Source organism: Talpa europaea (genome assembly GCF_964194135.1).
Source record: "Talpa europaea genome assembly, chromosome: 3".
Lineage (NCBI taxonomy): Eukaryota > Metazoa > Chordata > Mammalia > Eulipotyphla > Talpidae > Talpa > Talpa europaea.
Window position 1 is genome coordinate 52,216,685 of NC_140069.1, and position 144,179 is coordinate 52,360,863.

Below are 144,179 nucleotides of genomic sequence, written 5' to 3' on the forward strand. Positions count from 1 at the left end.
ATAACTCTTGGATGGTTTTGGAGTCAGAAGACCTGTATTTACCTTTCTGAGCTCTGTTTTCCTCAATCCTAAAATGAAGAACCTTCTTCCTCCCCTTGCTCCCTTGTTCTCTCCCTTCCTCCCTCTGTTTAACATCTATTTATTAAGCCCCTATTATTTTGTAGATTCTGTAATAAGAATTCAGGAGATAAAACATAGTGGTAACCCATTCCTAGCCTCAAGGAACTCCTGGTTTAATTTTAGAAACAGATACATGTACCCAATTACACTTCTTGTGCTTAGTGACTGCACCTCCCTCAGCTTTCTGGAGGGTGTGATCACTAAGTTAAGTCTTGAAGTTAGAATAGGCTTTAGGCAGGGGTGGGAGAAGCTATTTCCAGCAAGAAACTGAAGCGCATCATGAACAGCATTCTGAGGTGAGAAACTCTGCAGGGCAGCCTTCTCGAACGAAGGTCTTTGGTCGATTCCTACCTCACCTGGGGAAAGTTTCCCACTCTCAGTGCACCCAAGGGTGGCTAGAGGCCAACATGCAAGCACCACTGACTTTGTGTACAATTTGTCTTTGCCACCTTCCTACCTCTCCCCAAACCCCTAGCCACTCCCCTCACTCCAGACCTCTGGACAATTGAGTCTCCCCTCTCTGACCTCTCACTTTCTCTTCTCTCCTCAGATCTCCTTGCACTCCCTGCCTGCTCTGTTTTGTTTTGTTTTCCCCTTCTAGAAATACCTCATCACCTGTATTTTGCTTTCTCCTTGCAGAGGGTGAGCTGTCTGACTTGCTCTGGCTCTCCCTCCTCTTTAGCCCCCTCCTTGTAGCTTTCACCCACACTACTCCTTCCATCCCTTCTCTTCCCCACATCCTTTAAAACGTCATCATTTACTTCATTACTTGATCATTCTCATTGTCCTACAACAGTTTTGAAGTCTCTCCCACATTAAAACAAAACAAAACAAAACAAAACAAAGCAAAGCAAAGCAAAGCAAAACAAAATCCTTCCCTGGATGGATACCACCCTCCACACTACATGCTTTTCGTCTATCACAGCAGAACCACACTTCCTCACCTTCCTCTTATTCTGATAAACTTCTATCTTGCCAAAACAATGCCACTTAGCTTTCTAACTTTATTAATTGCCCTCTCACAGGCATGTGAAAAAGCCAACTCTCTTCTCAGAACTACTCCCTTCACTTGGCCTCTGCAATTCTGGTTTTTCTCCTATTTTACTGGCTGCCCCTTCTGGGTTTCTCTTCCTGTCTCCTTCTTCTCCTGTGTCCAACTTCTAAATACAAGAGTCCCCAGGCCTTGGGCTCTGGAACTCCACTCTTCTCTGTATTTTTGCTCACATGACCTCATGTAGTCTCTGGTTTTAGATGATATAATATCTTCTTTAAGTAAATGATAGAACTGTCTCCAGCATTCATTTTTTTTTAAAGATTTGCTTTATTTATTTATGCATACAAGAGCTGGAGTGTAGGCCAGAGGTGTGGGGTGGAGGTGAGAGGAGTCACCAGAGAGAGAGTGGGAAGCAGACCAGGCAGATCTACTGAAATACACTGCTGAGGGGAGGAGGGGGCCAGGCAGCAGAGGTCTGCTGTGCCATGTGGGATGCTCCCTTGCCAGGGATGGAACTCATGCCTCAGTGGCTGCAGATAGCTTGGTAGTGTGCTGAGACTTAACCCCTTGCACCACCAGGGAGGCCCTCCAGCATTCATTTTAAAATTTCTTATTATACAAGTAACATATGTTCTATTATAGAAAATACGTAAAAATCAGAAAATACAGATCATCAAAAATAGGAACCAAAATCAGTCATGAACTCAATACGCAGAACTAATCTGTTAGTCTTGGTGCATGTACTTTTCTTCATATACACCTAAATGCACACATATGTATACACAAATGTATACATATGTATACATATATAATGTATACATATATAAAATACCAGAATAGAATCATACCACACACATTATTTTGAAACCTATTTTGTAACATAGGTCTCCAGCATCATCTTTCATAACAACACTGCATTTTATAGTGTGGCGTTTCCACATTTCATGTAACCCAGCGCATTCTCAATTATTAGGATTATTTTCCAGCTTTTTGCTGTTATTCTAAAAGGTGGTGCTGGGAATCTGCGGCAGCTTTTTCTCCGGGCCCTCTGGATGGCAGCCCAGGCTGTGTTCCTAGGACGGCGAACTGCCCAGTCAGAGGCGCGCACTTTTGAATTCACGTCGTCAGTTCTCCAGGGGCCCGGAGTCCGCAGTCAGCCTTCGGAGCAGAGACAGTCCACCGCACCACCTGTCAGTCCCGGGCCCATCCGGGACGCCCCGTGGCGCGGGGACCTCTGGCCCTCGGCACTGGGCGCGACCTTTGTCCTCCTGCCTGAGCGACAAGGTGCGGGCAGGATCGAGGGGTTGCTGGGCTCCTGGGCCAGCGCCTGCCAGCAGCGTGCCCCGTGGGGCGGCGGGGCCACCTCGGCCTGCACCGCCCAAACGCACAAAACCCTCCTGGAGAAAGGCGGGGGCGGGGGCGGGGCTGGGCCCGCGGCCTTTGTGTGCGCCAGACACCAGATGGGGTGCAATTAGGGACGTGCTGAGCAGGTCAGATGGCAGGCCCCGTGTGGACCTGCTGCTGCTGCTGCTCTAGTGCAGACATTTTGGCGGGAAGAGAAAATTCTTAAAAAAAAAAAAAAAAAATCCAATAAACAAAACTCTGTGACAGGCTCTTTGGACAAATGTCTTTTTGACTCTGTGCTTGGGGGCGGGGTCACCGCTCAGAACTGGGCTCTTTTCCTTCTGAGATAAAAATCATTTGCTCTGTCAGATTTGGGCCAACAAATGAGGGGGAGTTTCCATATGGCCTTTCAGGGAGCACAGAATGGAGGGAGGATTGCACTCTGGTGAGCACAGTCGGGCCATTGTTGCCAGGACTCTGAATGCAAAGGATGTCAGTGAGGGAAGGATTTGTGCTGGGTGCAGAATGTGTACATGTGCAGAGAGAAAGGAGGATGATGAGAAAGGGGGGACAGCAGGACCCCCAGAGGAAATCCCCCAATTTACATCTTAGCTCAGTGTTCCTGGGCAGAGCAAGACCTGGCAGGTAGGAGATGGGAGAGGCACGCTGACCAGGGGTAGATGTGCTGTATGGGTGATGAGGGGTGGTGAGAAGTAGGGGGGCACAGTGATATTTTGTAGTCACTTGCCCTATGGCCTTTGCCACCTGGGATGGCCCTTTTCTTCAGCTCTGAAGCAGAACTGATTATGTAATGAACAGGATATTCAGGCCTAGGCTTGGGCACCGTTTAGATAAACTGACAAATGCCCTGTTGCGATTTGAAAAGAATGTCTAGTTCCTGAACACAACTAGCCTGGACCAGCAAACATGATGGAGGACTGGATAGAAGTCTCCCTCTGTCTTCTGTACATCTGCTCCACTGACTCACCCTCTTCAAGTCTTCTAGCTGCTACTACAGAAGGCTCCTGTGATATCCACAGTGTTGATGCCAGGTCCGACACATTGGCATATCTTATCACTTAAACAGGGAACGGTGTGTGCAGGTAATGACACTTGGCCCAGTACTATGGGAACATGAACAACTGGGGAGGTCTGTAGTGAGTTCAAGAGAGAAGACAGGCAGATCAGGCTGAGAGCCCAGCAGAGGGGCCCTACCGTAAGGCAAAGAGAGGAGGCACTCCAAGAGCCACTTTTAAGGGGACTCCAAAAGTCCCTTGTGACATGTTTGCTCATAGAAGCCTGCTTGGATTCCACCTTCCTCCCTAGCCCCACATTTCTAAGAAACCATCCTGGATAATATACACAGATGACCCTCTATGTTTGGGTGGTGTGTCGTTAGTCTTCTAAAAAGAGAATAAAATCAGTGTGGGACCAGACAGGATAGAGTCATGGCGAGTCCTTTGCAGTTTCAGGAATTGTCTCCTGGAGAGAGGGGCTCTGGGCTTGAGTCCCACATCCACTTTTCTTTCATGGTGTGAACTTGGACCAGCCCTTATTCCACTGATCCTGCTCCCTTATTGTTAACCAGGAGAGAATAATATCAGGTAAAGAAGGATCAAGCTCTGAAAAGACTAGACGATGATGACAGTGGTATTCTTTTCAATACTTATAGTGGTATTTCCTAGGGAATTAATCCCCCCTTCTCCTACTGCAACAGATAGGTACCCCTTCTTTTCAGAATGCTGGTGTCCTAGGATTATATTTTCCACTTACTATTTTTTAAAGATTTATTTTTATTGATTTATGCATAGAAGAACTGGGGTGTAGACCAGATGTGCAGGGGGTGAGAAGATTCACTAGAGACAGAGTGGGGAGCAGAACAGGCAGATCTACTGAAATACCCTGCTGAGGGGAGCAGTGGGCGAGGCAGGAGAGGTCTGCTGCGCCATGTGGGCAGCTCCCTGGCCAGGAATGAAACTCATGCCACAGTGGCTGGTGATAGCTTGATAGCTCTGAGGCTTTAACCCCTGCACCACCAGAGAGGCCTCTTTCCCACTTATTTTTAAATCTCTGACTTTGAAGGGTTCGGTAACCGTTTACCACATGAGGCTACTTATCACTTCACATGTGGCTTGTTTTGAATTGAGATAAGCTCCAAGTGTAAATACACACCAGATTTCAAAGAAAGAACAAAAGAGAAGGTAAAATGTCTCATTAAAAATTTTATATTGGCTACATGTTAAAATAATATTATCAATACATCGAGGCGATTAAAATTAATCACTTTTTCTTTTTGCCCTTTAAAATGCTTCTAGAAAAGTTGAAATTACATATGCGGAGTACGTTAAATTCATCAGACACTGCTGGCCTAAATATTAAGATAAAAACTACTTTCCTATGGTTCAGCCCTCATCCTCTCTCCTGAGGCTGGCTAGGTGGGTGCACAGAGTGATCTGATATGTCTTCATCTTATTCTTGGAGGCGCAGTCTTTCTGGCTTGAGTTCTCTGACATCAGGTTGCTTCAAGTCTTGCTTTGTTCCTGTAAATCAAAAGCCAAAGCATGACTCTGCCCGCAGTTTACTAACTCTGTTCTGGAGACAGGCGCTCCGGCTCTTACACGGTGTATTTTAGCATAGGTAATAGAAAAAGCCGAAGTGTGAAGGCTGATCTGCCAAGGACTTCCAGTGTTTGACACCTTATTTAACTGGCCATCTTGTTTCTCTTTTATCAGTTTAAATCAAAGCACAAGATACTTCAGGCCTGAGGGGATATTTGGATATGGTGAGGCCTATGGTCGTGACTTGGAGAAGGTGACTTCCTTCTTGCTTTGAGCAGTGGAAAGTCCTGAACACTTCATCTGGAGGGACTTGACTCCACATACGGTGACTCTCTGCAACGATTGCAGTGAGAATAACTCCTTCTCACCTCCATGGGAAGCAACTGAGCGTGTCTCACTTAGTTCCCATCGAGGAAGTGATTTCACACCAATCTCTTTGTATTTTAGTGGAGGCCAAGTAGAATAACTTGCATTTTCTTTACTCTAAAATTCTCTTCTAAGCAGTTTAAAGTTCCATTATATTTATGCCTTTTAGAGTGAACACAGGCTCTCGGAATACTGGGTGGGATTCAGGCCAGGTGGGGGGACATCCAGGCTGGGTCTGTGGTGGGCCTCCTGCTCCTGCCAGCAGAGGTATTATCATGCCCATGACACCCATGAAGGCCCTCTCCTGCCTGCAGCCCACAGTGAGGATGGAGGGGGCCTTTTCTGGGCCGGCAACAACCTGTGGATGTTGGCAACAGAGAAGCCCCCACCAAGGGTGTAAGGGTGCTAGGGACCTTGCTCCACCTTTTACATATTTTATACACACACACACACACACACACACACACACATATATATGTTTTTAAAAGATTTATTTATTTATGCATACAAGAGCTGGGGTACAGGCCAGAGGTGTGGGGGGTGAGAGAATTCACCAGAGACAGAGTGGAGGACAGAACTGGCAGACTGACCAAAGTACACTGCTGAGGGGAGCAGCAGGCGAGACAGGAGAGGTCTACTGAGCCATGTGGGTAGCTCCCTGGCCGGTTGGGGATTGAACTCATGCTCCCAAGGCTGCAGATTGCTTCACAGTGTGGTGCTTTAAGCCCTTGTGCCACCAGGGAGGCCCAACTTTTTATATATTTTTTAAAAGACTCTACTTTAGCTTGACCTACTGTTGTTGGACAAGGCAGGCAGCCTCTGCACTAAGTAAGGGAATTGGCAAAATGGATTCTACTGCTCCATTCAGTTCCAAGTTCTGTGATGCTAACATGAGAAAAAAGAAAGAACGAGCTCAGGGGAACCAGGTTCACAGAAAAGGAGACTGAGAGTTTCTTTTTAGAACAGCATATACCCAGAACTGAGTTCAGGTGAAAAGAAATTATTGTCAAGTGGGTTTTCTTATCTGATCATCCTCTATTGTCTGATGATAAACATGCCCAGCGATAATCATCACAAACCCAGATTTCGAGAAATCAATGCTTTAATACTTCACATCAAAACACATGTGCTCTGTGGCTATCTTCCTGGGAACAGGAACTTTCAGACATGTCCTCCCTGGGGCCGAAGTCCAATCCAACCTGTTAACTTTGAGATGCTGAGCATCTGCTGATTGCATGGTAGGTGGAAGTTGGGCAGAGGGTGGGGAAATGGAAGGGCATGAAAGAAGAGGATAATAACTATGTCTTCAACAAGGAGTGGTAGGAAGCAACAGGAGCGTAACATAAATTTGTGCCCTTTGCTCTCACTCCCTGACTGCAAAGACTACCTGGTATATAAAACTATAAAGCACAGCGATGGTCATGTTACTGCTATACTTAAAAATCTGCAGTGACTTCCTGCTGCTCACATTTGGGCATTTGGGGCATCTCTAACCTAACTCCAAGCCTTCCTTTCCAGCTAGCTCTCTCTTATGTCCCTCAATCAGATGATCTCATCTCCTCAAAGAAACCCTCATCTCCCACCTTCCCATACTTTCTCTGGGCTAGATGCTCTTTCTAAAATGCTCTATTCCCATAGCTACTCTTGAAAGCATAGGCGTCATTCAAGGCCTACCTGTTTCTGCTGCCTCCTTCATAAAGTCTTCCTGGATTTCCTGAATCAGTAATTTTCTTTGTTTTTTCCCTCGGCCCCCCTGAATCAGTAATTTTCTCTCCCTTTTCCCAACAATGATAGACTTTGGTTTGTATCTCTCTTGATATTACTTGCTTTCCACCCACTCTTATAATTATTTGTGCACATATATGATCACACATTCATGTACCTTAGAGCATTTAACTCATGTAATGCACTTAGTAGGTAATCAACAAATGTTTCTTTTTTTTTAAAGATTTATTTTTTTATTTATGTATGCATACAAGAACTGGGGTGAAGGCTGGAGGTGTGGGAGGTGAGAGGACTCACCAGAGACAGAGTGGGGAGCAGAGCAGGCAGATCCACTGAAATACACTGCTGAGGGAAGCCATGGGCGAGACAGGGGAGTCTGCTGCGCCATGTGGGTAGCTCCCTGACCGGGGATGGAATTCATGCTACAGTGGCTGGTGATAGCCTGGCAGTGCTGAGACATTATTTAGCCCCTGTGCCACCAAGGAGGCCTTCAACAAATGTTTCTTGATCCACATAAAACTGGCACTGTTGGTAAGACAGTGCCATGGGACAGCTGCACAGCAAGGTGAAATGAAGATCTAAGAGCAAATGGCCTCAGATCACCTCAAAGCACAAAGGCTTTATTTTCTAGAAATGAATATGCTGGTTGCTTGCCAGCCCTGTCTCCCTCCCAGAGAGGACCTATGTTTTCTCTTTCTCTTTTCTTCTTTGAGCTCCACACACCTGCATCCCTCTCAGATTGAATAAAGGAAAAACTGGAAATACAATATGCACTTAAGGAAAGTAAGTAGTAATTTTGAAAGATTATTTTTGTGGTTAGGCTAATCTTACAATACAGGGAGTTTAGTTTTTATCACTCTCTCTGTTTATCACTTATTTAAAAACAACAACAACAACTATATTTAAAGCAATCCTTTGGGTTGCGTGCTCTCAAACCAGTGCTTCTCAAACTTGAAAGTGCACACACACCAGCAGATCTTACTACAGTACAGATGCTGATTGAGTTGGTCTGATTGGAGTCTATAATTTTGCATTTCTAATAAGCTCCCAGGTGAAGCCTAAACCTCACCTGGAGAAGCAGGGATCTAGGCATAATTTTCAAACTGTGTGCAGTAACTAAGTTTCTCAAATAATCTTTCCTACTTCGAATTCTGTTCTTGAGGCTTGTATAGCAGATTTCGCTTTTTAAAAAAGAGATTTATTTATTTATGCATTCAAGAACTGTGGTACAGGCCAGTGGTAAGGGAGGTGAGAGGATTCACTAGAGACAGATTGGGGAACAGAACGGGCAGATGTACTGAAAAACACTGCTGAGGGGAGCAGCAGGTGAGACAGGAGAGGTTTGCTCTGCCATGTGGGTACCTCCCTGCGGATAGCTTCACAGTGCTGTGCTTAACCCTTTGTGCCACCAGGGAGGCCCCAGATTTCACTTTTTAAAAGCTATGCTATATATTACAATAACCTCTTTGAAGACAGAAGCTATCTATATCCCTGTATTTTTGTTTATAACCCTCATACTGCTAGCATACAGTGTATCTTCACTAATATTTGTTTAATGAACAAATGAGTGAATTAATGAGCAAAGCAAAACTAGAAGACTGTAATCTGGGTCAGAGTTGTTTCCCTTAGAGAAAGCTGAGGTGTTCTTTAGAAACTCCCTCAGGAGCTGACCTCATCACCTACAGAGAGAGGATTTTTGAATTGACTGGATCGTATACCCTGCTAGATGCATAGGCACCTGGTCACAGCTTTGGATGTGCAACTATAAAGGATACACTCCATAGCACACAACAGTCACCACACACAAGGTATTAGGATACTTAACTTCTGGGAACTTCTCACTACAATCTGTGTAAGTATTCTGTGGAAACTATTTTGAGTCAAACAGACTCCATCTTGTCTCTAACTGCCATGTGGAGAATTCTGGATGAATTGCTGAGTGCAGAGTGACTTAGCAACTCCCTGTTTTCTCCTTAATGACCACTAGGAGAGAAACAGGAGGTCCTCTGCTGTCTCTTATGGAAGACCCCGCACTCTAGCTATCTGTCTGAAGGCTCTTGTCAACCAATCATTAAAAGAAAATGAATTTAAGAAGCAATCCACAATTTCAAAACAAATAGTCCAAACTCAGACCACTTACCCTGCATGACTCTTCAAGATCTCCCTATTTTACTACCTGGTGGAACACTCTTGGTTGTGAACCCACATCAGGATCCCTATTCTCAAACAAATATTTTCTTGATTGTATTACAGCCTGGGGCTTTATCAGTCAACCATTTATTCAAATAATAGTTACAGAATCCTTGAGTTCCAGGCTCTTAGCCTTTCTTTTGTATTTCTCCTTCTTTGTTTCTTTTTGGTCACTTTCAAAAATTTTGGCACCGTCTGTTATGTCACACGCAGAGCTGCTATGAGGGTTTTCTGTTTTCTTCAGAACTCTTCTTTCTTCCTAGGGGTCCTGTATCTTCCCCCATAGCGCGGGGGGTGGTGAGAGGAATCACCAGAGACAGAGTGGGGAGCAGATCAGGCAGATTGACTGAAATACACTGCTGAGGGGAGCAGCGGGTGAGGCAGGAGAGGTCTGCTGTGCCACGTGGGTAGCTCCCTGGCTGGCTGGGGATCGAACTCAGAGGCTGTGGATTGCTTCCTAGTATGCCCCAGAACTCTCTGAAGATTTTGTCTGTAGACTTGGAGCTCAGACTTTAGTCATATGCTAAAAATTGAGACTCTGGAAGCCTAAGTATGCACTGAAAGCATGTGTCTCCTTAACAAGACTGTCTGGGCTGGGAGGCTGTCAGTGGCACCTGAGTCACTCATTCCTGAAGTAAAACTTGAAATGTTGGGTGGAATTTCTCTTTTTTTCACTCATACGACTTAAGTGAAAGGGCACTCATACCACTCCGTGAGTATGACACTGAGGGTGGGGCTATAACTTTTAACCACCACTAGTCAAATTATTCCCCTTTTCAAGAGGGGTTATTGCTGGTCATGCTCTTATGGGCATCATTTGAGAACATTTCAAGAGCTTTTACCTTTTTGTATTAAATTGAAAAAGTGATTTCATGCTTCCTTGTCTAGTTCTTCAGATACACTGTAGGGGTGGGTCTTGGATGAATCTAGGGTCAATACAGTCACAAACACACTTAGTATCTGTGTGACCTTAGATAAGTTACAGAACCTCTCTGAGCCTACTGAGAGGACTACCTGAGAGGAAGTATGTATGAAAACGAGCCTGTGCTATATAGGCAGCCACTCCCTTGAGACCTAGCCTTCCCTAACATGGCTTTTTCATCACAGTCCTGTTAGGGTTTTGAAGTGCTTAAGCAATTCTAGAAACAAGTTGAATACATATTACAAGCAAATATTCAGTAATTACATCTGCATATTTAAATAAAGGTGCCTTTTAGAATTCTTTTTTTTCTCTCTGGGAAAACATGGGCCACAGGGAAGTGAAGCGAGAGTGAACTTAAAAATGAATGAAACTCACTGGTTGAAGATTTTGAGCTAACTGGACCACTAACATCTGAATGCCCTGTGCTGGTTTATAAAAAATGCCTGCCCCTAACTTATGATGATCTCTGGAGGAGGAGTCCAAATCTGCCCGGTCCCTTCATGGGCTGGGAGTGAGGGTGTGTCTCAAGAAAGGAGATGTAACTTGAAGTTAACTACAAACTAACCAGGTGACTCCTGAAAGGATTTAGACTTCACAGTGACTCAACTGCTTTTCTTAATCCAGTGAGACTTACTGATAACAGATGGTGTGCTGGAGAGCTGGTCTTCCTGCTCAGGTCACAGCTCTTTCCTCAGGACACCCGAGACCCTTTTTGGCATTTGTCACACCCCTTGTTGGTTTCTGCAAACAAACCTTCTTTTAAGCCTGAAGGTAGTTAACTGACATGTCCCCAGGAGATTGGGGAGATTTTAGAATTAAACTCTAATCATATCTGCTTGTGGCCTCAGGGGGTTAAATCACAGTATATGATTAAAAGCAAGCAAGAAGACTGATTTTGATAATTCTGCAACTGATATCTGGCACTGATTATTCAGAAATACTGATGGTCTCTACAGGGAATGCAAAATGAATGAATCTGCTCCATTAGGGTGGAAAGCATTTAATCCAGGGTACTTGTTTTTTGTTAGAAGTATTGTGGGGGCCCCACTATACCTGCGTTTGCCTCTGCTTTTTCTCCTTGGAGCAAGACATACTCTGGTATCCCATTTCAGTTGCGGAGAGCACATAACATTTTGACTATTGGTTTGACACAAGTACATTTGACACAGCCTTTAAAAAAGGCTTTAAAAAGCCACAATGACCCTTTTATTATTCTTTTTTTTAAAAAAAATTTATTTTGTTTATTTATGTATACAAGAGCTGGGGTATAGGCCAGAGGTGCAGGGCGGGAGTTGGGGTGTGTGTGTGTGAGAGGATTCAGCAGAGACAGAGTAGGGAGCAGAACAGGCAGATCCACTGAAATACACTGCTGAGGCGAGCAGTGGGCCAGACAGGAAAGGTCTGCTGTGCCATGGGCATTAGTTCCATGATCAGGGATCAAACTCATGCTGCAGTGGCTGCTGATAGCTTGATAGTGCTGACTCTTAACCCCTTGCCCCACCAGGGAAGCCCACCCTTTTATTATTCTTCATCTGGTTTATTACCCAAAAAGCAAGACAAAGAGCTTCATTCATCTCAAACTTGTTCAGTCAGTCCTTGAAGCTCACCTCCATGCTAATCTTCTGGATCTCCTATGATTTGGGAATTGGCACTGAGCAGGGTACTAGGCAGGCCATGGGCAGGCAGTGACTGATGAAAAACCACAAACAACAACACAACAGTTTTACATGTACCCCACGTGTGCTCTCAGGAAGGGCAGTTGCCATCCTTGGTGTGTCTTTTCTGAGAATCCACTTGGGTCCTGAGGTTCTATAGCTCATGTCCTCTGGTTTTGCTCTTGGAGTTGCAACATCCATATTTATGGCTTTCCATTAATCATAGATTGGCAAGCACCTCTGCTTAGTGTTAGTTTCTTGATTATGTCAACTGAAAAATTTTTTAGACACTAGAGGGGATGGAGGGAAAGGAGGGATGGATATTTGACACAATATGATCCTTTTTTCTCACCAACAGGATGTCCAGAAAATGTTTACATTTTGTACATATTTCCAAATTTTTTCCTCAACACAGATCTTATACATGTTTTATCAGTTCTCATATGATGACATTTTGGAGAATCCCCTTGTCATTGGGCAAGGGAAAATGATCCCTGCCCCTTGGCCTGATCCCAACTCCCCCCACAAAACCAGCAGGTAAGCCCCTGTCCACTACTTCACCCTTGTGAGTCAGAGGCATGGAGTGAGGGGTTCCTGCTCCTAGGCTGTGGAGTGGGCTCTTGAGACAACTTTGGTCAAGATTGAAAAGAGGACTCAACAGACTGTAAGGGCAGGCAAGGAGTCAGGGTGTGCTGATTAGCGAAAGAGCAAGAAAAGAGTGTCTGGGAAGATCCCTCTGAGGATGAAGAAGAGGCTCAGGGAGGTGCTGGGGCTGCGAGTCTAGACAGGCTTTAGGAATGGGCTTTGAGAACAGGGGAGTTAAACTTTATTTACTGAGAAAGGAAGGAGAGTGGACTTGACTAAAGTCCCTTTGCTGTTGCTAATTGCGGGCCACGATCAGCTGCAACCCCTGGTGTCCCCGGGCTAATGCCCATCTCCAGTGTGAGCCTCTCATAGCTCTGTGCCTACAGCTCCAGGTTGACCCCTTCTACTCTCAAGATCTGTGACTCCCTTTTTCTTCTGGATCTTTTAACTCACCTTTTTCTCACAGCAGCCAACTTGATAAGCTGTGGAAAGATAGATCAGAAATGCCCTATCCAGGGCCTCCCTGGTGGTGCAGCGGTTGAGTGCTGGGTTGCAAAGCTGCCCGCAGCCTCTGCAGCACTGGTTCGATCCCTGGCCACTGGGTGAGGGTCCCACTGGCGCGCAGACCTCTCCTGCCGCCCGCTGCTCCCCTCAGCAGTGTACTTCGGTCCTTCTGCCTGCTCTGCTTCCCGCTCTGGCTCTGGTGAATTCTCTCACCCTCCCGCACTTCTGACTGTACCCAGTGCTTGTATGTATGTATGTATGTATGTATAAATAAATAAATAAATCTTAAAAAAAAAAAAAGAAATGCCCTATCCAAATGCCCAAAAATAGATGACTGGATCAAGAAGATGTGGTACATATACACAATGGAGTATTACTCAGCAATCGAAAAAAGATAAACTCATGCAGTTTGCAGCAACATGGATGGAGCTGGAAGGGATCATGCTCAGCGAAATAAGCCAGAAAGAAAAAGAAAAATACCGGATGGTCTCACTCATAGCAGGAATTTAGAAAACCTAAATAAGGGACCAGGAAAAAGACTAATCATAAAAAAGTAAAAATCAAAATCAACAAGCAACTATAAACCAGAGACACACTATGGGGGTAGGGGAGGGGAAGAGGGATTAGTGTCAAAAAAAGGTAGGTGGGAACTGTATGGGGACTATAACCAAGATGAAAATTTATACATGGTGCAAAAATGAAAAGTGATGTAAAAAATACATAAAATAAAAGTAAAAAAAAAAAGTTATTAAGAAAAAAGAAAAAAATGCCCTGGCTGGGGTAAATTAGTGAAAAACAAACAAATAAACAAAAAATGAAAGCAATAATCTGAGGAAGTTTATGGCAGCAGGTGTCCAAGCCTAAAGTCACCAGGTATTTTAACTTCTTAATAAAATGAATTAACTTTTTACTGTTTTCCTCTCCATTTATACTCCGCAACTTTTTTCTAACTCCTTTTCTTTTTTGAATTTTCCTGATGGAATCCAATGACAGTCATTTGCTGCTTTTTTTCTTTAAGTTTCCTCTAACTTCATTCTCCATCTGAGTTCGTTATGTGTGGATGGAAACTTGCTTAATGAATAAACATTTTTCAAACTGAAAAGCTACAGAAGTTTCAATGAGAAAATTTGAATGTACACTCTCATTTGTGATATTTTAGTATCACCTTGGTATTCTGGGCCCTTTTCAGTGTCAGGATTATTGATACTTACGATGGCATAGGTGACAAATAGACAAGAATATCTTTAATTGTCTAATAGGAAAAGAATAGAGGAGGATGGACTATGTAAATGATGTGCTGGTGCCAATAGAAATATGTAAATGATGTGCTGGTGCCAACAGAAGAGCAGATTGGACAGTGGCTGGTACAATGGAGATTTTGTAAGTTCAGGTAAAAAGTGGGAAAGCTGCAAGCTCTCATCTCTCTAGTGTGATAGCTTTGCTGCTGTGGTCAGTACTGCATTCCTGTTGTATATAGTGAATTATATTCTGCAAAAAGAGTTCAGTGTGTTACTAAAAGCAATAGTGTAATTTGGATTTTACTGGTGCTTCAGTTTTATCTATATTTAATTTTTGTATTCTCGTTTTTCTACCTAATTGTGTGTCTGCACATATTTAAGTTGCCTTAACATAACAATAAATTGAGTCGATGTTGGAGATACAAGTGATTTTTGTCCTTTGAAAGGGGTCTGTGCGTTACTCATGTTCGAAAAATGCTGCAAGTACTACTGAGTCTTTTCCTTGTATCAAAAGGTTCAGGGCCTGCATCTCAATCATTTGGGACTTGACTCCTGCTGAACGCTAATGTGATAATGGATTAACACGAGGATATCTTTGGATAATGTCCACACTTCCCAGACATCTGTCCTTTCCACTCAGAAATGGCCTTGGCAATTCTGGGGCAATGGGCGATCTACTTCAGCCTTGTGGGACACGGGGGTTGGGGTGATGGCTGTCTGTGGGGCCTCTGTCAATGTCTCTTCCTGAGGCAGGTGCTTTCACACAGTTGGTGAGGTGGGAGTGCTGAAAGTGTATTTCGTCTGTACTCAAGAGGGTACAGTACCAACTTCATTTTCTTTCTCTTTTTTTAAATTGAGGTGACATTGGCTTACATTGTTGTTTGTATTTTGGAAGTACAGGATCCCCCTTCTTCCGGTGCTGTTACCACAGTGCTTCCACCACCAAAGCACCTCTTGTCCACCGCCAGTGTCCATTGTGCTCCCTCCCCACTTGTGCTGTCCCACCATACCCTCCCCCTCTGAAAGTCTCAGTTCTATAGTTAGCTTTTGAGTTCGACTTTATCTGACCTTTTGTCTTGTTCCTCTGTGTTTTCCATGTAAGTGACACCATTGACATTTGTCTTTCTCCTTCTCACTTAGCATAATTCCCTCTAGCTCCATCTATGTTGCCACAATGGCATGAGTTTATCTTTTCTTGGTAGCTGCCAACTTTACTTTCTTAGGCAATCTAATTTCCAGGAAAGAGATGGATTGTTTTGATTTCTTTTGGGTAAATTGATCTAGAATTAACTTTTAACTTGCCAAATATTTTTTGGGTCCCTATTTAAAAAAATGATCATTCTGGTTTATTTTGCTGAGCATGATCCCTTCCAGCTCCATCCATGTTGCTGCAAATTGCATGGGTTTATCTTTTTTGATTGCTGAGTAATATTCCATGGTATATATGTACCACATCTTCTTGATTCAGTCATCTATTTTTGGGCATTTGTGTTGTTTCCAAAGCTTAGCTACTGTAAATAGTGCTGCTATAAACATAATGGTGCAAGTGCCCTTTTGAATTAATGATTCTGTGTCCCTTGGGTAAATACCTAGGAGTGGAATTGCTGGATAATATGGAAGCTCCAGCTTTAGCAGGTCTCACTCATAGCAGGAATTTAGAAAACCTAAATAAGGGACCAGGAAAAAGACTAATTATAGTAAAGTAAAAATCAAAATCAACAAACAACTATAAACCTATTGGGGGGTGGAGCAGGAGGGATTAGGGTCAAAATAAGGGGGGGTGGGAATTGAATGGGGAATATAACCAAGATGAAAATGCATATATTGTGCAAAAATAAAAACTGATGTGAAAATACATAAAATAAAAAAATTATCGTGTAGTGGAAGGCTCCCCTTGCCAACATGTTGGGTAATTTGCTGTCCTTACCATGTATATTTTTTTTTTTTATAAATTTTATTGTTATATTCCCCATACAATTGCAGCCCCCCATTCTGACCCCAATCCCTCCCCTCCCGCCCCCGCCCCCCTAAAAGTGTCTCTGGTTCATAGTTTTTTGTTGATTTTGATTTTCACTTTCTTATAGTTATTCATTTTCCTGGTCCCTTATTTAAGTTTTCTAGATTCCTGCTATGAGTGAGACCATCCGGTATTTTTCTTTTTCTTTTTGGCTTATTTCGCTGAGCATGATCCCTTCCAGCGCCATCCATGTTGCAGCAAATTGCATGTGTTTATCTTTTTTGAATGCTGAGTAATATTCCATGGTATATATGTACCACATCTTCTTGATCCAGTCATCTATTTTTGGGCATTTGGGTTGTTTCCAAAGCTTAGCTATTGTAAACAGTGCTGCTATAAACATAGGGGTGCAGGTGTTCTTTGGAATTGATGTTTCTGTGTCCTTTGGGTAAATACCTAGGAGTGGAATTGCTGGGTCATATGGAAGCTCTATGTTTAGTAGGTCCAGAAATCTCCACACAGCTTTCCACAGTGGTTGGACCAGTTTGCACTCCCACCAACAGTGCAGAAGAGTTCCTTTTTCTCCACACCCTCGCCAACATTTGTTGTTGCTAGTTTTTTTAATATGTGCCATTCTCACTGGTGTAAGATGGTATCTCATGGTAGTTTTGATTTGCATTTCCCTGATGACAAGTGATGTTGAACATTTTTTCATATGCCTGTTGGCCATTTGCATTTCCTCTTCAGAGAAGTTTCTTTTAAGCTCTTCTGCCCATTTTTTGACTGGATTATTTTCTTTGTTGTTGTTGAGACTCATCAGCTCTTTGCAGATTTTTGTGATCAGTCCTTTATCATTAGTGTTGGGTGCAAAAATGTTCTCCCAGTTGGTGGGGTTTCTCTTTGTTTTTGTTATTGTCTCTTTTGCTGTGCAAAAGCTCTTTAATTTGATATAGTCCCAGCTGTTTATCTTTGCCTTCACTATCACTGCTTTGGGTGATGTGTCTGTAAAGATGTCTTTGATGTGCAAATCACGTAGTGTTTCGCCTATATTTCCTTCTATATATTTTATGGTTTCAGGTCTTATGTCTAGTTCTTTAATCCATTTTGAGTTGATTTTTGTGTATGGTGTGAGGTGGTGGTCAAGCTTCATTCTTTTGCATGTAGCGACCCAGTTTTCCCAGCACCATTTATTGAACAAACTTTCTTTGCTCCAATGCATAGTCTTTGCTCCTTTGTCAAAGATTAGTTGACCATAAACCTGTGGGTTTATTTCTGGATTTTCTATTCGATTCCATTGGTCTGTATGTCTGTTCTTGTTCCAATACCATGCGGTTTTGATGATTATGGCTTTGTAGTATAGTTTGAAGTCTGGGAGTCTGATGCCTCCATTCCCTTCTTTTTTTTTCAGGAGAGCTTTGGCTATTCGGGGTTTTTTGTGATTCCATATGAATTTCATCAATAATTGTTCTATTTCTTTGAAGAATGACATTGAAATTTTGATTGGAATAGCATTGAATCTGTATATTGCTTTTGGAAGAATGGCCATTTTAATAATGTTTATTCTTCCAATCCATGAGCAGGGGATGTCTCTCCATTTCTTTGTGTCTTCTTCTATTTCTTTTAACAGTGTTTTATAGTTTTCTTTGTATAGGTCCTTTACCTCTTTTGTTAGATTTATTCCCAAATATTTGATTTTTTTTGTTTCAATAACAAAAGGGATGGTCTTTTTGATTTCTTCTTCTTCAGATTTATTGTTTGTGTATAGGAAGGCTACTGACTTTTGCGTGTTGATTTTGTATCCTGCCACTTTACTGAACTGATTGATGAGTTGAATTAGCTTTTCTGTGGAGTTTTTGGGGTTCTCTATGTATAATATCATATCGTCTGCAAATAGTGATAGTTTGACTTCTTCTTTTCCTATTTGGATTCCTTGGATGTCTTTCTCTTGTCTTATTGCCCTGGCTAGGACTTCCAGTATTATATTGAAAAGCAATGGTGAGAGTGGACATCCTTGTCTTGTTCCAGATCTTAATGGAATTGCTTTCAGCTTTTCACCATTGAGAATGATACTGGCTGTTGGCTTGTCATAGATGGCCTTTATGATGTTGAGGTATGTTCCTTGTATCCCAAGAATTTCAAGGGCTTTTATCATGAATGGGTGTTGCACTTTGTCGAAAGCTTTCTCAGCATCTATTGATATTATCATATGGTTTTTATATTTCTTTTTGTTGATGTGTTGGAAAACGTTGATTGATTTTCGGATGTTAAACCATCCTTGTGCCCCTGGAATGAATCCAACTTGGTCGTGGTGAATTATCTTATGGATACATTGTTGGATTCTGATAGCTAAAATTTTATTGAGGATTTTTGCATCAGTGTTCATTAGGGAGATTGGCCTGTAGTTTTCCTTTTTTGTGTTGTCCTTGTTCGGTTTTGGTATTAGTGTAATGTTGGCTTCATAGAACGTGTTTGGTATTGTCCCTTCCTTCTCAATTTTTTGGAAGAGTTTGTGAAGGATAGGCACTAATTCGTCTCTGAATGTTTGGTAGAATTCATTTGTAAATCCATCAGGTCCTGGGCTTTTGTTTTTGGGGAGGTTTTTGATTACCATTTCAATTTCGCTAATTGTAATTGGTCTGTTTAGGTGTTCTATTTCTTCTTTATCTAGCTTTGGGTGATTGTAGAGTTGTAGGAATTTGTCCATCTCCTCTAGATTGTTAAACTTGTTTCCATATAACTGTTCATAGTAGTTACTGATTATTCTTTTGATTTCTGCTGTGTCCGTTGTGATTTCTCCTCTTTCATTGATGATCCTGTTTATTTGTGCTTTCTCCCTTTTTTCCTTTGTGAGCCTGGCTAGGGGTTTGTCTATTTTATTGATTTTTTCAAAGAACCAGCTCTTGGTTTCATTGATCTTTTGGATTGTTTTTTTAGTTTCAATTTCATTTATTTCTGCTTTGGTTTTTATTATTTCTTTTCTTCTACTGGTTTTGGGGTTTTTTTGTTGTTCTTTTTCTAGATCTTTGAGCTTTGAGATTAGGTTGTTTCTTTGCGTTCTTTCTTGTTTCTTGATGTGAGCTTCTATTGCTATATATTTTCCTCTTATTACTGCTTTTGCTGCATCCCATACATTTAGGATATTGGTGTCCTCCTTGTCGTTCAATTCAAAAAATTTTTTAATTTCTTCTTTGATCTCCTCCTTAGTCCAATGGTCTTCCAGTAGTGTGGTTTTTAATCTCCATGAGGTAGGAAAGTTCCTTGCCTTCTTTTTATGGTTTATTTCTAGTTTGATGCCTTCATGGTCAGAAAAGATGGTTGATATGATTTCAATCTTGGTGTATCTGTTGATGTTTGTCTTGTGCCCCAGTATGTGATCGATCCTGGAGAATGATCCGTGTGCGCTTGAGAAAAATGTGTACTCCATTTTTTTGGGGTTTAGTGTTCTATAGATGTCTGTTAAGCCCAATTGCTCTAGGTCTTTATTTAGAGCTTTGGTTTCTTTACTTATTTTTTGTCTTGTTGATCTATCCATTGTTGATAGTGGTGTGTTGAAGTCTCCCACTACGTATGTGTTTTCTCTGATGTCTGTTTTCAGAGAGGACAACAGTTGTCTGATATATTTTGGTGCTCCTTCGTTTGGTGAGTATATGTTAATGAGTGTTATTTCTTCTTGAAGTATTGTCCCCTTGATCATAATGTAGTGACCATTGGGGTCTCTTTTTATCTTTTTGAGTTTGAAATCTGTTTTATCTGATATAAGTATAGCTGTTCCTGCTTTCTTTTTTGGTCCATTTGCTTGTAGGATTGTTTTCCATCCTTTAACTTTGAGCCTATTTTTATCTTTTGTAGCTAAATGTGTTTCCTGGAGACAGCAAAAGGTTGGGTTTTGTTTCTTAATCCAGGCTGCAACTCTGTGTCTTTTTATTGAAGAGTTTAGTCCATTTACATTTAGAGTTAATATTGATATGTTAACATCTGTATTTGCCATTGTGTTTGTCTTTCCTTTGATTTTATTTATTTATTCTTTTAATAACTTTTTTTTTTTTTTGGCCTTCTTTCATTGTTATTCGTCGCTCTGAGGTTCTGGCTTTAGGACTCCTTGTAGTATTTTTTGGAGTGGGGGTTTAGTTGCAATGAAATTCCGGAGTTTCTGTTTGTCTGGGAAGGTCCATATTCTTTCTTCAAAGAGGAAGGAGAGCTTTGCGGGATAGAGTATTCTTGGTTGGCATCTGTTTTCTTGGAGTCTGTTGACTATGTCCCTCCACTCTCTCCTTGCCCGTAGTGTTTCTTTGGAGAAGTCTGATGTCAGCCTGATTGGTTTTCCTTTGAATGTTATCTGTTTCTTCCCTCTTGCCAGCTTCATTATTTTTTCCTTGTCCTGGATTCTTGGGAGCTTTACTATTATGTGTCTTGCTGTATTTTTCCTTTCGTCGTGGAAGTTTGGTGTTCTTCTTGCTTCTTGTATATCAATTTTCAGCTCCTTCTTCACATTTGGGAAGTTCTCTTCAATTATCTCTTTGAATATTTTCTCTGTTCCTACATCTCTCTCCTCTCCTTCTGGTATTCCTATAACTCTTATATTTCCTTTCCTCATGGAGTCAGATAGTTCCCGAAGTCTTTCTTCGTTCTTTTTCCTTCGTACTTCTCTTTCCTTTTCTGTTTTGGTTCTTTTTATTTCTGTGTCTTCAAGATTACTTATTCGTTCTTCCATTTCATCTATTCTGCTTTCATTGCTTTTCCCAGAATGCTTTAGTTCTTCCATTAATTCTTTGATCTCCTGCATTTCTTTTACTTCCCTCTTTAGGGACTCAATTTCTTTCTTCTGACCATTGTTTTCCCTCTCTAGGGACTCAATTGCATTCTTCTGATCGTTGATTATTTTTCCCTTATCATTGTTTTCCTTTATGACTTCTGTCAGTTTTTTAATCACGGCAATTTTAAATTCTCTTTCTGGAAGGCTCAGAAATTCTTCCAAGTTATTGTCGTTGCAATCTGGGGGCTGGCTTTCTTTTTGTGGTGTGCTTTTTCTCTGGAGAGTTGCTAGGTTGCGTGTGGTTCTTCTCCTCCCTACTGTCTGTTTTCTAATTTGCCGTATGCGTTGGGACACTGTGTTGTTGGGACTTGCCGGCATCTTGGGTGGGCTTCTCTGTTCCCCTCTGGTTCTTCCAGGAGTCATCTGTCAGTTTCAAGCAGCCTTTACTGGAGAAAGGTCCCTGTTCTAAAATGCCGATGTGGGGACACACTCCCCTGTGCGCCTGGTCTGCCCCGGCGGTGGGTTCCTGCTCCCCTCTGGGCTTGGACTGCAGGCCAGAGGGGGTCTGGCGTGGGCGAACTTCCCCCGCTCACCTCTGGCTCCTGAGGAAGCCTTCTGCAGGTAGTTTTTACTGAAGAAATGTCCCTGTTTTAAAATGGTGATGTGGGACACACTCCCTGCGCTTCTGGTCTCAGGCACACTCTTCTGCGCGCCTGGTCTGCCCCGGCTGTGGGTGCTCGCTCTCCCTGTGGGCTCAGACTACTTGTTCAGAAGGGGCCCGGTGTGGGCTAACTCCCCAGCTGGCCACTAGCTCCTTCAGTAGCCTGTGCTGGGGTCAAGTCGCTAGGTGGCACCAGAGATCTCTCCTAGAGCCCTTGGGGAGCTGATTTTCCACCCCGTGGGACAGGGAGCAGAGCGGGGATGGTAGGGTACACCTCAACGGCTTTGGGGTGCTGTGTCTGCCTTGTGCCTCACCGTCGTGGGGAACCCACGCCCCTAATTTCGTGCCCCGGGTCTCAGTTCCAAAGCCCTCAGTTCCAGGACGCGGGCTGTAGCCCAGATCAGTGGCGAGGGAATGGCGCCTTTTGAGTCCCGCTCCCCTGCCTGGGCGCCTTGTTCCTGCTCACTCAGGGAGGGCCTCCGCCCGGGTCTCAGTTCCAAAGCCCTCAGTTCCAGGACGCGGGCTGTAGCCCAGATCAGTGGCGCGGGAATGGCACCTTTTGAATCCTGCTCCCCTGCCTGGGCACCTTGTTCCTGCTCACTCAGGGAGGGCCTCCGCCGTCTCCCCGCAAGCCTAGGTCGCAGGCGCAGGGGCCTGGGCAGCTGCAATCCGAGCGCCGCTTTCGCGCAAGCTTACCGGGCGGCCGGGGCTGTGTGCTGGTGCTGGTCTCCTCCTGGTGGGCGGGGCTCTCTTTAATGGCGCGTGGAGCTCACCTCCGCGGTGGATCCTGCAGGGTTCGCCTCAGCTCCCGTTCACGGGGTGTGGTGGCTGAAATAGTTCCTTTCCACTCACAGTCCCGCTTGCTGCATCCGTTTTTCTTGTTGGGCGTTTTGGTTTGTTGTTTCCCTCGTCTCTGTCGGTCGGAGAGTGCCGCCTCTGTGGGCGGGGGAGGGGAGCAGGGTTCTGCGCTTCCCTCCCTTCTCGTCCTCTTTCATGGCAACTTTCTTCTTCGGGCAGTTTGCTGGAGTTGTCCGTTTATCTTCCGTGTCCCAGTTCTCACTGGGACCTGCCGCTTTTCCTCCCTATTAACTTTTTTTAATGGGAGATCTTACTCGCAGCGTCTCCTCGCCGCCATGTTGCTCCGCCCCTCACCATGTATATTTTTGTACCATAACTTTGCATAACTATGTAGTGCTTATTATCCCCATTTGCTAAGAATCTGAAATGAAAGCCCATATACAAATTATAATCAAGATCCTTCTCTCTTCCTCTGCCTGCCATCCCCTTGGTTGACTGGGGCTGACCTGCATTGCCATTCTTCAAACCCACTGCTAAAGGGTCCAGACACCTTGCTCAGGAACGCTCCCTACTCTCCCAGTAAGAGAAATCTCCCTGAACTGGTTTCTTGGTAACTTTTCTTCAAGTCCTTTCTAACTGGCTTATCCTTGGAATGTCTTCAGCCCCTGTCCCTTTTCTTTGCAAGATTTATATGCATCTTTCAATATCCAGCTCAATGTCCCCGAGTTCCCAGGCAGGAACTCACGTTATTATTTTCCCTTAGCAGTCCATAAATGCCTCAACTGTAACCTGGCTCTTGTGTTCTGATGGTTTATGACTTTGCCTTCCACCAGATAGCTGTACTTTTTTAGGAGCTGAAACTTTTCATTTTCTATCCCCGGCATCCTGCACAGTCACTGAATAGCCAGTTTATCCTGTTTGAAATCATCCCACTTTCTAATTCTAAGCTTCTTTAAGCTCCTTCTCTTTTGTCCTTTTCTCTCTGACGGCCATTTCCAGTTCTCACATCCAATTCCCAGCTGACTTTTGCTAGCTCAGATTTCCAAACCTCCTCTTCCTCTTGCTTACCCCATCGCTCCCACTGAGGCACTGTTAAATTCTGTGTTTCATTAGGATATTTGCTTTTTGTCATCATGTAAGGAAGGCAGGGATTATATTTCAAAACAAAATCTTAAATTGTGAAGGAAGTTGTGCTTCTTAAATCCAAATCTAATTCTGAAATTTCCCAGCACTATACAAGTTACTTGAGTGAGAATTAGATCCCTGGATTTTATTAATTGCATTTCTAGGCAGAGGAAGGTGACTAGAAGTGTTCCAAGGCTGGAAAATGTTCTCCTATCACAGTCTACCTGTTTTGTTTTTGTTTTTTTTTTTTTTTTGGCCTGTGTTCCTCCCTCCCCCAGAACATATGATGCAGTGGTGTTATGTGAGGAGTTCAGGGCATTGACCTCTGCGCCCCCACACTGTTTGTGCTGTTGCCCTGGACACTGGGATCACAACCACTGTCTTTCGCAATCAGATTACTGCTGAGTAATGCACTGGCTCACTCCTCCTGGCTCCCTGGAACATCAGACAGTTTCTTTTTCTTCTGAAAATTAGCTGTAGTTCTTGTCAGGAACACCGAAGGAGTTTCCATCCTTCTCTTGGTACTTAGAATAAAAGACTGTCCAAGTTAGGACATTGCGAATGAAGAAAATACCAGTGCCATTGCTTCCGAGCCCAGAGCAGCAAGGAGGCACAGGCTTCACCATGTCACAGTTGTTTGGAGATGACGCTTTAGAAGCCTGGACATTCCTAGGGTGGTGATGCCACCATCAGGTTGGGCACTTGCTCATACCACCCTCCCACACGTTTTTCCATCAGTATTAACTAGGGCCAAAAAAGCTCCTGCCTTGTGGAGCTGGAACCCAGACTAGAAGAACGATATTTTTCTTTACACTGATTTTCTGTTGCTATGATAAAACATGATGAGACCCTTGCAGGCATTTTTTGTCCTGGGAGTGGTAGGTAGGGGTGGGGTGTGAATGCCTAGCAGTGGAGAACCTATTCTTATGTCACCTTTTCTGCCAAACTCCCAAGGGGAGGTCAGAGGTCGATGGGTGTGAGCAGACCTTGGGTATGTGGATCCAACAGGAGGAAACTCTCCATTCCCAGGGGAGCTCAGAGCATCTGGTATTTTCCAACAGCTTCACTAGGGTGTGGTCAAGCTTACCAAACATTTTTATTTTGGTGCCCAAACCAGTAAAAGACCATGAAAATATGCCTGGTAGGTTTCTAACCCAACACCGCATTTTTCTTTTTTGGGGGAAGACTTCTTTGTGCACTTGTTATTTTAAAAAACATTTTGAAAATAATGCCACACTTTCAGAGAATTGAAAGCTTAGTGCAAAGAACGTTTCTCTCAAACCACTAGTCAATTGCATATATATTTGTTTTTTTTCTCCCAAAAGAAACCTATGTTATATTAACTTTTCCTGACTTTAACAACCACTATAATTAAAGTTTAATAATATCACTTCTTTTTTCTTGTTTTTTATAGTGAGGATTTGAAATTTAGATTTTTTTCTTGATAATCTTATCTTTCCCCAGTGTTATTGAGATATAATTGATATAACATTGTATCAATTTCAGGTAAAAAAAGTAATGATTTCATATATGTATATAATGCGAAATGATTGCCACAAATTTTGTTAATATCCATCACCATAATTATAAGGTTTTTCCTTATCATAAGTACTTTGATAATTAATTCTCTTACCTATTCTGTATACATTTATATTCCATGAAAATACCACCACAATAATAGTAGTGACTTTGGAAAAAAGGATTGAGATCAAAGGCAAGGGAGGAAATGTTCATGTTTTAATGAACAGCTTCTGTAATATTTGATTTTTTTTTTTACAATGAGAATATGTATATATGCATTGCTGGTTTGTTTTAAATTCAATGAAAAGCTAAAGTGACAACGAAAAAACATTTTTAAAGAATAAGTTCCTGGTAAGATGTCCCCTATAAAGATATTCCTCTACATAACCCCAACAGATCCACCCAATCAGGAAACTAATATGGATTCATGACCACCTTCTATACACATACCCTGTTAAAGTGCCTCCAGCTGTCCCAGGAATGTCTCCTATGAAAAGGACCCAGCCCTCCTCCTCTCTGGGTAACTGTGGCTCTGCCCCTCCTTACTCTGGCCAAAATTTAGAATTCAGTTTACAAATTTAAAGTTAATATGTATATTAACTCCATATACACATACACACACACATTAATACACACACGCACACAAATTCAACCAAGTAAATTTAAAGCTGTAATTGGTTTTCTTAGTAATTGGGTAGCACGCCATGGAACAAGTAGAAAGGAACTCTGGGAAGGTATACAAAATGAAAGGATTTTACAGATAGAAAGGAGGTGAGATAAAGAGGGAATTATTTCAGGTTCCATTACCTTTGGTCACCTTCCCACAGGGGATGGAGGGGTGTGTTAGGCAGATGGTCTTGTTAGTGCTGACCAGGAAATTCCAAGTTGCCTTGGTAAGGGTTATATTTCTTTTTTTTTTTTTTTTTAAATAGAGGCATGCTTTATTTATTTGTTTGCTGGTTTGTTTGCTTGTTTTGTTTATACATGCACTGGGTACAGTCAGAAGGCGGGAGGGAGGGTGAGAGAATTCACCAGAGCCAGAGCGGGGAGCAGAGCAGGCAGAAGGACCGAAGTACACTGCTGAGGGGAGCAGCGGGCGGCAGGAGAGGTCTGCGCGCCATGTGGGACCCTCCTCTGTTGGCCGGGGAGCAGCCGGGGATTGAACCGGCGCCGCAGAGGCCGCGCGCAGTTTCGCAACCCAGCGCTCAACCGCTGCGCCACCGGGGAGGCCCGGTAAGGGTTATATTTCTGAGAGATGTTGAAACTGTAATTAAGTCCTAGTGTGGTTACATAAAGCCTTACTACAAATGACACCATTTTGGTCCTATTGTGCCTTTTTATTTATTTATTTAGTTATTTAGTCATTAAGATTTATTTATTTATGCAAGAACTGGGGTGTAGGCCAGAGGTGCAGGGGGTGAGAGCATTCACCAGAGACGAGTGGAGAGCAAAACAGAACTGAAATACACTGCTGAGGGGAGCAGCGGGCGAGACAGGAGAGGTCTGCTGCACCATGTGGGTCACCTCCCTGGCCGGGGATCGAACTCTTGCTGCAGTATTTGCGATAGCTTCATAGTGCTGCATCTTAACCTCTTGTGCCACCAGGGGGGCCCTTATTGTGTCTTTTTAAAACATATATATTGGTATATCTAGGTTAAAGGAAGGGGAGGAGGTTTTTTATTTATTTATTTATTTGTTTGTTTGTTTGTTTGTTTTGTTTATACATGCACCGGGTACAGTCAGAAGCGCGGGAGGGTGAGAGAATTCACCAGAGACAGAGCGGGGAGCAGAGCAGGCAGAAGGAACGAAGTATACTGCTGAGGGGAGCAGCGGGCGGCAGGAGAGGTCTGCGCGCCATGTGGGACCCTCCTCAGGTGGCCGGGGAGCAGCCGGGGATCGAACCGGTGCAGCAGAGGTCGCTGGCAGCTTCACAACCCAGCGCTCAACCGCTGCGCCACCGGGGACGCCCAAGGGGAGGAGGTTTTATATGTGTGTGTATTTATATATATACACGCATGTATAATACATTATTGCATACAAAATTGTAAATTATATATGTATATGATTTATTATTGTTTTGATATAACACCTCCAAAGAGAGTTCAGGCTTTTTTTTTTTTTAAAGATTTGTTTTATTTATTTTATACAAGAATCAGGGTACAGGCCAGATGAGTGGGAGGGTGAGAGGATTCACCAGAGCCAGAGCGGGGAACAGAACAGGCAGACTGACGAAATACACTGCTGAGGGGAACAACAGGCCCAGCAAGAGAGGTCTGTTGCGACATGTGGGACACTCGCCGGCCAGCCAGGATCGAACTGGTGCTGCAGAGGCTGCGGACAGCTCCATAGAGCGGCGCTCAACCGCCTACACCACCAGGGGAGGCCCGAGAGTTCAGGCTTTAATAGAGATATTTGAGGAAGTTTTGCCCCCCCCCACCCCCAGCAGTTGACTTTTTATGATAAGCTGACAGTGTCCTCATGTGAGGAAGTCCTGGAGCCAGGGTACACGGCACTTGCTGCTAGAAGGGCTTCCAGGACAGGTACCTGCAGTGCACTCTGGCAGCAGACTGCCTGGGTTCATCTCCAGGCCCGCTACCAATAGCTGTGTGACCTCAGGCATGTTAATGAGGTCTTGAAGCCTCTGTAATAGAAGGTGGTACAAATAAGAACTATTTCACATCACTGTTCAGAGCATTGCACAAGTTAAGGCTATTTAAGCACCTAGCACAGTGCCTGCCTCAGGGTAAATGCTCAATAAATGTCGGCTCCTTTTAATAACAGCTGTGTTTATCTAAATGGAAAGAAATCTACTACACCTCAGCCGGTGAGGTCCAGGAAGATGGGTGCTTCAGGCAAACAGCCCTGGGCACCTGCGGGTGTGTATTCCCAGTTTCAGAGGCCAGGATGGCTTTCTGCTCTTCCTCTTCTTAGACTGGGGCAGCAGAGACTACACAGCTAGAATATCCAGGCATCCCTTCTCCCTGTTTCCTGCTTCCTTCCCCACTCTCCACCCCTCACCACATTCTGAGAAAGAACAAAGCAGCAGATGGGGGAAATGAAACAGGACCAGGCTGAGCATGTTCACAACAGCACCCAGCTCCTAGCAGCTGCTGATGCTGAGAGCCTGACCATGCCCCAAAGAGGGATATTACAAATAGCTTTGCCCTTGTTCCTGTTTCTTTATGTTGTGGCAAAGAAACAGGTCCCTGAGACTGAAAATCCCCACCACTGCCCCTTCCCTAGCCTTTCTTGGGGAACGGCGATTATCCAGCCAACAGGGAAAAAAAAAGCTCCATCCCTGCTCCCAGCCTGCTTCTAGAACTATAGAAATGATCCATGAAAGTATAGTCTTCCAGCCTGCTTCTCAACCAGCAACCTACTCTGTTCCACAGGGCAGTGCCTCTGGGACTTTTCATGACAAACTGAATCCCTGGTTTATTGGGGGATGTAAGGTTTGTGTGAAAGACTGGGGAGCTTGCAATCCTGATGAGGTCACTGTTCTTTGAGTTATTACCTTGCTTTCTTTGGCCTGAACAAGCAGCAGGAATGCCTGGAGCCATCCGTGTTTATTTGTGAAACATTGAATCTCTGCCTAGTTACGCCCAAGTAGGCCAACTTGCCTCCAGACCCGATCCCTCAGTAGTTCTCCAGCTTTTATTCCTGTGGATACCTGTGTCTGTTACCTGACTCTGAATAAGAGGGGTAGGCAATGGGGGGTAAGGGCAAGCTTCCCTTCTCGGGCCTAGTGCCTACAAGCAGGGCCTCTGATCTCCTGAGCCAATGTGCTTTGTAGGATTTATCTGAGGGCTAATTTTGCTGGCAGGGAATGTTGGCAAGAATCCAGGGGCAGCATTTGTCAGGGAGTTCCAGGAGAGGGAGAGGAGAGTTTGAATTCGCAGTGAAGTCAAAGGAGTGGTCACTGCCCTCCACTTCCTGCCTGGGAGCTGAGGACTGTTGACATGCGCTGATGTGGCTGGGCATTAGGCCACCTCAGGCTGCACTGGCCTCACAGGCCACATGGGGGGAGCAGGTAGCCTGGAGCCCCTGCCTGCCAGTCACTGACAGGCCTAGGAACTGGCCCCAGGTTCTATAAATGATTCTATTTTGACTGACTAGCTCTTCAGCCCTCACTCCTGTCTTGAGCTTCCTGAGTCACTTCTCACCCCCAGCTCTTCTTCTTTCTGAATGGACTGAATTATCAAAACACCATATGTTAGAAGAGCAATTCACAATTTATAAAGCCCTTTTATATACCAGCTGTCTTTTGATTTTTCATCAGCATGTAAGGTAGACCAGGCAGGTAATTTAACCCATGCTTCACAGAGAAGGAGAAAGAAGGCTCAAAGAAACTTAAGGAGATTGACTAGGAGACATACACACTACACACACAAAGCCACGTGCAGCCACACACAAACACGGTACACTGCATGTCAGTGAGGGGTTGAGTCTTAGAACCAAGCTTCCTGTTTTGAGTCTGGTGCTCATCTCACCACTCACTAGGCCATGGTATATGGCCCTGATAGATGGAACCCCACAGGACCACCTACAATGACCATTTCCTTTCTTCTTCATGGAGGATGTTTGCTTGTAGGGAGAATCCAAGGATTCTTGCACCTTGAAGCCAAGGAACTTAAAACACCTGTGGGGGTTAAGCAGAACTCTAGACTAAGTACAGAAAGTTGTCTGAAATTGCTTCCCTATTTGGGTCCTTTCTAACCTTCTTTTTCTTAGAATTTCATTCTGTCCTTTCAGCTTACCTCCTGATTCCTAAGAAAACCTCTTGATTCTTCACTCACCTGCTCTAAGGCATTTGTCTGCTAACAGCTTAAATAGGGTTATCCCTCCATAACTTACACTTACATTATGTGGGCTATGCCTCAGCTTTCAAGACAGGCATATTCAAATGCATTGCCTGCAGGAGGAAAATATAAATTTTTAGCCACTGGGATAGTCTAGACAAATGATCAGTAGTTGAAAAGAAAATGTAGTATCTTCCAAGTATCCTAGAAAATATTAAATAATATAATCAACATTAATATGCAACAGGTATGCACCAGTATAACTATGCATGTGGGGAAATGTTGGAGTGTTTCCACACTGGTTGGTAATTCCAGCCCAGAGCTCCATCCCACACCCTTAGCCCTCGTGACCCAGCCTTTCCCCTGGCACTCTTGCAGACCTCCCCATGATGGAGGAGTAATGTTTGGGACTATGGAGGAGCAAGGGGCCTCCAGGAATCACTCAGTGCTATTCCTGGGTGGCACCAGGAATTAATCAGCAGCTCCTGATGAATAAGACACAGCTATATCTAAAATCACATGTCATGTGGTTCAATTACTTCCTAAGTTCTCACAGCCGATGAGCATTCCCGGCAGTCAGGAAAGTTCAGCACATGGGGTTCCCATGAGGGGAGGCCTTTCATGGGGTAGATTTGGTGAGGGACCTGGACTGGCAGAGGATACCGTGAGGGCCCAGAAGTCAAGATGCAGGATGTGGGGAAATGGGCTAAAAGAGCAGAAAGAAAGTCTGTGTGTGTGTGCCCGAGTGTACTGTCTGGGAGAGCGCGGGTGTGAGGGGGTACTGAGAAACTGACAAGTCTGCTCAGCACAGTTTAGCTATAGCCAGTACTAGTCCTGAGTGAAACAAAGAGAGCGTTTCCATTGTTTGCTTTGCCTCTTGCTCTATATCTGAGCATTGTCACCCAGAGAATGTGATCATACTTGGAGCACTAGCTGTGACATGTGATTTTAGATATAGCTGTGTCTTATTCATCAGGGGTTGCTGATTAATTCCTGGTGCCTCCCCACCCCCAGGCCAACATCCAAATTGCTGGGCTGGATAGAATCATGAACTCCATGGAGTCTGTCATGAACAAAGGCTGGCTGATGTTGGAGTGGGTTTTATCCCTGAAGAATGCTAGGGCCCAAGTGATCATGGATTGGAAACTCAATTTGCTCTTCTGTGGATAGAGTCTGTGCAATGTTGGTCAACACTTCCCCAGAATTCCAGGTACTGCTTCTTATTTGGGGCTGGGCAGGATCCGGATCCCCCTCTCCTTCTTGAAAAAGCACAGGCCCCTCTTAGACCAATAGGCCAAGACCTGGGTCCTTGCACTCCGGGGGATGGGAGCTAGACTCTCAGCAACCTGTGCTCTGAGGGCCAGTCCAGAGCTCAGGATAGGTCTCTAGGAGCCTGAGGGAGGTGGGAAGGTTCTATAACATGGGGTGATATGGGCCTCTCTCCTTGGTTCCTCCATAGCCCCAAGGGGCTAGGAATCAGGTTATACAGGCCCAGCTGCCTGTCAGTGTCTGTGTCAGACATCAGATGCCTTCTGTGACCACTCTCTTGGCACATTAGGCCTTTCCCCAACCTGCATGCTCCTTTCCAACAAAAGATATTAATTGGTGTGAATCTGTCCCAGGTCCAACGTGACTCCCCCACCTTCATTTCTCCCCCCTAGGCACCGGCCTGGTGTGCTGAACGAGACCTCTCTCCTGTGCACTGCATGAAGGATTCACAAAAAGCCTCCCCCAAGGGGCTGGGACTCTTATAAGAAATAAAAAACTAAGCACAATTCCAATCCTTAGGAGCGTCATCTTTTTATCTGTTTTTCCTTGCTTGTTTCTTGTTGTCTGCCAGTTCAGAGGCAGAGACATGTCACATGATTCCATTTAAAATTGGGCTCTGGCTGGTGCTGTTTTTTCCTACCCACTGCCCATCTGCCTGCTTTATGGGCAATCCAAGTGCTGGGTAGGCTGGGAGACCCAGAGAACACACAAGAAGAACTGAAATATTCAACTGGACTTGGTCCTGACAGAGGCGATTTTATTACCCTCAATGTCCTGGAAACCCCACTGCCTCTAGCTTGAGGAGACTCCAGGCTCTGTCACTATCAAAGGTGTCTGTTAGTTAGCCTCAGTGTCCTTCTGCAAGTGGCTGTGACTTGAGTCACGGGGAGGACCTCCAGGCAGGCTGCTCATGAAGTGGGCACAGAGAGGAAAGGCTGTGTCTTCCTTGCTTGGGCAGGGATGGCAGAGAGATCAGCAGGCTGAGGATGGCCACTGGACCCCCTGGGGTAGGATCTGAAAGGTCAGCATGAGCAGGTAGGAGGGTAATCTCTGAGGGGACAGGCTGTGCCAGGCCTGAGCAGGGCTGATGATATTAAAACCAGACATTAGGATGAAAAGTGCATGCTAGCTTCTCTCTCAAAATCCTTTTCGTTTAGGTAAAGGAGCAATAAAGGCCAGATGCATCATTCTTTCCCTTTGTGGAAGCAGTCTCTCTCATTCGATGAGGAAGCCTCAGGCATATGCTTGTGGTAGTTTATTAATGTCACAAAGTATACTTTATTTTTATTTGAATTTGCCGATTAAAATGTTCTATACAAGGTAAACACTTCATCATAAAATATTTAAATTAAAAATAAATAAGTTCCACTCTACATGAATCTCCAGCTGTCACATACAAATAGGCAATATCAATTATCAATTAAATACATTACAATAAAGTCTTAGGACAGGTCTCTCACAGGTCTGGCAAAAAATCACCTGTCTACTCCCTAACTTTGTTCTGCACCCCATTTTCTATACAGTACAAGCCTATTAGACAGTTGTTGAGACTTGTTCATCATTGAAAGAGCCCTTGACGCCAGCCTCCAAATCATGTTCTGATGGGAGGATTGGGGGTTCAGTCAAAATAATGGCTGAATGGCAGATATTGGCAACATAAAAGGCCGGAAGCCCAGGCCTCTTACCCACTGCCAGGTCTTCTTATGGTTCATTTGGAGATATGGAAACTGGTTGCTTACACAGTAAAAAGTCTCACATGGCCACACAGCAGCAGCATATATGTAACAGTTGTCTGAAAGTGGTAATGTGACTAAGTTCAAGTTCTTCTTTGTATCAAGACATGACAATTTTCAATCTAGTCATAGGCTAAATTTCACCATGGAGTGTCTGGTTTTGTTACACAGTTGAATTAATTTAGGCTTCTGAATTATAAAATAAGCCTTTTGTGGGCAGAGTTGAAACTGCAGGTAACAACTATGCGAGGCCTCTAGTCCCCTCTACAGGCCGGAATTACTGTTGACCACATCTTTATCTCAGATTCCATCTCCATACAGCTCCCCAGGAAGCCTCTGCTAATCAACTGTCTTTAACATTTGAGATAAAAATTATTTTCTAACCTCTGTGAAAGAGATGTAACACAGGAATTGAAGCTCGACATTCATATGAGTTAGATGCTTGCAGACTAGTCATTTAAGTGCTTTAAATGGATATCTCTTAATGGGTAAGGCCACCTAATTCGTGAGTTAGAGAGATCAGGATAATGTATGTAAAGAGCTCAGTGTCATACCTGTCGCATAGTAGGCATTTAATAAATGATAGTAATTATTATCATAATTATATTATCATTTTAAGGCTACTGATATTGACACTGGAATTTATGAAAACATTTCCTTTGAAAGAAAGACAGTATAATACTAGGTATTAGGTTGAACCATGTGAAATTGACAATTGCTATACCAGCGGTAGGGGCAGTGACTTGGTGGGGCCTATCCTATATCATGTCATAGCCCGTGTTAAATACAATTTACTTATACAACATTCTTTGAATGGCAAGTAATTAGTTAACATTGTATTTTTATAGATATTTATGTAAATACATTGATTTATGCCTTGAAGTCTTTTAAAATACACGAAAACACTTAAAAAAAAAAAACAAACCAAATTTGCCAAGAGAGACTTTCCTACCCCTCAAAACTTTCAAATCAGTTATTAGCAAAAGCAATACAAGTAGTACGGAAAAGTTGAGAACCTAGTTCCATTATATGGCATCTAGTCAACACAGCCTCTTAAGGCCTTGGCTTCTCCTTCTGTAGACTGGGAATATTTGTGCTATTTCTATAGAGATTTTGTGAAGATGAGTGTACATTCAAAAGTTTGAACCATAACACACCCAGGTATTAATTCAACTAGACTATGCCACTTCAGAAAACATTAGCATCCAACATTTCATTTTAATTATGTCTTTTAAAGAAAAACTGGATGTAAAAGACTAGCAAATTCATGCAATCATGCGATCATGCAAATGATGATCAAAACTGATCTTGATAATATTCTCGAGTATTAGAAGGACTAAGTAAATACATAGTGTTTTGTCATTAAAAATCGTACCTTGTCAAGATGAAATGAATGTGACAGCTGGAAGAGTAAGAACCATTGTGTGTACAAGTGCTTCAAACTTCACGATCTTAGGTTTATACCAGAAATCACATATATTAGAATGATTTACAAGGAAGAGAGAAATTGCTCACTTCCTTCCTTGCAAGTCTTTAATATGGGTGGAGAAAATTTTATTTTGGTGTGGTTCTGCTTAAAGACATGGATATAAACTTTATAGTCTCCTAAAGCCATTTTCAGATCAATGGCTTTAATGATTCTAAGAAGGAACAGTTTTCTTTTGCCTTCAAGGGAAGTTGTTCTCCTGTGATCTACACCAAGGTGATTGGCTAGTAAGGGAGGGTGATGTGTTTGGACCCGCTACTAGTAGAGGTGGTTGTGGCTCAGTTCCAATCTGGAAGATTTTTTCCCTGTGTAGGGAACTTCGGTCAATGCAGGGTACCTGGGGAGGGTCAGCTTTAGTCAGCCTCAAACGCGCTGTTGGTAGCTCCCACATATTCTGACTTCTTCTTGTGCCTTGTCCACATTTTTCGTAGGATGCTAGGGACACCGCAGGAGGCACTTCCTGTCAGTGGAAGGGAGGCTTCTGCTCCTTGGGGAAGTGTTGGATAGTCTTCAGTCATCTTCTTGAGATGTCTGGATCTAAAAGGGTGGGGGTGAAGGGGGCAATCACTTTACTGAGTCAGACTCTTAATTTCTGCCCCTGAGTAGAGTCACCTGAGCTCTACTTCCTCCTGTGACAGGAGCCCTGTGGTAGAATTCTGCTTCCTACTTACTGTGTGACTTCTGGCAAGTAACTTAACCTTGATTACCATCAGTTTCTTCATGTGCAAAATGGGGATAATTTCATGTGACTCATGGAACTTTGGGAAGGAGGAAAATGAGATAAATAATGTGATACATTGCAGGCCTCACTAAATGTTCATTTCCATCCTTACTTGCTCTCATTAGATGAAAGACTCAGTCTTTTTTTTTCCCCCCAATAGCCAGGGTCCAGGAACAGATTGAAATGAGAATGTCTGAACTTAGAAAGAAAGGTGTCTTTTAGAATTGTTTGCAATATGGATCCAAGAGATTGATCTCCATTATGACAGTAAAGTTTTTCTTGGCTTATTCCCATACTCAGCAGCAAGTATTACTGCTCAGAACAATTTGCTACTAGGATTTAATACAATTCAAACAAGTTTTTTGCCTTTATCCAGTGCATTGAGTGACTTGCTTTTTATAATTCTTTCTAGATGACTTTCATCTAGTAGGACTTTACATCAATCTCTCCCTCCCTTGTTCCCACACAAATTTCAATGTGTGTGCCACTGATATTTTAGCCTATGGTCCTCATACATGCACATTTGACATGTTCCCAAATATATATTTTTCTGTCTACTGGATATTGTTTTTTGAAATATGATAGCATAGTTTGTGCTAAGTTCTTCACACATTACTTCATTCAATGCTGACAATAACCCCTGAGCAAGGGTACTATTAGCATCCTTTCTTTTTTTAATGAAGACATGGAGGTTTAACTAAATTGCCTAAAGTCATAGCAAATTATTAGTAGTGCCAGCCTAGCAAGCAGATTTGAGCCAAGAATCCACACCCTTCATCATCCCTAAGCCACTTTTCTGCTCCCTGCAGTATACAGGATTGTGGTGAAGCATAAATGCATATGTGAACTGAATTGGAGAGTCTTGCTAGTCATCTTCTTAGTGAGGTGAGGGGGTTACTGGGTGATTTACTCTCTGCTATTTTAGCTGCTGGTTCTGCATTAGAGTAAATAGTAACACAGGGGTTATAAATTTAAAACCCTGTATTTTATGTACTTCTTTACCTTTGGGTAGGGGCACTTACCCTATTTCATAAGGCATTTCTGACTTAGGGTGCCTACAGGAGATTCTGAATATGGTCTATAATTAGATTCATCTAATTAACCTAAACTCTACCGGATGATGCCTTCCAGGTCTAAAGACCAGCATTAATGAAAGGGAAATCATCAAAACCACTTCCATATAATCCCGATGCTACAGAGGTCCAGGGTTGTTGCCCTCAATAAAAGGTAATTTACAACTAGTATGGATTTTTTTTTTAGCATCTTGAGGGTCTGTAAACCCAGCTATCTAGTGCGCTTCTGCCTAAGAGCAGGAGTGGGTGGAGAGCCCTGTGGGTGGCAGGGCTGGGAAGCACAGGTCTTACCCTCTTGTCAGGACTGCTCCATTCTCTGAGCCTGTGGCTGCCGCCTCCTGGAGGGCAGGAGCTTTCACTGAGATCCGGGCAACAGGAGGGATCTGTTTTGTGAGAAGGGGAAGGGAATGTGAGGCTGTAGTTATGTTCCCAGCTCTGGCACTGACTGGAGCCATCTGAAAAGGGGAAGGCTAAACCTACGGCCACAGTCCTCACAATTTTGTGGGCATCAGAATCCCCTGCGGGCTTGTTAACACAGTGCAGGTGCCACTCTAGTTTCTTTTTCTTTAAAGATTTATTTATTTATTTATTTATTTATTTATTTATTTATTTATTTATTTATTTATTTATGCAAGCACTGGGTACAGTCAGAAGCGCAGGAGGGTGAGAGAATTCACCAGAGCCAGAGTGGGGAACAGAACAGGCAGACTGATGAAATACACTGCTGAGGGGAGCAGCGGGTATGGCAGGAGAGGTCTGCGCGCCATGTGGGACCCTCCCCAGCAGGTGGGGATTGAACCTGCGCTGCAGAGGCTGCGGGCAGCTTCACAGCAGTGCTCAACCGCTGCGCCACAGGGGAGGCCCTGCTCTAGTTTCTGATTCAGCAGTTACAATGTGTGACTACAGGGCAGACTGAGGCTAGGTTGGCAGCCTGTTCTTTAAAACTCCTAGAAAAAGGACTCTACTTTATCTACCAACGTGGCCTTCTGTACATGTACATGTACCCGCAGTTGCAGTCCCAGCAGGGTAGGTCTTACCTTCCCCAGTGCTCATGCCCAACTTCTCACCTTTACTCAGGTATTCCTTCACTTCATGCTGAGCTTCATCTCTGCCTGCCTTTCAATGCCACTTCCTCCGGGAAGCCTTCCCTCGGGTTGGTGGCCCAAGTTGGTTTCTCTGTCCTCACAGATCTGAGCACTCAAGTGATATGTTCTGGCATCCCACTGATTCTATCCCATTATGGTTCTCCACTTGTTTCACATGCTTGTTCAGTGTCCTAGTCCCCAGAAAGGTCGCAGGACTGTGGCAGTCTGGGACTTAATCCTGCCGGTGGCCCTCCTCAGCTCTCCTAAAGGAGGCGGCAAGTGCTCAAGAAACATGCACTGAATTGAAAATTAACAGATGGCTTAACTAAGTCTAAGTCCAGAGTCCGCTCAGTCAATGGACACAAACTTTGCTTTGTTTCTCTACCCCAAGTCCCATAGAAGGCTTAAGGTTACCACATTCTTGGAATTGCTGGGAAATTCCAGGTCAAGAACCGTGATTAACCATCCCTGTTCTCTCCAGTTAGTCAAAGGTTGTGGGTAGAGTTACTGTGCCACCTTGTGGCCTCTTGGGAGCTCTCCCTCCTCATCAAGCCAATGGGGGGTGGTGGGGTGGGGGGAGGTGGGGGGTGGGGTGGTGGAGGGTGTGAGGTGGGTGGGTAGGGGGGTTAGAAAGGGACATACACCTACGCCCTCCTTAGCTCAGGAGGAAAGACCCGTCTTCCCCACTGCCTGGAATCTAATTTCCTCTAGAGCACTTCCGTATTGAATCAGATTTAGCTGTGCAGGTCCTGCATTGCTCTCCCACCCTGGAATAATAGGGCCTCAATGAACCACAGGATCCTAGCCCTAAGGTCTTGGGTCCCAAGGAAACTGTCAGTCACACTGCCTCTTCATCCACTGTGTTATTATTACCCTCCTCTCTTTGTACCCATGTCCACACCATCACCCTATTGCATCCCAACTCACTCTGGGCTCCCAGCTATAGCTCCCTCTCTGCAAGGGCCCTGAACCCTGTCCAGTGGACAGAAGCAAGTAATTCACCCTTGTCTCCTTAGCCTTGGTCTTCCTCTGGGCTCTGCTGTTCAAGATGTCACAGGCTTACACCCGTCCCTCTGTGGCAACAGCACAGCCACCCTCAGTTTCTCAGTACTAGGTTGGGGCCGGGGCTCCTGACACAACTGTATGTCCCCTTCCCGACCTTTGTGCTGTTTTCCTAGTACATGATGACCTAAATGGAAACCCTGGATTAGAATTCTTGCCTAGGCCAGGCAAAGTGCTCATATATCTGCCCATTTTGTTCCATAAGGATGTGGAAGGGGTTGGCCCAGACAATCTCCCAGGTCTTTCTTAGGTCTCATGTGGTGTGATCCATGAATTTTGAGAGTTAAAGCCCAGGATGGTGGAACCAACTTCACCTACAGCCACAAATCCAGCCTTACTGGGTTTCCCTAGAGGGTGAGGCATTCTTGCACAGAAGAGAGAGATGCATTTTTCCCAGAGGGATGCTGAGCTAGACCTGCATATGGGCCACCTGATCCCCCTTTAGGTAAGGACCAGTGTGGGGCAGGCAGTGAGTGACTCTCAGTTTCTTTTGGTGTGCAGAGACTGTGGAGGGTTACCTGACCCAAGGTCATGAACTTCAGTGTCAGCTCACATGTCCTGATAGAGTGAGGAGGAATCATTAAGGCTTAGGCATGTAGGTCCAACTTTGGATGATGAGAGTGGGCCATACTTGCCCCAGGGCTCTCATGGAGGTTTGGGGCCTGCATGGCCATTCAGAGGGTCCCTCTGGCCAAACCCTTCTCCTGTCATGGGTGCTGATCCCTAACATACAGCTCAGTGCCTGCTTCTGGAGAAGCTGGCCTGTAGCAGAGGTCCTCCAGAGATGTCCCTCTTGAGATGGCAGGTGTTTCATGTCACAATGCTTGAAATGCTCACGTCTCTACCCCTGTAGGTGCCTCCTGGAAATTAGTCAAGCATTTGTACCTGGAAGAGGCCTGCCATAGAAGTGCCATAGAAGCCACTTCTTTCCCCCAATACTTGAGATGTCTGCTAGGTCATACCTCTTTTGGTTTGCCCGAGGAGCTGAGTTTCTGGCAAGAAAGAGAGCAGCAGCTAGTGGTGTGCCACAAGCTGGGAGATTTTAGGAACAAAGAACTATCAGGGATGCTTTCTAATAATCCTCAGCTGAGAACAAAGGACACTTAGTCTCTCTTCCTGGCACAGACAGGGCAAGAAGTTTAAAGCCCAACAGACACAGTTAACCAGGCTCATTTTACTTACCAAAGATTTTCCATATGCTCGATTCCCACACAGATTTGATGATTTGGGTTCAGAAATCCCCACTGCAAAGTTGAAAAAATAAGACATTACTCAGTGGTACTCTGTGTTCTGCCTCCCCCTAGTTTTGCATCAATTATCTTGTTAGCTAATCAATCACATACAGGGAATTTCTAAAGGCCTTTGTACCAAGTAGCAAAATCAGGCAGCAGGGTTAGGCAAAGGAGCAACTGCCTAGTGGGTCACCAGCACCCCAGCACTCTTCTGGGAGGACTAGAACTAAGGTCTAATAATATTATTTGTGGGGAAGCATTTGGCACTTTGTCTGGGCACAGAAGGTGCTCAGAGAAAGTTCCTTCAGGACCTCCTTCCTTTCTAAGCGTTCTAAGATCAAGAATTCAGTCTTCATAGCTGGGCTCAATCATTTAACCTATTGCTCCTGGCTACCCCTCTGTGAAAATGAGCAGAGAAGTCCTGTCTGGAGTGAGAAGCATAGCCTCACAACTGGAAGGATGGGGGTTACCAGAGTTCCTGAGACATTGGCTACACGAGAATCCTATTGATAATGCCATTACAGGTTCCCCCCTCCCTAAATACACACCCGAAAGTACAGTATTCCTATTTGGTTATGTTTTGGGTGTGGGAATGCTCAAAATTTTTTTCTATGTAAATTAATGGTGACAGAGTTCCAGACCCCAAAGATAATCTCCCAAATCATACCAAATAAGAACATGTCACTTTTGAATAGCAGGGAAAGCCAGTATTCCTGATGCCTGAATTGCTTCTGAGACATTTCTATCCTGAAGCCTCTAGCTTCTGAGAATCCAGGTGTTGAGCTGAGGGAGCCAGTAATATGTGGGGGAAAGTTGACTTTTAATATAGTCCTCTCTTGGGACAGATGTTCCAGGATGAGCCCTATTTTATCATACTCTGGTATATAGAAATAACTCCCTTCCTTCCATGGCCAAGGAAGACAACATCTTGATACCAGTTAAATGAAAAATTTAAACTTACCAAGATAAAGTTATGATGTACAGTGTTCTAGCATATGTAATAATAGCTTGCATTGGGAGTACCTGCTAAGAGCACTTAAAATGAATAAACATTGTCTTGTTTAATCCTCACCACAACCCTAACAGGTAGACATCAAAGTAGTGCCCTCTTTCTAGATGTGGAAACTAAAACTCTAGAGATAAGAAAACAATTATGATAAAGCCAGGTATGGACACCCTAACAAATGTCAAATTGACCTATTTCGTGGTCTTGCAGGACTGGGAAAACTTTACTTAGGGACCCTCCCTAACCCAGTATGGGAGGAGTTTGCCAGGTGGAGAGACTGAACAGTGTCAGCAAAGGTTTGAGAAAATAGAGTATCATGGGATAGTTATAGCTCAGGGTGTCTCTGGAATGCATTGGCGGGGACAAGAGGGCCCTGGGAGATAACCCTGGAGAAGTGAGCAGAGAATGGGTTTTGGAGGGCTTTGAGCATGATCTGAAGTGGCTGAGAGTGGAGAGGACATAGTATTAAAGCAGAGACTGAAATGGCAGATTTCTGCTTCAAAAGGACTCTTTGTGGGAGAAGGCTGGCGGCTGAGGGCCAAGGTTGGCTGCTGCACTCCAGAGTTGAAGGAAGTCCCAGGCCAGGTAGTGTGAGCTGGTACCAACAGGGAGAGAAGAGGCATGCATATCTAGGGATTGACAGTATTTAGTGTGTGAAGTGGCAGGTAAGGATGTATTAGAAACATCCTGGCAGCTTGCTGAAAAGATGGATTAGTGACTCTTGATGTGAAGGGAAGAGATTTGAAGGTGGAAGACAAGTTCTGTTTGATGAAATTGATGATGAGGACATCAAGGTAGAGAGATCTTGCAGGGACTCAATTCTCCCAGGCCCGGAGGTAGTTGTCCTTTCCAGGCGTCAAGGATTGCTGCTCAAGGGCTCACAGTGAAGAGTTTCTCAGCGGGGCCTCTACCTTGAGAGTCCTTGCGATTTCCAAGAGTCCTCAGAGTATTTTTCTTCCCACATGAGAAGGCTACAGCGTCAGGAACTTTCCCTTAGAGCTCAGAAAAGAAACCAGCTCCCAGATCTCACATCCCTGGAGACTCACATCCTTCTGACTTGAGGAACGGAAGGCCCAAGATCAGTGCCAAGCCTTCCCCGTGGAGAAAGAGCAGTGGGTCTGGCTTTGACTCAGAATCCCTCCCTCTCTCCTACTGCCTCTGAAGCCTGTCAGATTGGGGGAACTGATGGAATTGAATCCATGCCCAGCTCAATCTTCTTCTTTTTTCTTTCTTTCTTTCTTTTTTTTTTTTTAAACCTGACTGACTAGCACATCCCCTGCATGAGGAACTGACTGTCACGTGTTGGGCAGATTCTCTCTACTTCATAATTTACTGATAAACTAACTCAGTCTAATCTTCCACAAGCTACTTAGAAAGGGAAGAAAGTAGCCCCTAAAACCAGAGCGTTGGGAAGATGTTCTTCTCTGGGAGAAAAAGGCATTAGAGAGGAAATTAGGAGATCTGAGATTTAATTTTCAGTTCTGTTGTGAACGAGCAGTGCAATCTTAGTTTCTATGGTTGCCGTTTCCTCTTCTGTAACTTGGCAGGGGGTGATTGCGGATCAGCAGTTCTCTACCTTTAGCATACATTGGCATCACCTGGGAGGTTTGTTAAGCCATAGACTGCTGGGCTCCACCTCAAAGTCTCTGATTCAATAGTTCTGGGGTGGGATCCCAAATTTGCCTTTCCCAGCAATTTCTGTTGTGATTCTGCTGCTTCAGAGACCCTACATTGAGAACCACCCATTATATCATCTCTAAATCCTTGCTAATCAATATGTTGTTCTGGGACAACATCTGGAAGTGTCTTGGAAACAAAATCTGGGACTCTAACCAGTCTTATTTAGAATCTGTGTATAAATTCATCAGAATCTGCATACAAACAAGGTTCCTATGTGATTCTTTTGCACATTAAAATTTGAGGTACATGACTCTAAATTCACTTTAAGATTATGTAGGTAAGGAGACTCTCTGATGACTCAAGGGGCTCAGTCTCAGCACTATCAAGCTATCAACTGCCACTGCAGCATAAGTTCGATTCCCAACCAGGGAGCTGACCCACATGGTGCAGCAGACTTCTCCTGTCTGGCCTGCTACTCAGCAGTGTATTTTATTTAACCTGCCTGTTCTGTTCCCCACTCTATCTCTCGCGAACCCTCTCACTGCCCCTGCACCTCTGACCTACACCTTAGCTCTTGTATGCATTAATAAATAAGTCTTTAAAAAAAAAGATTATGTAGTTAAGATAAATACTCTTTTTCTCTTTCTACATACACATGCACCCACCCACCCACCCACCCAAATATAGAAACAGAGAACATTATATCTCCTTTTAATTTGCAAGGCAGATTGTGGTTTTCCTAATGTTTTCATTCGACTGACATATGTGTATATATAATCACTCAGCTAGAGAATAGATCTTGATTTTTGTGTTCTTATATGTAGGCACATAAGACTAGGATAAGTTGCTAGTGATCAAAGAAACCTTAGCAACCAGTGTCCATGAAGAAAGGAGAAGATGGATGGATGAAGTGACATATTTAATGGAGCCTTATTATCAGTTTTTGTAACATGCAAAATTGTGAACATCCAAAAACTTTAAGGACATCCTAGGGCTTCCCTGGTGGTGGAAGGGTTTAATATGCAACCCCTGAAACCACTGCAGCATGAGTTTGATCCCCGGCCCACCAGGGAGCTATCCACATGGTGCAGCAGAACCTCTCCTGCCGCGCCTGCTGCTCCCCTCAGCAGTGTATTTCAGTCAGTCTACCTGTACTGTTCCTCACTTTGTCTCTGGTGAATCCTCTCACCCCCCACACCTCTGGCCTGTACCCCAGTTCTTGTATGCATAAATAAATAAATCTTTAAAAAAAAAAAGAACATTCTAGCTTTCTATTGTGTATCTTTGGAGTTAAAATACACAACTTTAGGCTGGGGGCATAACAGGAGTTATCTAAGCCAGCAATTAAAGCAAAATATCCCAAACTTCTGTGGGCGAGACCCAGATTTTTGTGACTCGGGGTAGAAGTCACTTTTAAAAATAGTGTTCAAGGTAAGATGATCGAGTTTGTAATTTTCAAAACAGATGTGTCCTAAGTTCTTTTTATAGATTGTTGAAATAGACTGTCATTCAAATTTAAAACGGTGAGAATTTAAGATGGCAGTATATGAAGTGTCTGTATAACCACACAACGTACATTCTGCCTGTAAAATAAAATAAAAAAAAAATTCAAGCTTCTTTTGCACCCGGAGTCATGTCTTTGTTGCTTTTCTCTTCCCCAGAACAGAGTGGTTTCATCTCCTTCTGAATCCAGTAGGGCTTTCTGTGAGCAAGATGGTAGATGATAACATCTTTGCTCATCGCACACCCAGAAGGGAGTGTTTTATAGGTAGAAAGTGTTATGTGCTGCTGCTGTAGCTGGGGTCGAGAGCAGGTGCTTAGAGCAGGAACCACATCGTCCCAATGCCACAGTGACAGGGACGCCAGCGAGGACACAGCAGAGAACACACAAGCCAGGACATACACCCTACCTGGCTTCTCAAAGTGGATCATCATCCCCTCACTTCCTGCCCCAGCCCCCGGGAGGTTCCTGGCCTCCAGCTGTATGGATGCACTTACCAGACCTGGTGGGGACTTTCGCCTGGTGTGGTCCTGGCTGCCTTGTGGTCTGGAACCTGCTGGACCTGCGGGCCTCTAAGTCGCTGCGGTCCCTACGGTTAGGCAGCAGCTCCAAGGGCCTGGGGGCGTAGAGGTCTGACTCGATCACCACCTGAAGGGGGAAAAATGCCACTTAGCTGGTTCCTTCCTTGCTCTCAGGACCCAGGCCCAGGCTGAGGACCAGGACTGCAGCATTTCTGATAGATCTGTACAACCAGGGAATTTTTGAGCCTGCCTTATTCCAGTGAATGTCAGAAGCAGTGAGAAAACTTGGGGGTAGGACACTGGCCAGAAATAGTTGGCTGTTCAAAATGTCAAGTGATGCCATGAAGTAGGAAAATCAAGCTATTGGGGCTTTCTCATCAGCAGTTCCTTCTCAGAGTTAGAAACCTGGGCCATAAGAACCCAAATCCAGGGAAGTCATCAGCCCCAGGGGTTGATGTGGCTTCATACAGAGCAGGCTATTTGAAAAGAGGCGTGTTCTGGAAAGCTGGATCTCACAGTCTTTGTATCAAAGTGGACTCCCTTGTTTGTTCAGAGGAGGCTTTAGCAGAGGAGGCTTTTGCTCAGAGGAGGCTTTAGGAAGACCTACAGTTTCTGGGTTCTTTAATTTTGAAAAGAAGGAAACTGGTAGCAAAACAGAGCAGTCTCAGTTCCCAAATGATCCTTTTCTTCCACCTTGCAGCAGAGTGCATGGGTCAGGGTGGAGCTGAAAGAGGAATGGCCACTATATGTGATTCAAAAGGTGGAGATCCCTGTAAGCCAGAACAGAGTGCTACATGCCAAGGCATTTTTGGTAATGGCACCTTGTTGAATAGTTATTTAGTGTAGCCTATTAAGAGAAAATATGCTTTTTGTTATGGTCCACCAAAATGGGCCTTAACAATTATAATAAAGTACTCAAATTATTGAAACCATTTAAATGTAAAAACTGGATAATGCTGTATTTTATCTTAGTACAGGGAGTGATGAAGGGAATCTTTGCAGTTTTTGGCCCCTGGCCTGCTTGTTTTATACATGTTCAGGATATGGGGGTAATTCAAGCTGAATTTCTTCACTCCTTTGAAGCTGGAGGTTAGACCCTCCAATATTACACCGAGGCTTCTTTGAGGTCTGCACTCACATACTGGCTTGCTCTTTTCTTCAGCAGATACCTGGTGAGGCGCCATCTCTGCCAGATCCTGGGCTCTGGGAATGTGTTTGTGAGTGAGGTGAATCCATCTCAGCCCTTACAGTCCAGCCTTTGATGGATCCTTCTCACTAGTACGCAGATAACCGTGTGTTACTTTTGGAGGACGCTGAAGCAGGTAAGACTGAATTTTCAAAACCATCATAATAGGGTGATATTTCAATTCAGTGTAGAAAAATGGGCCCTTTAATAAATATTGTCGGAATAAATGTCAGGTCACTGGGAGAAATGGACCCCTCACCACACTTCTCATACCAAAGTGAGTAACAAGTAGATCAAAAATACTTGTAAGAACTGGTCCAACCACTATGGAGAGCTGTGTGGAGATGTCTTGACCTACTAAACATAGAGCTTCCATATGATCCAGCAATTCCACTCCTAGGTATTTACCCAAAGGACACAGAAACATCAATTCCAAAGAGCGCCTGCACCCCTATGTTTATAGCAGCACTGTTTACAATAGCTAAGCTTTGGAAACAGCCCAAATGCCCAAAAATAGATGACTGGATCAAGAAGATGTGGTACATATACACCATGGAATATCACTCAGCATTCAAAAAAGATAAACACATGCAATTTGCAGCAACATGGATGGTGCTGGAAGGGATCATGCTCAGTGAAATAAGCCAGAAAGAAAAAGAAAAATATTGGATGGTCTCACTCATAGCAGGAATCTAGAAAACCTATATAAGGGACCAGGAAAAAGAATAACTATAAGAAAGAAAATATCAAAATCAACAAACAACTATGAACCTGAGACACTCTATGAGGGGTGGGGGCGGGGAAAGGAGGGCTTGGGGTCAAAATAAGGGGGTTGTAATTGTATGGGGAATATGAAAATAAAATTTAAATAAAAAATACTTGTAAGAGTTAATTCATGAAAACCTAGAATTGAATATAGTCCAATACAACGCTTATTACATATAATGGGAAATTATCTGTATGTACATAGAACCCGTACAAATCAAGAAAGAGGAAAAACCAATAGAAGCCGCCCTCAGTCACTGGGAAAAAAATTTAATAAACATGTCTGGGTATGAATGTTAACTAGAAATATCGTGGTGATTATTTCATAATCTAGATGAACTTCAAACCTTTTAAGTTGTACACATGAACTAATATAAGGTTATATATCAGTTATACCTCAATAAAAAAAAAATAGAGCAATGGGGACAACATGAGCTAGCAATTGACAGTAGAAGTACATATGACCAAGAAACAGGAAAAGATGCCGAATAGCATCCAAAATTAAATAAATGCCAATTAAACAATAATTGTTTTGTTCCCTTTATCAGGTTGTCAACGAAGAATGACTTCGTTTGGGATCAAGCAGACCTGAACTCAAACCCCAGTTCTGATACTTTGGATTATCTGGACAGGGGTAAGTCCTGCTTATCTTGGCTGCATCGGGCTGTAGTAAATGTCTACATTAGTGAAGATTTTATCAGCACAGCCTGCTCTCTTTCTTCATGCTTCATATTTATCTATAGCATCAACAAGCAGTTCGTGTCTCCCACAGAGGAAAATAAGAGAAGCTGTCATTCTTAGTTTAGAAAATTAATATCTCAAATTTGGCCTTATCTGGGTTAAAAAATTAACTCTTCTCAGACCGATTTTTGGACCCATACCCAGACTTATTCATTCTGTGCCTTGGAAGAAAAAAGCTGATGATCATTCAGGAACATTTATGATCAATTCCCTTTCTCTTCTGGGTGCTACAGAAGGTGCTATTTCTGTTAGGTTTTCAGCAAGCCTTCAGGGCAGGCTGGGAATCTCTCCCCTTTTCCTTCCTTCCTCTTAACACTATGCTCTGCCAGGATATTATGCAGAGGACTGGAATTTCCTGGATTAAAGGTAGTTCATTCTTAGACAGACATACTGCCTGGCCTAAGGGCACCCTTAGGCCTATGAATGTAAATCTCTAGCTTGAGCAGGAAAAATCTGAGCTTCTTTACCTGACACCGAAAGGGTTTTAGGTAATGGTCTTTCACAGATATTTCTTATTTCATTTTGATGTTTTCAGGATCCTTTCAAGAAAGGAGGTGTGGGGAATGGTGTGTTTTTAGACCCACTTTGATGAAAGAGAAAGTAAGGTGGATGTGAAGCTGGAGAAGTCCCCGGGGAAGAGCCAGCATTTCCTCTTCTGGAAGGGAAGCAAATGTTTCCTTTCAGGGACAAGAAACACCACTGTTGTAATTCTTTCTCTGCATCTGGGTGTGGGAGAAGAGAGAGGAAGGAATGGGTGGCGAGGCATTAACTGCTCAGCCCAACATCTGGATGTGGGGAGAGGAGGAGAGGAAATGAGGCTGGCTACTTCCCAAGTCATGACTAGTGCGTCTTCAGGGTATCTTCTCCAGACCCCAGAAGGATCCTTACAGAGGGAAAGGAAAAAGGAGAGGGCCTGACTGGGAAATTTTCCTTTCGTAGGTAGCCTGGTGTTTGGTTCTTATTTCCCACAATGAAGAGGCTGCTCATGCCAAGGCTCCTGGGCTGTGCATTAGACCCACACTAGGGAACAGACAGCTAGAGATGGAACAGTGTGTGGCTGTGCCCTGGGTTCAGTAGAAAATTTTTTTTTCATAGGATGCTACAGAGAGGGGAATCTCTGACAACAAAGCTGTGCAGAGAGGAAAGAAAATTTGGAATGGGAGAAAACTGACAGAGACATGGTAGCCCAATAGGTAAGAATAGATACTAAGAAGAACTTCAGCCAAAGGAAGTCATAAACGTTGGTCCATTCGAGCACTGAAAAATAGGGGCAATTTTCTTGGGCAAGAAAATCAACCACAATTGCTTTCAGACAACCAAGTTAGAGAAGACAAAAGGGAACTCAAAGGGAAGTGGAGAGCTAGTTGCATGAGGAAAGAAGATCAGAGACAGTATTTCCTCTTTGGGACTTATTTTTCCATCTGCAAAATGATGGTCTCTTCTAATTTGAATATTCTGTGCAGCTGGGGCTGAGATTTATAAGCAAAGGAGGCCTCCCTGGTGGCGCAGCGGTTGAGCACTGGGTTGCGAAGCTGCCCGCAGCCTCTGCAGCGCCGGTTCGATCCCCGGCTGCTCCCCGGCCACCGGAGGAGGGTCCCGCATGGCGCTCAGACCTCTCCTGCCACCCACTGCTCCCCTCAGCAGTGTACTTGGGTCCTTCTGCCTGCTCTGCTCACCGCTCTGGCTGTGGTGAATTCTCTCACCCTCCCGCGCTTCTTCTAACTGTACCCAGTGCTGTATAAATGAATAAATAAATATTTAAAAAAAAAAGATTTATAAGCAAAGGATGCGCTAGGCTGTTAAGAGAAATCAGCTATTCAGAGAAATCAAAGGCTAGAGGGGATTTCTAAACTGTCTCACCTTTGATGATAAAACCCTAGCTTCATATTTTTGTTATTAAAAGCAATTTTTATATGTATTCATATACTAAAGTCATATCTTTTTCTTCTGAGTGAAAGTATTTTTGGGAAGAAAAGTCATAAACTATGAAGATGGCAATCTTCATCAAAAATTTCTGCTCCTGGGATCCTGAGGGTGTGACTCAGGGAGACTGTGCCCCAGGTTTTGTCAGCTTTGTGTATCTAATGCCAGTGACTTCACTGTCACCACTGAGAACTGTCTCTTTTGTTTATATTCAACATCCCCTAGAAATTATAATGATTTTGTTTTCATTTTAAAAGCTTTCCTGGCCATCAGTTTATCCTTATAAAGCCAGTGTTGGGATAATGAGTGATTCAGAGAGGCATGAGGTTAAATATTCAAGGCAAGAACTTGGTAGAGGACTAAATATTCTTATTTCTCAAATTCCTGAGTTGTGAATAATTTGTGCTCCTTCAAATTCAGAATAATGCCAATCTCAAGCTCTTGACCTAAAGTTCTATTGTGAAACTTTTCTTAAATTCTCCATCACTTACAAATAACCCCTTCCCTTTCCTTTCTGTTTCTACCCACTCCCCAAATACTCCCCAAGAGTATTTTTCTTCAAGACTGTGGATTTAAGTTTTCAAGGATCACAAGGAAGATAATTTCTTCCATTACAACAATGCTCCATCCATCAGAAACTCTTTTCTCCTTGTATAAAATATTCCTCACAGCCATTTGAGGAATGGCTTTCAACATGATCAGTAAGTCTATGAAAAGATGAGGAGTCATATTAGTAAGTAAAGAAATGTAAATTAAAACAATGCTTTCACCTATTAGATTGTCAATCATTAACAACGTTGATATGTAACATGTCAATTATATCTCAATTAAAAAAAGAAAGAAGACATTTAGTCAGATGATAGGAACATTAAAAATCTCTATAGCCACTGCCAAATTGCTAGTAACTTCCCCTACCTCCCCACCCCACATCCCTTTTGTTAAGAGGCACTAGCAATTTGGCAATGGCTATAGAAGTTTTAATGGTCACGTCATTTGACTAAATGTCTTCTTTCTTTTGATTGAGACATAGTTGACGTGTTATATTTATTGGTGATATGGTTAAATTATGAATTTAGAGAGCTTCAAATTTGGTTTGGGTAAATAAATTATAGTACATTTATACAATGGTGTATTATATAGCCATTATAAAGAGTGGAGTAGATGTATGTAAAGATGTTCAAGATTTACTGTTTAGTAAAAAAAGCAAATTGTAACAAAGCATGTTATCAAACATAAAGTATAATTTTTTTAGTATATGGAAAATTTTCACTGAAAAATGCCAATGTTATTGAATGCATAGCATGTGTTAGGCTGTGGACTAAGCACTATGTATATGCTAAATCATTCATTTCTTCCAGTGATTCTTGAGATATGTGCTCTTATTATCCTCATTTTAATGCTAGGGCAGTTGAGTCACAGAATGGTTAGGTCCAAGGTCACATAGGTAGATATAACCTGGGACTTAATTAAGCTCAGACAGTTTGTCTCAGGAGACAGCATTTCAGGATTTTCTGATGCTATATTTTATATCTTTGTCATGTTTGAGATTTTATAATGGGCACATAGAACTCTGGGAATTTAAAAAGTAATAAATGTATATAAAAACAGCAATGACAGGGCCTCTCTGGTGGCACAAGGGGTTAAGTCTCAGCACAATGAAGCTATCAGCAGCCACTGCAGCACAAGTTCGATTCCTGGACAGGGAGCTGACCCACACGGCACAGCAGACCTCGCCTGTCTCATTAGCTGCTCCCCTCAGCAGTGTATTTCAGTCAATCTGCCTGTTCTGGGCCTCCCCTGGTAGTGCAGTGGTTGAGCACTCGGCTGCGAAGCTGCCCCTAGCCTCTGCAGTGCCGGTTCCTTCCCAGGCCACCAGTGAGGGTCCCACATGGGGCGCAGAACTCTCCTGCCGCGTTTGCTGCTCCCCTTAGCAGTGTATTTCGTTGGTCTGCCTGTTCTGCTCTCCACTCTGGCTCTGGTGAATTCTCTCACCCTCCTGCGCTTCTGACTGTACCCTGTGCTTGTATAAATAAATAAATAAATCTTAAAAAAAAAAGGGCAACTGTTAAAAACTAAAATTAAAAAAAAAAAAAAATCTGCCGTTCTGCTCCTGGGTCTGTCTCTGGTGAATCCTTTCCCCCTCCCCCAAACCTCTGGCCTATACCCCAATTCGTGGATGCATAAATAAAAAAAAAAAATCAATCTTTTGGTAAAAAACCCAGCAACGACAAGTTTCCATCTAATTACCAGGACACTTAAAAAGATTTTTTTTTTGAAAATGGAGAATAGGATTTTAAAAATTGAGATGCTTATAAGTCAAAACTGTGTTCTATGAAAATTGCCAGAGAAATAGAAACTCCAATATTACCAAGAAGAAACAATAAGCAGTTTAAAATAAATCTTTGAAATTAAAATACAAAGATGCATTAACAACTTTTATAACGCGAAATCTGTATATAAAATGAAAACTTCACAGCATCATTAAGCTCTCAAGACATGCAAATTAATTTAAAGGTAATGCATATGCTTATTAAAATAGCAAAAGATATTGCAAAAAGTAAAAGTTAATGTTGGTGATATTAGACATAAATGGAAAAACATTTCAGCAACTGTTCAGAATTCCTAGTAATATGTAAAAAAAAAGTAAGCAGAAATAATTAAAAAAAATTCCACATCTTGCACAGAATCTCTCATAATAGTAAGAAGGCAAATATTTGATGAATGGGTGGATAAAAGAATGGATAAATGGATGGGTGGATGGAAACCCAAATGCCCAAAAATAGATGACTGGATCAAGAAGATGTGGTACATATATACCATGGAATATTACTCAGCATTCAAAAAAGATAAACACATGCAATTTGCAGCAACATGGATGGCGCTGGAAGGGATCATGCTCAGCGAAATAAGCCAAAAAGAAAAAGAAAAATACCGGATGGTCTCACTCATAGCAGGAATCTAGAAAACTTAAATAAGGGACCAGGAAAATGAATAACTATAAGAAAGTGAAAATCAAAATCAACAAAAAACTATGAACCAGAGACATTTTTAGGGGGGCGGGGGCGGGAGGGGAGGGATTGGGGTCAGAATGGGGGGCTGCAATTGTATGGGGAATATAACAATAAAATTTATAAAAAAAAAAAAAAAAAAAAAAAAGAAATTAACCCAAAAGAAAAGAATAATATTTTGTACAAATGAATTCATTGCACTGCGATTTAAAATAGTGGGAAAAAAATGTAACATTGTAAAGGCCAAAAATAGGAGAACACCTAGGTCAGCGATGCTATAAACACATCATTGACTATGCTTGCATAACAAAAAAAAAGTGATGGTAGGTATAGATATAGATAGATAGTATAAGATTTGACCTCTGTGTTCAGGGGGAAATGTAGAAGAGGAGGTCCAATTCAGAGCTGTTTGGTGTTTGTTGACATTGGTCAATTATTTTGGTCAACTGGAGGACAGAGAATTTAACAATAATGACATAAGATATAGAAAACTTCCTGGTTATGGAGAGCAGGGAGAGAGAGTGAAGAAACTAGACTTTGCTTTTTTAAATGACTGTTATCAAAAGGATCAAAACTGAAGTGCCTTACATTCTTGGTCAAGATGTGTTGAGAACTTTTGACTCTTCTTCTGCCTGGACTGGACACTGCAAAGAGAGAGAAATGGTTTTAGAGAAGGCCTGTGAGGCTGATGTAGCTACAATAACAATCCCAGAATGGGGCAGGAATATAGACAAGGGGGAAAGAACGAAGAGGCGGGGTGCAATGGCAATTTTAGGTGTTACATGGTCAAGTGCACCAAAGTTCATAGCAGCATTATTTGTAAGAGCCAAAATGTGGAAAGAACTCAAAGGTGGTAAATGGACAAAAAAAAAATGTGCCACATACCTAATATTTTTCAGCCTTAGAAAGGAATGAAATTCTGACTCATGTTACAATGTGGATAAACTTTAAACACAATAAGCTAAGTGAAATAAGTCAGATAGGAAAGGACAAATATTCTGAGTCCACTTTTATGAGGTATCTAGAGTAGCCCAGGGAAAGACAGAGGAAGTAGAACGGAGGTTACCAGGACCAAGGGGAGGTGTGGGTGGGAAGCTATTGTTGGATAGAGTTTCTGTTAGGGATGATGAAAAAGTTCAGAACTGGATAGTAGTAATGGCTGTGCAACAATGTGAATGTACTTAATGCCACAGACTGTGCACTTAAACCTGGTTAAGTAGTAAGATTTATATCATGTATATTTTACCACCGTTAAAAATGCTTAGAATATCAACCATAAGAATGTAACTTGGTTGGGAAAAGGCGTGTATTTTGTTGAAAATGGAGACACCAGTCATCTCTTTCTAAATTGTTTCTGTATGATTTATTTGGAACTGAAATCTCACAAGGTCACTGCCTTGTCTAGGATGAAAATGACTTCTTATCAGATAGGACATTAGATGAGCATGTGGTGACCTTCCAGAGATCACCTGCAGTCATGAAACCAGGGGCATAGCTAATAACCAGGGCTTCCTTTGACTCAGATGTGAATCCTAATGTGGCCATTTGCCAGTTATGTGACTCAAGCAAATTACTCACCCTGTCTAAGTCTTGCTTTCCTCATCTGTAAGGCAAGGGTAAGAATGGCATCTACTTCACAGGGCTGTGGCAAGGATTAAATGAACTAACCTTTAGAAACCCTTGGCCAAGTGCCTGGCAAAGTGTAAGTTCTCAGGAACTCATGGTGTTTATTACAATGTCATTTTTTTCTCTGCAACATGAGAGCAGGTGGAAGGAATAGAGACTGTAACATTCTGGAGACTGTAATATTTTGTTAAGATTCTCTTTCTGGAGTTTTCTCCATTTCCTCCTCTGCTTGCCCTGGCCAACCTCTCCTCATAGTTACCTATCCCCAAGGGAATTATTTTGAATGTTGTGGTACTGCCCAGCCTAGAATCAAACCCAAGCTGATGTGCCTCAGGAAATAACTTCTGGTACAACTTCTTGGTAAAACCACAGCTTTTATCTTCATATTTTCTGTGAATTGTGTCTATGAAATCTTTCCCTTAAAGTGCTCTTTTTCTCTCTAGAGAGTAAAAATACACACTTGTCCTCAGTTACAGATGATCTATTTATAGTGTGTGCCTTTAAAATACATAAGAAATACCATAACATTTGCTGTTGCCATGTTTTGGTGAGATATTAAGATGACTTGGATAAAAAAAATGTAGACATTAGGTTGAACCCAATACATGTCTGTGTTTGTGTGTTGGAAAGAAGGATATAATACAACAATAATAAATGTAATAGTAGCTTTCATGGAGTTTTACTAGGTAATAGTTTGTTTTCTTTGCCTTTCTTTACCTTTCACTCCTCACAGAAGCTCCAGTAAGTAGGTACTCTTCATTAACTCCACTTTCTAGATGGGCATACCGAGGGGTAAAGGGCCACACTGCTGACAGTGAAACAGTCCTATGCTCTTTTTTTCTTTTTTAAAGATTTACTTATGCATACAAGAACTGGGGTACAGGCCAGAGGTACAGGGGGTGAGAGAATTCACCAGAAACAAAGTGGGGAGCAGAACAGGCAGAGTGACTGAAATACACTGCTCAGAGGAGCAGCAGGTGAGACAAGAGAGGTCCTTTGCACCATGTGGGTCACCTCCCTGGCTGGGGATCGAACTTGTGCTGCAATAGTTGGAGACAGCTTCACAGTGCTGACGCTTAACCCCTTGTGCCACCAGGGAGGCCCCAAGTCCTACACTCTTAGCCACTAACCCTCCACGGAACTTTGTACGGAAAATCTTGCGGCCATGGCATGCTGAATAAATATGGTTAAACTAGCATTTGAGAGAGGACTAACCATGAGTTACTAATTCACTGAGTCGAGAAGTGATAACATCGTTTTCTCTCAGTGACAGTCTTCATCTTCAGCTTGATGGCTTTGGAGAAGGCAAGATGAGGCAAAAACAAGTAGAAAGAGGTGGACTTCATCCACTTATGGTCTAATGTAAAACTACAACTATTCCTTTTCTGAGATAACTTGTGAGCAGTGAAATTTCTACGAATATTGATGAATACTTGGTTTAATATTGGGAGGTGGCCAGGAATAAAAATAGCAAGAAAGGAATATAGAATTAACTAGTCATCTTTAACATATTTATTGTTTATTTATTGTTTTAAATATGGAATAAAAATAAAGCTCATTTTGTAAATGATGTATTTAATGGTGTTTACTTCACGAGGTGCTGTTCTAGATACTTTATATATTAACTGTAGGATGTAAGTTCTCGTTCTACCTTTTATAGAAGTAAAGACTTAGGCTCAGAGAGGTTAAGTAGCCTGCCACAGGTCACACAGCAGAGAAGTGGCAGTATGCTATGCTAAACAAATAGTCAACAGCCCTATTTTGAATGGTTTGATTCAGATGAAGTGTTTCATTGCTTCTGAAATGCATACTAAGTTTTCTTTTAAAAATTCATTTGGCATTGACTTTTTTTCTCCCTTTAAAACAATTTTAAGTGGAAAAATACAGCAAATAAGCATCTTTTAAATTTTCATACTTGCTTCCAATTTGTTTTCTTCTCGTGAAAAAGAAGTAAAACATTACAGGCAAAGTTTCAGTTCCTTTTCTATGCTCCCCAGATCCTGCTTCCCTCCCTCTTTCCTCAGGGTACTAAGATCACTAATATTATCTGTAAGATCGTTGGCCTATGTTTTCATACTTTTCTTTAGATATGATTCATACATAATGTATAGTATTGTTCTGAATTTCTAGATTTAATAAATGCTATTATACATACCCATTCTTTCAGTCTGCCTTGTTTTTCACTTAATATTATGCTTTTGTGACCTGCATCCATACACACAGATCTAGTTCATTCCTGTTGTCTGCTGTGGAGTATTCCATAGGATAACACCACATTTTATCCCTTTCCTTCTTTGTGGACATGTAGAGTATTTTCAGTTTTACCCTAGTAGAATCAAGTTCACTGACCATCCCATGTGAGAGTATTTATCTAGAAGTAGAACTGCTGGGTCAGAGGATCAGCTTTGACTTGCCAGGTATGGTTCAGAGTCTCCAGAGAGAATTTCATTTCCTACATGTGGGAAGATTCCTTGCTTTTTTATCTATTTGGCAATAGATACCTAAAGCTTAATTTATGTTTCACTGGCTACCTCTTTGTGGCGAGACTGAGTCTCTCCCTTCCCCCTGAGCAATGGCCCTGTCAGTGGCTGACACAGCAAGAAGAAAGGAATTGTTTGAACAGGGAGTCACAACACCAGCAAACATACAGCCCACTTCATTCAAGTCTGACAATGAGACAGGGGCTAAGCCTAAATTCTGGGCTCTCCCAACAAGACAGGGGCTGCAGGGAGAGGACAGAGCAGCAGGAGAGGAGGCTGAGCTTTGGAGGGGAAGAGGGAACTATCCAGGAAGCTGACACCTGGGGTCAACTGAGCTCTCACAAGAAACCCTTGGAGACTTGATACCCTTCACCTGGGGGCACAAGGACTCACAAACTCACACTTTTGGGTAGCATTAGTTCCAGGCTAAATTTGGGAGTGTGGCCCGTGGGCCTGTGTAAAGACTAACCCCAGGTTTGGGCATTATTTGACCACTTCAATGGACTTTAGGCCACTGCTGGGCATATGTCCCTTCACATGTCATGGCACAGTTAGAAATCATACTTTTGAGCCAGCTGGTCCTCCTTTCAGAACCCACTTGCTCACTGGAGAAGATGAAAGAATCTATCTAGCTGCCCTGGGAATTTCGCTTTCATCTCTGCTTCCTAAAACAATGACTTGCTGTCACTCTCATTTGACATATTAAATTACGCCAAACAGGGAGTATTTAACTAACCTCCTTTCTTCCTTAATGGATTGTTTCTCAGTGATTGATGTTTATTCATGTGCCTCCTTTTCAGAAACAACAACAAATATCAAAACAGAGAACCCCTCGGAACTCAGAGACCTAAAGGGAGTCCAGAGTAAAATGGCACGTGATGGTCCTCTCCCCGCTGCATAAGGTGTCTCTCTCATTAAGAAAACAGTCAAGGTCAATTTTACTCACCCTTGGAAGGAATCACCGTAGTGAAAACTTCTATATTTTCATCACTGCAGCTGTAAATCTGATGCATCATTTCAACCTTTTTTCCTCCAAAAGTGCCTGGGAACCGGAGGCCTCTCTCTGAACCCCTAGCCGCGAGGTTTCCTAATCCAGTCTGCCTCAGGGATCATTGTGCAGGTCCACAAAAGACAGGCTGGTGCTGTGATCTCATCTCATTCCAGAGTCTTCACTGCAACATTTTCTAATCCCATCTGTCTTTTTTTTTTTTTTTTTTTTTTTTATGAATCCTATTATTGCAAACCTTTGATTGAGCGTGGAGGCTACAGTCCCCTCCCAGTCAGGATGTATTTAACATTTTTATTTCGCTGTGTCTGCCGCAGTGAATTTGGAAGTCTTTTGTGAAGTGATGATGAAGTGAAATCGCCTACTCGCCAAGCTTGGCTGGAGAATTTCACCAAAAAGGAAATGTGAATTTTGGTACCAGCTATTCCCCTCTACATTTCAAAATTGAAGGGGCTTTTTTTTTCTGAAGAACTAGATATTCAGTAGTTTGTCATGTGTTAATTTGGCTTCCGTCAAAGTTTCTATTTTAAACAAAAGGACTGTTTCTCCCGGAGCGTGTTTGCCTCACGCCTGTAATGACAAGGCTGACATTTCTACGGCGCTTCATGCTTAGTCTCCTGGTAGAATCTTCAGGTGCTGGCAGGGACGTGGTACCAGGTAGTAGGGAGACACTCAAAATGCCTATTAGAGAAAGGTGTATTTTTTTTAATCCTAAACATCCTAATATTTTGGGATTCTGTATTTTGTCCAACATATTCTTTCTATAATATCTATATAATATAATCTATATGTCTATACAAACACAAATAACATGACTGAAACATGTGAATTTTGTCAGTCATTGTCTTTCCTTGCATCATTCAAGATTTTCTTCTTCATATTTATAATGATGATGATGTAATAATAATAATATAGTTGCCATTTAGTAAATGCTTGCTAAGAGTTGGGAAGTTTAATATCTAGTCTAATCTAATGTCTACAACTACCCAATGAAACTAGCTATTTTTTTTTTTTTTTGGCCATCTTTTGTGTGAAGAAACTGAGGCGTGAAGAGATTAACTTGCTCAGGATTAAAATACCTAGTTCATAGCAGAAGTAAGATTTAATCCCTCGCTTGATTCCAAAGGCAATGCACTTAGTCACTAATTTAATTTTATTTTTCACTTTCAAAGCCTCTGCTCCCAACTCCCACTTTGAACCTGGGGAAACTGAGCATAATATTTTACACTTGGACTTGGGTTTCTATAGCAGAAAAATTGGGGGCATTTATTTATCAGTTAGTTGTCAATATTACACCTATGTCTCTGAGAAGTACACCCAGCCACAGAAGATAGCCTTGGGAGGCCATGTTTAATCTATCTGAATTTGGCCTCTTGGGTACATTTCACTGGACCAGAGGGGACTCCTAACTCAAACTGTTGCCCCTTGGAAATGGAAACTGGGCCTTGGTCTGGGACTAGAGGGGTGGCGTAAACTCTCAGGATCCAGGGTGGGACTCAGTGCTAATGCAGATAAAGTTGAGTGGAAGAACTGGAAGGGCCTGAGGCCTGAATGCAAATCCAGCATAAAGGGCTTTAGCTGGGGAAGGGGAGCAAGTATTTTCAATGTGGCCCCCATTTGATGGTTTTGTTGCTATGTGCACACTCAGATGAGGGCCAGTGGGAAGGATAGGGGATTGCAGATGAGATGAATGTTGGGAGAGAGAGGGGTGGGTTGTGGGAGATTGAGAAAAGGCAAAAAAAGGGGCAGAGATAAGGGAGGGAGAAAATATTGCCGTATATTGATAGTCTTTTATTTCCTCCCTTGTCTCTTCCTGTCTTAGAGTCAGTGAGATACCTCAGTTTCTATTTAATAAATTTCCCTTTTTGCTTAAGTTTAAGTAGGTTTTGGTCATTTAGATAGACTTGTGTCTATAAATTTTATAACCTCCACAGCTATAAGATTTTTAGATAATATAAAATTTAGAGGCATACCTAGGACAATAGAAAGCAATATCTGAAATTATGCTGATAGACTGCTAGTAATAAAACCTACAAGATGAAATTTTAGACAACTAAATGTAAACATCACATTTATAATTAAATAATTTTTTATGAAATACAGAATTGGATGACCTGGTTGAGAAGCAATTTATCATAAAGAAACCTGTGGTTTTGCTTCACCCCATCTTCATAAGAGGCTGCATTAATGAGCAAGGGCTAAAAGAGAAACAAATGTAGTTTCAAGGACTTGATACTAAATTGACCCTAAATTGAAATTAAGAATCCTCTGAGGTACTGAGAAGTCAATTAGGGTTACCTGAATTTAATCTCAAAACTGGATTAGGTTTCTCTAAGAAAGCTGAAACCTAATCAATTAGATTTTATTGTATTACGTCTAATGAATACACCTGAAACACAACTAACTGAGCTAATGCAAGGAAACATAGCAGAGAAAAGTAACTATTAAATCATATTTACTTGTTTGAAATACTTTAAAGATGATACATGCTTATCAGAAATTAAAAAAGATAATACAGAAAAAGTGAATAATACTTCCCCTAATCTAGTCTCACTTCCTAAAAGCAATTGTTTATAAATTAGTGAGCACATTTTCCAGGTTTTGCATATATATATATATATATACTTTAAAAAGCATAAAGGTAGTCACACTGTACATACATAAATGCATGCACTCATGTGTTAACACATATTTTTAAATAACTGTGCAGGAGACCACAGCATTATAAGAATATATCCACTTCTTTCTTGGTAGACCTTCAGTTTATTTGCATTAAAAAAAAATTGGAAAAAATGCTGCAAAGCACTTCTTCAATATGTATCTTTATACCTGTCAATTAACACTTTTATAAGCTACATTTCAATTGAGGGAGTAGGGGTCATTGTATATGCATGCTTATATATTTGAGGGAGTTTTCCATATTGCCTCCAAAAATTTTCATTGGTTGATACTTTCACCAATGACCTTTGAGGAGCTCATCCCCCATACCGTTGGCAATACTGTTATTTGTGGGTGTACGAGGCTCCTTTCAAGTTAGGCAAGAGCAGGACACTTGATGGCCCTGGGTATACATCACAGGTATGACTGGGAACTCCCAGGGGCGGCGATGGGGTAGGATGGGAGGGGTGGGGGAGGGGAGGTCATCAACTGATCAGTGGATCACCTTGTTAATAAGATTGAACCATGGGTGGGGGTCGGGAGTATATCAGTGGACTCATCCTCCCTAAAGCCCTAAATCTGGTATTCAGTTTGACTCACCCTTTTCTCAGTTAATAAAAAGGCCAGGATCTTGCACTTGAGCCTCATACTGCATCCTTCAGCCTACTCCACGACTCCTGTTTCTTTTCTTTATCAGTGAGGTGTTGCTAATGCAACAGTTATTCATCTTTTTAATTTTTTGCACTCTGAGTTAGGAATCCTCATCATATTATATAGTTGAGGTCCTTTTATTTTATAATTGTGGAGGAGTCAAAGGCTGAGTCCTCATTTTGGAATACAAGCTCTATAATCTCTGCACAATAGTATATACCACATTTATGAGTACTGGGGCAACCCTTGTCCAGGATGAGGTTAAACCCAAGGAAGATAGAGTCTGTCCAGGTCTGGGGTCCTTTTCTCCCAGGTTTAAGGAATTAACTGCTGAGGGTTCTATATACTGTTAGCACATGGCTGGCCCCTTACTTCCAATTAAAAATTTTGCTTTTATTCACAAGGCATTCAGTTAATGTCAATGAAACACTCTGTTCCTTTATTGAATATTTGCAAAGTGCCTGGCCGCCTGTTTGGCTAATGGGAAGTGGCACTGCCTCTGTGTTTCTTTAACCAGAGAGCTCCAGTTTTCCCTGTAAAAGCACTAGAAGAAGCCTGCACTGACGAAATTCCATTCAGGCTGAAACCTAGGGAATCTTTTCAGACTTTAATATACATAGGAATCAACATGGGGTCTTGTTTAAATGTGGATTCTGATACTACAGATCTGGGGTAGGATCTGAGAAACTGGGTTTCTAAGGAGCAGCTCCAGAAGTCCTTGTTCCTATTCCCAGGATGCATTTTGGCATTTACTGAAGAGAGCAGATGGATGTATTAGAATTACGAGGAGCTCAAGTCCCCCACCAGATTAATGCAATATGATTCTCCAAGGGCCCAGGCATAAGTATTTAAATATACTACTAATGATATTATCATATGCAACGACGTTTTAGATGGAGTGAGGTGGTTCTCAAATTGTCCCCAGGCAGTAGCATCAGCACAACCCCGGAACTGGTTAATTTACAGATTCTCAGGCCCACTATGCCACTAAATCAGTGATAGAGCCCAGAATTTTTTTTTTTTTTTAAGATTTATTTATTTATTTATACAAGCACTGGGTATACTCAGAAGCACAGGAGGGTGAGAGAATTCACCAGAGCAGAGAGCAGAACAGGCAGAAGGACCGAGGTATACTGCTGAGGGGAGCAGCGGGCGGCAGGAGGTCTGTGCGCCATGTGGGACCCTCCTTAGGTGGCCAGGGAGCAGCCAGGGATCGAACTGGTGCTGCAGAGGCTGCGGGCAGCTTTGCAGCCCAGCGCTCAACAGCTGCGCCACCGGGGAGGCCCGCAGCAATTTTTTTAAAGAGCTTTCTAGGGCCTTCTGATCTTGACTAGGTTTGAAAACCCCAGAAGAAAGAGGAGTGCTCTTTCTAGAGCCCTCCTCAAGATCTGGATCCAGACTCCTTTACCCTGGATGCATATCAGACCTGCTAATATGGGCTGCATGGCTAGGCCCCACCTGCATTTTTTTCTGATTCAAAAGATCTGGAGAGATTCCCAGGAGTATGTGGTTTTCAGAACACCAGAAGATGTGGATTTAGTGACTGAGCAGAGGGGCAGCAGCCTCCCAACATGCATGGTGACCTGTGGTCTCCTGGTTTGTTCTGCAACATGTCCATTCATTCCACCTTCATCAAACCCCATCATATGCCCGGCACTACACTGATAATATTACTGAATGACTATTATGCACCAGATCCTTTATATGTTAGCTGTAAAAACAATATTGCAAGGCAGCATAATAACACTGTATTTCAATAGAAGAGAGTCCCTCACCTGGGTCAGGCATGATTCCAAAACCTGAACTCCCCCAAGATAGTCTTTGTAGTCTTGGGAGGCACCAGGCTATGGGTCTTTGCATTTCATCTTTAGGGGTTTGGTTAGTGAAATTGGAGATAAATCTGTAATTATAGCAGTCATAGTATTCTCCTTTCAGTTCCTCTGAGAGTGAGAAGCAGTGATGATCTTTAACTCATGCAAAATGATGTTTTTTGTGTGTGAAGACTATGTTTCTTATCAGAGGGCAGGTGGTTGGAATGAATGGTGGTCAGATAAAATACAGCATACCTACTTAAGTTTTAATTTAAAATAATTAGCAGTTTTTCCTAGTATAAATATGTCTCAAATTTGCATGGGGTATACCTGGACTAAAAATTATTTGTTGCTTACTGAAATTCTAATCTAACTGGGTGTCTTATATTTTTCTTTGCTAAATCAAGCAAGTCCATTGGTGTGGGCTTTCTGGCTCTGGTAATGAACATTCTCTATTTCCTGTGCCCACTGATGCTCCGAGTCAGAAGCTGGAAGATAGAGCTTGAAAAGCGGTAGAAGACAAATACACCAGGTCTTATTAGGCTCTGCAGTAGTCAAGATAATCAGACACGACTTAGTCTAATAATATTTTTTTTAATAATAGCACTTCTTATGTGCCAAGCACTATGCTATGGATCTCTTGCTCACTTTTATTTAATTCTCACAACTCTATAATAGGCCTGGTTCTCATATCAATCACAAGGCCTCAAACAGCTTAATGATGATTCTATGCAAGGTTTCTTAACATTTGGGCCAAATAATTCTTCATTGTGGGAACTGACCTGTGCACTGTAGTATGTTTAGCAGCATACCAGACCTTTACTGACTAAGTGCTATTAGCATTCCCTCAGTTATAACAAGTAAACTTATCTCCAGACATTAACAAATGTTCTCTGGGGGGCAGGGGAGAGGGGAGTGGTTCATCCCTCATTGAAAAGTTTTATACTTATTAAGATGCTGAGCCAGACCAGAGAGGGAGGGTGGGAGTGGCGAGCAAGAGGTCTTATGGACTGTCATGGAAGGTTATTTGTGCTCTGGTGGAAGTAAGGTGCAGTAACATACATCTGAGGGGTGTGATACCCCTAAATTATATATAGTGTTATAAACCAACGTTACCTCAACAAAATAATTAAAAAAAAAAAAAAAAGTTGAACCAGGATCAGAAACCAGGGAACCTGCCCCAAAGCCTGTGTTTGTAGATCCTGTAACAATTTCATCCAAGAAAAAGTTCGGGAAAAACTTTTGCTATCATATCACATTTATTTGGAATAAATTTTTTTGAAAATGTGCTGTAAAGCTTTTGCATGGCCAATTGTTGCAGCTTATTTTGCTGACACAGAATTGTCTACGGTTCAGCGTGAACACTGCTTGGGACTGTGAAGGCATTTAATGCAGTTGTTGAATTATGGCATAAATGAGAAAGGACCAGGTTTGTTATGGATTGCAGGTCAAGTTCATAGCAAACGGATTTTGAGATGAAATTGGCATGTAGGAAGTTTGCTGGTCAGTGCACTTAGGATCATCACACTTGTGGGAGAAGGAAGGAAGTAGAATCTAAAAAAGGAAGTAGAATTCAGCAAAGGCTTGGTTGCCATGGAACCCCAGTAGGGATTTAGCCAATCCCATTAAGGAAATCTGAAGCTGGGTAGACCCTTCAGAGTTATCCCAGTTTAGGAGATAAATTGACCTACTGCTTCACTGTGACTGGTTGGAGGCCATCGTGGGTAGGGCTGCCACATTGGACAAAGTGGTCCTCAGTGGAGGGCAAGCAGTATGGGAACTCATTTGTGAACTATCAGTCACTGACACTTAGTTTGGTCAGGTAGAACCTGGGTATTGACTATACAATCAACTCTGGATCAGGAGAAACTAAATTTTGGATCTATAAAATCTGACATTCAAGGGGAGATATTATGTGATCTTGTCCCTTGTCTGCTGACATCTGGGGCCTGCACAGTCTTTCAGTTCCTTTAGGATGGCTTGTAAGACGTACCGTTCCCCAGTTCATGCTAAATCACTATAGCAAAACTGTCCCATATATATATACTCTAGCCACATATGTAATTTAAAATGTTATAGTAGACACACTTAAAGCATTCAAAGAAATAAGTGAGATTGGCTTTAATAATGTATTTTATTTAACCTAATCAATCCAAAATATTATCATTTTAATATATATCAATATAAAAATCATGAAATATATGAAATTTAAAATGCTAAGTCTTCAAAATTGGGTGTGTATTTCACATTTACATTATAGCACATTTTAATTTGTACTACTTACATTTCAAGGATGCAACAGCAATGTGTAGCTAGTGGCCACCACATTGGCCAACACAGATCTACAGTTTCTCTCACCAGCCAAATCTTTACATTGGCTTTTGGATTTTGCACTTGACACTCTCAATATTGGCATCACCTTTTATTGGAAGATTCTGCAGGTCGGGAGCTGCAGTAACATCACACTGAGTACTAAAGGCTTATTTATTTGTCTTTTTGCCTTCAAAAGGCCATGTGGTAACCACAGTGCCCAGCATAGTGTTGTGCAAAAAAAGTAGATTCTCAAGTGGTTTTATCTTGAATAAATTATATCAGTACCCTATTTGCATGTATTTAGGGGGTGGGTGAGGAGGCTGTTAGGGGCATGAATTTTTCTCCCCTCTTCCCTTTAGGTTTTCCAACAATATCAGGATAAATGGAGATAAACCTGGAGTTTCCTCTGGGGAATACAGCTGAACTTGAAAAAGTGCCCTGTGATGTATTAAGAGGATTTACTTAGAAGAAACAAACTGAAACGAGTCCTTTGCAGAAGACATTGTCTCTTCCCCTTATTGGTTTTCTGTCCCATTGTCCTTGAATTTTCCTTTTCTTTGATTGCAGCCAATAGATTAAAGTACCTAAAACTGAGCTCATCAGTGAAAAGAAGCCACACAATGTAGAAGTTATGGCACAATAGGCAACTCAGTACAGTGGAAAATAAAAGGGGGGAAAGGTAGCGAAGGTGGGGTCTGTTTATAGTTTTCCAGCACAGTGATTTCTGGGCTCAGGGCGTGGGTTGTAGGTGATGTGGGTTTCTGAAAAGCCACAGTTGGTGTTGTTGATCTTCTCCCTCTGAAATGTGTTACATTCATATTTGGTGATGATGGTCTTTGTTAAATACTTGAACTGTTTGTGAACATAATTTTTTCTTTTTATTTATGATAGAATTAGGCAAAAAATGCTTACGCTAAACCACAGAAGCTCCCATTTTCTAGTTATCTTCAAATTAAAAATATCTCTTCCTGGGCCTCCCTGGTGGTGCAAGGGGTTAAACACCACACTCTGAAGCAATCCACAGACTCTGCAGCACAAGTTCCATCCCCGGCCAGCCAGGGAGCAACCCACATGGCAAAGCAGACCTCTCCTGTCTCGCCCGCTGCTCCCCTCAGCAGTGTACTTCACTCGTCAGTCTCGCTGTTCTGCTCCACACTCTGTCTCTGGTGGATCCTCTCACCCGCCACCCCACATCTCTGGCCTGCATCTCAGCTCTTGTATGCATAAATAAATAAATCTTAAAAAAAATATCTTTTCCTTATAAATAATTTTAAACTTATATGAAAGTGAAGACTGTAACATAAATGAACCCCAGGTTTCCATCCCTCAGTTTTATTAACACGATCAACTCACGGCCAATCTATTTTTTGCCATACTTATACCTACTCTCCTACACACTTTATTTTGAAACAAATTTTGGACATTATATATTTTATCTGCAAATATTTGAGCATGCACCTGAAAGAGTTTAATTTTTTAGCTTAGAAAATGATTTTTGGCTTCCCTTGCCTCTGGTTTCTTGGTGAGATCAGAATTACAAATCAAGTTTCTAGGTTCAAATTTATGGTAAATTCTTAGGTATTTAAACGGTTGGTGAGTTAATGACATGAGCAACCAGAGTTGCTATTAGCCCTTGATTTATGAAGCCACATGTTCAGCTTGTATGACGGATGTCGTTAACATCAGGCAGAGCGGGCCCATTCATCTGTCTCTGCCCAGTGCTTTTCAGTCATGAACACACTCAACAGATGGGGAATTTCATGGCCACAAATGGAATTGTTTATCCTCTCATTGTTCCCATGTCAGCAATCAAACTAAATCCATTACCCACCAATAAAAAGATCAGCTTGCTGCCAGTTCAGCCACGGAAGGAGCCGAAGCTATGTTGAGGGGATTTAGAGTTTTAGAGGGGATAGAAAAGTAATAAGAAGCCAGATAAAATTAAGATCCAGAGAAGAGTTTGAATCTCTTTTTTAAAGCTGAAGGCTTTAAGGGATTTAAAAGGAAAGGCCTAGTAATTCAATATTTTCTTTAGCAAAAAATATACTCTAGAGACCCCCTGATTATAAATATTGCATGGTTTTTATCATGTGTTGATGGCTTTATTATCTCATTAAAAAAATCAAAAGCTCTCAAAACAGGTCTTGAGGAAGGAAATACTGAATTCATAATAGAAAAGCCGCTAAAATGTTAATGGTATTACTACTGGTAGGAAGATTTTCTTTTGTACAGATAAATAGTTACCTGTTATTTTTAAAGTCTCTCATTAGCTCAGCTAGGGGGTTTTGAGTACAAATACACGTAAGGGGAGGGTCCTCGTTTGTGTGGACCCCCCAGGCTGTCCTCCCAACATTCTCAAGGGGCCATGACTGCAAAAGTGGCTCCTAGAACACTTTTTACTAGGCTGTTTTCATATCAAGATGTAATAGGCAAAAGACAATATTTCTGCCATATGTTGGTTGTAACTGAATATGGTGGGCATGCAGGCTTTGCATTTATTCACTCAAAACATTTGAGACTTTAGCTAATGAAATGTATTATCTGAGTAGAAAAAAAATCAGACTTGTTTTACTCTCTTCTGTCTATTATACTCTGCTAATACTTACTGATAACTTACTGCTGTATATGCCAACTATTGTGCAGGTGATAAAGATGTAGAGATAATTAAGATAAAGTCTTTACCCTCTGTGAACTGATTGGGAGGGAGGAAAAGACAAAATAAATGATTGGACTTAGAGTAAGGCGTATCTACAACACGGAGTGATAGGTAGAGGCATGCAGATGTTTTGGGAGTTCAGATGAGGCTTCCAATGAAGGTTTCTTGACTTTTCTAGAGAGGAGTGTGGCTGCAGTGAAGGGACTTCCCTGTGGAGACAGAAGCTTGGGCAGGGAGGCAGAGCTAAGATGATGACAGCCATGCCTGTGGACAATGAGAAGTCACTGAGGATTTTTTTTCCTTTTTTATTAAAATAATATTGGTTTGAAAGTTATATAGGTTTCAGCGTATATGGCCTTTTAAATGAACAACTGTGTGTATTTGTACTGCATTATGTTTGCCACCAGAGGCCTAAGTTTCCAACCTTCACCATTCAACTGGTCTCTTTTACCTGACTCACCACTGCCCCCCCCAAAACCACTGTTTTGTTTTTATAGTTTGTTTTTGTTTCAATTAGTTAAATAGTTTGATTTGTTTCTTTATGTATTACTTATGAGTGAAGTCATAGTTTGTTTGTCTTTTTTCCATCTGACTTATTTCAAGAGAAAGTCATCATTAGACACTGTGTTTTATTGCAACTTAGAGATGAGAATGGATTACAGGGGGTTAAAAAAATGGAGGCAAGGAAACCATTAAGAAGGTGATTGCTATATTCCAGATGAGCCATGGTGGGCCACAGAATGTGTGTGTGTGTGTGTGTGTGTGTGTGTATTGGGGTAAAGAGGAAAGTATAAGAATAACTCATAAGATTATTGAAATGACAACACTGAAAAATACATAAAGTATTTAGCATAGAACTTGTTGCACAATATGCATTGAGTGTTAACACATTTTTGTTTTCTCCCCTCTTTGGGAATGTGTAAATCCCAATGGGCATAGATAGCACAAAGGGGGGTGGAAAAAAAAAAAACAGGAAAAGGAATAAAAGGCAATAGATTACATTTCAGTAATAAAAAAAGAAGGAACTATTAAAAGACACAACAACCTAGGTGAATCTCCAAATATTTATGCTGAGTGAAAAAAGCCAACTGCAAAAGGTTTCTGAGTTAAAATGTACAAATAATAGAAATGGAGAATAGATTGGTAGTTGGCAGGGACTGGGGAGAAGGGAAGTGTCTCTGGATCTAAAGGGTAGCACTGGGCATCTTTGTGATAAAATGGCCCTGTATGTGGACTCTGGGAGTGCTCACATGAACCTGCATCTGTGATGATATTTCCTAGAATTAAGAACACAAACACAAATGAATGCATGTACATTGAAGAAATCTGGATAAAGTGGATGGATTGAGTCATTGTCAATTTCCTGGTTGTGATCTTATAACTGTGCAAGAGTAGGGGAAACTGAGTGAAGGTATATGGAATCTCTCTGTGTTATTACAAATGCACGTGAATTTTCTACTGGGAAAAAGAGGGGTGCCCAGGGACCCCAAAATGCTGAGGGGAAAAACTCATGTTGCCCATTTTAAGGGTTTGTGCCTATCCGTATGCATAAAAGAAAAGGTTCAAAGGGAATTAGAGAGAGGGAGAACAGTAGGGGGAGAAGGATTTCAAAACAGACACTCTTAACAAAATCTGAAATCAACAATCCCCTCATGGGCAAACATACAGCCGAACAGGCAGGGCCCAAAACAGAGTGGCTTAGGCCCAAGGGCAGAGCTACCAGGAAAATGAATCCAAGGCAACCTCTCTGCAGGAGACACAAGCAAAAGGCTGTGCAGGGTGTAAAGGGCTGGGATAGGAGGAGAAAATCAAAGTTCATCATGTACCACCCAAACTGAATCCACCAAGAAGTCAGGATGGCAGATGCCATCCTCCCTTGAGAGTGGGATCATCCTACTTGCCAAAGCACTGAAACCAGAAAAAAAAGCGGCAGACAGGTCCCAGCTGAAGGGCTTCTCTTGGGGTCTGAGCAGAAATAGGATCCTCCTGCAGAGGGGCAGACAAAGCCAATAGGAAGCAGAAGTGGGAGACTCCCCGCAAATGCCAGCCAGCTCTGTCTTTTAAAATCTCCCCAGGCTCTGCTTGGCCCCTAGGTTCCAGTTTGTTTGCTTGTTTGTTTATTTATTTATTTTAAAGATTTATTTATTTTTATACAAGAGCTGGGTGGAGGCCAGAGGCGCAGGAGGGTGAGAGGATTCACCAGAGACAGAGAGGGGAGCAGAACAGGCAGACAACTGAAATACACTGCTGAGGGGAGCAGCAGGCACGACAGGAGAGGTCTGCCACACCATGTGGGAATATCCCTGGCTGGCCGGGAATCGAACCCATGCTGCAGAGGCTGTGGCCAGCCTCACAGCGCTGTGCTCAACCCGCTGAGCCACCGGGGAGGCCCCCCTAGGTTCCAGTTTAAGAAGTCAGGGAAGTGGGGTGTTGAGATTTGTACCTCTCCTACAAATCTATAGTTATCACAAAATAAAAAATTTTTTAAAAATATAGAGAAATATGAAATATTAGTTTATTTATAATTATCTCTTTCACTATCCTATAATGAATACTTAATCAATTACTACTTAACCTAACTTCTTGTCTAAGTGACCAGTTGACAACACACAAATGTCTCTGACTCCCCAGCCCATCCTGATGTTTTTCCAGCATGTTTCTGGATATATTCCAACAAGGCACCAGGCTTGGCGCATCAACATAACCTGACACTCCAAAAACACTGAAGAGTTGAAAACTCTTTGCACACACATATTTTTAATCTGTGCTTTCTTTCATGTTGCTCATTCTTCCTGGATGTCTCCCTGACTTCTTACCTCCCATCTAACCCCAACTTTCTTTAAACATGCAGCCCAGGAGTCACATTATTTATGAAGCTTTCCCTGACTTGGTTTTAAAATGATAACCTTTCTTTTATCTGCAATAGGTCTTGGTTTAATGTTGTATTTAGCAAAAGCATTACATAAAATTTGGCACATATAAATAACTTTAAAACAATTGTTACCTTTTGACCAAAGAGCACCCTGGAAACCCCTAACTTGCACACGCTGAAGGGGTCTGGACATCCATGTGCACAAAAGCAAAGTGCAAGATCTTTAATAGAATTGGTGTGCATAGAGAGAGAAGAAAGGATGTTCTGAATAAAACACACAGTTACCCAGCCCTCGTGGGTAAATGCCTAATGCCCAGCCAAAGAGGTTTGGCCAAAAGCAGGGTCCCTGAGGCCTGAACACTTGCCACAAGTCTAAGGCACCTTTTGGCGGGGAATGATTTGAAAGGGGCAAAGAGACCAGACAAGTCTGGGATGAAAGGAGTAAAATTAAAGTACAAATCAAGATAATGGCTGCCATTGCTAGCCTCCCCACCTATCTCTCACCCGTGTGTCTTTTTCAAGTTTCCTAAGTCTCCACTCTCCAAATCCCTTTCCCCCTTTAGGAACTTACTATATCTAGGTACTGAGCTATGTACTGAGTAAATAGTGGTTAAATGAGATGTAAAAAAATGAAGGAAAATTAGCCTGTTTTTCTCATTTGGTCACTTCAGTCTGTTGGTAATATTTGGATATCTCTTCATTTATATCTTGACTTACATCGTTTTCTCACACACAATGCTTTGTATAAGGCTCACATGAGTCCCCATAAACGTTACCAAACTTGTTATGAGACTAATGTGCTTAATTTTAAAACTTTGAGAGTCTCCTGCATTAAAGGAGCAACTTAGACCCTAGGAAGGGATCTTGATGGGAGTGGTTCCCTCGTGTCACTGACCTTCCCAGTGAAGCAATTCTTTCAGAGACTCTGATGATTCTAGAACGTTCTTAATAGAAAATAACATTTATATGTTGCTCCTTTGAGTCTTTTCTTTTGTTGTTTTCTTAGCCAATACAAATGAGGCCCTTGAATGTGATGATATTAGACCCATAGGCTTAGGGGCCCATAGAAGATCTCAGGAGAAAAAAAATGTGTGGCAAAGAAAGTAGACTGGGTACCTATCTTTCACTTAAGAGGCATTAATATAACACTAAGGTAACTTTCATAATTTTATTTTAAAATTTTAATATGTTCCTGTGAATTCTTAAGATATATTGAAATAAAAGAAAAAACCACAGTTGAAGTTGACAGGTCTGCACAAACAATATAGCCTGGTCCATTCACGTGAACTTTGTCTTATTTTTTGTTGCTCAGCACTCCTATATATATATATATTTTTTTTTTATAGACACATGTTTTTGTTTTATTTATTTATTTGTTTGTTTGTTTTTTGTTTATACATGCACTGGGTACAGTCAGAACACGGGAGGGTGAGAGAATTCACCAGAGCCAGAGCAGGGAGCAGAGCAGGCAGAAGAACGGAAGTACACTGCTGAGGGGAGCAGCGGGCATCAGGAGAGGTCTGCGCGCCATGTGGGACCCTCCTCCAGTGGCCGGGGAGCAGCCCGGGATCGAACAGGCGCCGCAGAGGCCGCGGGCAGCTTCACAACCCAGCGCTCAACCGCTGCGCCACCGGGGAGGCCCACTCCTATATATTTTGAAGAGAAGTAAGACTGAAGAAGGGAGCAATGCTAAAAACAATAATGAAATATATAGGATTTGACAATGTGAAATTAAGAGCCGAAAAAGTCCATATTCTAATGAAAAATTCAATTCGGGGACTAACCTAACAAATTAATTTATAATATGAAAACAGCAACATACACATTATTCATTTATTCATTCTATGTTATAGGTAGGAGTAAAAATTTGGAAGTAACCTTGATAAAAGATAAATTATTAAATTCCTGTTTAGTAAACTATTTTGTTCTTCTGAATATAATGGTTATTAAGATTATGTGACAACATAATACTTAAAATACTTAAAATACCATGCCTTAAAGGTATGTGCAGAAGACTACACAGCTCAAATGGAAAACACTGAAAGGAAATACACCAAATGGTAACGGCTGGCTTTGGGCAATAGCAGGATGGCAGTTTCTTCTCCTTTTTGTTGATGATTACTTTAATCAGTTTGCAATTTATGAATCGGGAAGCCAATTAAAAACATCCAAACTTAAAAGCCAGTAGTTAAAGCCATAATGAAAGGAACAGAGTTCCGTTAAAATTAACTGTTCTCCACACAGCTCCATGAGGGATTTCACATGGGACAAAAATCACCGTTATCCAAATTTGTGGGGGGTCTGCACTGACTGGGGAGGTTGGAAAGACAGTGGAATAATAGCTTGAGAAATGGGACCCTCCCACTCCCAGCTGCCAGTAATTCAACCTAGGGCTTCAAGAACCAATTTCTGACCATTCAAAGTGTGGCTAGTCCCAGGAGACTGTCTCTCGCAGGCCATTGTGATGGTGATGGCTGGGAAGTGGCCTGCCCTCCTCAACAGCTCCCAGTGGACCTGGGCAGCTGTCTCAGCGTGGGGTTGCTGGTCATCAGAGACAGGGCAGGTTGTGCGCTGTTGACCTGGAGGTGAACAGTCCCCTGTCTCATACACACTCCCCGGAGGCAATAGTCCCTCATTAGAGTACAGTTTCTAATCCAAACAACCATTAATCTTTGTCAGGGTTAAAAGGCCAGAAAAGCAATTTTTGCACACACATTCTCTCTCTGTATGTGTGTAAATATGTATATATGTGCGTGTGTGTTTATTGATATACATATGAACACATACACACATTATTTGATATTGTACTTTTTGTATTTTACAAAATCAGACTTCTTTCAAAGCTCACTTGAAAAACTCCACAACTGTATCCACAGCTATGAAAACAATGCCAAGCCCAACACAACTTTCCCTGCCCACGGAGAAGAGATAACAGTGCAAAAGGAGTTATTTATTGTGGCACCTGACAAAAAATATGGAAACATGACCTACTTCAAACAATTTTTTTTTTGCCTTAGGAAGTAAATCAATCTGACTCCTAAGAATTTTTTGATCTTTTAAAGGAAATTGCTTGAAAAATAGTATTTGATTTGGAAAATGCACTTAATTTTTGTCTCAGAAACATCAGTGCTTGATTTACAGATATTAGCCTAATTTCCCATCTCACACTCTTTAAAAGCTAGTAAGAACCACATCTTCTCCATAGTTTCAAATTGTAAGGACCAAAATGATTGATAATCAGGGTAAAAAACATGAAGGCTTCCTAAATCTATTTCTGTATGCTTGAACTTTAAATCTTTCCTCTAATAAAATTAAAAAAAAAATCCTTCTTCTCCAGTAGTTATCAGCAGAATGAACACCACTCTTCCTAATGAGTCACATTCAGACATTTGGCTACTGTAAGAAAGGCAATGGACATTTAAGAGATAGAGAATATTTTTTTTTCTATCTCAAATTGTTTTTTTATTAAATTACACAAACTCAAATACATAAAATCTAATCATAGCATTTTCAAACTGGAAGAGGGCCTTGGTTGAATAATATATGATTCAGCTGGACCGAAGGACTGGCACATAATCCAAGACCTTTGACTTCTAGCCTAATAGGGCTCTAATGACACTATCTCACCTTGCAGAACGCATTACTAGAGTTCTAGAACTTACCTGGTGGGGGAGGGGCACATATATGTTTTTGCTATGCAAAATGTATTCTGAGACATTCATTAACAGCTTTTACTGAAGTTTTCTGAAGGATCTCAGATCTGCACAGTTTAGCTGCCTCTGCTTCATTTACACAGCTTTTGCTCTCAGAATCCATAGTCCTTCTGAAAAGCAGGAGGGAATTTTAGATAGGTATAGATTGCAAGGTATAGCTGAAATTCTGTTGGTACTGTCTTATGCTTGCCTTTTGAATATTCAATATAAAGAATTTGAATGTTACATAGGAATTAAAATTTCTTTAATGATACTATTTTTAAGCAAAAAAGAATACACACACACACATACACACCCCCCATTACTGGGAGAACATATACTAAATTTTGAACAGTGACTGTCTTTTAGGTGGTGTGATATGAACAAATACTTCCTGTTGTGTTTATCTTTGTATTGCCAGCTTTTGGTACTTAACATATTTTACATTTATAGTCAGAGAAAACTCCCAATAAATATACAAGTGCTATTTTTACATCTCAAGGAAATAAGGAACTTTCCAGATAAAGTGGGAAATTTGAATGCCACAGTAATGGACTTCTCACCCATTTTTAAAAATCCTGATGTTATTATCTACACATTACTTATTTGATTACAACTTCAATTTAACTTAATACATGAATCAATCTTCAAGTGCACTGAGATCTAGATTACCAAAACTTGAGCAGACAAACAGTGGGTAACCTTTGTGAGGAAAAATGAGTTGTAGAAGATTGAGTCGTAGAAGATTTTGCAGTAGTGGGCTGGGAAGTCAGATGATCCTACTGGAAGGGTGACATCTGCTAGCTTTAGAAACTGATTTATTCTGAGCACTAGAACTATTTTTTCCAAAGAGGAAATTACCATCAGGATGTTAGTGTTTTTATTAAAAATTTATTCATAGGATGATTGGTTTCTAATATTTTATTCTTTGGGATTTATTTTTCCTTGTTAAATATTAGTTGCTAATATTTTTATAAAATAAGATGAATCTGACCTAATATGATATTTTTCTTTCTTTTCTTGACCTTTTATAAAATGAGATAATATATGCTGTTGTACTAAAGCCGACCAATACAGATGTTTGTAAGATAAAAAGTCAAAGTAGAAAATCAACATTTTCTCTTAATTTCTATACCTCCAATTCCATTTCTCTAATGATAACTTCTAATATTTTGATGTGTATCATTGTTTTATATATATATATATAATTTAAAAGCTAAAAGTCAGACCACACTAATATATAATGGCTTTGCAACTTACCTTTCTCCAACTTAACAGTATATCTCTTATTGATAGTGATATAGCATTTCATTATTTAAGTTATTAATGAGTTATTTATCTATATACTTTTAATGAATATTAAAGTCCTTTCAAATATTTTTATTACTGAGTAAGTGCTACCAGAAACATCCCTGCCATATTTCTTTACATACTTATGATAGCATTTCTATAGGATACATTTCTAAACATGGGGTCAACTGGTATAGGATAAGTACATCAACATTATGGACATTTTTGATAGCTTCACATCTATGGAGTGAGGGCGCAGTGGTGGGTTTTGGGGCAGGAACATGGACCCCTGAAGTCTGCCATAGGATCTGACATAATGGACATTTGTCCAGTCTGTTTTGTGGAAGTAGTTTGACTGACAGGAGAGATCTTTTGCAGCATAAATTTATATCACATTCAAACTAGTAACAGGTAAATTATGTGTGGTGTTGAACAGATAAAACTCTGGCTAGATCAACTTCTGTTTTCAGAACTGCATTGCTTTTGGTCATTCTTTCAGTGAAGAGATGAAAATTAGTATAGCTTCATTGATGCTTCAAATAGAGCAGACAGATCCTCTTCTGACTGAGGGCGTGGTGCAAGCTTGGTGACTCTTTCCTAAAACAGTAAACAAAAGAAATTTCCCAGGGATGTGAAAATATAGTAGTAGGCTGGTAGTTTGTAAAACCTACCAGATTTTGTATATTAACTTGGTTATAAGAAACAGCGACTTTAGTGATTTTTAAAAAATCATATTTCTTGTTAGCTAATTGACCCCCAACTCTGAGCTTTATGAAGTTATGCCTTCCAGTGAAGAATTCCAAAAGCCATTGCTCTTGCATTATACCCTGGCAATAGCATTTTGCCTAAACCAACCTCGGAAAAGATACCTTTTATAATGGTCAGCAACCTCGGACAGGTTTTCCTGGTGAGAACCCAGCCCTAGTAATCACCTGTGCTGCCAAGGCAAACAGAACCAGGTCATCCCTGACTTCAAAGTTGTCTCTGACTTCAAAGATAGTATATTTTATTTTGCAACTTGGACTTAAGGTATATTCAAAAGAACTTCATTAGGACATTACCTTTCAGGCTATGAGCAACAAGCAGTTGCTTTTTAAATATTAACTGGGGTTTTATCTCTATATTTCCAAATGAATTCAGTGATTTGCCTAATTTTGCTAATAATTATTGAGTTGAGTCATCAAAAACACCCACACTACTACTGCTACTACCTTTACTCTCAGAGGTGACTCCTTGATCCCTTTGGGACAAGGGATTAAAGATGTTATAATGACTATCCTGTGTCCAAATTTCTGAGGCTAAACAAAAATAGGGATTTTGTTTGCCATTTTCCTTGGTCTCTCAGTCCATTTTCTTATCATAAGCATTAATTTGGGAGCATAGCTGGCAGAGGAGGAAGCTCCATGAGGTCAGGGTTAAATATACTTTCTATGCCCATTGTCTACCAGAATGTTCAACATACAGGATATTGGTGCTTATCAGTTATTGAATTAATGAAGATGGTGGGAGGGGGGATACATAGCACTCTGACTTCCATCACTTCCCATTTTCCTTATTTCAGAAATGATACCCAATCACACAGGCAAAAACCTAGAAGTCATCCTTGATTCCTTTTCCCCTCACTGTACATTTCATTAGCAAGTTTGTCAGATCTATCTCCAAAATGAATTAAAAATATGACCACTTCTCACCTTTTGTCCCACAAAAATCCAAGTCTACTTCACCATCCCCTGTCCTACTTGCACCATTCCCCTGTCCTACTTGCAATGATTCTTAAGGGGCTATTTCCATGTTTGCTCCATTTTTGCCCCTTAGGGTTCATCCTCCACACCACAGTCAGAGAGAATTCTCCCCCCAGTATAAATTTGATCTAGTAAGATCCCCTTACTTAATGCTCTCTGATGATTTACATTGCAATTAGAACAGGACCATGACCTCTAGTGCCTGCCAGATCTGCCCTGCTTCTCACCCTGCTCTGACTTTTCTCCCATGGCTTCATTTCACTTAGCCCCATGGTCCCCTTTCAGTCCCATAAAAATGCAAATCTTCACCCTGTCCAGGGCCTTTTCCTTCTACTTGGAATACTTTTTCCAGGTCTTTACATGGTTGCCGCCACCTCCATTCAGAGGCCTACTCTGTCCACTCTCTCTGGAGTTCTCTCCACACTATTTATTACAACTCAGCAACAGCAAAAATCCCCAAATGATCTAGCTCAAAAATAGGCAAATGACTTAGAAAGACATTTTTCCAAAGAAAATATAGACATATCCAATAAGCACATGAAAATATGCTTCCATCATTAGTCACTAGGGAAATGTCAATCAAAACCACAATAAGATCTCACTTCATATTCAGTAGAATGGGTATCAAAAAAATAAAAATAAAAAGGAAAATCACACATTTTGGTGAAGATGTGCAGAAATTAAGCCCTCATGCATTATTGATGGGGATATAAAATGATATAGAAAGCAGTTCAGAATTCCACAAAAAAATTAAACATAGAATTATCATATGATCCATTCCTAGGTATATACCTAAATGAATTAAAATGAGGGTCTAAAACAGATACTTGTACATTGTTCATGCAGTACTATTCACAATAGCAAAAGGTGGAAACAACCCAAGTATTCATCAACAGATGAATGTTGATCATCAACAGATGATCAGCAATGTGGCATATTTATACAATGGAATTCTAGGCAGCCGTACAAAGGAATGACATTCTGACACTTAAAACTAGCATTATGTTAAGTGAAACACAAAAGGACAAATACCGTCTCATTCCACTTATATGAGGTGCCTAGAATAGACAACTTCTTAGAGATAGGAAGTAGAATAGAGTCAATCAGGGGCTAGGGGGAAGGGAGGATGGGGAGTTATTGTTTACCATTAAACAATAGAGCAGAGTTTCTATTTGGAATGAGTAAAAAGTTCTGGAAAAGAATACTGGTAACAGTTACACAACATTGTAAATATACTTAATAACACTGAATTATACACTTAAATATGGTTACCACTATTTGAAAATTAACTTTAACAAAAGGAAGGATGGATAGACAGATTTGGAGAAAGATGGGAGGCAATGTTAATTTGTACAGGTAAAGCCAAGGTAAACTTTTACATACAGGCATATCTTTCAGAAACCCGAAAGAATTTTGAAAAGCCATACTAAGAGCATAATGGGTGGAGGACTATGGGTGGAGGACTATGGGTGCTCGTGGTGGGAGCACACCTGAGGGAGGAACTCCTATGTAGTCAAGGATATAAAACAATGGTAGTTAATTAAAAAAGAAAGAAAATCCATAGTGAGACAGACACTTGTTCATAGTGTTTGGTCAAGAATACAGGTCTGGGGGACTCCCTGGTGGCCTAGAGATTTGGTGTCAGGACTACCACCATTACGGCCCTAGCCCTACAGCGACAAAGCAGCCTAAGTTCGATCCCTGGGGAGGAAGCTAGCCCACATGGCACAGAAGAGCCTCTCTCCCCACCCATTTCGCCCGCTGCTCCCCTTAGCAGTGTATTTCAGTGGATCCTGTTCTGCTCCCCACTCTGTCTTTGGCGAATCCTCTCACCTCCCCCTACCTGCCCACACTTCTGGTTTACACCCTAGTTCTTCTGCACAAAAATAAAATAAACAAAAATAAAAAAGTCTTATAATAAAGGAACAATTCTTTTTTAAAGTTTTTTTTTTTTTTAATATTTACTTATTTATACAAGCACTGGGGTACAGGCCAGAAGTAAAGGAGGGTGAGAAAATTCACCAGAGACAGAGCAGGGAGCAGAACAGGCAGAAGGACTGAAGTAACTGCTGAGGGGAGCAGTGGGCAAGAAAGGAGAGGTCTGCTTCGCCATGTGGGAATCTCCCTGGCCTGCCGGGAATCAAACTGGTGCTGCAGAGGCTGCAGACAGCTTCACAGCACTGTGCTCAACCTGCTGCGCCACTGGGAGGCCCTTAAAGGAATAATTCTTAAAAAAAAAAAAAAAAGAATCAGGCCTGGTTGTTTTCCAGAAAAAACTGATCTCTCACTGCTGAATATAAACATCATGTTTGTGGCAGGGTCAAGAATTGAAGTTCAGCTTTTGCTATGGCCATAGATATTTGCCATCCTATTGTGTTTATAATGAGTGTCTTAGGATGAGAGTCTTATCTGATGAACTCAAAGGCCCTAGAAAGATCCTGTTCATCTTTGGTGAAGTAGTTCGGAATGTTCAGAAGTACTTCAGGCCAAGCTGAGCTAGGTTTCTCTTCCACATTTCTAATCCTCAAGAATTGGTTAAACAGGGGCAAGGATGTGCTGTTTGTAAAATATCTCCACACATATCATCTATGCCACATAAAAACTAACCTCTCAGATTTAAAATGTGTTCAGCAATGTGTTATTATTTATAGACATGTACGACTGAAGGACAACTGATTAACATGGGCACTGAAATAAATTCAGACTACTACTTTTAGCACATTCATAAAATAACAACATTTCAGCTGGCCTGTCTGCCAGGGAGTGGAAGTTCTCATTTTGGTAGACAGCTCCCCTCAGTATGAAATGTTTTGATTTGAAATGTAAATGTTTCTTTCCAGAGGTTTCAGAAATCCAGCTTGGAAGATTAATTTATTCTTGCCTGTTCCTCTTCCTGCCTGGTTATGGCAGTTGGCTGCCTCTGTACACAGGGCTGCTATTTGCTGTCACTAGTATGGGTTGTGGTGTTTGGTCAAGAATACAGGCCTGGTTGTTCCTTCCAGAAAAAACTGATCTTTCACTGCTGAACATAAAAGATGCTTTATCAAATCTTGATTACATAAAATAAGCTTTCTGGCAATGTTCTCTGCGGGAAACTGTATATTCCTCTCATTACTTTAAATCCTGTGGATACTAATGGGTGAAGATTAGCCTGCTTGCATGTAAAAAATTCATAAGTTACCATAGCATTTCTGTAAAATGTTTACTGCTGAAAAAAAAAAAATCCACAAACAAAAAACCCCATAGTTGTTCTTCATCTGCAAAACAGACAATTTTATTTCTAAGTTTCTTTCTAAAGTTCTAAGAATCTTTTTCTCTATGCCTCTCTCTTCTTTCTCCCTGCAAAATGGACTTCAAAATGGAACTAGTGCTAGTTAACTAAAGTAATGACTATGTCTTTCCTAATCAGAAAAACATGATCAAAGAAGGAAAAAAGCAGCATACATGTTGGGGCTGTTTTCTAACTATAGCTTGAGGAAATCCTGGCTTCCTTATTTATAGACTTGAGTTGCATTCAGAAGATTCAATTTACCTCGTGTCTTTCATGAAATGAAGAGATTAGTTTTGTTTAATTAAGGTTTTGCTATCTATGATTTCCCAGTATGACATGTGTACTGAGGCATTCAGAATGATACCTAATTAACTTTCTATTTCAGTGGATGGTCTCAGATATTAGTTTGGATTTGTTGATGTCTGAAACAGTTTTTGAAAAAGAAAGTCTGAGCACAGTAGCATTAAAACAGTAAACACTTGCCAATGTGTGATGGCTGGATGATGCATGGCCACTAGCAAAGATATGACCAAAAATATATAATTTCATCTGAAAATCATAGATACCATTCTTAGAGAGGCTGACAAATGCATATTCCTAAGCACTTTCCGGGGCTGAACCAGCAAAACTTATCAGAAGACCTTTGCAGAGTAGTCACTCTTATTGGCACCATGCTGTAAGAACCAGAAGATACATTAAATGTGTGGTGACCATTTTCTCTCTAGTCCCTGGATAGAATTCCATGGATCACTGTCATCAGTTGGGTTCTATTAATTCTAAGGAAACTTCTCAAAAAGTTATCACCATTCAGGGATAAAGTTCACCTGGACAACAGATTTAGAAGGAGAGGGCTACAGTTGTTGATGTTCATTTCATGTTTGGTGCAACAGAGGATGAATGAGCAAAACAGAGAGGTTCCTGACCTCATAGAACTTAACATTCTGGTAGGCTTGTTTAAAATGACTATAATAGTCATTTTTGGGGAGACTGTTTTAACCCTTGCACTTATGGGTTAGAGCTAAGAGTTTGTGGGTTAGCCCAGGGCTCTGCTACACTGTTAGCTCTGTTCCAATATCAGGGCTACATCCACGAATGCCTGAACTTTGGGTAGATGTACTTTATCCTCATATTGTTTAAGTGATTCTTGCCATTTGGACTAAGTAAGCACTCTGGGAGTGGGGAGCATGGTGTGATCCACACTCTAAGTCCCCATAACTCTGAACTCTGTATTTTATGCTGAGTTGCAATGAACAAGGTCTTTGACTATTATGATCTAAGGCTCTAGCACAAGAGTTGCTGATCCTAAATGGAAGAGAGATTCAATGGGGAATAAACTTTCTTCAGGAGAACCTCGGGAGGGGAAATTATACATCTATTATGATTTGCCAAATAAAGAATGGCAGCTCATTTTATTTTATTTTATTATTATTTTTTAAAGATTTACTTATTTATTTATACAAACACTGGGTACAGTCAGAAGTGGGGGAGGGTGAGAGAATTCACCAGAGCCAGAGCGGGAAGCAGAGCAGGCAGAAGGACCGAAGTACACTGCTGAGGGGAGCAGTGGGCGGCAGGAGAGGTCTGAGCACCATGTGGGACCCTCCTCAGGTGGCCGGGGAGCAGCTGGGGATCGAACCGGTGCTGCAGAGGCTGCGGGCGGCTTCGCAACCCAGCGCTCAGCCACTGCGCCACCAAGGAGGCCTGGCAGCTCATTTTAAATTCTTCAGCAACTTTTAAATAAATGAAATAACATCCAAAGTGACACAGATATGCATGTTTATGTATGCATATGTTTAAAATCAATAAGCTCCCAAATATGTTAAAAAGTGATTTTATATTATTTAAAGGCCATGTCTATTTTCACAAAAGAGTAGGAATTTACAAGTCAATCATAATGGAAAATAATATCAGTGGCCCTTTTGCAATAACTTCACATATTTCTCAAAAGAGTAGAAATGGAGAAAAGAGAAAATGTGCCTCAATATAAATTTGACTGTTTGCCTACATTTTTATAAAGGATACTTTTAATTACACCATAAAAGCCATAGATAGCCACGGTTTTGTGGGCAAATACAAAGGTAAGGGAGACTTGGCTCCGCCCTCAGGAGACTAGGAAGCTACTATCTGGAGACACAGACAGCAGGGGGAGATACTGAGGCTCTGACTGTGCCCTAGGTATCCACTTCCCTCAAAATACCCTAAGTGGACCAGGTCTTCCCTGCAGCTTTGTTTTTAGGATATCGGATGGTTTCACTTTAAGGAGGAATACAGGGGGACCAAATAAGGCATCAGGGAAAAAAAATAATAACAATAGAAAACAAAACCAAACCAAAATAAACAGACAACTATAAATCAGAGACATTCTGCAGGGGAAGAGAAGGGAGAGGGATCAAAACGAGGGAGGGAAGAGCACAAGGGACTAAGGAGATGGTGCACGGGTGAATTGGTGGTGGAGATTTTATGAGGACTACACCTGAGAAAAGAAAGCAAACATTGTAAAACAATGAACAATGATGTAAAATATATATAAATAAATTATATAGTTAAAAAAACCCACACCAAAAAAGTATACATCAATAAAGTGATTTCTAATGTTTGTTTCAAAATAATCCAGTGTGAGAGGGAGTGGAAGGGAGTTAGATTGAAAAATATTGTCCCTATGTTGATAATTATTAAAGCTAATTGATGAGTAAAGGGGAGAAGTTGCAGGGGTAGGGGGGGAAGGGGGAGTGAGACACACTGTGTTTCTTACCTGGGGCAGTGTTCCTTTTACTAGTGCGGGGATATCAGACTTGCAGTAACCAATGGCAGATAGGCCATCATCAACATCCAGATCGAATAAGAATTTCCGGAGTGTGTCTGCCAAAACAGGTCCAGCATCTGAGATCCTGGCAGTGCGGGTATCAGCTCCTAGAAGACACAAAGTACTGACTGTCCAGAGAGGAGGAAGCTGGCCCTAATTCAGTCACAAGATAGCTGAATACATAACCTACTGCTGGCTCCCAAACACCCAGGACAAGGGCCCTGCTGTGTCTCCACATGGAGACAGGCCCAGAGGTCAACCCCGCAGATGGGCCAGATCGGCTGGAGGAACCCCCAGAGCCTCTGTGGAGAAGCTGACTGGCGGGCATGCTAACGGGCTCTCACATTTCCAAAGGCCTCCTGGGCCCCTGTGTGGCGGGAAGAAGAGGGAGAGAGCCAAGAAAAGAGTTACAGAAGACCAAGAAAGAAGGCTAGTATTTGGATGAGAGGAATGAACATTTATTTGTAGGAGAAAACACAGCTTATATAACTTTCAAGGCTTGGGATTTGCTGACATCTAGAGGTATACATGTTCAATGTCTTTTTACACAACATCAATGAAGGAAAAGGAAGACAAACCCTTTACCAGCATCTTTTTTTATTTATTTATTTATTTATTTATTTATTTATTTATTTGTTTGTTTTGTTTTATACAAGCACTGGGTACAGTCAGAAGCGCGGGGTGGGGTTGGTGGTGGGTGAGAGAATTCACCAGAGCCAGAGCAGGGAGCAGAGCAGGCAGAAGGACCCAAGTACACTGCTGAGGGGAGCAGTGGGCGGCAGGAGAGGTCTGCGCACCATGTGGGACCCTCCTCCGGTGGCCGGGGAGCAGCTGGGGATCGAACCTGCGCCGCAGAGGCCGCGGGCAGCTTCGCAACCCAGCGCTCAACCGCTGCGCCGCCAGGGAGGCCCCTTTTACCAGCATCTTGAGGCAAAGGCATATAGAAATATAAAAACTCTAGAATTAACTGCTGAAAGGTAGGAAAATTAAGTATGAGAAAAATTGATTTAGTGTAGCCAGGGGAGAATATATTACCTCTTTGTAGCCACAAAATGTCTTGTTTTGGTGTCTATTGCCAAAAGGCAGGATAGTTCCCTCTAAGTAAGTGGGTTAAGCAGACCCAAGTACATGAAGAATCTCAGAAAATAGTAATCAAAATGTAGATAATAACGATATCAATAAAGTGGGAAGAAGGTTGGTAAGGGTTGGAGATGCCTGTTTCCTAACTTCTTGGAAATAATTTCTCCCATTTGTTATGACAAGATTTTGACATAATTAACAATTAATACATGAGATTATGAAGACAGTAAACTGGAAGAACCAGGGGGTTCTGCCCTCAGACAGAGCGGCAGTGAAAGTTCCCAGACAAAGAGGACTGATCCCCAAACCTAGCACCATTCCTAAACCTCTACCCTTTATTCTAGTTGAACACATGCATTGCCTGGCAGGAAGCCCTCTAACAGTGGAATGTAGCATTGCATGTTATCCAAAATGCCACATGCTCCAGCCTAAGCCCACTTTCCCTGTGTTGTTCAAAAGGAGACTAGAATGTGCAGTTCACCTCCATATTGAAATACATTATTAATGTTTTAACCTTTCTCTCCTAAGACAGCAAGGACTGTTTTAGTAATCCAGGGAAAGGTTATAAATAGAACCAGATACAGGCGTAGCTGGGAGTGCCGCTGGATGGAAGTAAACCTTGCTTGATAAGACTTGTCTGTATTACACAGCAGCAGCAAAAATATGGGCTAGGTGGAGAGGCGACATATGATATAAGGTGTTAAAGGTTTTTATGTTTCCAGGATTGTGGCCACAAAACACACCATCCAAACCTCTAGGTTTTCCTATAAAGTGTTTTAGAAAAAAAAAAGAAGGTAGGAAAGAAAATAATTTAATCTAAAGTTAAGTGCCTCCCCTGGTGGTGCAGCAGTTGAGCACTGGGTTGCGAGACTGCCCGCAGCCTCTGCAGTGCCAGTTCGATCCCCGGCCACCGGCAAGGGTCCCACAAAAAATAAATAAATTAATTAATTAAAAATCTATAGTTAAGAAAATCTGACACTGGGAATCAACTATTTAATTGTCAAGGATGGAATAATATTGAAATCTCTTATGCAAGAAGATAGAATTGGTGGGTTTTTCCTGTCCTGGATTTTGTCTAACAGAGGAATTGCTTTCTTAGTAATTTTGTTGGCTTCCTGGAATATCAACTTTAAGTTTTCTAAGATTTTCCTATTTGCCATACATCTAGCCTACTATTCTGACTCCTTCCTAGTTACACTGTCAGCATATTTACAAAGGCATCTGAGCCCCAAAACATGGCTAAACATTCCCAACTGAAAGGGCTATGGGACACCAGGCCCTTGGTAGAGGTAGCACCATGTTTCCAGTGTGCATGCTGGGAAATGTAGCCCACTGCTCCTCCGGTTCTCATCCTTGGCAGTGGCTTCTTTCATTAACATTCCCAGCACAGCACCTGGAACTTGGGAAAGAACAAAGACCAGAGTGTGAGAGAGAAGGGAGGGGAAGCAGCTCACACGGAAGGAAGGATGCCTGTGGTCACTCCTACCTTGGAAATAATCTCTCCAATGGCTGGTACGAGAAAAGCATAATAAAGTTTTCTTTTTAGCTATCCCCTCTACCTTGAACACAAGTAGGGGAATAAGATGTTTTGCAAGTTAATCAAATCTCGTGTTTTTGAAAGAGGTCTCAAGTTACAAAAACACCAAAATTTGATTTAAAACTAGAGTTATCCTGTCACAATTTTATTTTGTATAAGATTTAAAAGATACATCTGGTATCTTATAGACATTATTTCTCTTGCAGAACACAAACAAATTCTTTTTTGGGGATTTTTTTAATAAAGTTTTGAATTGTTTAGTTTCTCTATAATTGGGAATTTACCTATTAAACAAATAGCATTGCATTATTTATTACAAAATGGCAAAAGTCATTTGTAATATTAATACTATATAGAGTTTCACTTTTCCTGGGGATGAAAACAGTGGAAATAACATTACTACAAACTTAACATACATGATATGGGTTCATTTCGTTATTGATAAACTATTAGGAAAGAAAGTTATCGAATTTTAGCATTACATAATACTGTGCAGATTACCAACATTTTATTATTAAATTCTCAAAGCAACATTTGGGATTTTTTTTTAATGTTTTATCTTTAGAAGCAAACCTAGGAAATGCTCCACATATATTGTGTCACATATTTATGAGTGATGGTTCATACCTAGTATTTCTGCTGTTTCCAGGTGCCGTTCAGGAGCCATTTGTGCCGTGAAAGTGAACACCGCTGGAGAGGTGAGCACCACAGAAAGGCCATGAGGCTGGAGAGAAACACAGCATGGTGACAAGTGGGGCACAGCTGGCCTTCAATCTGCATATTATAGCTGTTAACTTACTTTCACTTATACTCTAAGTAATCAAGATTTGATAAATACATTTATGGAAAGTGTGAGGAGTGCAAGAATTAATGAAACAATTTAGTATGATTTTACCACTAGTGGGTGATCCACATTATAATCCTTTGCTTTATATGTCTTCACTAAGCCAGATATTGGGTAGGACATTCCATGGCTGGAAAAGAAAGAGTCCTTATGTTGACATGTAGCTAGCACAAATTCAAGTTAACAATACAAAGATACTCTTATGAGGAAGCCCTTAACAGTCTCTGCACAATATTGTTATCTCACAAAGTTATACATTCTGTATTCTATGATATTAGGATATGTTACTATATATTTGACATTTAGTGTGTTCATTAATAAAACCTCTCCAATGTTCAAATTCAAATGCTTATGAAGTTGTATGCCATTAAAAAATGTTGATGCCAACCAAGGTTGCTCCCCAAACACATTGGTTAACTTTATCATCTTGAAGAAATCAAGAATTTCCTTTGAAGTGCCTTTAATAAGCACCAGGGCATGTATCTTCTGTTTTGCTCTGCACTCCCTTGGCAGCCTGCACCTTCACTGGCTCAAGATGTTGATGGGAGTTATGAGCCAAAGCGTGCTGCATTAGACACACAAGTGTGACCTGCCAGCAATCTGTCCTGCCAGTAATTGAGACATTCTTTCAGATGTTACATACTAATGAACTTGAATCATAAGTGATTATTATTCCGTCCTGAAAGACTATCAAGAAAGGAACCATGTTCTCTTTATTTGTGGGGTTATTTTTGTTTGTTTTCTTATAGAGATTTAATCCTCTACTTCAAATATACAACAGCAAGTTAGGAAGTAACTAAGTTAGGAAGTAACTTAGACTCCAAAGGGCATGCGAGTCCACATCCTGTGTCAACATGCATAAGAATAAATAAATGCTTAAGCATCTTTTTGCTTGTCAGTTCTCAAATTTATTTTTCTTTTTTTTTTTCTCCACCACCATTCTTATATCCCCTTATTTTGGTTTGTTTTAATGGGAAAATGCCTTATATTTTCTTGAACTCTTGGTAAGCAAACAGAACAACATTATAGTTTATTAGATGACCCAAAGATAAACATTGTGAAAAGTTAATATATTGAAAAGGAAATGCTTTAGAGTAGTAGTTTGCTACTCTTTTAATGTGGGTTATTGGATGATTATGTGCTCATTCACGAAAAGATTTACATTTCATAGGAGGTTGACTATTTTGGCAAACTGTATGAAAGGTACCCCTTGCCTCTCATCTTTCATGAAGCAGATGGGAAGCTATTGGTTCTCTGAGTTGTTGGGTACTTAGAGAGGTGCTTTAATTTTTTGGGCCTCTAATACTCAGAAAGTTATTGCTTTGTGTGTTTTCATGATGTAAAGTGGTTTAATGTAGCTTTCAAGGCACCGCTCTAACAATAGTAAATATTTTAGTTTCATTTCCTTTAACAGTTAAATATGTTCTTTAAAAAATTTAAAAATTATCCATAATTTTATATCAAGATAACCACTATAGAATGTTTCTTTTTTTGCCCTTTATGCATATCTTTAATTAATGATCATATTGTACATATAATTTTAAACATTGCTTTTGTTATTTAGTAGTCTTTATAAACATTTTCCCATATGATTTTTCTTTTCTTCCAAAACATAGTTTTTAACAACCCTACTTTATTCTCGAGGGCATGTTAACCATGCCCAAACTTGAAATTTAAGTTGCTTTTTCAATCATAAATAACACCTTGGTGACTATGGCTTATAAGGAAATTCTTTGATTATATCATGATTATTTCTTTAGGCTACATTCCTGGAAGTAAAGCTAATGGGTTACTGGGTATAAGTATTTTTTAAGCCCTGGGTAGACTTTGCTTATTTGCTTTAACAAAGGTTTTCAGATCTATGCTCCTCTCAGCAGTAGTTTGCAGATGACACTTCATTGCAGTCTTCCTAGCAAAGACCTGGTCTTAATTCTGTATTCACGAGTTTTCAATTTAAAGGCAAAATACCAATAAAGTTCTGATCAAAGAGGCTAATTCTGAGCTATTGTCAAAGATTCTTATTCTTCTCTTGTGAGAGATTAGGAGGGAAAAAAAATTCTGCATTTGAGATTTAAAAAATCTATAAAACATGGCAAGGAGACAGAGAAATCAGAATCCTCATCCACTACTGGTCGAAATTGTAGAATCACTGTGAAAACAGTCTGGCAGTTTTTCAAAACTTAAAACATAAAGTACCATATGATCCAGAAATTCCACTCTGAAATATATACTTAACAGAAATAAAACATATGTCTACATATAAACTTGTACACGAACGTCCATAGCAGCATTATTCAAAATAACTAAAATAGAAGTCCAAATGTTCACCATCTGATGAATGGATAAATAAAACGTGGTATATCTATGCAATGGAATGTTACTTGGCAATAAAAAAAATGGTGTATTGATATATTCATTGGTGAATAATGCAAAATTAAGTTAAGTCAGACAAAAGGTCACATATTATATAATTCCATTTATATGAAATGTCCAGAATAGGTAAATCTATAGACAGAAAATAGATCAGTAGTTGCTTAACACAGAGGAACATGGGAGGTTTGGTGGGTGATAGTTAAGTGGTATGGTGTTTCTTTTCAGGGTAATAAAATGTTCTCAAATTGCCTGTGGTAATGGTTGTACAACTCTGAGAACTGTATATTTCAAATAGGCAACTTGCAAAGTATGTGATTTATATTTCAATAAAGCTGTTACAAAAAAAAAAAAACCTACAGAAAAATCCAAACCAAAAAATCTTTGACCCAATAAATTATATTTGAAGTAAAATATTTTATGTCTTTAAGCTAAAATTTCTTCTTTCTATAGCATATTTAAATTTTACCACCTGTCTGAAATTAGAAACATTTTTAAAAACTTAAAAACAATAGTCGAGGTGAAGAAATAAAATCTTAACTTGCTCACCACAGATGAACACCAGCATTTCCAAAGCCAATGCCAGCAAAAGCGCTTGCCAAGTGCATATTAGACCTTGCCTCAAGATCATCAGGATTTCTGACAGCCCTGTGGATGACATAAATACCTAACAACACATCAACATTGGCATTTCCTACTAAATAAAGAATCGCCTTAGGGAATGATCTGGAAAAAAAAAGAAATGTTACTTGTTGGGAAGAAAAATTAGGCAAGTTATTCAAATGACATCTCCTCATCTAAACCAAAACCAAAGGGAAACATATTTTTTCATCAACTGTTTTAGCAAAGGCATAATAAATATGCTGTCAGGCTGCTCATGTGATAAAAGTGCCAAGGGAAGAAAAGCATTGACCCTTGGATTGTGGGAGGTGATCTGGAAAAGTGTCCTGAGACTCATTCTTCTTCTTCATTTGTCAATGACTTTGACCACAGCCGTGAGTGGTCCTAGAGTAAACATATATGCAGAATGCATGTGGCCCAACTGTCTCCTCCAGTGAGTCTGTCGCCTGGAGCTACCAGCAGACCAAGGCAGCTGCACAACCATCCATTCTTTTTTTTTTTTTTTTTTTAAAGGAATTTTTTTTTTTTTTTTTTTAAGATTTATTTATTCAAGCACTGGGTACAGTCAGAAGTGTGGGAGGGTGAGAGAATTCACCAGAGCCAGAGCAGGGAACAGTACAGGCGGAAGGACTGAAGTACACTGCTGAGGGGAGCAGCGGGCGGCAGATGAGGTCTGCGCACCATGTGGGCCTCTCGCCAGTGGCCGGGGATCCAACCGGCACTGCAGAGGCTGCGGTCAGCTTTGCAGCCCAGCTCGCAACTGCTGCGCCACCAGGGGAGGCCCCATCCATTCTTTTTTAAGATACTGTCCCAATCAGACCCACTAGAGACCGCTTTTGGTATCTGTAGAAACTGCACATGTTATTTTTATACTTATTATTGTGGAAGCGGGATATATTGCGGACTAATCTTTGCTTGCTCTGTAAGTCCCTAATGCCACTTTGGAAAAACAAATTCTCAAAGGCCCCTTTTAGATGCAGCTCAGTCTTTCTGCACTCGCTGCTTGGAAACCCAGGCCCAAGGAGGGAGTCTAAGATAGCTATGTGAACCACTTCTCACTTGCCTTTCTGCAATTTTGCCTCGAGTAAAGTTTCCTGTTATGAAATAAAAGTGCCACAGCCTTTTCCTCCTTTCACTTGGAATAGATGGCTTGGTGTTGGTGTTTCTTTCCAAAGTCCAATGTTAGTTCATTATTCCCTAAATAACAAGGATGAAATAGCAGATGATGGAGTCTCAGCCTCTATGTCCATTTTACACCCTCACCTCCTGTGGCTGCACCGCCAAGCCTTCTGTCTCTGTCAAACATATTAGTTGACCAACTTGTACCTGCTTCTAACTAGCCAAATGCTTCCATAGTCCCATGTGACCTCCATGAATCTGAAACAGTTCAGTCTTTTCTCCCGGCTTACTCAAAAGCGCAGTGCACATCCACTTCCCAATGCAGCTTTCAGCTGAAGTTCAGAGGAGGCACTATCCTCACATCTAAGCTGCTTGTGCATTTTGTATAACTTTAAAAGTGAGTTTGACTTTGCATATGTCTTCATGTCTCAAGGATCAGCTTTCATCACTAGCTGTTATCTTTGCTCTCTTAGGAGCCTATTAGGAGATGTCATTCATAAATCTTTAAAAACCTTTGAACTCTATATACATTTCTCTTTTTTTTTTTTTTAAAGATTTATCTCATTTATACAAGATCCGTGGTACAGGCCAGATGCGCGGGAGGGTAAGAGGATTCACCAGAGACAGAGCAGGGAACAGAACAGGCAGAATGATGGAATACACTGCTGAGGGGAGCAGCGGGTGAGGCAGGAGAGGTCTGCTTGCCATGTGGGTTGCTCCAAGGCCAGCGGGGATCAAACTGGCACTTCAGAGTCTGCGTCAGCTTCAGAGCGCTGCGCTCAACTGCCTGCACCACCAGGGAGGCCCTCTATATACATTTCTTAAAATGAGTTCATGTGAGTTTGTTCAATGGGTTGATTGGATGGGCATGGATAGACACAGCTAGCATTTGCCTCTGTGGTTCTCATTTCTTTCCTTAGTAGTCAAATCTCAAAGGACATTGCCCCTCAGCCTAGCTTTGATTCTGAGAAAATCTATCAGTAAGTTAGATTTTCTATTTTGTCCTCTTGCACTCATTGCTTTCAGACAGAAGGATCCAGTATTTATTGTCCTCGTGTGGCTTTTTTATCATCCCTGTTCATAACTCGGGAGGGTGCAGATCTCGGTACTTCTTTACAGTCACTGACTGATCTTTTTAGCAGACTTGCTAAGGATATTCCAGGATCCTGAGCTACATTTTATGTGATGGCAGAATGTAGTTTATCTGTTCTGTTTCAATCCCCTCGGGTTGACCCACCTCTTCAGATACTTTGCCACGATCCGCAGTGCATGAACTGCCCAAATGTCGCTGATTGGGTTGCTGCCCTGGTAGGCTGGCCGACTGATGGGATTTGAAGGACACGGGCTTCGCAGGTGGTAAGGAAGGGCAGTGTAGGACTCCAGGGCATGGCTAACAAGAAATATTTAAAACACACAGATAGAGAGCATCATCTTTCTCTTTCTGTCCATTCAGACTACAAACTACCACTCATTCCATGCTATATAGCACTGATAATCACAAAACAACCTACTAATCAGTCTCTTGTCTACTATAAAAACTCAGTGAGGTTTATATTAACAACACCAGTGTTTTTGACCAGCATGTATAAGATTACATATGGCCCCTTTCCAGTGCAAATAAATTTCTTTTCTTAAGATTTATTTATTTACACAAGCACTGGGTACAGTCAGAAGTGTGGGAGGGTGAGAGAACTCACCAGAGCCAGAGCAGGGAGCAGAACAGGCAGAAGGACTGAAGCACACTGCTGAGGGGAGCAGCGGGCGGCAGGAGAGGTCTGCGCGCCATGTGGGACCCTCGCCAGGCAGCCGGGCATCGAACCAGTGCTGCAGAGGCTGCTGGCAGCTTTGCAGCCGAACACTCAACCACTGCGCCACCGGGGAGGCCCAGTGCAAATAAATTTTAATGATGTGGTATTTTTAAGCATTTCAGTTGTGAAGAAAGCATTGAATCTAAAAAGTGACTTTCAAAATAATATATATTTACTATTTTGTACTGTGCATTGATCTAATACCACACTACCCAAGGGAGGTCATAATTATACTAGCCTCCTACTAAAAGTATGGTACAATGGGTGAGAACACAGACCTTGGGGTCAGCTGCCCATGTATAAGTCCTGGCACCAGACTTTCTTGCTGAAGTGCCAGGACTAACCCTTCCTATTACTCAAAGACAGGGATAATGACCATATGTCATCATGTCATCATGAAAATTAAGTGAATTGACATATGCATATACTTAGACTAATGCTCAGCGTATTATAAAATTATCATTCACCTCTATTATTAATTCTTGGCCTAAAAAACAAATTTTTTTCCTTACATGCCTGAAGCTCAGGGCTGGATATTTCAAGAATCAAGCATAGAATTGCCTTCATTTGTTGGGTTGCCACTAATTCTAGCTAATCTGCTGCAGAAAAGGAGAATAGCCATAACCATTTTATTTTATTTTTAAAGATTTATTTATTTATTTATAAAAGAACTGGGGTACAGGCCAGATTTGTGGGAGGGTGAGAGGATTCACCAGAGACAGAACAGGGAGCAGAACAGGCAGATTGATGAAATACACTGATGAGAGGAGCAGTGGGTGCGACAGGAGCAGTCTGCCGCGCCAGGTGGGTCCCTTGCCAGCCAGCCGGGATCAAACCGGTGCTATAGAGGCTGCGGACAGTGTCACAGCACGGCGCTCAACCGCCTGCGCCACCAGGGGAGGCCCAGCCATAACCATTTTATCAGTGATGCATTGGGAACACTATAGAACATGGAATAATTTTTGCATGAATTATAGTTTTCAGTTTTAGAATGGAGAATTTATTCTTTTCTACTTATAAGAAGGTAATATCCTTTGAACAAAGAATTATAATTCCTTTCATTAGTCAGTAGATAGGTGCTCTGGCTTTGTGGCTTTAAAGAGTGACGCTGGGACATATAAGAATGAAGAGTCTGTGTGGGGAGGGTGGGTGGTGATATGCAGGGTAGGACTTTTGCCCTGCAGGGAGTCTCAATTAAATCCAAGAGCAGATATGTCTGTCAGGAGTAGACTTGCTGAGCTTAGCTTACAGCGACTATGTGTGGAAGCTGGAAGTCAGATTACTGATTTACAATGAGACATGTAACTGCTGAGTGGGACCAACACTAGCCTTTAGATGGAAAATTGCCTCCTTATTGGCAAGTTCTCGCAGTGGCTAATTTATAACCAGAGAGTCTGTGGGGGTCCTTACAAGGGGAATTGCTACTAACAATGAATATATGGATAGGCCCATCTTCAAAACAGGCTGCTGGGCCACAGGGTCAGATTGCTCAGGTCAAATGTTCTGACCCTCAGATAGCATTTGAGCAGCAACCACGCTCCCTCCTCTGATAGACGGTGAAATTTTTAGGCCTGTGAATCATTCACTTAAAGGTGACTGCTTCGGTTCATTTTATATTTATTACACAGTTTACACTTAGGAAGAGTACTCGTATTTCCCTTATTTCTTAGTTATTAGGGTCCAACTCTTCGAAGTATGGACAACATTGATAAGGCTAGAATTGGGCACAATTTTATCCTGTTTCTTGGCAGGCAGCATAATGTAGTGAGAAAAGCAATGAACTTGGATAGACCTAGACATGAATTCTAACTCTGCCATCTCCTGCTTGTGTGAACTTCATTCATCAGGTATTAACTGAGTACTCATAATGTGACAGCCACTGGGTTAAGAGGTAGGGATAGAGAGGTGAATAGCATTATCATGACAAGCTCCCAGTGCAGAGAGGAAGACAGGCATGTGAAGAGAGAGGTGTCTTAGAAGCAATGGGGAAGAGCAAAGGATGGAGTGAGGAAAGGGGACAGTGGGACCTGCAAAGGCTCCATCAATGACACAACGTTCTAGTGGAACTGAAGGATGAGTTCTCCAAAAGATTAAGAGCTGAGTGTTGGGGATATTCTAGGAACAAAGGAATTTGGCCATCTGTCTGTAGGGAGCCACTGAAAGACCTGATAGAGGAGTGTGAATGTGAGTGTGTGCTCATGTACATGTGTGATGGTTACAATGCATTCCGAAAGCTTGTTGAGGTCAGTATGGTGAACAGATGGAAGGACTATGGGATGGGGCCAGGGAAAATGATGAAGATAATAACTGTAATGTTCCAGGGATGATTGGCCTGAACTAGGTAGCAGCAATGAGGCTTGAGAGGGAGCAGTCATGATAGAGTTTCAAGCAGGGTAAGAGATAGGATCTGCTGGCTGGATGGGGGCATGAGAAAAGGGGGACATTCATACTGAGTACTGCTATTTATTAATTTAAGGGACTGATGCAGAGAAGTTATGGAGTATGGTGAGAGTAAGAGACTTATCAGATTTCATCAAATTTAAGATACCATGCATTATAAGGTCTACACTTTCAAAAATTGTACCATATACTACCATGTCGCAGATTTTAAGATACGTCTTGAATTTCAGAGATGTTAGAATGTGAAAAAATGTGCTTGTACAAGTGGATGAAATAGGGTCATCTGGGACATATTGAAAGTGAAGTGCCTGCCTGTGGGACCTCTGTGAGGCCGCTGAACAAACAGGCTGCAGTTAGGAGTGAAGTCTGCAGTAGAAACATTAATTAGAGTCATTGGCACCTGGCTGCTGAAGCCCAGGGAGGAGTGCATGGCACAACTCTGGGAAAGTTCCCGAACACCTCGAACCCATCTTTCCTTACCCTGCGGCCTAGAGCTATAGTGAAGTGATGTGTGTAAAGCGCTGACCCGTTCATTCCCTCCCTGCCCCCTTCTGGGTTGGGGCAACCCTTGGCATTCACTGGTTAGTGTAGCTGTTGGTGTTGTGGGTCTGAGACTGCATGTCAGCTCCACCCGCTCATTTTGCTGTGTCCCTGTGGCAGTAGCTGTGTCTAGAGTGGTGCATCCTGAATAACAGGTTTGTGTCTCACCTGGGACCTCATCTAGTCACCAACCTATACAGCTTCAGTATTTTCATCTAGGAAAGGGGATGATGACAGGCAAAATCAGGGTGGGTGTTACACACTCATCAATTAATTCTAAGCAAGTTCTCTCAGCAATAAAGTGCTGTCCAAGTAACGAAAAAGCCCCTTCAGGTGGCACCAGTACCTACCAGAGCACATCGAAGCCACTGTTGGCAACCACCCGGTCAGGCATGTGCAGTGTATGCAGAGGATCAACCAGTCCCAGCGTGGGTTTAATGGCTCGGGAAGCGATGCCTAAGACAGGGATTTTCAACAGAGGTATGGATACCATTTAAAAATGTTAATTAACTTAAGCACAAGAAATTACCCTAAAAATATGAGATAAAATTCATTCTTAGTAGGGAGAATTGCATTACAAGAAGCAATAGAAAAATGACTTGGAGTTAGAAAGCTGGGTTTTTCAGTGGAGCTGAAGCTTCTTCCAAGAGCCAAATATGTGCATCTCTTCCCAGCTCCAGACTGAGTGATGTCATTGGCTATCGTGGGAGTATTCATAAGGCAGAAATAGACAAATGCTACAAATCAGAGCTTATTTATTTAATAAATTCCAGAGAGTGGGTTTACTAGCACTCTCACAGTGTGGCACCTTGCTCTGATACTCTGTCTTTGGGTAAGTCACTGAGCCTCTCTTTGAATTGTTAAGATCGGGTTATAGTTATACAAGGTCTCCATCTCTCACAGAGCTATTATAAGGATCACATTAGATAATGTTATGTAAAGTCTTGAAAAAACTCTAAGATAGAATTTTAGTGTCAGTTACCTTATGACTACCTTTAACAACGTTAAAGGATATTGTAATTTAATTAAAAAAAGAATGTTTACTATACATGTGTGGTTCAATGTTAATTTTTTTTTGTTGTTACAAACACCTGGAAGGATATTGAGTCAGACACAAGGAGAGAGATTTGCTTACACAGTAGCTGAGAGTTAGAGAAGAAAGGATAAAAATGACAAGATGGAAAGTAGAACAGTGATTCCTTGACAATGGAGCTGGAAGGACTGATTTGGAAGGAGCATGAGGGAACTTTCTGGAGGGATAGGAATGTTTTGCATCTTGATTGGGTGGAGTTACCTGGGCGTACATATCTGTCAGAATTAATTAACCCCAACTCCTGAACTTTATTACATATAATTTCATCTCAATTAAATATACAAAAGATGTCTGAGAAAGGGAATAAACATTTATTCCTGATAGTCATTAACTTGGGGAAAAAAATGGCCAGTCAAGATTCATGGCACTTCCAAATGGCCAACAGGCATATGAAAAAATATTCAACTTCCCTTTTAATCAGGGCAATGCAAATTAAAACCACATTGAGATACTACCGTACACCAGTAAGAATGGCACATATCAAAAAAACAAGCAACAACAAATGTTGGAGAGGATGTGGTGAAAAGGAACTCTCCTACATCGCTAGTGGGAGTACAAACTGGCCCAACCACTGTGGAAAGCTGTCTGAAAGTTCCTCAGTCTACTGAAAATGGAGCTACCATATGACCCGGCAATTCTACTGCTAAGGATCTAACCAAAGGACACAAAAACATTGATTCAAAAGACCACCTGTACTCCTATGTTCATTGCAGCGCTATTTACAATAGGTAAAACCTGGAAACAACCTAAATCCCCAAAAATAGACGACTGGATCTAGAAGATGTGGTATATATACACAATGGAATATTATTCAGCAATCAAAAAAGATAAACTCATGCCATTTACAATAATGTGGATGGAGCTAGAAGGAATTATGCTCAGTGAAATAAGCCAGAGGAAAAAGAAAAATATCGGATGGTTTCACTTATAGCAGGAATATAGGGGAACCCAATAAGACATCAGTGTAAAAAAATAATAATAGTACAAAACAAAACAAAGCAAAAACAGACAATTATAAATCAGAGACATACTGCAGGGGAGGAGGTGGAAGAGGGATCAGAGGGAGGGAGGGAGGAACACAGGGGACTGAGGTGATGGTGCACGGGTGCATTGGTGAAGGAAACTCTATGGGGACTACACCTGAGGGGGTGGAGGGAAGCAAATATTATTTAAAGATGAACAATGATTGTAAAAAAATAAAAAAAAATACAGAGAAAAAGATTCATGGCATTTCAATATGCTTTTGAAGGTAATTCTTAGAAACAAGTTTACTAGATTGTTTCACATCTTTTACATATAAAAGAAAGAGAATGTGTATATGTACTCCTTAATTTAAAAATATTATTACTAAAGGATAAGGGGTGAAGGTGAAATGTAAGAGAGAATTAAAAACAAATTTTAAGGGCAAAGTTCTTACCAGTTTTTACTTTCAAGTGTTCATAGTCAAAAATGGCAACTCCAGTAGTCTCACTCCCAGTTCCTGAGGTGGTTGGGACTTGAACAAAATCACATTCATTTTAAAAAAGCATCTGAATAAAGGTGACTGGATAAACTATATTTGGCCTTAGGAAATAAAGAACAAAGTTAGGGAAGGAAGTTTTGCTGCCCTAATTCCTCGTTGATGTTTATGTCTGTATTAACAAGCATGTAATATATGTCTGGTTTGCATTAATATGTGTGTATAACAGGCATGATACCTGTGTTTACATCAACATGTCAGCACACACAATTAACATGCACATTTGATCTCCACCTGCTTTAACACAATGCATATTATTTAACATGTATGATGTCCACATCATTATGTATGTGTATCTGACACAAGTGTATACTTGATGCTGATATATGATGTCTACATCTGTGTTAACATGGATATGTGAGGTCTGTATTTGCACTAACTTGTATGTATATGTGTATGATATCAGGTCTGTATTAACACACACGTGTTTAACATGCAGGTATAATGTTTATTTCTGTATTAACAGCTCAGAGAACCTGAGGCTCCTGTAGCACAGAATTTAAGCAGATGCAGCTGGGTATTCAAATCCAGACTGCTTGGCAGCTCTGGTATGAAAATTCATATTTGCTGTCTCTAAAGGACATCTTTATTCTGTCCTGGCAGTAAGCACAGTAACGTTTTGCCTTTGTAATTCTGTCAAGTTTCTAAACTTTACTAATCACTCCTCTGTGTGATGCTGACACAGTTTCACCAGAGGAGTTCCGTTTGCCAGCCGTCAATTATGTCACTCCCTGCTGATTGCTCATTCACATCAAAGTTCATCTGCCATCAACTCATTCCTATCTCATCCCAAGGTACATTCACAAAGGGAAGAAAAGGGTGAAAAGAGAGAAGATAAAACTTTAAACGATATTTTTCAGTTGTCAGTGTATTTTAGCTAAAAACTGAATATATCATCTGTCATAAAATGGGAGGGGAAATGATTGAAAGATCTCAAAGTCTGTGTGGAACAGACACACTATTCTGACTTGGAGATGTGTGTGTGTCCAGGGCAGCCACAGAGCAGATGATAACGGCCACATGTCCCAGGGCAGACAGAGCCCCAGGTCCGCTGAAGAGTCTTCTATGGAAGAAAGGGTTGAGTCAACACCAAAAGATAATAGCAAATGTCCCACTTAAGACTGCACAGCGGCTGGTAAAACTGGGACAAAGGAGAAGGGTTTAGAAGACAAAACTTGCTTATTACAAAGGGATCTAATAGTATGTAAATGATGACCTTTCACCCCCACCCCCACCCCACATAATGACCTCATAGCTTAAATCTGCAAACCTTTCCAACACTGACCAAATTGCCTCTGTGCAATAATGAAGATCAGCATTTTAAACACCAATGACTTGCTGTTTTGTTCTCCAAACAAGGTACTACACCAAAATGAAGAAATCAGAAAGCTGTGGAAACATATACCCCCAAATTATGAACTTGTATCTTCTCTACGGACTTTTGCCAATTGGAAAATAAAATAGTCTTTACCTGCAATCAGAGGCTTAAGAGGCACAGACACAGGCTTTCCCTTCCCAATGGGGGCATTAACATAATCTAGGAAATCAGAGTGAGGGCTGGATGCATACAGATTAGCAGCTTTACATGTGTCCATGGTGGAGCCGCCACCCACAGCAACGTAGGCGTCAAAATCTCCTTTTTTGGCAAACTCAATAGCCTCCATGAAGCTTGGAAAAGGGAAAATAAAAACCATTATGTCACATTTTTCAGAAATAAGTTGCCAAGCCATTAAATATGGCCTGGGGCAAGTTCTAAATGCCAATGGTATGTGTTGATTCCACTTAACATAATAACAATGGAAGAATACCTTTTATCAGTGGGTTCCACCCTCACATTATCATAAACCTTAAAGTTTATGCCATTCTTCACTAGGGAATCCATAACTATTTGTACCGGAGAGAGCTGGGAGAGGTTCTTGTCTGTCATCAAACAAACATTTTTAGCACCCATGTTTTGTAGGTCCTACAATAATAAAGATAATTTATAAATTAGGTTTGATTGCACTTGCACTGTAATAGACTCTTATAGCAAACTTAACAATGTATATTTTTCAAAACAATGGACTCAACTGTTCTCAACTTGTACTCTTTTAAAAGATATTTAACTTATCTAGAAGACTAAGAAATCTCAAATACTTGCCATGCCCACTTCCTTTGTTACTCCTGCTCCATATCTAATATTTGAAACAGCCATCTGAAAAAGAAAAAAGACTTAAGGTGTAGGGTGTATTAGAGAGTTGTTCACTCCACTTCTAAAAATCTTAAATGGTTCTCATTGGCCAGAGAATAAAGTTTATTTTCCTTAGCATGGCCTTCCAGCTTGCCCCCACATCCGATTTGGCATCAGACTCATTATACTTCCACAATCAAACCTGGATTCCAGGCACTTTGGAAATACTTATCTTTTCCCAAACACATCATAAAATCTGAGCTTTCAAACCCTTAGATTGAAATGTCTGGTTTCCTTGACTCTACACCTAAATTAATTCTCAAATTTCTTACTTTTCAAGTTAAATGTTGCTGTTTCTGTGCATTTTTGCCCCTTCATTTACTCATTCAACCAATCATCTAGCCAATTACCCTTGTATGTGTGTATCCAGCTACCCATTCATTCATTCATTCATGCACTCATCCAGCTTCTCATACAACCAAAGCAACTGAGTGTTTTCTCTGTTCCAAGCAATGTGAGCCTGATCATGGACCCGTTAAACTGTCAAGCTCATAGAGACATTTTAATCTACGACTCTTGAGCTAGGAAAGATAGGGATTTAAACAAATAATTATGTAATTACAATGTGATAAAAGTTCATCAGAATTAATTATTCCTTTATTCTTGTTTCAAAAGGTTACTTGGATCTCTTTTGGGATTGTTATAATTATAAAACTAAATAATATTTAACATTTAACATATGTAAGTTAGAGTTTGTAAACTGAAAATCTGTACTAATTTAATGTCTGATTAGAAGACAGTATTCCAGATATTACTCATATTATCATAAAATTTATATTCCATGATCCTAACAAAGTACTTTGCTGAAAAAGAGCCCGAAGGAATAATGAAATTAGGGAACATCAATTAACAACAGATTTCAGATGAGATAATAATGTACTGACAAAATACTCTAGTTGTATTTTTTCAGGTCATTCATAAAAGAAGGAATGGATTGATTAAATCTACCTCAAAGGCATATTCTGTTGTTTTCCCAGAAGATGAAAGTCCAGGAGCTGGAAATGTAAAACTCAGCATTAGAGTATGTCTCAAACAGAAAGTAAAACTATTGTGATTTGATACTAAATTAGTATTCTGACAGTTAACATAAACACCTCCCTTGAAGCCTTACCTAAAATATATTTTTCAGGTTTCATTGTTGCGTATCAAATTAAAATTAAACTTGCATTTTTTAGAGATATAATGCAAACTTGATGCTGTTTGTCATAATAAAGCTATTTAAAATAACTTTCCCATTGAAATAATGTATGCTTTTGAAAATATAATGTTTAAAAATCCTCTAGAAAAACAATCCTTTAAACTCAAGAGTTGGGCTATTGTTGGAGAACAACTATTAGTAATTTCATTAATTGAGTTGCATTTCCCATAGCAACTGTGATCATTTGGATTAAGATTTTTTTTCCATGGAGGTTACTTATCATGGTATGATATTTACATTTCTCAAATTTACACATATAACATTTTGTTTTCTCTATGAGATTTAAAAAAAATTTTTATAGGGGCCTCCCTGGTGGTGTAGGCGGTTGAGTGCAGTGCTGTGAAGCTGTCTGCAGCCTCTGCAGCACCAGTCCTATCCCTGCCGGCCTCGGAGCAACCCACATGGCCAGCAGACCTCTCCTGTCTCGCCCGCTGCTCCCCTCAGCAGTGTATTTCGTCAGTCTGCCTATTCTGTTCCCCGCTCTGTCTCTGGTGAATTCTTTCACCCTCCCGCGCATCTGGCCTGTACCCTGGCTCTTGTACAAATAAAATAAATATTAAAAAAAATTTTTTATAAACTGCTACTTCTTTGCAAAATAGCAGGATTTAGTTATAGAAGAAATGATTTTGTCATATTGAGGGTCCCATTTAATAATTTTATCCTTGTTCTAATCTATTTATATGAGTCTTGGTCAGTCATAAGATTGAACAAAAAGTCTACAGAGCAATTGTCACTGCCATTTTTTTTCCCAAAGAAAAAAAGGCCCCAACAACATAATAATCTATCTTCAGTTTTCTAAAGCAATGACATCCTTAATAAAAATTGTAATTTTGTTGACTCCTAGAGGTTTTTAGAAAAGTCTATTATTCCTGTTATTAAATTTCGGAGAAGGTTGAAATTGGATCCCAGAAAACAGAGAGATTATTTTTTTAATTATTAATTTTATTTCCTCAAATAGGAAGTTATTGAATCTTTGTTGAAACCAACTAAAAAGTAGAAAAAAACAGCTGAACATGAATTCTGTATTTGTTCATGAGGGCTTAGAAGTTTGGGCATGCTTCTGCCTATTAGATGGCTATGAATGATTCGGAGGTCCCTTGTCTATCTTGAATTGTGAGACACTCTATGGCCAGGAAAAAGCCCTCATTAAGTAATTTTATCTGTTCTACTCCCCAACAGGCATCTCTGTGGGTTTCTGCTTAGAATCCTGTATAGGCAGGTCTCCTCCTTTCCATCTCTTGCTGTGCTGTTTTCTTCTAAGAGGGGAAATCATTTTTGTGTCGGTAATTCATGTGACATTCTGAGGATACGCTGAAGCTACAATGAGCTTCCTGCTGCTTTGTTGACAATGGAGTTGGTAAGGATTAAGATGTCTGTGGGAACTGAAAATTTCTGTCATGTTTTATTATTAAGAAAATAATTTTATTTAAAAATTGATACAAACCTGCCTCCCTTCTAGAAATAGCCTTGTTTGCTAGTCTCTTCTTTGAGATGTAATGGAATATTTTATCTGTTCAATGAACTCAGACAATCCGAAAGCCCTATCTGTGCCACTATTTTTAGCTTTGACAAATAAATAATTCTATTTAAAATAGAAAAAACATTTAAATAGCATTAGATATATATTTGAACCAAATATAATTTCTAGCATACACTCATCTAACATCATATAATTAGAACTACATATTACCAATTTCAAGTGAAAAAGCAACCATTTTCATCAGTCTTCCTCTCACATGCCTTGATTTTTTTCACTTTATTCTCTGCCCAAATGTATTACAAGTGCCAACTGTGGAATTAGAAATTGTGGATAGTTTAAAAACACAAAATGTATTTTTACCTTGGGAGTAAGTATGAGAATGGGTTGGGCACTGGCATCTAGGAAAAAGAAAAAAAAAATAAAGGAAAAGAAAAAGATATAAAATGAAACTAGAAAACCAGAAGATGAGAACTCATAAGGCATCCTAGTTTTCAGATGTTGTCAAAGTAGGAGCTCTTGGCAAACACTATACAATAGAAAAAACAGAAAGCACCATCCACAACAAGTCTTTCCAGAATTGTAGGATTATTCTTTTACCAATTATTCAAGCAGTATTTTTTTTGCTTTTTTGGGAAGGATAGGTTGCAAACAGAACTTATTAAATGCCTGCTGGGAGTTGAGATGAGCACCCTGGGAAAGCAAGTAAATTTAAAGAGGGTTCTTCCCTAAAGTCCCAGCAATTAGTAGGTTAGGAGCTCTGACAAAATTGATCCAAGGTTAACAACTCCTGTACCTCATCTCTTCCCATCACCTCTACCCCCTACCCCCAATCCTGGTAATTTCCTCTAATTTTCCCATTGTCTTCAATGTCTTTAATTTTCCTACAAACAGGCACTGGGCCCCCTCCTCCAGGAAGTCCTCAGGGGGTCTGCACCTTCCTGGTCACCACTGTGCCTCTATCCTTGCACTGCCAAGTCCACTGACGAGTCCAGCACCACTCAGGCTCTGCAAACTCCTGGGCTCCTCAGCAGCCAGTCACCCTCACCAGTCACCTAAATTGCGCTCACATCTGTTAGCATTTATCTCCTGCTTTTTCTCAGTTCTCAGTATACTTCTCTATGAGTGAGTATACTTCACTCATCCTTTTTTAAAACCTTCCCTCTCTTGGCTTCTGTACCCCTTCTCTGTATTTATTTCTTGGACAGTCCCTTCTCTGGCTTCCCTTTCTCCTGCTTACTCTCTGATTGAGCTTGCAAAAAGGGTTTTGTCTTTATATTTATTGCCTAGAAAACTTGTCATAGTGGGGTCCCAGTAGATAAGTGAATGGATAATGCCCCCAGCCCCCATCTGGAATTAAAACGTCTGAAGAGGAAGAAAGGAAAATGGTTGAATTCAACGCTGGTCAAAATCTCAAAAATTCTGAGAATTTCCAGACACCGGAAGGATGAGCGCATGAATAGAGGCTGCCATCTAGTGGTCACAGCTGAAAATGTCACACACTAAGATTCCCAGGAGCATCCCAGCCCCTCTAACTTGGAAAAATGGAGGCAAGGCCAGGATATTGTTCTTCACAGGTGGACTTCCCTTTTGATGACTTTTCCTACTTTATGCCCTGAAAGGATAAGAGAAGAGATGGAAATGGAAGAAATCCAAAATCAAAGCTTTCAACATGCAGGATTACATGCAGGATTACATGCATCCTTCCACCCTACTTCCCTTTCTTTTTATATTTTTCTAGTTCTGAGGCTACCTCAATTCATGATTTCTATTCTGCCTTAACTGTGGTTTGAATCCCCACTTTTTATCTTCACGGGGACTCCATTTGTCTTGTACTTAGTCTTACCCCTTATTGGATCCATGATTATATTTAAGAGGTTCATTCTTGAAACTCTCAATCTCTTGTCCCCTTTCTTCCTCATCTTCTGCTCCTTCCCCCTCGAAGTCATTTCCTGGCTCCATTTCCTTGCCTCCCATACATTCCTTGGTGTCCTGAAATCTGGCTACTGCCTCCACAAGTTTCAACTTTCTTTGTGTATCTTCACTTCTCAGACCTCCTTGCATCTTGTCCTCACAGCACTGAACACCCTGAGGCAGCACCTCCCTGCATTCTTGGGCTCCCAGATCACCTGGATTTTCTCTGATGGTTTTTTTTGGCAGCTCCTTTTTCACTCAGACCATCCCTGAAATGTTGCATTGTGTCCTTCATATTTTGGGTTGCTTTAGCCATTCTGACCCTCCTTGTCCTTTACAACCAATCACATATCAAGGCCCCAAATATTTCTCCACTTTGCTTGGACCTCTACTACTCTCTGGTAAGGGGTCATCTCTCACTGGATTACTATTGTATTCCTAAGAGACTTTTCTTGGCTCTACCTTTGCTGTATCTGTCCCCCACACTGTGGTCAGAGTCATTTCCATCCATATTCACTCCCTTGTTTGAAGGTACTTCGATGTTTCTCCATGGCCCGTAGGATAAAGTTCAGACCTGGCCATTGCCTCACAGGCTCTACTAATCAAGCCACTCCGACTTCTCATCTTATTTCATCTGTAGGGCTCCTAGAACATTACCTTCATTTCTTTCCTTGCATGGGCCCCACATGTTCTTTCTCCATCTTGACTCCAGAACTTTGTTCTTGTTTTTCCCTTCTGTCTAGAATATACATTCTGAATAGACTGATGTCTCTTCCAGTGCTAGCTTAGACATCATTTCCCCTGGGTAGCCTTCCCTGGGGCAGGCACCAGGGAATACCATGCCTCCCTCCCCAATGAAGCTGTTATCACACTGTATAGTTGATGCCATTTTCCTGTTTCCATCTGCCTCTGGATTGTATATTTTGTGATAGCAAGGTAAGATCTGCCTCTTCTCACAAGTTTGCTAGCCTTGGGTAATATAATGCCAGACACATATTAAGCTCTAAATACTGATTAAATGAATATGTAAATGAATACATAAATGAATGTAGACATTTGAAATCCCCTGACCTTGTTCTCTCTTTTCCTGGTGTGCCAAAGACAAGGAGTCTGACCTGGACTAGGGAGAACAGGTTGGGGCTCCACCAACTTCATGTGATGACCTGAAACCACTGATGAGCTTCAGCAGAATAAATCACAGTTAGAACGAGGTCTTCATTGACCCACCATCAGGCTCTGGTTCAATTATCTCGGCTTCACTCCTGGTATCACTGATAAGTTGGCCAGGCCTTTCCTTAGCAAAGGCTAAGGGGCTAAGGCCCCTTTCTCTGTGCTCTAAATTTCACCCCTGCTCATCTTCTCAAGGACAATAGTTTTTTTCCTCTTAATCAAAATTTCCCTATTACATCTTACATTAGCGTGAAAATGTTATTTTCCCACTTTATATCAAAAAACAACTAACCAAACAACCTTCCCTGTCCCTGTTCCCTCATTTTGCCAACACGTCTGCCTCTCTCCCTCCCTTCAGCTGACTAAACCTGCTCTCTTCAATTTCTCTTCCTATGTTCTTTCTGAACCTCCTCCAGTGGGCCACGGACAATCTCACCAGGTCACTAAGGCCCTCCACTGTGCAAATACACCACTCATTTTAATCCTCTTCTTGCCTGACCTGTCAGTGCCATCCTTCTCCCCTGGAAACTTTTTTTCCTTGACTTTCAGGACACCACATTCAGATGTTCTTTCTAATTGCACTGGCCATTCCTGGCATAGTTTCTTTTCATTCTCTTGATACTGGGTGCAGGTGTACTCAAGTTTGGTCTACGAACCCTTCTCTTTTCTCTCCAAACTCACTCTGAGTGTCCTCTCTTGGCTTACGAGCTTAAATATCTCCTATGCTGATGACTTCCACATTAATCTTTCTGGTTTCGTCCTCTTTCCTGAACTCCAGACTCAACAGTCTACTGCTTGAATGTCTATTAGGCATCTCATATTTTCCCACTAAAATTCAGCTCCTGGGCTCCTCTCAAAGCTTCTTCCTTATCCCAGTTTAATGGCAAATTTATTCTCTCAGTTGTTTATGCTAAGAAACCTTGGGGTCATCTTGGCTGTCCCTACCTGGCTCCCGGTGTCTCTGACCTCATCTCCCTCTTGCTCACGCTGCTATAGTCACTGTGTTCTGAAGCCACGCCAAGCATGTTCCACCCTCAGATCTCTTCCCAGAGGGCCAGGTGGTTCACTCCTTCCCTCCACTGGTCTTCCCCAAATGGTTACCTTCTCAGTCAGTGTGGTTGACTAAGCCTTGCAGATATTCAGGTCTGAAGTCCTGGAACCTTTGAACATTAGTGTACGTGGCAAGAGGGACTCTGCAGATGTGATCTTAAGGATGTTGAGACGGAGAGATTTTCCTGGAGTATCTTGGATGGAAGGGCTAAATATAATCATAAGTGCTGCACCCCCCCCTGCAGTGACCCTCAGGGCTAATGGCTGTTGCCATGGTCCCTGAGGTCTGGCGTGGGCAAGGAACCATGCGCGCAGGGGGAGAACAGCAAACTCCCTAAGATGCAGAGAAGCCGAATGCCTGCCAAGAGATAACGACCACCAGAAGCTGCCACAAAGATGATTAAAAGAAATGCTGACCACCTGGAACCTTATCTCGCTTTCTCAAGGCCCATAAACTTTATTCTGCTACAACTGTCTCTCTAAAATCTTTCCTTTTTCTGGTCATTGATTGCTAATTAAAAAGCATACGTAATTTAATAATTAGGCTAATGTAAATGAAACATTACTAAACACTGTTATAATAGAATTGTAGTTTAATAATCTTTCTATTATGTGCTTAACTTTAGTACCTTTGATATTAACTACATTATAATATAAATTTACCTATGACAATTAATTATGAGTAAACATAAGTAGATAATAGTAGTAGTAATTAGTACAAGAATATAGAAAGAGTTAATAACCTGTCCAATTAGGAATGAGGCTAGGTCCAGGTGTAACTTTGGACATAAATCACTGCCCTGTCAATTAAGCTAAACCTATGAACAAACTGATTTCTTTGATGTTTACTGTTCCTATGCCTTTAGAAAAAACATATATATACTGACCACTAACAAAAATAAAGTTACACTCAGATTTACACTCTCTCTTGAAGTGTGTCTGTTTGTCATTTCTTTAACCGAATCCCTGACCACCCTGCGCAGTCTCTCAACCCTGAGACGGCCTCATTGCCTACTGCTGTGCTGGTCCGCGGCACATAAGCATCCATTTAAGGAGGTAGGGGAATGTGACATAGAAGGCATTGTGGTCACTGAAGCCAGATGCCATGTTTCTGATAGAGAAGGGCTCCAGGTCACAGAATGCAAGGAGAGTAGCCACAGAAGCTGGAAAATGAACTCTCCCCTAGAGCCTCTGGAAGGCTCTAGGCTCTAAAATCACACCTTGATTTTGGACTTTGGAATTCCAGAACTATAAATGAGTAAATATGTATTGTTTTAAGCCACCAAGTCTGTGGTCATTTGTTACAGCAGCAATAGGATCAGCATAGTGAGGTCTCCTCCGACGATCTTCTCTAAAATTGCACCCCTGCCTTCAAATTCTTTACTTTCTTTTTATTACCTATCAACATCTAATGTAGTCTAAATTTTCCTTAGTAGTTTAGTGCCTGTCCTGTTTGCTCCCCCCAAACACTTAGGTGCTAGAGATATTAGACTATTTTGTCTCCTAGTGAACACTTCAAATCTACGGTGAAAGTGCAGTCCTTCCCTCCTGGGTTTTTCCCTACCTTTGGCCTCATTGCCTATCCTCTACTGCAGGTTTCTTTTCCTCCATTCAAAGTGCAAATTATTTGCAAATCCAGATGCTCAAGGAAATCACCAGGTAATGTAAATGAGAGACCAGAGCTGCTGTGTAGTGAATGGGAAACTGCACACTCAGGAAGCAGGAGGGCTTGCCCTGTCCAAAGGAGGTAGAAGCCGCTGCTGGACCTCAGCCTTGGCAGACTTTCCCCGGACAGAACTTGGGTTCCATGATGACATTTACCAGTTTTTAAGGTTTTTATCTGAAATCTTCCTGCTTTTGAAATGCTTACCTAATGAAAAAGTAAACATGTGCAGAACTAAGAAAGCACCATTGCTACTCCTGCTGTAATTCTGTGGTTCCCCAGGACTTCATTTTCACCCTTGTTTCTAGGTTTACAGCTTGCCAAGGCCTGTTTCCACACTCATGATAGCAAAGACCTTCTATACACTTGGGTGAGTCCCAAATTCACTTCTGAGTTTCAGAATAATAAATTCAATTACCTGTTTTTTGGGTGGGGGCAGTGTTTGGTCTCCATCTGGGTGTACCTGAATCATGTATATCTCAAAATAACCTAGACTGAAGTTATCATCTAAAGCTAACCCCCCTACACTTGCTATCTTGGTAAATGGTCCAACTGTTTACTTGACAACCCTAGCAAAAAACCCTCAGCTTCTGTCTCACTAATCAGATATGAAATCCTGCCGATTCTAACCAACTCCTTAGTATCTCCTATTTTTACCCTTTGTACAGGTGGCCTCTCCTAGAAGCCTGAAACCATCAATTTTCAGATGGAGAACTACTAATAGTATTTCCCCTCCACTTCCACTGGAAAATTCTAGTAAGATTAAAATCATGCCGCACTTCCTTGTCATGCAACCATTCCAAAAACTTGTTCTGTGTGACACTGGTTCCATGAATGGTGTTGCTTGATAAAGAGTTCTACAATGCACAGGTTTAGCGCAAAGAGTTTAAATATAGCTAAGCTTTGTCCACCTGCAGGACTTCTCAGGATCCTTCACGTTCTAATGTACATCCTCTCTCCAAGAGTCACATAGCAGTGAGCAGTTTCTCAAACTTTTCTTTTTTTTTGGGGGGGGGCGTCTCAAGGTATTTTTTTCACCGTGAGAACTATTGCTTCAATAACTTTCCATTATTTACACAATACAATTAATATACTTTAGCATAGGACTAAGAATAGAACTATGAAGTCAGAATATCTGGGTTCAAATTATGGCTGTATACATTTACTTAGTGTGACAAATTATTTTCCCCTAGACCTTATTTGTAATATGAGGATTATAATACAGCATAGCATCGGCTTGATAGAAGGATTAGAGTTACTAATAATAGTATATGTAAAGTGTGTAGGGACAGTGCCGGGGTACATGGAAGTACCCAATAAGTGTTAATTATTTTCTTACCGGCTGTCTGGTTTTTTACATTATGTTTATTTTAAAAAATTTTATTTTGGGCCATTGCACAAAATAATACAGACAGATCACATATACTCCTAAACCAGTTTCTTTCAATAACACCATTATTCAAAATTATAGTAAAATATCACAAGGATATTGACATTGATACAATCCACTGATTTTAATGTTTCCACTGATTAAAAATTTTCCTTTTATTGAAGTAACATTGATTTACAACATTGTATGTGATTCAGAGGTATAGGATCATACTTTCAGGTGTATGTTTTCATACCACAGGCATCACTATTGGTGATCTTTCATTGTCTTCTCCATCTTCACCCCCATCTATGAAGCTAGGCCCAGACTTTCAGATTGTGAAATTACATCTCTTGCTTTTGGGGCAGCTCTTCCCTTTTTCTGAAATTCCTCTCTAGTCCCTCTCTTTTCTCCCTACTAATCTCCACCTGTTAGCTCAAAAATTTTCCAAGTTTTCCCAGGCTGACTTGTGCACATGCACACTTAAGAAGAGTCTCGCAGGCAGTTGTTACATGCCCGGTATTTCCGAAGGGGGAGTCAGACATGTCATAACATTTAATATCCTTACTCCCTGCAGATCTCGGAGTGAAGCTCCTGGCGATTTCTCACGTCCATCTTTTAGTTTTACACCCTCAGAAGGCTCATTTAAACCCATCCCCTCATTCAATTCCCCACCAGGCGTTAAAGTGCTCCAGAGGATTTCATCTTTGTATTCCCAGCACATGTGAGTTGACTGGATTCATGAATTTGTCTTGGTCATTGTACCAAGCCCTCCACTGCCTGCACGACGTGGGGCAGGGACTGCCCTCTCTGGGCCTTAGTTTACTAAACGGTGGGACAGAGTAACACCTGCTCGCTGCGCGGAGCCCGGGGGCACCGCACGCTCCACAACACGGCCCGGCCAGGCGCGCGGCCCGGGACATAGCGGCGCGCACTGCGGTATCTCCTTCCCCAAGTTCGTGCAAGTAACGGGAGGAACGCAGTGGGGACTGCGTGGAGATGGTGGCACCCTCCGGGCTCCCGCCCGCCCGCCGGGCCCCGCACTCACGATGCGCGCTGCAGTTGCCTCAGCAAGTGCGCGACTCGGGCGCGGGCGGCGGCGGCCATGGCTGCAGAGTCCTCCTCTCGGCCACGCCCCCTTCGCCGGCCAATCCCCGCCGCCACCGCCCTCCCCGCCGGCCAATCCCCGCCGCCACCTCCGCCCCGCCCATCCTACGGGGTCCGGTCGCGTCCTAGGGTTTCCCTCACCGGCGCGAGCCGGGGGAGGCGAGGGACTTTTGCCCGAGTCAAAGCCATCACCGCCCAGCAGTCTCACCAAGCACTTTGCAAGTTGCCTAAAGGTAATTGCTCCGTTGGATATTGACTTATTTCCTCTACTTCACGTCAGGTTTCAGGTGTACAAATTCTCACCTCAGCAAATGTATGTACCACAAAACACCCACCTACAAAAGTCCCGGTCACCCTGCAACGATGGACCCCTCTAGAGGCCCCTTCTTCTCCCCGGACTGGTCACCACCACTCTATTGTCAGCCTAAGGTTTTCGTTTTAGTTTTGTTCTTTTGCACCCCCCACCCCTTTATAGTTCATGTGTGAAATCATGGTGTTTGTCTTTCTTTTTCTGAATGACTTAGCATAATCCCGTCAGATCCACCTTTGTCACAAACTGTTTTGCCTTGAGTATTTTCAGAACAAATCATTGAAACACTGCATTTTAAGTTTTAACAGTAAACAAGAATCTTGCAAATATCCTGCATTTTTTCTTAATATGGACAGTGTTAAGTCCAATTGCTAAATCAATGGCCTAAAAACAAAACTGTAAACCTTCCCTCCCAAGTCGAGAATTTAAATGGTTTTAAAATGATCTGTGAATGTCTTGGTTTTTGATGAAATTGTTCAGGATACCATGAAATGATTTCATGAATAGTTGAAAACTTTCCATGGTTACACTGTCCTCTGGGAGGGCCTAACACTACCAAATATGCCATTGCTGAGTGGAAACATTGATCAATAATAGCAAAACTCAACTTTATCAGGAAGTGTGCAAATAGAATAACAACTGAACACCTATGCTTTTAGTAACTTAGGAAATATGAATACTTTTCATAGCAATTTCTAACCGTCTTATGTAAATGACAAGTGAAAAATGAAATAAAAATGAATCCCCAATTTAAACTTCCTCTCAATTGTCAGACCAAAAAACAAAAGTGGCTCTCAACTCTATAATAGCAACATAAAGCCATTTGCTGGAACCCTCTTTCTGCATCCAATATGAATTCTTTTCAGGATGTATTTTTAGAGATGAGTTACTGAGATCAGTTAGGGAAGAAACTCAGGGTGGCTATAAACATTTCACTTTACTCAAACCAACTCAGGTCAATCTGCCAAATGAATCAAGAGATAGTAACATTCCAATTAAAGATTTTGTGGGATTCTTTCTCTCATCCTTAAATATCCTACTTGAGGATAAAAAAAATGGGGCAAAAAAGCAAAAAACTGGGGACATAAATATTGAAAAGATTTATTTTCTAGATTAATGAAGACTGCCATTATTTGGTAAGGCCCAAATTTTATCATTTACAGCAAATCAATGTTTTCAATGTTGGAAGTATGAAATATTTTTTTCAAAAGACACCAGTTGTACTACTTTCAATATTATATCTGATATCAAAAGAAGTGTGAGTCTTCCTAAAAGTGGTCTTGCTGAAGGCATAACTTATAGTTGCTTTTTAAGAAAGTAAACAAAACCTGTACCCTGTAGCCAAATCACTTAAGATTTCTACCAACAGCCAAAAAGTATAAAGCAGTATTAGATAGGTACACTTTTATTAAATAACCTTTACAACAGTTATTTGTAAGTCCAGTTCTGAAAATGTAATCTTCCCTTACTCTCTCTGCCTTGATAATACACAATTGTTATAAAAACGTAGAAATGTATAAATCTGCACCTCTGAAATATGACCATATCCCTCATCCCACATCCAAAGTAAAAAAAAAAAAAAAAAAGATGGTTGTGGAGGAAACATTAATGTGTAGAGTCCAACATTTACAATATATCTATCTTGAGGGGAGGGGATTCCTGAGTCCCTCGACCTTCAACGAAGGCAGCCAACTCCCTTCAGCAGCTCTCTCCCCCAACCCTATAAATTAACGTTTAGTATATAGTCCCAGGTTTACAGGCCAATTCCAGGGTGAAATTTACTTTCTCCTCTTTCCTCCCTGGTGTTGCCCTCCTTTCCTTTTGCCACCCAAGCCAGGTGGTCCCGAATTCATCTTGCCTCCCAAGCCCACTTTCCTCTTCCCTCCCTGGCTGGGAGGACCTCCTCCTCTTCTCTTGCCCCCAGGACCCTGCTGCCTCCCCCCCTTTCTCTTGCCCTTCTGGATCATTTTCCTCCTCTTGGCTGCCTCCTCCTGATCCTCCTCCCTCATTTGTTTATTGGTGGCCCTCGTCACGTCCATCTGAGGCTTTTTGCTGTTCATGACTCGCAGCAACTCTAACTGGCTCTTCTTCTCGGCTGCAAAGTCCCCAAAAAGAGGCTGAAACTTCCTCTTCTTGCCGGAGCCGCGGGGTGCCTTCTCCTTGGGCAGGCGCTCTTGGAAGCGCCCTACGGAGGCCGTGGAGACCTTAGCTACCTGCATGGCGCGGCCGAGCTCCTCCTTACTCTGGTGTCCGGTGGGGTGCATGCCTGCCGAACTGGGCAGCTGCATCTTGTGAGCACGGGCGAGGTTACGAAGCCGGTTCAGCTCGTTCTTGGCCACTCGTTCCTTCTTAGCCTGAATGCGCTTGGCGAACTGGTCCTCCAAGGGGTCGGCACGGTCGGGCACCTCGATCAACCATTCCTTGGTGTTGTCGCGGGCGCGCTGGTACCCCCAGCGGCGCCGCCACTGGCCGCTCACCTCGTCCCACACCAGATTGGTTTTCTTCTTGGGTCGGATACCCTTGAGGCGCGCGAACTGTTGCCAGCGTGTAAGCGGCCGCGGCTTGGGCACCGGTTTCTCGCGCGGCAGGCGAGTGGTGGGCTCCGGCAGCTGCGCCACCACCGCCTCCTCCACACGTTCCGTGGGCAGCTGCCACAGCTGGTTGATGAGCAGCTGCGTGTTGTCCCGCGCCAAAGCTCGCAGCTCGGCCTCCGGAGCGGGTCCCGCGCGCCGCAGCTCAGTCGGGGGGTTCCGGTCCGAGGCCAGGAGGTTACCCAAGTCGAACTCCAGCTCCAGCTCCTTGTGCACCGTGATGCGCTGCAGCTTCTCTGCCTCGTCCCGCTCCGCCTTTGCCAGCAGGTCCTCCACGCTGTGACCCTCCATCGCTTCGGCTCCGTTCACTACTTCTCAACCAGCGCCGGCTGCGGCCCCGGCAGCACAACCACGTGCACCGCCCAGACGCTGGATCCGGAAGCGAAAGCTTCACTTCCGGGGCACCCGGAACTAGCTCACAACAGGGCGACGCGCGACACGGCCGGCAGAGGGCGGTGTTGGAGAGCGGATGGGATTCGAGGCAGCTCTTTATAGGGGTGCCCGGATGTAGGCGGAGCTGGTGCGAGGAACCCAGACCACAAATTCCCGGGCCTATTTGAGTTGGTGTTTCCCAGGATGCGGGGGCCCGGGTGGGCAGCGCAGATTCCTGGGGCCGCAGATTGGGGGCTGCAGGAGCGACTGTGTTACAGTGCCATTGTAACTATTCTGTTAAGATGTTGTCGGCGCGGCCTTAGGTCGTGGGACTAGACAAGTTATTTTTCACCAGAGCTCGGGGAGGGTGGAGGGACGGGCTCTGAGAAAGACATTTCCCGCATTTACATAAAGCTGCGTGTAGGAGAAGACTTGGTTTACTTGGGGAGTTCGTCGAACTGTTATAGGGCAGCCCCGATACTAGCAATTAGACGTCTCGGAGTGGGCGCGGGGTGCGCACACCCCAGCCAGCCGAGGGCCGCTGCCCAGAGCTCCGCGACCTCCTGGCGGTTTGAGATCGGAGTGCTGACTCTGGGCTCCCCGGTGGCGCAGTGGGTGAAGCTGTCTGCAGCCTCTGCTGCGTGGGTTCGATCCCGGCCGGCCAGCGAGAATCCCACGTGGCGCTGCAGACCTCTCCTGTCTCAACCACTGCTCCCCTCAGCAGTGTATTTCAGTCAGTCTGCCTGTTCTGCTCCCCACTCTGTCGCTGTAGAATCCTCTCACCCCCACACCTCTGGCCTGTACCGTAGCTCTTGTATAAAAATAAAAAAAGGTAGTGTGCTGACGCTGCAGTTAAAGTGCCCCTGGGCCATTCCTCACTAAGCCCCTGTTTGAGCTAAGTAAGCCCCTCTGTTGGGGCCTGCTTAAAAACCTGTAAGGTGAGTGTACGTACAGTACATACCTTCTGGGCGGTAATAAAGATAGATGAGTTAATATACCCCTGGGAGGCTCAGATTAGGGTCTGGAACATGAGTGCTCGGTAAATGTTAACTAAGGCAATTATTATTTAATTGTCATAATGGTTCTGAGAGCGAAATAGAAGAGACAGTCTTATAAAGTGATTAAGAACCAGTTTGCGTCAAATTATCTCAAATTAGATCTTGATTTACTCTACCTACCTTGGACAGGTTAACTCAAGTCCTATTCATAAACTGATAAATATGAAACATTAGTTCCTAGTACACAGTCAACAATCAGTGTTAGCTTATTCCACTGGTGACAAACGACGGCTCAAAGGGGTAGAGAGACTTTGTCTAAGGTTGTTTATACAAGTAGGAAATGTGGGAGCCGGTGGTATTTTAACTGAGTTTAAGGCTTAGTGTGTATTCTCTGCAGTGTTCCAAGGTCTTGCTTCTCAACAAAGTTTGCTCTGTGACCAGCAGAATAGCATCAACCACCTGCGAACTTATTAAAAATGTGGACTTTCTGGTCTCATCCAAATGTGATGAATCAAAGTTCATTTTAACAAGATTTCTAGGTAATGAGTATTCAGTCAAGTTTGGGAGGCAATACTGATACCAGAGCTCTGACTAGTTCTGGGAGTGGGAGGTGGTGTCTGAGAAAGATACTTCCTTAGATTTACATAAGGCTGTGTGTAGAAGAGGTAGGTAGGTAAAGGGAGGTTGTGGGTAGTGAAGAGGGGGTTATGCTGGAGAATTAATCCATAGAAATGGACATAGTAGCCATTAGGAAATAGATTTAGTTAGGTTTCAAAGAGTGAGGACTTCAGATAAAATCCCATCTGTCATATTTGCCAAATGAGATTGGTCTCTTTTTAAGCTCACTATCTTTCCTCAACTCTCCTTTGCTCAGTCACTGTCAGACATTTAGTGAACACATTTTCTCTATCTGGCATTATGCTAGAATCTTCTTTTTTTCTACATCCATTTTAGGATTTGCTGTTTTTCTGAGTCTTTGCATTTTAACACCTAGTCTTTAATACCAGTCATCCTAAAGGTCCAAGGTTAGAGCAAAGGTCATATTAAAACCTTTAACCTTAAAAACCTGGAATTTGCCAAAGAGAGAGCTAAGGACACTGATGTTTCTGCTCAATGCTTGGTTTAGTTTCCGATTCATTTAACAAACATTTGAATGACTACCTAGTTCCAGATACTAGGTGTGAGAAATTATGGAACAGTGGGGTAGAAAGAAAGGTAAAGAGAAATTTACAGTACTGCATGATTGGGCCTTTAATAGGAAGTGCAACTGCAGAATTTAGCTACTCTATCTTCTGAATTAGGGGAGAAAAGAGCAGATGTTGATAGGTATTGAGTGATATGAATTCTCAGTGGATGAAAAGCTATTTGCTTTGAATAACACAGGTCAGTTCTTTTTAAAATAATTTTTAATATCAGTTGCATTTTTTTTTTTAGATTTTTATTTATTTATAGAAGAACTGGGGTACAGGTCAGAGGCGCGGGAGGGTGAGAGAATCACCAGAGGCAGAGCGGGTAGCAGAACAGGCAGACAGACCGAAGACACTGCTGAGAGGTGCAGCGGGCAAGGTAGGAGAGGACTGCCACGCCATGTGGGTTTCTCCCTGGCCGGCCGGGAATTGAACCCATGCCACAGAGGCTGTGGACAGCCTTAAAGCGCTGCGCTCAATGTACTGCGCCACCAGGGAGGCCCAACACAGATCAGTTCTTTTTTTTTGTTCTTTTTTTTTTTTTTGTCAAATAGGACCTTTTCTTGATTAAAAAAATGCATAACAGTGAGTTATGTGGCAAAGCAGGGCATAGTCACACTACTTGGATTATGAACTTAAAACTGGCAAAACATACATGGACAAATATTACATAGACTGTACATTTTAGCTCTTTTCCCTTCAAAATGGGGTTTAAAATAAATCGTCATACAGCTCTATGAGAACTATGGAGACAACTGAAACAGAATGCTAAACAAGGAGCCTCCCTGGTGGCCTAGGCTTTAAGTCTCAGTGCTACCACCTCTAAAGCCCACTTCAGTGGCCTGAGTTCGATCTCTAGGCAGGGAGCTGATCCATATGGTGCAGCAGACCTCTCCTGTCTTGCCTGCTTCTCCCCTTAGCAGTGCATTTCAGTAGATCTGCCTACTCTCTCTGTCTCTGGCAAATCCTCTCACTCCCCCCCCCAACATCTGGTCTGCACCCCAGTTCTTCTACACAAAAATAAATAAAATCTTAAAAAAAACTTTAAAAAAATGCTTAAGAGTTTGAATTTATAGCATTCACTGAATACCTCTTAGGCTATGAAATCATATTTTTTTTCAGTATATGTATATTTCACATTTACATCTGCTACCATCACCATAATATTCTGATCTGAAATTTATGACCTTTTTTTTAATATGTTCTTTTTAGTAATTTTATTTAATAAAATAAAATTTTATTTTATTTACTAATTATTTAGTAATTTTATTTATCCAGCTTTATTTATTTATTTATACAAGCACTGGGTACAGTCAGAAGCACGGGAGGGTGAGAGAATTAACCAGAGCCAGAGCGGGGAGCAGAACAGCCAGAAGAACTGAAGTACACTGCTGAGGGGAGCAGCGGGCAGCAGGAGAGGTCTGCGCGCCATGTGGGACCCTTCTCTGGTGGCTGGGGAGCAGTCGGGGATCGAACTGGTGCTGCAGAGGCTGCGGGCAGCTTGCAACCCAGCGCTCAACCGCTGTGCCACCGGGGAGGCCCTGATCTGAAATTTAAGTCAGTCTCCTCAGTCTCTTCAAAGGTGTTTTAACCTTTTATGGATTCCTTCTTGTGACTTGCACACTCACAAAAATTATGCCCCCAAACTAACTTGAATAAGTAAATTACTTAATGTTATGATTAAATATCAAGAGAAGGATTCAACACTTTACTCTGGGGATAGACTGCAACTTGTTATTTGTAGCTTGAACTTTGGAGAACAAATCTGGTGTTACATGTTATGGCCATGGTGTTTTAATGACTTGATTTTTTTTTTTTTTTTTTGAGCAGTCTTTTTTATTATTTTTTTTTTTTGAGTATAAATACGTCCCACAATTTCTTTCTTTCTTTCTTTTTTTTTTTTTATAAATTTTATTGTTATATTCCCCATACAATTGCAGCCACCCCATTCTGACCCCAATCCCTCCCCTCCCGCCCCCGCCCCCCTAAAAGTGTCTCTGGTTCATAGTTTTTTGTTGATTTTGATTTTCACTATCTTATAGTTATTCATTTTCCTGGTCCCTTATTTAAGTTTTCTAGATTCCTGCTATGAGTGAGACCATCCGGTATTTTTCTTTTTCTTTTTGGCTTATTTCGCTGAGCATGATCCCTTCCAGCGCCATCCATGTTGCTGCAAATTGCATGTGTTTATCTTTTTTGAATGCTGAGTAATATTCCATGGTATATATGTACCACATCTTCTTGATCCAGTCATCTATTTTTGGGCATTTGGGTTGTTTCCAAAGCTTAGCTATTGTAAACAGTGCTGCTATAAACATAGGGGTGCAGGTGTTGTTTGGAATTGATGTTTCTGTGTCCTTTGGGTAAATACCTAGGAGTGGAATTGCTGGATCATATGGAAGCTCTATGTTTAGTAGGTCCAGAAATCTCCACACAGCTGTCCACAGTGGTTGGACCAGTTTGCACTCCCACCAACAGTGTAGAAGAGTTCCTTTTTCTCCACACCCTCGCCAACATTTGTTGTTGCTAGTTTTTTTAATATGTGCTATTCTCACTGGTGTAAGATGTTATCTCATGGTAGTTTTGATTTGCATTTCCCTGATGACAAGTGATGTTGAACATTTTTTCATATGCCTGTTGGCCATTTGCATTTCCTCTTCAGAGAAGTTTCTTTTTAGCTCTTCTGCCCATTTTTTGACTGGATTATTTTCTTTGTTGTTGTTGAGTCTCATCAGCTCTTTGCAGATTTTTGTGATAGGTCCTTTATCATTAGTGTTGGGTGCAAAAATGTTCTCCCAGTTGGTGGGGTTTCTCTTTGTTTTTGTTATTGTCTCTTTTGCTGTGCAAAAGCTCTTTAATTCGATGTAGTCCCAGCTGTTTATCTTTGCCTTCACTATCACTGCTTTGGGTGATGTGTCTGTAAAGATGTCTTTGATGTGCAAATCACGTAGTGTTTCGCCTATATTTCCTTCTATATATTTTATGGTTTCAGGTCTTATGTCTAGTTCTTTAATCCATTTTGAGTTGATTTTTGTGTATGGTGTGAGGTAGTGGTCAAGCTTCATTCTTTTGCATGTAGCGACCCAGTTTTCCCAGCACCATTTATTGAACAAACTTTCTTTGCTCCAATGCATAGTCTTTGCTCCTTTGTCAAAGATTAGTTGACCATAAATCTGTGGGTTTATTTCTGGATTTTCTATTTGATTCCATTGGTCTGTATGTCTGTTCTTGTTCCAATACCATGCAGTTTTGATGATTATGGCTTTGTAGTATAGTTTGAAGTCTGGGAGTGTGATGCCTCCATTCCCTTCTTTTTTTTCAGGAGAGCTTTGGCTATTTGGGGTTTTTTGTGATTCCATATGAATTTCATCAATAATTGTTCTATTTCTTTGAAGAATGACATTGAAATTTTGATTGGAATAGCATTGAATCTGTATATTGCTTTTGGAAGGATGGCCATTTTAATAATGTTTATTCTTCCAATCCATGAGCAGGGGATGTCTCTCCATTTCTTTGTGTCTTCTTCTATTTCTTTTAACAGTGTTTTATAGTTTTCTTTGTATAGGTCCTTTACCTCTTTTGTTAGATTTATTCCCAAATATTTGATTTTTTTTGTTTCAATAACAAAAGGGATGGTTTTTTTGATTTCTTCTTCTTCAGATTTATTGTTTGTGTATAGGAAGGCTACTGACTTTTGCGTGTTGATTTTGTATCCTGCCACTTTACTGAACTGATTGATGAGTTGAATTAGCTTTTCTGTGGAGTTTTTGGGGTTCTCTATGTATAATATCATATCGTCTGCAAATAGTGATAGTTTGACTTCTTCTTTTCCTATTTGGATTCCTTGGATGTCTTTCTCTTGTCTTATTGCCCTGGCTAGGACTTCCAGTATTATATTGAAAAGCAGTGGTGAGAGTGGACATCCTTGTCTTGTTCCAGATCTTAATGGAATTGCTTTCAGCTTTTCACCATTGAGAATGATACTGGCTGTTGGCTTGTCATAGATGGCCTTTATGATGTTGAGGTATGTTCCTTGTATCCCAAGAATTTCAAGGGCTTTTATCATGAATGGGTGTTGCACTTTGTCGAAAGCTTTCTCAGCATCTATTGATATTATCATATGGTTTTTATATTTCTTTTTGTTGATGTGTTGGATAACACATTTTCGGATGTTAAACCATCCTTGTGTTCCTGGAATGAATCCTACTTGATCGTGGTGAATTATCTTATGGATACATTGTTGGATTCTGATAGCTAAAATTTTATTGAGGATTTTTGCATCAGTGTTCATTAGGGAGATTGGCCTGTAGTTTTCCTTTTTTGTGTTGTCCTTGTTCGGTTTTGGTATTAGTGTAATGTTGGCTTCATAAAACATGTTTGGTATTGTCCCTTCCTTCTCAATTTTTTGGAAGAGTTTGTGAAGGATAGGCACTAATTTGTCTCTGAATGTTTGGTAGAATTCATTTGTAAATCCATCAGGTCCTGGGCTTTTGTTTTTGGGGAGGTTTTTGATTACCATTTCAATTTCGCTAATTGTAATTGGTCTGTTTAGGTGTTCTATTTCTTCTTTATCTAGCTTTGGATGATTGTAGAGTTGTGGGAATTTGTCCATCTCCTCTAGATTGTTAAACTTGTTTCCATATAACTGTTCATAGTGGTTACTGATTATTCTTTTGATTTCTGCTGTGTCCGTTGTGATTTCTCCTCTTTCATTGATGATCCTGTTTATTTGTGCTTTCTCCCTTTTTTCCTTTGTGAGCCTGGCTAAGGGTTTGTCTATTTTATTGATTTTTTCAAAGAACCAGCTCTTGGTTTCATTGATCTTTTGGATTGTTTTTTTAGTTTCAATTTCATTTATTTCTGCTTTGGTTTTTATTATTTCTTTTCTTCTACTGGTTTTGGGTTTTTTTTGTTGTTCTTTTTCTAGATCTTTGAGCTTCGAGATTAGGTTGTTTCTTTGCGTTCTTTCTTGTTTCTTGATGTGAGCTTCTATTGCTATATATTTTCCTCTTATTACTGCTTTTGCTGCATCCCATACATTTAGGATATTGGTGTCCTCCTTGTCGTTCAATTCAAAAAATTTTTTAATTTCTTCTTTGATCTACTCATTAGTCCAATGGTCTTTCAGTAGTGTGGTTTTTAATCTCCAGGAGGTAGGAAAGTTCCTTGCCTTCTTTTTATGGTTTATTTCTAGTTTGATGCCTTCATGGTCAGAAAAGATGGTTGATATGATTTCAATCTTGGTGTATCTGTTGATGTTTGTCTTGTGCCCCAGTATGTGATCGATCCTGGAGAATGATCCGTGTGCGCTTGAGAAAAATGTGTACTCCGTTTTTTTTGGGTTTAGTGTTCTATAGATGTCTGTTAAACCCAATTGCTCTAGGTCCTTATTTAGAGCTTTGGTTTCTTTACTTATTTTTTGTCTTGTTGATCTATCCATTGTTGATAGTGGTGTATTGAAGTCTCCCACTACGTATGTGTTTTCTCTGATGTCTGTTTTCAGAGAGGACAACAGTTGTCTGATATATTTTGGTGCTCCTTCGTTTGGTGAGTATATGTTAATGAGTGTTATTTCTTCTTGAAGTATTGTCCCCTTGATCATAATGTAGTGACCATTGGGGTCTCTTTTTATCTTTTTGAGTTTGAAATCTGTTTTATCTGATATAAGTATAGCTGTTCCTGCTTTCTTTTTTGGTCCATTTGCTTGTAGGATTGTTTTCCATCCTTTAACTTTGAGCCTATTTTTATCTTTTGTAGCTAAATGTGTTTCCTGGAGACAGCAAAAGGTTGGGTTTTGTTTCTTAATCCAGGATGGAACTCTGTGTCTTTTTATTGAAGAGTTTAGTCCATTTACATTTAGAGTTAATATTAATATGTTAACATCTGTATTTGCCATTGTGTTTGTCTTTCCTTTGATTTTATTTATTTATTCTTTTAATAACTTTTTTTTTTTTTTGGCCTTCTTTCATTGTTATTGGTCCCTCTGAGGTTCTGGCTTTAGGACTCCTTGTAGTATTTTTTGGAGTGGGGGTTTAGTTGCAATGAAATTCCGGAGTTTCTATTTGTCTGGGAAGGTCCATATTCTTTCTTCAAAGAGGAAGGAGAGCTTTGCAGGATAGAGTATTCTTGGTTGGCATCTGTTTTCTTGGAGTCTGTTGACTATGTCCCTCCACTCTCTCCTTGTCCGTAGTGTTTCTTCGGAGAAGTCTGATGTCAGCCTGATGGGTTTTCCTTTGAATGTTATCTGTTTCTTCCCTCTTGCCAGCTTCATTATTTTTTCCTTGTCCTGGATTCTTGGGAGCTTTACTATTATGTGTCTTGCTGTATTTTTCCTTTCGTCGTGGAAGTTTGGTGTTCTTCTTGCTTCTTGTATATCAATTTTCAGCTCCTTCTTCACATTTGGGAAGTTCTCTTCAATTATCTCTTTGAATATTTTCTCTGTTCCTACATCTCTCTCCTCTCCTTCTGGTATTCCTACAACTCTTATATTTCCTTTCCTCATGGAGTCAGATAGTTCCCGAAGTCTTTCTTCGTTCTTTTTCCTTTGTACTTCTCTTTCCTTTTCTGTTTTGGTTCTTTTTATTTCTGTGTCTTCAAGATTACTTATTCGTTCTTCCATTTCATCTATTCTGCTTTCATTGCTTTTCCCAGAATTCTTTAGTTCTTCCATTAATTCTTTGATCTCCTGCATTTCTTTTACTTCCCTCTTTAGGGACTCAATTTCTTTCTTCTGACCATTGTTTTCCCTCTCTAGGGACTCAATTGCATTCTTCTGATCGTTGATTATTTTTCCCTTATCATTGTTTTCCTTTATGACTTCTGTCAGTTTTTTAATCACGGCAATTTTAAATTCTCTTTCTGGAAGGCTCAGAAATTCTTCCAAGTTATTGTCGTTGCAATCTGGGGGCTGGTTTTCTTTTTGTGGTGTGCTTTTTCTCTGGAGAGTTGCTAGGTTGCGTGTGGTTCTTCTCCTCCCTACTGTCTGTTTTCTAATTTGCCGTATGCGTTGGGACACTGTGTTGTTGGGACTGGCCGGCATCTTGGGTGGGCTTCTCTGTTCTCCTCTGGTTCCTCCAGGAGTCATCTGTCAGTTTCAGGCAGTCTTTACTGGAGAAAGGTCCCTGTTCTAAAATGCCGATGTGGGGACACACTCCCCTGTGCCACATCGGCATTTTAGAATGACTTGATTTTTTATTTGTTTTCTTTTTCCTTGAATTTAATAGTTGCTATATATAGATGTAATTAAGATCCTTCATTGTTGTGGCCTTTGACGGACTGGAAAGGTACCATCTTAAAAGTTCATTTGAGTGTTGTTTTCTTATATTTTTAAAGTGTTTTAAAAAATATTTTTAAAGTGTTTTCCAGACATTGTACTCTGACTACCAAAAATATGACTTTTTATTTTTTTAATATTAATTTTTTTTAATTTTTTACATCATTGTTCATTTTGAAACAATATTTGCTTACCCCCCACCTCAGGTGTAGTCCCCATAGAGTTTCCTTCACCTATGCACCCGTGCACCATCACCTCAGTTGCCTGTGCTCCTCCTTCCCTCCCTTCTTCCCTCTGATCCCTCTCCCTCCTCCTCCCCTGAAGTAGGTCTCTGATTTATAATTGTCCGTTTTTGCTTTGTTGTGTTTTGTTCTGTCATTATTTTTTTACACTGATGTTTTATTGGGTTCCCCTATGTTCCTGCTATAAGTGAAACCATCCAATATTTTTCTTTTTCCTTCCGGCTTATTTCACTGAGCATAATTGCTTCTAGTTCCATCCATGTTGCTGCGCATGGCATGAGTTTATCTTTTTTGATTGTTGAATAATATTCCATTAACACAGGTCAGTTCTTTTTTTAAGATTTTTTTTTTCTTTTTAAAGAGGCATGTATTTTCATTTATTTATTTATTTGTTTGTTTGTTTATACAAGCACTGGGTACAGTCAGAAGTGCGGGAGGGTGAGAGAATTCACCAGAGCCAGAGCAGGGAGCAGAGCAGGCAGAAGGACCGAAGTACACTGCTGAGGGGAGCAGCGGGCGGCAGGAGAGGTCTGCGCGCCATGTGGAACCCTCCTCTGGTGGCTGGGGAGCAGCCGGGGATCGAACTGGCGCCGCAGAGGCTGCGGGCAGCTTCGCAACCCAGCGCTCAACCGCTGCGCCACCGGGGAGGCCCCAACACAGGTCAGTTCTTAATTGAATTCTAATTGTTTTATGCTCAATGGTTTTTTTACAGTCTAAGTGGATTTTAATTGATGACTGGAGGCTGATTTTCACATCCGCTTTTCTGATCATAGTACTGGATACATAATAGGTATTGAATACATGATTGTTTGAAAGAATAAAGCTAATAAATTGACTTTTCTAAATTAAAAAAAGATTAATGTTCATTATGTTCGATTCAAGGTAAGAAAAGCTACCAAGATTGAGATTTAGGATTTTAAAAAATCTTAATAAGGCAAGTAGTGTTCTCTAGGTTTGCTTTGTGTCTTTATGTTAGGTAAGACTGGGGAGGGGGGGTCAAGAAAAGAACCTACTGGAGATGTGCAATAGGTTTAAATTATTTTAAGAAAATGGTTGGACGTTTTTTCTTTTCCCTTTATGGATTTTTCCCTGTATCTTTTTTCTTTCTTGGTTTCCCTTTCTTCTTTTGTGTCATAATGCGAGGAATCCCATGATTGGTCATTAGGTCTTGGTTCTTTGTTCCTTTTGTCTGTTCTCTGTGCCATTCCATTCATACGTTGGTGTCATTTGCCACTTTTGTGCAGATGGTTTTTAGGGGTATGTCAGTATTTTGTTCCTTTTTAGAACTATAGACTCAATCTCCAACAGGCTCTTCCATCATACTTTAAAATTTAAGTCTATATAACACATCATTTTCTTTCAAATTTATTTCTTTCATCAGTCATCTACTCACATTTCCTCCCTAATGAATGTTTATAGAAGGCCTTTCATGCCCAAGGCACCGTTGGGCATTGAGAAAACAATGCTGGTTAAAGCAGGCTCAGATGTTAACCTTGACTTTTCCTATTTCCAGGTCCTCTCAGTCTTTTTTTTTTTTTTTAAAGATTTATTTATTTTTATACAAGAACTGGGGTACAGACCAGAGGCACGGGAGGGTGAGAGGATTCACCAGAGACAGAGCAGGGAGCAGAACAGGCAGACAGACCGAAATACACTGCTGAGGAGTGCAGCGGGCGCGACAGGAGAGGTCTGCCATGTCATGTGGGAATCTCCCTGGCTGGCTGGGAATCGAACCTGTGCTGCAGAGGCTACGGACAGCTTCACAGCTCTGAGCTCAACTCGCTGCGCCACCAGGGAGGCCCATCCTCTCAGTCTTAATGTCCTCTTATCTCTGTCTCTGTATTGTACCTTTTACATCTTCATTATCACTGTTATGACCTTACCCCTAGACCAGGTTTTTCTCCCCTACTTGACTAGATCCTTTTTACACTGTTCTCTGTCCCTGGCTTTTAGCTGGGTGTGGCCAGCAGGAGGAAGTGACAGGAGAGCAGAGGGCAAGAAGAAAGTAAGATGAGGGTTCATATCATCCTTTGGTCCCCATCCCCGGGTGCCTTCCCTCCTGAACCACTGTCCTAGTCCCTATCTCTGAACTAGCACTGTGCATATTATGTGGCTTGGCTGTTTTTCTAGAAGACCACAGCTCCAATCAGGTAGCTCTCTCTGGACATCTACTGGCTCCTGCTCCCCTGGTTCCTGCAGACCTGGATGTGGTTTTAGTTCTTGCATACTGTAACACTCTGTGAGATTCCTTAAACCACACCTTAAATCATCTTTGCAATAATCCCTGTTGGTCTTAAATTACTCAGCTTGACTGCTGCCCATTTCCTGCCTTGTAGTTAGAGAGCTATCTCAAGTGAATCCTACCAATTTCCTGCCTCCAATCTTTCTTTAGACCAGTCCTGAAGATTTATCTTCCACGGATTTTGCCAAATCACTCTTCTCCTCCAAACCCCCCATCTCTACTTAACAAAATCATGATTGTTCTCAGTCTTGGATGTTAATGATCTGTTTCCAAAACAGCTCTTTTTACTCACATGGCATGACAATACTTATGCTTGTTTTCCAAATATTTCTTACCCACACCTATTTTTCATTTAAGCTATCTTTCTACAGTCTTAAGAACATTCCTCAAGAAAGTAAAAAAAAAAAAAAATGATGCACAGGACAGAAAAAGTAACAATTGTATTTGTGCAGCAACTACTACAAATTTTTTCATTATATTAACAAAAGCAGACCTTTAGAGAGATATTCCTTCCGTGCCCCCTCCCCCACCTGAGGCAAAAAAGGTTAAAACATGAAAGTAATACCTATAATGTTCCCTCAAAACAACTACTTTGGATAGCGAAACAGTTCTGTAAGCAATTTCTTTCTTCATACTTTTGATACTGCATTCACTTAGATTTACTTCTTAAATGTTTTTCAGTTGCTTGGTAGTGGAAATTATTTGGAATAATTCAACCATTATTTAATCCTGCTGTGAACATAGTTGTTTTGAGTATTTTTGTCTAGGAGATTCAGTGTGCCAGTAATTTGATAAATGACCCTTAAAATGCATACATTATTTTTACATGGTTCATTTTTACTGATTTATAATTTCAGTTTGAAAGTACTTGAAGGACAAATTTTGAAAATTTCTTTGTCATAGGCAAAATCTGTATTTCAGTTTTAGTCAGAAATCTTTAATAAAAATCCATTGTAGCATTAAGATTTTGTACAGGTAGTGTAGAAGCAGATAGAATAACTACCAAACATTAGATGTTTGCCTAGAAAGAACTTAGAATTTTAGGGTAGTAAAAATGATTGCATTTTGGGGCCTCCCTGGTGGCACAAGGGGTTAAGACACAATCTGTGAAGCTATCCTCAGCCACTGCAGCACAAGTTTGATTCCCGGCCAGGGAGCTACCCACATGGCGCAGCAGACCTCTCCTGACTCACCTGCTGCACCCCTCAGCAGTGTATTTCAGTAGATCTGACTGTTCTGCTCCCCACTCTGTCTCTGGTGAATCCTCCCCCCCCAGCCTGTACCCCAATTCTTGTATGCATAAATAAATAAATCTTTAAAAAAAGATTGCATTTTGGAAATGTTTTAAATTATTTTGCTTTCTGTAAAATATACCATAATTTTGTTTTTCAAAAATCAGCAGTTTTCTGCATTTGCCAAAAACCTATCACCACCTCTAAAATATGTAAGTACTACTGATTGATGGTTTTCATTCAAAAGACTTCAGCAGCAAATCCCAAGGGAAGGGGATTGCAGTTAGGCTTTAGCTTTTACTTCTCTCAGGAGATCAATATAAGAATGAATGATTGATATGAAAAGGAAAACTGAAGTTGTAGAATTTAGTGATATCTCACTCAAATAACGCAATAATGGAAAGTTCAGACCCATTTGTTAAACTATCATTTTCTATTTTATCTTAATTTATGATAGTAAAATTGCAGTGAGAAGTTCGTTTTAAATAAAATGTGAATAATTTTTTAAATAACTTTAGATTTATTCCATATTATCTTACTGAATCCTGAATATCTTTCCTTTCAGGAAAGCAGCTTTAGTGCCACATAGTCATTGATTTGTCTTTGTAATCATGACTATGTGTGAAAATAGGTGAATCAAATTTTTGTGAATTTCCCACATAAGCAAATACTAAGAATGAACAGAAAAGTTACTGTTATGCTAAATAATTTTTAATTATTGGTCTCTTTTAATCAAGATTGTTTCTAAACATTATCAACTCATCTATAAATGATAAAACAATGGATAGAAACACAAAAAAATTACAACATACTTGATGAATTCTGTAGCCTACATTTTTCTTTTTCTTGGTATAAAACAGCAAAGGAAAGACTGGCAAGTAAGCAGTCACTCTTTTCTTTGTCAGTATTCAAGAGTGCACTCAGTCTCATCTAGCTCCATGGATCACTCAGGGAAGCAGAAGATACAGTTACTTGAGGTGTGTGTACTTCCCCAGAGCCTAAATAGGACTTATTATTTAGAGTGCCTAAGTTATATTATTGGCATCATTTTCCATATTTGTTTCACCTTGTTTCACTAATCAAGTAAGTGTGAATTTTCAGGTGGGGAAGCTGATTTCCTGTGGTAGGTCCTGGGTTCCTTTCTCTGCAAAGTCTGTGGATTTCCAAGCAGATGCATTTCAGGTCTCAGTATTTAATTTTTTCATCTGGAAAATGAAGTGCTTGGACAGAGCAGCCTTTAAGATTCATCTCTATGATCCTTTGCTAAAAACCTATGTTCTTGAGGTGTGCCAATATTATTTTCTTGTAAAGTGCTTTCTTTCTTGGTGGTTGATTGAAGTTTTCAACTGATATATCTCATTTTACTTGACTCCCACTCTTCCTGAGTCATTTATCTCATTTCCTAGGCTAGATATATGACTCCACATTGTGACGTGCTCCCTTTATACACAAGGAGACTATGACTACACAACTGCTAATCAGTTTTTAATGTGGAGATTGATTATTATGTTTTGTACATTATTCATGATGTATTTCTTTTTCCTTTGCTTAACATTAAACTTCTGTGAGAATTGAAAGTTAGGGTAGAGAATGAGCAGAGTTTAGTTCATTTTACTATTTGTTAGTTCTGGAAAAATGTCTTATACGGAAGAAGATGGAAGATGTTTATAAAATATTTACCAAGTCAGGTCTGAGAGAGAAAGATTTTAGATTAGCTTTATTTGTATTTTTCCTTGCCCAAGATCTAGAACTGTTGATGTTGATTATTGCAATTATAGGACTTAAAAAAAAATTTTCAACGTTAACTCCCTGAAATAATAAATAATAAAATTGGGGTAGTTTTGTGTTTCCTAATTTGATGTTGCTTCTGAGAAAGCTAGTGAGAGAATTTAAATACAAGGATGATAAAGTATAATAAAATATAGTTATATTGCTTGTAAGTATCATTCTGTGAATGAGTTTTGGTTTGTGGATTGATAATCTGGGGACAAATAACCCACAGGATTATTGCCTCATCTGAAAAATGTGCTAGCATTATTTCTCAATCTTGGAGTTCTTTGGGTTGGAGATAAATTATTCAAACACACTTTTGCACAGATCCCTGGAGGAATATTGAGGGGACAAGGTTCTAACTTTAGGTCTTGCTACTTCTTAGTTCTTTGTGACTTTGATAAGTCACTTCACCTCTATAAATTAGTTTTCTTATCTTTGAGGTGAGCTTCTCTAATTTCTCTTTGTACCTTTTTTACCTCCTTGAGGCATTCTGTGCTCTTGTTAAAATGGATTTAGGAGAGAAGAGTGATGATGGTGAAATAAACTTAAGACAAAGATACTTAACTGGGTTCCGTGGATGAGCTTCAGAGAGACATATAGCCCTTGATGTCTTGTGAAAATGTGTATGTATGCGTGCATATATGTTTTTATGAATAGAAGATCCCCCTCCATCAGATTTTCTAAGGTGTCTGTGATTGTGTACTCTTCCCCTGCAAACTTAACAGTCACTACAGAAGAGGAAACTAAATGAAGGCTGGAAAGAGTAATTGGTGAAGAAGAGGAACTGAGTAGGCCTTTGAGGCAGAATTTGAATAGATGGGAAGAGAAATAGGCTCCTTTCAGTAGATGGTAACAGAATAAATAAAGGCAGGTCATCAGTGTCAGGCCCTACTTACCTTTATAAATCCTTGCAATAGGCATAATGAGATAGATGCTAACTTTATTCTTAATTCATTCATGAGAAGACTGAAGCTCATAGGATTGAGTCACTCACTCAAGTTCATGCAGTTGGTAAATGATGGAACCAGGATGTGAACTTTTGCAGTCCAATGCCAGAGCTCAGGCCATAAACACTATACATAGCTTCCTCTCTCTGGTCCATTAGTGGTTTGATTTGCCTAGGGTAAGAGACTTCAGTTGTGAACAGAGAAGAAATAAGGTTGGTTAAATAGGTAGGGCAGTACTAAATATAGAACACTTTTTTTTTTAAATAATAAATTTTATTTTTATATTCCCCATACAATTGCAGCCCCCCCCATTCTGACCCCAATCCCTTCCCTCCCGCCCCCGCCCCCCTAAAAGTGTCTCTGGTTCATAGTTTTTTGTTGATTTTGATTTTCACTTTCTTATAGTTATTCATTTTCCTGGTCCCTTATTTAAGTTTTCTAGATTCCTGCTATGAGTGAGACCATCCGGTGTTTTTCTTTTTCTTTTTGGCTTATTTCGCTGAGCATGATCCCTTCCAGCGCCATCCATGTTGCTGCAAATTGCATGTGTTTATCTTTTTTGAATGCTGAGTAATATTCCATGGTATACTAAATATAGAACACTTTTGGGATCTAGGATAATTTAGATTTGATGCCATTAGATAATAGAAAGCCATGGAAGAATCTTAATTAGCAAAGATTTAACCAAAATGATATTATCTTAATTGTATTGTTTGAATCTTCCATCGTCTTAGTAATATTTTGTCTTCTCCCTTTTTCCCCGCAGAGATCTGTCAACTACTAAGAGGCATGTTGGAGTTTTCTTCTTTGATATTGACTTATCAATGTATAATTCTGTCAATTTATGTTCTGTAGTTTGATGCTTTGTATTAAGAGCATGAACATTTAGGGAGGTGCGGCAGCAGCTGGAGGGCAGAAGAGACGGTGTGGCCGTCTTGTCCTCCCCATGAAACCTCAGCAGGTGCAGGTATCCTGAAGGGTAGTCATTCATTGAGATTACAGTAATGGCACACACTGCCAATTCCAAACCAAGTTCCTGCCAGACCTGAAAAATTGAATTGATAGGCAGCAATTTGAAGAAACAGTTTGAACTCTAAATAACCTTTATGCAGAAGCAGAGAAGCTTGGGGGCCAATTGTTTGGCTTGTTTAACAGTATATACCATCTTCTTATGCATGCACACTCATTATGAGAAGATTCTGAAGAAAGTTTCCAAATACATTCAAGAGCAGAATGAGACGATATATGTTCCCCAAGACCTGCTCTTGAGAGATCTGGTTAAAAAGAGGACCAGATTAGTGAAGTTACCATTTAAAAAAAATATTATTATTTATACAAGAACTGGGGTACAGGCCAGATGCGTGGAAGGGTGAGAGGATTCACCAGAGACAGAGTGGGAGCAACAGGCAGACAGATGGAAGACACTGCTGAGGGGAGCAGCAGGCAAGACAGGAGAGGTCTGCCGCACCATGTGGGTATCTCCCTGACCGGCCGGGAATGGAACCTGTGCTGCAGAGGCTGCAGACAGCTTCACAGCGCTGTGTTCAACCTGCTGCACCACCGGGGAGGCCCTGAAGTTACCATTTCTGAAGGCAGAGGCATGTGTAGAGGAAGATAAACCATCAAATAAAAGAGCCCACCTCTAGTTGGGCTTATCGTAGTGACACCACAGCCATGGTGTCATTTACTCCAAAGACAAATTTTTTAAAATTCCACACCTGGAGTGACCTCTTATAACTCAGCATCTACTTTTTGTCTCCAAATTGTATGGGACTCTGTAATCTTTTTATTTATTATGTATACCCAAAACCTGTAATGTCATCTCTTTCTGTCATATATCATTTTAATGTATACAAAATTATGTTTCTGAGTTTTCAACTGTTTCACTATTTTTTTCTAATCCTGTGTCAATATCAAAACTGTCTTACTTATTATAACTTCCAAATCTTACTCTCCAATAGGGAAGATTCCCTATTTCATTCTTACCTTGTCTAGTTTTGGACTTTTGCCTCCTGATACATAATTTAGAATTGACTTAAGAGCTTAAGAAAGCACTGATGAAATTTTCATTGGAATATTTACATTAGTTTAAGATGAAGTCACAACATCTCAACATTATTGAATCTTTCTATATACTAAAATGATACATCTTTCCATTTATTTTAGGCTTTGTTTAATGTCTCAATAATTCTCTATATACATCTTTTCTTAGGTGTTTGTTTATATTACAAATTATATTTATAATTTACAAATTAAATTTATTATTAATTTACAAATTATATTTATAATTTACAAATTAAAACTGCATTAGTGTGTAGAAATACAATGGAGTTATAAATATTGATTTTATAGCCAGACACATTAATTATAGTAATTTATTTTTATTTATTATGTATAAAATAACATGATCTGTGAAAATATTTTTGTTTCAAAACCATAAAAACTTTTTATTTTTTCTTACATTATTGTATTTGTTAGGTGAGTCAGTACAATGTTTAGTAAATGTGTAATTATAGCTATATTTACCTGAGTCTTGATTTTCCGAGGAATCCTATAATGGATCTATGTTCCTAGTGAGGTCGGCCTATAATTTTTCCTTTTTGCACTATCCTTCTCTAGTTTGGATATCAATGTTATTATAACTTTACTGGCTAAATTGTGAAGTATTTTTCTTTTTTCTATCTCTGGGAGACTTGGTATAAAATTGGAACATCTATTTTTCTTGAAAGTTTGGTAGAATTCACCTATAAAATCATTTAAGCTTGGTATTTTCTTTGAAAAGAGATTAAAATTCTGACTTTTATTTCTTTTTAAGAATGGTTTTTCAATTTTATTCAGGGGCATGAGTTATTTTTAATATTTCAAGAAGCTTAATGGAAATATATCCATTACCATCATCCAAACTGCATGTAATTACAATATCAACTTTCGTTCCCTTGTTTGGTTAGTATAATAGTATGGTCATTTTAGACTGTCTGGAATATTTATTTATTTATTGTGGTAACATTGGTTTATATTATTGTTTGTATTTTGGAAGTATAGGATCCCCCCCTTTGATGGTGTTACTATAGTGCTCCCACTACAAAAGCACACAAAATTCACAATCATAGTCCATTTCATTTTATTTTTATCACTTGTTCAAATATTATTATGTAATTGAACATAAATAAACATAACTTGATTGATCATGTACAATTTTTCATTTTTAAAAAGTGGCATTATTTTTTATTGAGATAATGTTGGCTTATATTTGTGTATGATTTAGGTGTATGGATTCACACCTCTTCAGATATGTGTTACCATATTACACTCACTACCAAAGCATCAATAAAAAAACTTTATTTTTGTTAAAATAAACTTTGTATATTCTCAGTTCCTTTGTTGTACGCTAACTGTTCATATAACTGTAGTTGGCTGCTGGCCTTTCAATTCTATTCCATTGATATGTGTATTTTTATTTCAATACCATACTCTTTAATTGCTATAGTTTTGCAATATAGTTTGAAGTGTGGGAGTCTGATATGTCTGTTTTTTTATTTGTTTTTTGTTTTGGTCTGATTTAGCTATTCAGGTTCTTTCGTAATTTCATATACACTTTAGTAATGTTGTTCTACTTTTTTGAAGAATGATGTTGAAAATTTGATGGGGATTGCACTGAATCAGTATATTGCTTTGGGTAAGATGACATTTTAATAGTGTTAATTCTTCCAATCCATGAGCAAGGATTATCTTCCATTTCTTTGTGTTTTCTTGTATTTCTTTTAACAATGTCTTATAGTTTTTGTTCAAGGTCTTTCATCTCATTTGTTGAGCTTATTCTTTAAATTATTTAATTTTTTTTGTAAACTGGATTTTCCCCTTAGTTTCTTTCTCTTTTAATTTGTTGTTCACATATCAGAATGCAACAGATTTTTTTTTGTGTGTTGATTTTGTAGCCTCCCACTTCACTGTGCTGATTTATTGTTTTTAGTGGAGCCTTTAGGGTTTTCTAAATTTACTATCAAATCAGATGATAGAGGGCAATCTTTCAGTTTTTCATCTTTGAGTATCATGTTAGCTTGATTTGGCATATAGCCTTTATCATGCACCTGGCCCTTTGAGAGCTCTGATTTCAAACTCAGAAGGAGGCTTCCCTCCCTCTCTCCTTCCTTCTCTCCCTCTCTCCTCCCCATTCCTCTTTTCTTCTTTCCTCCCCTCCTTCGTTCCTTCCCTCCTTTCTTTATTTTTTTTCCTTCCCTCCCTCCCTTAAAAGGTGAAGTAATTTCAATTTTTTTTCCCTCAAAACAGCATTGTTGAGATATATATTTCTAGAAATTTATTTCTTGTAACTTCAAATTTATTGGCACAAAATTTCATAATAGTCTCTTTTAAAACATTGTCTGAAGTTATCATTTTGCCCTTAATATTGTTTTATATATTATATTATAAAAGTAATATATAAAGACAATGACAATATATTGTGTAATCTGTGTTTTTTCTTGATCTTACCAGATGATTTTCTATTTTATCAGTTTTTGCAAAGATCCATTTTTGGCTTTATTGACTCTTTCCATTGTAGCTGCATTTTCTATCTTATTAATTTCAGTTCTTTTATTAATTATCTTTCAATTTAGATTTTATTTTGTTATTTTATTATTCTTTAAAAATAAAACTTTTAGGGTCTCCATGGGGGCCTAGGAGTTAAGTCTCAGTGCTATCACTGCTGCATCAGACCTCTCCTGTCTCACCCGCTGCTCCTCTCAGCAGTGTATTTCAGTAAATCCACCTGTTCTCCTCCCCACTCTGTCTTTGGTGAATCCTTTCACCTCCTGCACCTCTCACCTATACCCTAGTCCTTCTAATCTAAAAAAAAAAAAAAAAAAAGAAAAAACTTTTATAAGTTCAACTTAAGTTAATATATGTTTTAAAGTTATACCTTTGTCTTTAAGTAATACTTTTATCACTTCTCACATTTTGATTTATCATACTTTGATTTTTACTTCATTTCTGTATTTTTATTGTATTTTTCCTTCCTTTTAAATTTAACTTTTCTATGTTTTTATGATTTAGGTATGTTTCTTGTAAGTAGTGTAGCTGGATTTTAAAAAGTCCACCAAATCTATCAGAAAGTGGGAGAAACATGAATAAGCTTATTAGTAACAGACACCCAGAAGCTGTGTCATAAACCATATTTTTATTTTTATTTATTTTATTTTTTAAATAATAAATTTTATTTTTATATTCCCCATACAATTGCAACCCCCCATTCTGACCCCAATCCCTCCCCTCCCGCCCCCCACCCCCAAAAAAGTGTCTCTGGTTCATAGTTTTTTGTTGATTTTGATTTTCACTTTCTTATAGTTATTCATTTTCCTGGTCCCTTATTTAAGTTTTCTAGATTCCTGCTATGAGTGAGACCATTTGGTATTTTTCTTTTTCTTTCTGGCTTATTTCGCTGAGCATGATCCCTTCCAGTGCCACCCATGTTGCTGCAAATTGCATGTGTTTATCTTTTTTTGAATGCTGAGTAATATTCCATGGTATATATGTACCACATCTTCTTGATCCAGTCATCTATTTTTGAGCATTTGGGCTATAAACCATATTTTTATAAGGAAGCAAGGAGACAGAGTCTTATTCAAGTCATATACCTAGTTTTAGTTTGTATTAGGATATTGTGGAATATGAATTTTGACAGTAAGGAGTGAGACTGGGAGATCAGTGATAATAGGGAAGTCTGCCAGTGAAATGAAGAATACAAGCAAAACATCTCAGGAGGGTTGTTAGTTCATTTATTCATCAAATACACATGCGTTTGAACTTTGCTAGATGAATTAGGAGGTAACAGCATTGAAGTGGTTGAAAAATATTTTAAACAGAGACTAACTTCAACAAAGATCAGAAATATGAAAAGTGAGTGGATCATTCCTCAGATGGTTGAGGGGTTTACATTGTTATGCTTTATTCTATATTCAACCAGTATTTAGTGATGACTTCTCTGTGCCACGAGTCATCTCAGCAATTTGGATATAGGAGCAAGAAAGACAATATTCCTATTTTCTAGAACTATGGGTGTTAGGGATCTATGGACTGAAGTGATTGAAGTCTGTACATAGATGGAATGTTCACTCTAGTGGCAATTCAGGGGGAAGAAACTGGAAGCAGAAAATTTAAATAGGAGGCAGCTGCCTTAGTTTAAGGAAGAAATGATGTGAGTCTGGATTATGGCGAGTGATGGCAGTTGGCAGAGAAGATGTGGTGGAGAGACATGCGTGGGTCAGGGACATTGTCAAGGATGCATGCCCCTGAGAGGGAGGTAAACCAGTGGCCGCTAGCTGTGTTCTTCCTTGTCTGACTTTAAAGATGGTGGTGATGTTGCTGGGTCTCCGTTCTGCTTCTGCTTTTTATGGGTTCTTGGAGAAAGCCTAACCACCCATCTTACTTTACATCAATATATTCTGTAAACAGAGCATGGTGTTCACCAGGTTAAAGTTCACCCTTCATTATAGTCGACTTATTGGGAATTCCCATAGAAGAATTCTATTACTTCCTATTTTTTCACTAGAGCACTTAGAGATCCCTTTGAGGCAGTTCTGTGAATTATCTCGTAGAGGTTGTAGAAGAAATTGCTAAAGAAGGCAATGCTGTAAAATTATAGGCATAAATATATGTAATTTGAAATATTTAGACTATTAGTTTTTGTTGACTCCATTATCTTTTAACAGCTTTAAAAATAGAGGAGAAATGGCAACTGCAATCTTAACAAGTACATCTTAACAAATATCTTTCCCCCCTTTTCCTCCTCTGTTTAAACTTAGCAGTTTAAAGTGTTTTCTTATTCTATGCAACGAAAGGATTTAGTCCCTTGGCAATACATCTAATAACAGTCAATTTAGCAAACACTATTGATACCTTCCAAATAGCAATTTCTCAATTTCTTCTTAGCAAATAAGTGTTGAGAACATTTTGTTACATTATATTTTTCTCAGTGTTTACAGCTCCCAGGTTTGCTATATAGGTAATCTACACACTGCAGTTTTTCTGCTCAACTTCTGTGACAGCATCTCATGCTATTTTCAGTCTTGAAAATGTGAAAATGATAGGATATCTTTATTTTTTTCCTTTTCTAGTTCTCATCCATCATGAGTCAACACATACTTGGTGAATGTCTAATGCAACAGAACATCAAGTGCCATAGAATACAACAGGATGCCTGTAATGCAGGGACTGTTAATCTAACTGAAAAGATAAAATGACATCATGGGAAGGCATATGAAAAGTGTCGTAGACCTTCCCAGATATTGTAATGTACCCCTGGTAACTGTCTTTGCTTTTCTTTGCCATTCTCATGACATCCCCATACTGATTCCAATGTTCTACTTCAATTTTTTTGGGAATAAGAGCCAGTGCTTCCCAGGAGGAAACAAGATCTGAATGAAGTACCACGTAAGTGGGGGACAAGAGTTTGAAAGTTTCTCTCTCTCTCTCTCTTTTTTAAAGATTTATTTATTTATATATACAAAAACTGGGGTACAGGCCAGAGGTGTGGAGGGTGAGAGGATTCACCAGAGAGAGTGGAGAAGAGAACAGGCAGACTGACTGAAATACACTGCTGAGGGGAGCAGTGGGCGAGTCATGATAGGTCTGCTGCACCATGTGGGCAGCTCCCTGGCCAGGGATAGAACTCGTGCCACAGCGGCGGTGGACAGCCTCATAGGTTGTGTCTCAACCCCTTGCTCCATCTGGAAGGCCCAAAAGTTTATCTGTCTTTATGAAGTCCTTTCCGATATGCTTAATAGTGACCATGGGGAATACAAAATGGTATAGTTGGTGGGACCTCCCTGGTGGCGCAAAGGGTTAAGCATAGCACAGTGAAGGTATCCACAGCCACTGCAGCCCGAGTTCCAGCCCAGACCAGCCAGGGAGCTACCTACATGGCATAGCAGACCTCTCCTGTCTTGCCCGCTGCTCCCCTCAGCAGTGTATTTCAGTCAGTCTGCCTGTTCTGCTCCCACTCTGTGTCTGGTGAATTCTCATCCCCCTGCACCTCTGGCCTGTACCCCAGTTATGGTATAACTGGTATACTAGCTGCCTGCCAAGAAAGAGTCGTAAGTTTATGAGTTTAATTAGAAAAAGTCATTGTTTCCTTTTTTGATATTGCTACTCAATTCTGGTTTAAATTGAGAGAAAAGGAGTGACTTACCCAGGGAACTCTGTCCTCCTCCTCCTGTCTTTGGTCTGGGGCCTTCACTGTGCCCTCCTTCCATCAGCACCAAGTCAGGGTCATAGTGGATGCTTAGGATGGTCTCACTGAGTCATCAGAGTGGGCACTTTTTGATGGTGCCATTTGCACTTCCTGCTCCTGGATCCTGTTTTTTTTTGAGGGAGGGGGGATTACAAATATTGGATTTGAGCCCATTTGAGTTGGCCAATGTCTTTTAACCACATAATCATGGTTTCTCATGTGCTCTAATTTCTGTTCTCAGCACTTGTGCATTGCTGCTCAATTTTGATGGAACCTATCAGCCAAACAGTATAAAATATATGATATCTTTTTAGAATTGAGACAAATGAAATTGACAGCTATAATTTTATTTTTATTTATATCTTTTACATCATTGTGTATTCCCCATAAAAGTCCCTCCACAAGTTCACCTGTGAATCGTTACCATAGTCCCTTGTACTCTACCCTCCCCTGGTTTGATCCCTTTACCTCCCCCTCTCTTGCAGAATGTCTCTTATTATGGTTGCCTGATAGTTTATTATTATTGATAGTTTTTCCCCTGATCCCTTATTTAGTTCCCCTGTATTCCTCCTATAAGTGAAACCATTCAATATTTTTCTTTTTCCTGCTAGAAGGGATCATGCTCAGTGAAATAATATAGGTATAATTTTTTAAAGATTTATTTTTATTTATTTATTCATACAAGAACTGGAGTGTAGGCCAGAAGTGCAGGGTGTGGGGTGGGTGAGAGGATTCACCAGAGAGAGTGGGGAGAAAAACAGGTGGATCTACTGAGATACACTGCTGTGGGGAGCAGCAGGTAAGACAGGAGAGGTCTGCTGTACCTTGTGGGTTAGCTCCCTGGCTGGAGATCAAACTCATGCCACAGCAGCTGGTGATAGCTTGATAGTGCTGAGACTAACCCCTGCACCACCAGGAAGGCCCAAGACTGCTACAATTTTAAATGCATTCTTTCCCCCAGCAGAACTGAAATTACAATTACATAGATTTTTGGAAAAAAGACCTAGCGAAGGGCCTCGCCGGTGGCGCAGCGGTTGAGCGCTGGGTTGCGAAGCTGCCCGCGGCCTCTGCGACGCCGGTTCAATCCCCGGCTGCTCCCTGGCCCCCGGAGGAGGGTCCCACATGGCGCGCAGACCTCTCCTGCCGCCCACTGCTCCCCTCAGCAGTGTACTTCCATCCTTCTGCCTGCTCTGCTCCCCGCTCTGGCTCTGGTGAATTCTCTCACCCTCCCGCTCTTCTGACTGTACCCAGTGCATGTATAAACAAAACAAACAAACAAACCAGCTAACAAATAAATAAAGCATGCCTCTATTAAAAAAAAAAAAAGCGAAAAAAAAAAAAAAAAAGACCTAGCGATACCACAAATTTGAGTTTTATGATTAAAATGTTTAAGTGCTTTCTAAAATTTCTCTAGTGCCATATTCTCCACAGCATACTGATTCAAGTTATTTTTTCTTTCTGATACTGTTAGCAGGCACACTGAGAGGCGTCCTGAGATCCCAAACTTGCATACTCTAAAGGGACTCTACTATCCACTGCATAAAGACAAGGCATACTCTTTTTTTTTTAAAAAAAGATTTATTTTACTTTTATTTTTTTAACAGTATTTTTTTTTAAATTAATTAATTAATTTATACAAGCACTGGGTACAGTCAGAAGCGCGGGAGGGTGAGAGAATTCACCAGAGCCAGAGCGGGGAGCAGAGTACACAGAAGGACCGAAGTACACTGCTGAGGGGAGTAGCGGGTGGCAGGAGAGGTCTGAGCGCCATGTGGGACCCTTAACCGGCGGCCGTAGGCCGGGGATAGAACCAGCGCTGCCAGAGGCTGCGGGCAGCTTTGCAACCCAACGCTCAACCGCTGCGCCACCGGGGAGGCCCGATTTATTTTATTTTTATACAAGAACCAGGGTATAAGCCAGATGTGTGGGAGGGTGAAAGGATTCACCCAAGACAGAGTAGGGAACAGAATAGGCAGGTTGACCAAAGTACACTGCTGAGGGGGGCAGTGGCGAGTCAGGAGAGGTCTGCTGAGCCATGTGGGTTGCTCCCTGGCTGGCCTGGGATCGAACTCGTGCTGCAGAGGCTGCGGATTGCTTCATAGTGCGGTGCTTAACCCCTTGCACCACCAAGGAGGCCCGACAAGGCATACTCTTAATGTATAACATCTTTAATGGAATGATTGCGCATAGAGAAGGAAGAGGAGAGAATAGTTTCCCAGTGAAAATCCAAAGTTACCATCCCCTCATGGGTAAATGTCCAGCCAAACAGAGTTGGCCTGAAGTGGGGCCACTGGGGCCCAAAAGCCTGCCATAAGTCTAAGACACTTTCTTGTGGGGAACCATAGGAAAGGGGCAAAGGGACCAGAAAAATCTGGGATGAAAGGAGCAAAATTTAAGTACAAATCAAGATAAAGTTTGCCATTGTCAATCTCCCCACATGTCTCTCACCCACATGTTTCTTCCAAATATCTCTGCATATTTCCATTCCTCATGTGTGCTCCAAGACCCCAAGTCCCTGGGATAAGCTCAAAGCTGAGAATCAAGCATTCTCTTCTATCTCTGTCTCTTTCCAAGTGTCTCCCCTTTCTATGTCTCTTCTGTCTCTCAAGCCTCCCTTGCTGCTCAGCTCTGCCCCTCATTAGTTGGGGCAGGAAACATGGACCCTCCTTTTTTTATGGAGATGACTCTGTTACAATATAGTAGATTGAAAATGGCAGCTCCAGACTCTTGAACTCATAAGAACAGTTGATCCAAGTTAGGAATGATAACTCCAGTACCCAGAAGTTGTTAAACAGGAAATTCATGAGGTAAGCCCACAGCTGCCACACATCTTGATAAACTATTTGCAGAAATCTTTGGGTTTACATCTTCCCTAGTCCAGTGATTCAAAAATATTGCTTAGTAACTCTAAGTTAATAATGCCTAAAATAATTACTCAAGAAAACTGTTAGATATGTTTGCACAATGCCCTGGAACTAGTATTTCTGCCAAAGGGAATACTTGGGTAATCTTTTCAAATTCTGCTGTTTTTCTGAGTAAACAGTTGCTTTGTAATGATTATCCAGTTCATCAAATTGTAGTATATCTCATGTGTTGTAAACTTCAGCAGCAAGCAAAAAATATTGAAAAAAATTATCAAAGTTACAAAGAACTAAATGAAATAAACGAGAAAGTGAAACACAATTACTAGATGGTTTCACTAGTATGTGTAATATAAATAAATAAAAAGAACTAGCAAGTACAACAAAAATAACTAACTCTAGAAAAATATGATTACCAGGGGTGAAGGGGAAAGGGTGCCAAGAGTGGGTAGAAGGGGTCAATTTGATAGTGGGAATGAAAACCTGCCATGCAATACAGGTTTCTAAATGTTGACACAAGAGAATCAGATGTGGCTGAGGAACATCTTTCCTGAAAGAGTATGTTCATCATAGCCAAAGTTTTATAACTCATAGCAAGAGAACTCCATCAGGGAGCTCCATTACTATGGCTATGATGTAGGAAATGATTCAGAAGATTACCCAGAAATAAGTTTCCTTTAATAATGATAAATCTTACACAATATGTGTCAATCTATAGTTCTTAGAAAAAGAATTGGATATTGGGGATTCCTAGTGAATCTGATGGACTGTGTATATCATGTATAACCCACACTTAGAAGCCATTATAGGTATTCAAGTGGAAACTTCCAAATGAAATTCTATGCCAGTTATTCACATAGAGTGAGTAGTTTTCAGATTTCAGTATGTATGAAAATCACTGAATGTTTATTATGAAACCTGATTTTATTCTGATTCAGAGGATCTGCAGACCATGCTTAATAACATGTTACTTTAAATGAAGGCTTAGGAAGAAATTTATCATTTCTTGATTCTTGTTCACACGGTTTGGGAGCTATTCTTTCAGCTACAAAATGTTTCCTTGAAGAATGGAAAATATGTTTAGAGCACTTTTTTTTCCATGTATTCATGATGATTCCAAAGTTTGTACTCCTAATCCAGAACTTATCTTTGTACTCCAAGTGTGTATATCAAACTATCTGCTAGACACCTCTACTTGAATGTCTAATAGACTTCTTGCAGTGCACATGACCATACTCACATCCTTCCTATGATCCTACTCTGTTGGCGCCTTACCTCGTGGCATCAGGATACTTCCCCCTTCCGTGATTGGCTGTGCTCCTTTCGGCCCAGTGCGCATGACGACCTCCGGAGCACCAAATAAGGTTATGTGTTTAATCATTGGCTAGGCACTGTTGGCCTGCTTCTTCCGCTTCCGGTCCCCAGCTATAAAGCCCCAACGACACCGAAAGTAAAAGAGACCTGCGATAGCTGAACCAAGAGTGTACGTGTCTCCCTCCGTGTTGTAGCCCTGTTCTTCAGGTCGCTGCTCTCCCCTCGAGAACCTCGTTGACCAGTCCGCGGGCTCGGGCACTACTCCATTTTACAGGTTTCCCTATTTCAAGAATAGCAACACCCTTCCAGATTCCCAGGTGAAAAGTGTGGAATCATCAGGAATCTTTTTTTTGACTATTCCATATTCAATTAGGTAATAAATCCCTTTACCTATACTTTCAAGATATATCTTGAATTGGATTATTAACCCCCTCCCCACTTCCTGATGCATCCTGATCCAAGCTTTTTTTTTTTTTTTTTAAAGATTTATTTATTTATACAAGAACTGGGGTACAGGCCAGAGGCACAGGAGGGTGAGGGAATTCACCAGAGACAGAGCGGGGAGCAGAACAGGCAGACGATCGAAACACTGCTGAGGGGAGCAGTGGGTGAGACAGGAGAGATCTTCCGTGCCATGTGGGTATCTTCCAGGCCGGGGCTCAAACTCGTGCTGCAGAGACTGTGGACAACTTCATTGTGCTGCGCTCAACCCACTGTGCCACCGGGGAGGCCCCCTGATTCAAGCTTTTAACCATCTCTTACCCAAATGCTCTCCTTGCTTCCATTCTTCGTTTATAATCCGTTCTCAATAGCAGCCAGTGTTCTTCTATTAAAACCTATCCTGTCCTTCCTTTGCTTTAAGCCCAGGCATGGTTCCCCATGTCACTCAGAGTAAGAACTGAGATTGACTTACAAGGTTTGAGATCTCCCTGTCCTCTTCTTATATCTCTCTCCTGCCTGCTTATTCTCCTGTAGGTTCATTGTCTTCCATACTATTCCTTGAAATCATGAGAGCTTTGCACTATCTGTTTACTTACTGTAATCATTTCCTGAAAGCTCTTCTTTGATATATCTGAATGGCTCCCTTCTTTACCACTTCTAAGTCTTTGTACAAAAGTTACCTTCTCCAAGAATCAACTCTTCCTCTATTAAAACTCTTCTTTACCATGACTCTCTCAATCCTTTTTATCCTAATCTGATTTTCCATAGCCCTCCTCTCCTGTTAATGTACTGAATTACTTTTTCACTGATTGATTGATTTAATATTTATTTTTTTCTTTCACACTAGAATGTAAATGCCACAATGTAAGGGAAACAATTTTTATCTATTTTTTCACTGAGGTGTCCTCAGTGCTTAGAAAGGTGCTTGGCACATATGAGATGCTCAATAAATATTTGCCCAGTAAGCTCAATGAATGAATTTATGGAGTAGTTATTAAAATTCTAGGACTTTTCTAAGCTCTAGGAATATAGGTGTGAGTAGACAGAACATTTTTGCCTTTTTAGAGCCAATGTTCATAGTGGGAACTGACTGCAAAGTAGCAGAACTGCAAGGAACACATTTTGTGGAGAGGACAGCACAAGGGGGATGTTAAAGCAGCCACAGTATTCAGAGATGGAGAAACCCTAGCAGTGGCCCTAAGGAAAGCACAGAATGGATTGCAAAAGATGTGTGTGGAAAAAAAGGTGTGTAGGAAAGCTAAAGCTTCCTATGTTTATTATAGCACTATTTACATAGCCAAGCTATGGAAACAACCTAAGTGCCCAAGGACAGATAAGTGGATTAGAAAAATGTGACCCTCTTTCTTCTCTCTCTCTCTCTCTTTTCAATGAACTATTACTCAGATATAAAAAAAAAAAAAAGATGAACTCTTGCCATTTGTGAC

The 144,179-nt window shown here is 41.0% G+C and overlaps 3 protein-coding genes across 4 annotated transcripts; all 3 read right to left on the bottom strand.

Moving 5' to 3' along the window:
- Positions 1-34,656: 34,656 nt before the first annotated feature.
- On the bottom strand, positions 34,657-56,869 carry VXN (vexin; the record flags this gene model as incomplete). Its single annotated transcript, XM_084229853.1, has 6 exons — positions 34,657-34,840; positions 36,389-36,480; positions 39,427-39,488; positions 44,101-44,251; positions 52,336-52,391; positions 56,800-56,869. 6 exons carry the CDS (start codon positions 56,867-56,869, stop codon positions 34,657-34,659), a joined length of 615 nt encoding a protein of 204 aa, XP_084085979.1.
- An 18,446-nt stretch (positions 56,870-75,315) lies between these two features.
- On the bottom strand, positions 75,316-110,727 carry ADHFE1 (alcohol dehydrogenase iron containing 1; the record flags this gene model as incomplete). Of its 2 annotated transcripts, XM_084229303.1 has the most annotated exons (14): positions 75,316-75,399; positions 82,568-82,725; positions 85,863-85,959; positions 86,131-86,209; positions 88,999-89,097; positions 91,427-91,579; positions 95,288-95,393; positions 97,448-97,525; positions 99,021-99,217; positions 99,358-99,512; positions 99,690-99,743; positions 100,728-100,774; positions 102,818-102,855; positions 110,669-110,727. In XM_084229303.1, 14 exons carry the CDS (start codon positions 110,725-110,727, stop codon positions 75,316-75,318), a joined length of 1,404 nt encoding a protein of 467 aa, XP_084085429.1. The 2 variants fall into 2 exon arrangements, with proteins under 2 accessions (XP_084085429.1, XP_084085430.1); XM_084229304.1 differs by lacking the exons at positions 100,728-100,774; positions 102,818-102,855 and having other exon boundaries at positions 110,669-110,692.
- A 1,671-nt stretch (positions 110,728-112,398) lies between these two features.
- RRS1 (ribosome biogenesis regulator 1 homolog) lies at positions 112,399-113,919 on the bottom strand (the record flags this gene model as incomplete). Its single annotated transcript, XM_084229471.1, has 1 exon — positions 112,399-113,919. One exon carries the CDS (start codon positions 113,917-113,919, stop codon positions 112,816-112,818), a length of 1,104 nt encoding a protein of 367 aa, XP_084085597.1. The 3' UTR covers positions 112,399-112,815.
- Between the last annotated feature and the right edge of the window lie 30,260 nt (positions 113,920-144,179).